This window comes from Sinohyriopsis cumingii, chromosome 8, assembly GCF_028554795.1.
Source record: "Sinohyriopsis cumingii isolate HCF-2022 chromosome 8, ASM2855479v2, whole genome shotgun sequence".
NCBI lineage: Eukaryota > Metazoa > Mollusca > Bivalvia > Unionida > Unionidae > Sinohyriopsis > Sinohyriopsis cumingii.
In genome coordinates this window covers 63,692,777-63,814,672 of record NC_142968.1, presented here as the reverse complement: position 1 = coordinate 63,814,672, position 121,896 = coordinate 63,692,777, and the positions used below count along the sequence as shown (strand labels likewise).

Below are 121,896 nucleotides of genomic sequence, written 5' to 3'. Positions count from 1 at the left end.
TATATAAATACACAGTACCGGATATTCTTGAAATACTAGGTCCAGCTTAAACAAATTGATTTTTGACATTTTGTAATGAATCATGTAAGTCTAAGGATATCTTGGACTTTGGATACTACCATATGATTCTACGTATAGTTGTAATTTGAGCGAGAGCTTGACTTTCTGTCGATGCCTCAATTAGTCATTTATTAGTCTACCTGGGAAACAATTTAACGTATATATATATATATATATATATATATATATATATATATATATATATATATATATATATATATATATATATATATATATATATTAATCTCTCCTTTGTGAGATTTTTGGACGCAAGTGTTCCTAATGATCTACTTATAATGTGTACTTACTCTCCCTATTGTCTACAAAGACGTTACATTTGAAAGTATGTTTAAGTACTTAGGCTTCATTGTTGCTTAAGGCAATGTTCAAGTATCTTTAAGCGAAACGGAAAAAAACACTTCTTCTAAGAATGTGGTGTCCAGTAAGTTACTAGACACAGTCACTGGATTTGTAAGTTTACCCAACATATTTAGATTTCCATAATGCTGTGGACGGAGTTAGTTAGCCTGATTTTGATCGTCACCAGAGCGGCTGCTGGTCAGTCTCCGTGTGTACCCACTGACCAGTGCATTGCCAACATTCTGTCACGGCTGGAGGCTCTGGAAGAAAATATTGGAACGCCACCAGTCGGTTCCAGGACTCTGAACCCACAGCAACCGGAGCAGTTTCAAGCTCCGATGATAATGCCTGTGCAAGGTAAGAAAACAGAACAGTTTTGAAGCAGTTGCACTCGATACCCATTAATCTAGCAATGCAAAATTATCTGAAATAACTTTTTTAATCTCGATATGTTTGTCCTTTTATTGCCATTGGGCGTCACGAACTCTGCATATAGCAAGCTTTAGTTCACATTTCATATAGACAATTCAACATTTAAAACAAACTCTGGAAGAGTGATGTTGTCAGTATAAAACCAGTTTGATATTTAAAACACTGTAAGCTAATTATGAATCTTGGTACACTTGTTTCTAGTTCCCGCAAATTTGTAGCATGTAATGGGCGCTTGAGATTTCCTTTACCGATCTTGGTCAACGTATTCTTCACCCAATGACTCTAAATATTTTTGCACTCACGAATGGAGCACAAATGTATTCCTGTGGGCGCACGCCTCCATCGTGTTTTCATGAAAATGTAGCCATCCCGGGGTTTCGATTGGCCGTTGAATTGAATATCAATGGACCACATGGGTTAGCTTGATGATCGTTTGCACTCTCGCAACACTAAATGTGCAGTGCTTTCCGCCAACTTCCAGCTTGAAGAAAACTATTCGAACAAGGTGAGATTTAATACCAAGGTACGGGGCCTGCCACATAGTAGAATATATTTTTTTTGAGAAGCTTTTATGCTTTTGAACAACACTATTAGCTACGTAACGTCTTTTACGGCTTATGAATTTCATAACATTGTATACAATCCATTGCATTATAATGTGGTAACGCGCTTTATTATATGCTCATTTTTCCCCGTTAACATTACATTGTCAGAATCGTTCAACATTCCCCGATACTGAACGCGTGCGACAATTCGCATACAGCATTCACGTGAATAAAGGAACTACTTTCTATTGTAAACAAACAATCACGCAGACGCCAGCACTTTTGATTTGTAAACAAATCATATACACTCGCGTAAGAGGCTTTTTATGTTGTGGTTGTTTAAATTTGTTTCTGAATGAACTAAAATATGTTTCGTGGACTGCAAAAACACCGAGCTGTTTTGGCACATTCCGCGTTGATACAATGTTACGGATTTAGGCTAGCTACATTATATAAAAGACGGAAGATTAAGTCCTTACAAAATAACATACAAGTGACAAGGCATATACTGTCTTCTTTATCTGGTGATAAGAATGGCAAAATAAAGTTTTACAGCCTGAATTTCCTCAAAATGTATTTTCTTAATTCTACAAATCCGAATTACATGAGCCATATCATAGGTTTTCAATCTGGATTACACATTTCGAAATTATGCTGTAATTTCGATGATAAGTGCAATTGCGTCCTCCTTACTTCACTCAAAATGAAATAAGCATTAAATTCCCATAGCGTCTTTTTGATAATTGCAATTGAAATACTTCATAATTTTCCCACGTTATGATTTCAAACATTCAATGACAGAAACAGAAACACATTTGCAGAGGTAAACACGCTTCTCCTGCGCCACTTCAATCCGATGTATTTCATGCATAATTTGCACAGATGAATCCAGTCCAAAATCACAAACTTTCGTCGAATTGAAACAAAATACCAAAAGATATTCATTCCAGATCAAATGGAAAAAATTGTTGCAATGCGCACTCATTCACAAAATGACTGAAAATTTAAATTTTAACTAGACACGCCATTTTCTTTCGAAATTCATGTCGAGCGCGCGACTAAGTTCAAATTTATCTGGGCGGAGTTATGTGCGCATTAATAATGATGTCATTGTGTAATGACAAATCTGCGCTTGTGTATTTAGTTTGGAATACGGCATTCATTCATTTACGTTGTTTATTGTAGTGTATTTTGTTTATATAATTAAACCTTAGGTAGAATAAAAAAATGACCATATATTAAAAAGGTTACTGCATTTGTATGGGAAAATATGAACTCGATTTGTCGGAAGGATTTACTGCACTCACAAGTTCGTGCAGTATTCCATCCCAAAACTCGTTCATATTTACCCATACAAATGCAGTAACATATAAATATTAGGCTATGAAGGATTGATGAACAATATTTTATATTAACGAATCGTTGTGTATCTCTCTCTCTCTCTCTGTATATATATACTGCAGACAAATCGAGGAGGTTGAGGACTGTAATCTTTTCGCTATTCAACGCAGAGAGAATGTCATTAACTACTTTTAAAAGAGTAGTTTCAGTACTGTGGCAAGGGCGATATGCAGATTGTACATTGCTAAAAAGACTGTTTGAATTTTGATGAGATACAAGCTGGGATATAGCAACATTTTCTAAGATTTGTTATATGAATGGGAGACTAGAAACTGGGCGGTAGTTCTTTAAATCGTTATGGTCTAGTGTTGGTTTCTTCAGCAGAGTCTTTACAATGGCAGTTTTGAAAAATGATGGGAATTCTCCGGATGAGAGAGAGGTATTAATAACATCAGTTAGTGAAGGCAATACTGGATCTAACCACTCAAGCAGCAGCGATGTTTCAATTGGATCAAGTTCACATGACTTTGTTGCACTCTTCAACACGATTGTACGTACGAAATCCATAGAGACAGGTTCAAATGCTGCTAATGGTTGCCGCTCAAATTCTGTATCCCAACTGTATGGTGACGACGAGTTAATTGAAATTGTGGTGTCAAGCTTATCTCTAATGGTTTGTACTTTGTCACGGAAGAAATTTGCAAACATGTCCGGAAGGTCGACTGGAGAGAAGGTAGTTGGAAGTGGTGTTGATTTGTTTATATACATAAACACGAGTTTGTTGTCGTGGACGGTCTGAGAGTGGCTGCAATTGCAACTCATGTAACCAGTATAGGTAGACCAGTCTGATTAAATAATTTCGTTAGGAATGTGTCAGGAACATAAACTGAGAAATTATCGTAGTTATACAGAGAATGGTCGGCACAATTGACAAGCTGCCCCCGGTGGCTATTGAAGATAAAATAATTACCAAGAATGTGATCGAAACCGTGATGGTAGAAATTGAGAAGTCCCGATGACTAAGTGCGCTAATTCGAGTAGGTATGACCAAAGCAGACAAATGATTGATAAAAAGCAAACATGAAGCAGAGTGGAAAAGTATAGACTGCAGTTACAGATACCGCGGAATGACCCGAGAGTGACCTGCTTCGCGCGATCGTACGTTATTTATTGACAGTCGTCAAGCTCGCCCAGAATGACCGTGGTTAGGCCGATAAATGAGCCCTTCACCGGTGACAATATTGGTTTTCGCTTTAGGGACTGATATCACCTATTCAGTACAAGCTGCAAAAAATTTCACGCAGCTGTGAAGATACATTCGGCTGGAGAGTTCTTTTGGTGATGTACATTACGTTTCCGGAGAAAATCTTATGTTTGATCACTTGTAAAGCCACGTGGATAGCACAACCATCTGTACTGTGGCCATTTTGAATTTCGCGCTAGATATAGCTGTTAAAAATTGCCGGTATGTGTCTAAAGTGTATGCATGTTTGTTCCCGAATGATTTGCATGCAGCAGAATTGCTTAAATTACTGAACAAATGACATCAAACCCGCATAAGGTCGACGAGTATCAACACATATTTAGGGGAATTTATTTATCGGACTAGACCGTGGTAGACCCTATGATTGCGTTTAGAGGGATCGCAAGCGATCTTGAATCAAACTCATGTGGTCCAATTATTTTTTTAACTGAAAGGCCATTCCAAACCTAGGGCGGGTTGAATTTGTGTAAAACTTCGGTAACGGAAATCTAAAACTCCCATTACCATACTTTCTATTTTGTAATGCTACCAACCCCCCGCCATAATATTAATTGCTATCATTGATTCGGATGTCGCTATTTTCGTTTGGACCGTAACGACTTATATTAAAGTAATATCGACGTCTCGGTAGTCCAAAAAATTCGTCAGATTGTTCTCTATGATATTTCACTGACTCTTTAAACAAAATGTTATTATTTCGCAAAACGATTTTAAATACTTCTTTGCAAGCTCAATAACTAGGCAATTGACTCTTATGTGACCGGCCAGTGGAGTGTCGTCCTAGATTCGTTATAGAAGGGTTAATTCATCAGATAAAGGTATTAAAGGTCCAATATAAGGGTTTCTGCTTGGAGTTAATTTCGGATCTTCAACACGTTCTTCTAAATTTCTGCTGCATAATTTACAAATTATTGATTGCAACTGAACTTCACCTAAGTTGACAAAAGGATTATTTAATTTTCTCCGGTTAGTGTGACACAGTGACTCAATTGTGGAACGATGAACCTCACTGAAGTGGTGATAATTGTAATGGATATCGGTGAAATACTGAAACACAAAACATAAATGATTTTAGGGAAATCGAAAAAAAATTCATTTGACTAACTCTAGTGCATACAACTAACCAGGGCAGAACTGACAATGTGGCAAACTTTGAATGCTGTGGTCCTTCAGGCACCCTGTCAAAACAGGCAGATTTATGCCCTGATAGACATATAGATACCTGCGGTACCTGTGCACGTACTGGTTTGTATTCTCTAATCATTGTCTCTGATCAGATGTTATTATTATTACTGATTCGGGCTCAGAAAAGTAAATCCATGTTTCATAACCTATGACAATCTAATTAAACTTCTTTGTTTATTCTTTTCATATTTGTCAAATACTATTTTGGGAATTGAAACCCGTGTCTGTTTTTGATCAGCCGTAAACAAATGAGGGATCCATCCCGCACACATTTTTCTTAGCTTCAAAGGATTCATCATTCTATTAGAAACAGTTGATAAATTAATTCCCACGATGATAGAAATATCTTCCACTGAAAATCGAGCATCAGCATCTTCAAATACACCTTTCACATCAGCCATTTCCCGTTCACCAGCCGAGGAAAACCGTCTTCCACAACGTGGTCATCTTCCAGGTATAGATCGTTGTTTTGTCTATTTATCGGCGTTAATTTTATAAACAGGTTTTAAAAAATAACCCTCGTAAAAATCGTATTATTATTATTATTATTATTACAATCCTGCCATCAATTCGCCATATATTCGCTTAATATCCGTTATTAGATAAGAACTGTAGCGTACAGAACATGTTAATCTAATTTCTCTGTGTGTCTGTCTGTCTGTCTGTCTCTTTCTGAGATCCACGAGAAGCTACTGGCAAGCTTTCTCACATACCCACATAGGCCGAACCGGAGATTCGAACCCATGTAGACAGAGGTGAGATGGCAGTGATCCGTATATATACTACTCTATATGATTTATTGTATTTTTCGTTCAACAGAGAAAATAAATATATTAACCAATCAACTAGCGACATCAGATTATTGATATGTTTCAATCAGTTAAATCGTTTCTTCCTTTAACTACAAACAACCAACAATTAATACGCTTCAATCAGTTAGAACATTTCTTCATGTAACTACAAAACAACAAACAATTAATATGCTTCAATCAGTTTAATCATTTCTTCATGTAACTACAAAACAACAAACAATTAATATGCTTCAGTCAGTTAGAACATTTCTTCATGTAACTACAAAACAACAAACAATTAATATGTTTCAATTAGTTAAACCATTTCTTCGTGTAACTATAAAATAACAAACAATTAATATGTTTCAATCAGTTAAATAATTTCTTCATGTAACTACAAAACAACAAACAATTAATATGCTTCAATCAGTTAGAACATTTCTTCATGTAACTACAAAACAACAAACAATTAATACGTTTCAATCAGTTTAATCATTTCTTCATGTAACTACAAAACAACAAAAATTAATATGCTTCAATCAGTTAAATCATTTCTTCGTGTAACTACAAAACAACAAACAATTAATACGTTTCAATCAGTTTAATCATTTCTTCATATAACTACAAAACAACAAACAATTAATATGCTTCAATTACTTAAATCATTTCTTCCTCTAACTACAAAACAACAAACAATTTATATGCTTCAGTCAGTTAAATCATTCCTTCTTTTAACTGCAGAAAACAAACAATTAATATGCTTCAATCAGTTAAATCATTTTTTCCTGTAACTACAAAATAGCGAACAATTAATGTTTCAATCAGTTAGAATATTTCTTCATGTAACTACAGAACAGCAAACAATTAATATGTTTCAATCAGTTAAATCATTTCTTCATGCAACTACAAAACAACAAACAATTAATATGCTTCAGTCAGTTAGAACATTTATTCCTGTAGCTACATAACATCAATCAACTTATATGTTTCAATCAATTCGAACATTTGTTTATCTAACTACCCAAATCAGACTATGTACACTGTTTTAAAGGGAGAAAACGCCTAATAAGTTGTTTATAAGGTTTGGTCCTATCCCATTACTTACCTTGTTATTAAAGGCAAAGCAATTAGTGTTCGATACACTTATGTAACCATGGAGTGAATCATTCATGCTCGTCACTTTTCCATGACATCCAACAAATCTTTCGATTTCCATGACATTTCCAATCCAGTGGGAAACAAACGTTTAATAGGATTTTCAGTTATTTCAATTATTCTGAACCCTGCATAAGTTATTTAGGTGTTTCTTTATATGCTTTTTCTCCCGCAAGAAAGCTGGAATTCGTCCAAAGCTTTAGAGACCATAAGAAGTGAAACTGGTTTGATCCTACCAGGAGAGGATTTATGAAACACTTGGTAAAGTTACCGCACTCTTGATGTGCTCGTAACTGAAGTACGAACAGTAGCAGTAAAAAAATTAATACAATGTTCTACACTTCAGGATGCCCTTGTATGCGGGACACAGATGAAATGGACATATGCTACACATGTGGAACTGATTTATGCAATAATATAGTAAGGAATGTCTCTTTCTCGTGTATACTCTCGTGTGTACATGACATACATACATACATACATACATACATACATACATACATACATACATACAATGAGATACACGCATAAAGGCAAAAAGGTAAATATTCATAAATGTGTGTAAAATCTGCATCTGTACGAGGTAGAAATCTTGTTCAATGAAACATACTGACGAATCTATTAATCTCAACTGTATGTTTTGGTTTTATTACCTCTGTGTGTGTGTGTGTGTACCTCTGTGTGTGTGCGTGCGTGCGTGTGAATACATTTCAACAGATTATCTTCGATGCACACCGCAGCAACAAGTTGGAGGCTCCAGGTCTACTCTCAGGATTGAGTAAAGGCAATAACGAACTATGTTTTCTCTGGCGTCCAGGGAAATCAATTTCATAAACAGTCGAATAAAATCGTGTAATCTTCATCTGATATCATACCCTAGACATATGACATAAGAAACATCCTTCTGCAGCTAAAAACTTAATTTGCTCAATTTCTTTCATCTACAAATTGTTCTATTGTTAAATTGGTTTGTAAATTTCCAACTTGGAAGTAGTAGATAAACGAACTGTTTTTTTTTCTTCCATGTAGGGTTTTCTTTTAGCTGTTCTTCTAATTCACCCCGTGATATTTTTAATCTTTTTGCAAACCATTTTGTATTTTATTTTAAATGGTTTAATAAAGTTAAAGTGACTTAAATGTGGTTATTACAAGAAGCGGTATAAAATGGCTTAACTTCTCCAAAATACATTTATTGTAGCGGTTTTAGATTGTAAATTGTTTGGTGAAATTTACCCTACTACAATGATTACTTTTTAAATTTGATATTGACCAACATCATATTGATTTACACCAGCAAAATTATACCTTTTAACTTATCATGCGCTGAAACTATTTTTAAAATTATTTTCACAAACGTCCAACTTAAATTTCTGTGATCTTGTTGTATGAGATTTATTTGTTATTATTTTCCAGCAAATAAAAACTTGTTATGCAAGACATGTGTTAAATATGATTTTACTATAATGTAATTTGCACTTTATACATTTCTAATTTAACTGAATACACGGTCGCTGTTAATGCCATACATTCAGTAATAAATGCATAATTTGCCTCAAATGTAAATAAACCACATGCATTAAAACGTTCTTCTTATTGCTTAGAAAATGATATTTGGATATTCAGCTGTATAATAAAGATCCGATCTATATATTCCTATAAATCTACAATATTGCCAGCAATATTGATTTTGTATCAACAAGTGCGTCCGCGGAGGTGGGATGGGGGTAGGTGCTCCTTCCCTTAGATTTTTAAAAAATATCCATTGTGCAGTATATAAATTGCTTTATTTATCATTATTTTTATCATGTTTATACCAGCAAAATCTTCACTGAATATTGTTCGTGCTGAAAGTGATGGCTTATTGAATAATTTTATAATTTTTCCGTTTCTTTCATTCTGCGCAATTGGAAACAATTTCTAACATTTTTCACTGACTTTCCATAAACAGCGTTATTCGTCAGTTTCAATAAAGTCTATTGACGATCACTATCTTGTTGTTCTTTATTTCTTAGATTTATATTGTAACTAATATATGCGTTCACACATGTGTTTGGTTTCAGTTTTATTATTCTGTGAACGTTTGTAATTTATAATTCTAGCATTGTCGTTTTCTTTAGTCAGCTGATTAGGTTCCTGATCAATTACTCCAAGGATGTCTTTATTGTTTTTTTTTTTTGTTTTTTTTGTTTTTTTTTAAATAACCTAAACAACTATTTTTGGTAATCTGATAATGAGATATTTTTTACTTTGATAGCTTCAGGTGCTAATGTATAATTACTATGTGTATCATGAATGTTTTGGATAGTTTCGTTCAACGTCTAGAAAATATCATTGAGAATTAATATAAGCAGTATTTAATATTTCATCAGTGATGCTTTCTAGATCAATATATTTGAATCCTTTTTAGGGAGGAGGCTGTGCTATAGGAATATAATACATTTGCATTAAGGTATAAAATATATGACGATACGTTTATCATAGTCAAGCATATATTTTGTTTTGCTTTTACATATACTTTTCCTGCAACCATTGATATATGAATTACCTTTCCTGAAACCTTGATATACGAACTACTTTTCAGGCAACCATTGATATACGAACTACTTTTCCTGCGACCATTGCTATACGAACTACTTTTCCTGTAACCATTGATATACGAACTACTTCCCTGCAACCATTTATATACCTGTGATTGATTTTTCAAGAACAAACTGTTAATCAGTATGAGAAAGAAGTTCATATTTTATTTCCGAATTATACCTCAATGAACAGTAAAATGATATTAATGAACCCCTTGAAACGTAAGATGGATCTAGCTTATATTTTTGTATCATGACTTCTCTAAACTTCTTGAGCCTATTAGCAAGATCAATACGTCAGTATCTGAATATGAATCATGATAATCTCCTAAATATTTGTATCCGAATGTTTAACCTAATCCAGTTTACCGTGAGTATAATCATTTTCTGACAAGTATTAATTTCTTCTTGTTTAATAAACATTCCGTTTCTCAGGTAATTTTGTCTATTTGTTCACATGATTAAATACCCTGTTTTGTCATACTTAAAAACAGTTTACAAATATTGCGAACATGATCTTCAAATCATCATCTTTCAATATTGTATTTATATTCTTAAGTTCAACAATAATAAAACGAAGGATATCAATGAATTTAAGCTGTAAAATATTTAAGTTCATGGTTTATTCCATTTATTTAGGAACGCAGGTTATTGCTTTATCTGAAGCATTTTCAAATTTTTTCGTAAGATGTCCATCCTATCCGCTTTAATTATGGAAAATGACAAGTATTTTTTTTCTTATGGCATAATTGTAAAGTTTAAATTACAATTGCTGTTTACTGCGCCACTATCGTTTATTTGCATAGCAATGATCTCTTTTTGAATTCCTTGTTTTGTATCATCTGCTTATTTTAATTTTTGCTGGTTGTTTAAATAACAAATTGATAGAATGTTTTCTTATTCAAAATATTTCATGGACATTTTAATGGTATTTATTACTTCCCTATTTTTATACTCATTATGTTTTGTTATATATCACTTTGTACTAATTTATTACAAAAGAGAATGCACATGTTTTGCAATTATTTCTTTTTTATTATATGCGTTTTCTTTGCTTAACAATATTCCCAATCTTTACTAATTTTATCGAATTCGAGTTCTTTCTAATGCACTAGCTATATATTCCTACTCTGTTTTTAAACTTTGATTTTTGATGTTGTAACATGAAAAATTAGCAGTTTTTCGTGACTGCATTTTTGGATACCATTTAGTATAAGCCATTTTGTAACATCAACATGTATCGAAGTCAATAAAGTTGGTTATTTTCAATCATTTTATGTGCAGTGTACTACTGGGATTCATGTTGTGATTTTTAAATAAATGTATGACGATGCTAACAGATGTAATCCAAATATATCTAAAAATGAAACGTCTGTCTAATACATATACATGTATTAATGAACTGGCTGAAGAATATGATCAACCAGGGAAACAACAGAATGACGGAAAATAGAAAGATAGACATATAAATGTACCGTAAGCTAACATGTATACGTGATGTGTGCAGGAAACTATGACAAAGTGACAAAAGCCTTTGCATATGAAAATCATAACTCATAACCTTTCTTATAAAGTCTGCATGTCTCTCCAGGCCCCCCCCCCAAAAAAAAAAAAATTAAATCGCTTGCCAATGCCCCTTCCATGTAACAAGCGCTTATTTCGTCTTATATGTTTGTTGATATTTTGTAGTTATCTATATTTCTTATTTTGTTATTGTAATTCAGGTTAATAAAATGTATCATCATTTATCCACGTTTCAATCTCCTATTTCATAAACAATGGGGTTAATATATCTAATATTTTATTATCTTAAAAAATCTCTTCTGGGCCAGTACGGAATATATCCTTTCTCAAAATTGATATTTTCTATTAGATTTTCTAAATATATTATCTATTTTATATTTTGGCCTTTTGTTCATTAAAATAATATATGTAAAGCATTTTTATACGTCATTAAATGCCATTTTAATATATTTTTGTATATTGTATTATTACATTTATCCAGCATTCGTAGTTGTAAGCCTTTGCCTCACTTAACTTATGGAGTATTTAAGTATTATTATAACTGAACCATATCTTAACCGTTTTTCTTTTTATATAATTCTGCTTTTTGTCAGCCCTAATCTTTTCTGTGTTTTTGTTGTTTTTTGGTTAATAATTCTGTAAAAACATCTGTTAATTATAATTTTATTCTGAAATGATATTGCTCACGCATGTCTACTAAATGTATGACTCACGGATTGGAAAGAGTTACACGCTTCATTATGCTTAGTAAATTTATACATCTCAACGATATAAGCAGATCCTATTGAATCGATTTAGTATGTTTTATGCGGCGTGAACGTTCTTTTTATGAGCTCATGTAATCCATTTGTTAATTATGTCGTCTACTTCAACGCATTGTTCATTTTTCTTTATATTGGCCTAAACTTAATATATTTCTTAGCTTTATGATCGGTTTAATAATTTTTTGTGCTTCTCTTGTATTGTTTAATCTATATGAAAATTTCAGTACTCTATCACCTTGTGATTTAATGGTACTTCTACCACAGGATCTAATTTATTAACTGGAGTCCATTATCTAACCTGTTTCCTCAGTTTCCATGTATGCAGTACCGACAACCTGTTAGTGTTAAATTGTATTCTGATAATAGAGCTTAAACATGTTCATGTACATTTATTTTATCCCTTTGCTATAGGAAAATGTTAGTTTCTCTTGTTCCATTTTTGGAACGTACTCCTTTAAGAAGTTTTCAAAATTATTTTTTGTTTCACAGAAAATAGTCTGCATTTGTACTTTAAATAATATGATTGCATGTATTATTTATTTATGATGTTTCATTTTTAAACTGAAATTTCTTGGTTGTTGTTTTTGATTGTTTACACTTGTTGCTTTTGTTGGCTGTATGTACCGTTTTTTACACCATATATTGAACATATACTTTTCATTATCTTTCTATTACATTTGTATAGTTAATAACCACATCATGTGTATCCTACGTTGTTGTTTTTGTTTTTGCACTTTGAACAACATTCTTTCTTGTGTTATACAAGTGAGCTATGTTGTATCTGCATATTATTTAATTAGGTGTGCATTACAATGACTTGATGTTTGAATAATAAGTAGCAAAATATCTATTGGCCTTTTTATTATCTCTATATACGTGTATAGTAAATAGACAAAACAATACCTTCGTATATTATCCAGATGTTATATATGAGAAACGCTGTCAACAATTTCCTTTACACTTACATAGTTTAATCAATATCTAGTGAAAGTAGCCCAAATGAATGAAAATATTCAGTTTCTGTGCATTTTGGATCATAAAAGTAACCGTATTATTTTCGTCTTCTCTTATTTTATTTGGAAGCATAGTTTTGTTAAAAAAAACTTTAAAACAACCTCTTACGTTTAATATTTATTTTTTCTCATAATCATTTCAATTCGATTATTACTAATAGATTTAAGTACATTTTATATATTTATCCGAGCCATATTTTGTTTCCATCGAGTCTTATAGCGAGTTGTTTTCTTTGTGAGCATTATTTAATTTACTTCAGTCATTGGTGTTGGTTTAAACTCAGTTTTAATTTCATGTATGAAATCTTATATTATTATATTTTATTGAAACCGTTTTAATTCTTCGAATCTTTTCGGGTTGATAAACCAGAAACTAGAGTTGTTCTTCTTAGTACACCTTGATCCGCATCTGTGGCTACTGCCAGACCAAAATGTGGCAGTATATTTCCTAATTTTGTAGACACCTTTCAAGCTCTTTTACAAAACGTACATTAACTGAAAAAATAAACCTAGCATATATTTGTCACTTTATATTCGAAACAATAATTTATCTTGCTGCAATCATATATTTCTGTAATTGTGTTTTAGTCCGAGTAATTCTGCCGTAACCACCGTTTCTGTTTGCTTTTGATATGGTTGGCCGCTTTTCGAAATAAGTATTTATTAATAATTGTTTTTAATATTTTTCGATAATAATACGGGAACTTTCATTAGACTTATTATATTACATGGTCAAGCAATATAATTCTTCTTACCATTTTGTACGTAAAGGCCACTTAAGATAACAACATAATAACTAAAATCTATGTAACCTCATTATGACTTGTACTCGCTCTCAGGTTTTCTTTTCCACCATGCTTGCTAACATCAAAATGAAATATAGGTTATATAGTTCCAAATTCAAAAATATTTATATTTGTGTCCTATTTTCAAGGTCTGCGTTTACTTACGGCATATTGAAACATCTTGAAAAATTGTTATTTGGCTCAGGAAAATTGCACTTTAGGGCATGTAGGAGATCTTGAAAACTATTAACGAAAAGGGTCTTAAATTTGCATGATCAAATATATTGATTTCGTCTTGGTCATTAGTTCTGGCTGCACTCAGAAATGCATTATACATATGCCTTTGCAATTGTTTAGATGCATTGTTGTGATTCTCCATGTCGGATTTACATTCGTTATGATTATATGATTATGGTTATGTTGCCTCTATACTTTAATTTGATCACAATATATATTTTGTGGTATAACCAGCTACTCTTGTTGTTTCAATATTACTTGCCACTGACAGCGACAATTAATGTTTGTGTCTCCATAAGATAATTTGGCTTTGTCAAATTTATTGCAGTTATTCCATCTGCTCTCCTAATTTAGTGCAGAGATGGATTGCTCAATAAAATGATGGACTCTTTAACACCACGAAATATGGTATTTATATCACGAGATGCACAAAGATAATGTATAATAGCCACAAGCAAAATAAAACAAAAACAAACAAAAAACAAAAAGCCCACTTGTTTGATCTAATAGTGAGAATCGGTTGTTTTGTAAATCCCTAATTATCACATGCCAATAATCTTGCATTAAACGCTGTTTTTTTTTCTTCTCCAGTTACATCGATGTTTCCGGATTAAACTGTTGCTAGTGTTGTCATACAATTTCATATTTTCAATCGAGGCATTAGCACTTCCATTATCACTAAACCACAACATATTCGATGCTGAAGAGTTTGCATTATCATTTAAATAAAAAACTAGTCATATTAATGTAACAGTTTGTTGAAGCTAAATGAAATTTGATCTAGATCTATCACACTATCGTTCACCGAACATTGGGCAATATGATATCAATGAAGATCAACCACAACATATACCATTTCGGAAGAATAATTCCAGATATTAGATTGTTAAAAGAAGAAACTAAAATAAAAAATAAAAATTACATATCTTAGCCTTGAAAGAAATTATAGCAACATAAAATTTAATAATGATAACAATCGCGTTTGGTGATTTTAATATGATATGTTAATGACCAATATTAAAAAATACTCTTCGTTATCAAGAAACAAAAACACAAATTGGATAAATCTAACTCAGTTGTAGTATGGTGTGCAAGAGAATATCGGGCGAAATACACGTTTTGCATTGCTTAATAGGCCAATTAACAAAACAATGTCACACAAATGATGATCGTTGTTTTGGAGACATCAGTAAAAACTTATATGAAATTGTTATAAGATATACACAACTGAGACAAATTCTTTTATGATCTTTGATAAAACAATTTTAAGTCTACCAGCGGGATATAAAAAGTGAGTCTATCAATTTCATATGTATTCCTAACTCATTGCACAATTTGTATAATAGCTATCGTACATATTCTCTTGATTATTAAGCAATGAAATATAAACAAGCTGCACCAAGTGTACTAAAAATGATAAAATTCAATGAGGATACCTTATACGATTTCATACTAAAACAATTGCAAGTCATTGATTATTGTTTTATTTAAACCATTTAAAATAAAATACAGAAAGGTTTACAACATAAAAAAAGCGTATAAAATTGGTTAAGAAATAATAAAACTGTAAGGCAACACGATATGAACAATTATAAAACGAATTAAAGAAACGTGAAAATCATAACCAACAAAGATATGTACAAACGACCCAAAATAATGTACTAAATTTTAAAGAAGAAAAAAAAACCCAGAAAAAATACACAAGCCTCGGCAAAACTGATGATATACTGTAGTCATCCTGATTTATTAATGTGCATGTGCTTTTCATAAAACCCGTCCTTAGGTTATAATTGTCAATAAATTACATGGAACTGAATGCCTATGGCAAATTCGTCTAAATAGTACAGCGGTCGCCACTAGTCGGCACCATCATCATTGACGATTCTTAGGAAGTATTTTTCTTAAATCATGTAACAAAGGGAAAGATATGTTGTCATGTTATCTTTTTTTCAGACTTATGCAGCAATCTTGGGTGATCAAGAAGCAGGGAACAATGAAGAACTGTGCATACCGGGTGTGGTAGGGAAAGATAGATGGGTAAGTAAACCAAGAAATTTTCACGTCTGCGTGTTTATTGTGTTTGTGCGTGTTCGAGCGCATTTCATGTGCTTAACCTAGTTTGAGCATAGCTTAGATACGTGTAATCACATTTTGTGACTGACTACTTGACTAAAGATAATTACATATTTAGTATCTTATATAATTTTTTTCAATCTTCGGAAAATCTAGCGCTTATTCAGGTTTAAAGGATACAAAACAGAAATGTATTCAATGTAACCCCAACCACAATCTGTGGCAGATAAAGCTGTATTCATTGTTCAGTGAAGTATTCGGAAGCTTGTGTGTAAACCTTTCAGTGCAGCATGTCGTTTTTAATTCTTCCTATTCGAGGTGAAATGCGACAAGATTTCATTCCGATATGCTAAATTATATCTTCGTTTCGCACATCGTTGCAAAGATGGTTTCAACGTACAATCAGATATTTAGATTTAGAAAATAATGTCCAATGCAACAATAAATTCCAAGGCATGGGAAAATACATTCCAACACAATTAAGTTCAGATGATATCGTTTCATTCTATTTCCGTCTTCTTGTGTCACATAGGAATAAGATTATGATGATGTTTATCTGTTTATCTGTTCCAAATTGACAGAATAACGAGTATGTTGAGACGGTAGAAGGTGGCATGCAAGAGGGGTCACTCATCCTGCTGCGAGCCTATTTTGAGACTGGCGAAAGGTAACTGTATTAATCTTTCAGTTTAATTAGTTTTGTCATTCTAATTTATTTTTCCCTTGTATTTATCTTAATTACGATCATCATCATCATATTGTGCAAAAATCAAGTGAAGTTCTGTATGGACGTAAGCATGTACTTGCTTCTTGTGATAACAATAACAACAACACAAAGGGATAGCGATGTGGTATTGCTGTGGTAGACAAATCAAAACACAAACCTATAAAATAAAACACAAGTCTATTCACAAAATAATAGAAAAAAAAATCAAACATTCTCCATGTATATAATGCATATAAAATGACGCGGGAACATTATTAAGAGAGCAAAGATTGTGTACTCAAATTTACTTTAATGCACTCAAAGAAGCTGAAGTTTATGGAAAACAAGGCGACTACCGTCTTCGCTAGTCAAGGTTCCGATGTGATAGGCCTATCTACAGATTGGCGTATCGAGCAGATATTTCTGTGCTTCTTTTCTGTGAAATTCATTGGATGCGGAGGCTAGCTGACACATGCAATAAAAATTATGTTGTCCAAATTTGAACACTGTTCCTATGTGATCGAGACAAGGGGAGCACACAACTTGAATGGACTGATAAATAAGCAATGTTCCACTTCCGGTCCGTGTTTGCACTAATAGCTTATACATATAGACATGTAATGGCTTCCCTCTGGTACGCAGCCACACTTTCGATGTTAAATTTAAATGTACCACGCTACTGGTTAGTTGGCAGTATATACAAAGGGAGGCAACTCATGAAATCCAATAGATGTTGCTAGGACAAAGCACCAATATATCTGTTCAATCCGCGATCTGTAGATAGGGTTATCATATCGGGACCTTGGCTAGAGAAGATTGGTGACTACTCATCTATCTATATACTCCTTACGACTATTATGTTTTGATGAAATCATCCTTAGATTCAATGTCTACTTATTGCACATTGCCACAGGACCTGTACCTTTTGTCCTGTTGGAAGGAAGTTCCGGCACAGAAGGAAAACATGCTTTCACTATTTTATATTCTATACTAAGTAGACGAATACTACATACAGCTAGAGCAGCAGTTATAAATGGATGTGGTAATTAGACTGCCAAGAAACGCATATTGCAATTGATAGTAATGGCATACTACGACATTCTAAAGAGGATCGAAATGGGGACGAACAACAATCTAGATAAAAATGATGTGAATAAACCAAGATTAACAATTAGTGCAACAACTGTAAATGAATGTGGTGATTAGACTCGCCAAGCACCTCAGGCTGCAGTTGATATTGGTTACATACTAATGCATTTTGGATATAACCGAAATGGTGAAGAGCAACAATCTATATAAATATGAGACGAATAAACCAAGATTAACTCAAGTGATATTCAAGAAGAGCAGCCTTAAAAATGAATCTTTTGAATAAGCTTACAAGCATCTAGAAACTCATGGAAATTAAGTTGGCCTAGGAAATCACGTACAGATTGTTACAAATTTAACGTACTTGCATGCTAATACAGCGACCTAGATACACTCACCAATATGAAGGAAGAATCCGAGGATTTGATATATGTTTCTAAACAGGACACAAAACCTGGTTTCTTTCTGCAGAGGGTGGTCGTGATTGGTACAAATTGATATTGTACCCCTAGAATCAGCGCCATTGCACAGAGTAGTGTCATTGGACATTTGCTATTGGTGAGTTTCAACAATGAAGGGATATGACACAATGAACTGTAGTATGACGATATTTCGTAGACGACACCATGATATATAAAGCAATTGAGTCAGTTGATCAACGTGAAGCACTTAATAGATGACATCAACAAAAGGAGAGAGTGGTCAATGATGTGGCAACTGAACGCCAATGCAGCCAAGAGTATGGTGATGCACTCAAGATGCAACAATGCACACAATACCTAAAATATAGTATGCATAAACGGAACAATAACCAAACTTACAACCATATCAGAAGAAAAGAACCTAAGTGTTTTGATGGATGACGAATAGAACTTTCACAAATAGGTGGCTTAAGTGGTTAATAAAGCCAATAAATAGCGTACTGACGGTGATAAAGAAAACTGTTGTCCATCTTGTAGGAGCTACATTAACAAAGCTTTAATTGACAATGGTTAGATCTATCTTAGTGTATGGGAACAAAGTGCACTCCCCAAGGGTCAAGATGGACATGGATAACTTAGAGCAACACAAGTAGTTTATTTAATGCCGAGGCAATCAGGGGTAAGGTGCCTTTCCAATTGGCACACAGCAGTAGTTGGGTCAGCTGATCCGATGGTCGGTTTCGAACCCGAACCATTTTTGTCCTGAATTCAATTCACTAACCACTGGGTCATTGAAGTACCTTGAGCATTAGCACGAATAGTTTTGAGATGGAGAAAAGTAAAATAGATCCCGTCTGTATTTATAATTTTAGTTAGCCCATTGTTCAAAACAACTCTCAATTTAAATGTTTGATTATTTGTTTGTTTGTCTGTATTTATCTTCACTACAAAACCGAAGCTCCTTGCACCCTTATTTCATTGAGTATCTTAGTATGTATTTTGCTTGCCCTAGTCGCTATTCTTCTTTACTCTACATCACACTTTACATCCCCTTTAGCGAAGAGTGCCGATTAGTAGGCATGGACGCTGGCGAGCAGTGGTAAGTGATGGTTAGTAACATTTTGTATTGGTTACTAGGCTAGGTTAATAGGTGTGAGTGCTAGTCAATAGAGATGGATGCTTGTCAAGAACTCGGTCGCTTGGTCAGTGGGTGTGGGTGATGGTTGGTGCATGTGGATACTGGTCAGTAAAATACCATGTTGGTAAAAAGCTGCGACTGCTGGTAAAGGTGTTGGTGAGTAGAGGCAGGTGCTAGTTAGTAACAGTGTTCTGGTTAGTATGTGTGGGTGTTGGATACTTGGCTTGAGTACTTGTGAGTAAGACAGCATGGTGGTCAGTAGATGTGAGTGTTGGTCAGTAGGTATACATACTGGTGAGTGGAGGTGGATACTGCTCAGTAACACTGTCCATTAGGTAGTATGTGTGAGTTTTGGTTTGTACATGATTGTGATAATCATTAAGACAGCTTTTTGGTGAGTAGATGTGGGTAATGATCTGTAGGTGTGATGGTTGGTCAGTATCCAACATAATGTTAAATTTCGCCTTGTCCCCAGACCCATCCGCAATAGAAATTTTGTGAACATTTTTCACATTACTTTTTTTTTTGACACAAGGTCGTCCCATAACGTTAATCCTATGGACCTGTGTTAAATTCCCATCTATCCAGAGGGTTATACTTACTCGATGGCAGCTTAATGTTAATGTACCACTACCCCAAACCAGACTCAGTATTAAATTAAGAAACGTCCCTATACACTACTACCGGGGATTTGTTATCAGACATACTTTTGATAGCTTCTAGACATATCTCAGCACGAATGCTTTCTTTGGATATATATATTTTTTTATTTGTGTCAGCTGTATCTGGTGTTTTCTCATAAATAATGTATCCTGTAATTCATGATCAAAATTCACAGTGATGTTATTTTAGGAATATTTGGTAGCACTCATGCTTGCCTATAGGCGTCAGTACCACAACAAGTTGAAGACAGCCACTTCTTTACAGAAACTCCTCCTTTAGCTTTTAACGTTTATTTGAATTTTTAATGAGATGTTAATTTTTAACCTTTATAGCAAACATTGAACACAAAAATGACTGAAATGACAACTCAAAACGAGACTGCAGTCGGGGTCAAACGGTCTGTGATTTATGTACCCTTGTTACTAATGAGCCATTTTTGTCAGCTTGCGCCGTCATTCTTCGCCACAGAAATATTTAACTACTAATCGATCTTCTCTACGGAGAGCTTTCCGTCGTTTAACTGTTTCATTTGGCTGTGGCACTGATATCCGTTTATGTATGGGGTAATACCTGGGGTGGTACTAAAGGCGGTTTTGTTAGAATCGGAACATTTTTTTGAAAGTAAAGTTAGATACCCGGTATCAAGATGAAAGAATGTTATGATACGTCAGAGATTTCATGAAAAGAAGGTTTGATGGTGAGCAATGACATAAATTATAAAGCATGCAGTTTTAAGACATTAATGTAATATTCAATGTACAAATCAACGCTCCCTGTGCAGTTTGAGATGATGTGATCATTACAGCATGACATCATCAATATGGCATCCCCATTTTACCAAGGTGTATCGAGAGCCGCTCTCCTGTGTCATAGGTAAACAACGCCACTAAACACATGGACCATGTGACCGTGGGGTCACCCTCATTATAAGCTGTAATTAGTCATTTGTCCATTGAAACTGTGCTGACAAAAAGATGAAACGTTGGTACTAAGAGTGGCTCAAGGTTTAGAATTTTTGTTGCTTCGTTACTTTTTTGAAAGTCGATTAAAAATGAGAAATAAAAGCAAAGCAGGTGTTTCTTGGAGACAATATCAGATTTCAACTTGTGGTGACAATGACTTTTCAAGAGAAGCACGAGCTCCACTTGCTTAGGTTACTAACTTCAGAAACTGGGACTGGAATAAAGTCAAGATGTGCGCATTTACAATAAGCACCTGGGAGAAAATGTCGATATACCTTTTCATATACTGTGGCCTCAATTTCTTTATATTTGGTATTAGGGAAAAACGCTCTGCCTAAATCGTAAAGCTGATTCAACTTGATGCCACCACGTGTTCGAGACATGAACTTGAAATAGTCCAAAATACACTGACTTTAGAAGTTCTTAAAATAGAAAAATGAATTTTGCCAAATTAGATTATCCTAACTTCCTAATATGCATATAACATATGAGGAAAAAAATGTTTAAAAAATTACTGGTTAGATTTAACTCTTTCTCTAATTTACTTCTGAAGTCGAGGAAGTGAAAATAACCAAGCGAAGCTAGACGTCTTTTGAGAGATGCACAGCTGAAGTAAAGTCAAGCTATATACTCTTAACCCAAAGTACACCAAAAATGATACACCGAAACAGAGGGAATTAGAACTTAGTGCTACTGAATTCGTAATAAGCCATGTACTAAAAGTAAAGATGAAGCCCTTATACTACTAAAGCTCTACCAAAAACGGCAACAGCGGCTTCCGTCATGCAATTAATGCACGTCTCATTCATCAGGGGCGCATCCAGAAGAGTTTGGGGACAATGCCTTACTCCATCGGATTCCCCCAAAAAGGAAAAGAAATGAGCGCCAAACAGTCGTAATGTTTCCTAGCTTGCGTTATCTTTACAGCTAGATGGTTACAATTATGCTCTGGACACGCACAAAATGCAGAAGCGTCTACGGGCTTCGCCACCTGGACCCACACCAGGGGTTCCGTCCCACAAACCCATCGCCTATTTGTTTACGCCAACACTAAACGATATTTCTGGATCCACCCCTGGGAACCCGTTGTTCACACATTTTCTCACACATTTTATATTGGCCCCTTGTTTATATACAGTTATGAGCTAATATCGCCGTTGACTTGTCCATGTTTGGATCATCAGATTTGTACCTAGGTCTGCACTACTGGAACACAAATATCCAGCTCGCCCTACGATTACTTCAGTTCGCCTTACGATTATTTCAGCTCACTTTACGATCTCTCCAAGGTCACCCTAGGAATACTCTGGCTCACCCAAGGATTACTCAAGCTCACCCTATTATCTCTCCAAGCTCCCCCTACGATTACTGTGAATCACCCTATACTTTCTTCAGTTCACCATACGATTACTCCATCTCACCCACGATTACCGCAATTAACCTTAAGATTACTCCATTTCGCCCCACGAATATTCAGCTTACCCTGCGATATCTCCAAGCGCGATGAATCACTTCTGTTCGCCCTGCGATATAAACAATTACCTTCTCCGGCGCCGGCGCACCCTATGTGTATTCCAGCTCACCCTACGGTCGCTCCAATTCATCCATTTTGAACGATATGGCGTGTCATATAGGAAAATGCCAGAGCTGACGAGTTTTGAGTGACTAGAACATGAACCTTTTTCACCAATCGCCATGGTTTGTATCCAAATAGTCTATACCTGGACTACAGTAAAAGGTGCTACTTTATCCTATCAAAATGTATACTCCTATCAAGCCCGTTTTGCAAACGATGCAGAGGAAATTGTCGTGTTTGCTAAGGGTAGTAAAATACATCTTCCTTAAAGTACGATGGCTGTCATGTGGTTATGTTTAACTTTATTGACTAGAATTCATACTCATGCTATATTCATTCCGTTTATTTATTTGTTTATCAAGGTTTTCTATAAATATCAAAACCGGAAACGATTCTGGGACTTCTGACACCGCATTCCACTTCAATCCGCGGAAGAACGAAGCGGTCTTGGTAATGAACTCGCGCGAGGAAGGGAGCTGGCAATCAGAGGAAAGAACAGAGTCGGTTGATTTTATTCCGTATATCTTCCAGAGAAGACCATTTGAACTCAAAATCGCCGTATCTTCCTCTGGATTCCAGGTTAGCATTGCTGTGGAACATTTAAGACTTTACAAAATTTCTGAAAAATTATCACCATTCTTGAATATGATCCAGTTCAACTAGTTTCTCAATCCGACTTGAAATCTCTAATGCTCACATAAGAGTGATTGAGCGAGATTTACTTTTGTACGCCTTAACCAGTTGCAAGCGCCCGGACATCTTATTACTTTATATAATCAACTCCAAACTAGAATCTTAGGTGTGCCATAAATTTAGATTAAAAAGGTCCTTAAACCACAGTCATCACACGTGAAACTACAAACTCTTCAGGGGCCCCGAGTGGCCGAGTGGTCTAAAGAGCTCTCCGTTACGGATTACTGCCATATCACCTATGTCTGCGTGGGTTCGAGTCTCAGATTCGGCTAATGTGGGTATGTGAGAAAGCTTGCCAGTAGCTTCTCGAGGGTCGGTGGTTCTTTCCGGGGATTTCCAGGTTTCTTCCTCCACCATTAATACTGGCCGCCATGTATAGCCTATCGTGTGCTGAAACATGGCGTTAAACCCTACAACAACAACAAACTCTTCTTATGAAAAGTTAAAACATTTGTTAAAAAAATTATTTGATGATGTTATGAGAAGCTAATACTCATCGTTCTGTCGGTGCATACAAACTACTTTACAGAAACGACAGTTGACGCCATGCCTGACAAATTGCTTTGAATGTACGATTAATCATTAACACTTCCATGTAAAGGTCACTTGCTCATAATGGTCAAATTACTCGGACCCGAGGATCCATATCTGTTATTTAAATGTCATGTTCAAAACGACATAAACTGCTGAGGATGGTCAGTGGTTGCCTTAAATGCTTCCCAAGACATATTGGTTTCTGAACATAAGATTTAAATTAATAGCTGTACCTTTACTGTCCTAAATTTTGAGAATTACAAGTTTTATTTAATTTCTTTAATGAGTGTAAGGAACAGAAACATAATATCACATGTGTTCAGTAGTGAGAATTCAAAATATTGCATAATTTTTCTCTTGCTAATTTTTGACCTCCTTCCTGCTCTTTTTTTGTGCCATTTAGGTGGCTATCTTTGTAAGGCTATCTGTTTTTAAATGCAACGTTTGCCAAAGGTGACCACTGTATATAAGTCTGACTTAATTTCCTACAGTTGGATTAAATATATTTGCACGGATATTATCCGAATTAGTTCATGTGTATCAGCTGAGAATTCGGTGTGTAAAAGCTATATGCAGCAACAGTTAGAAGCTCAGAATTATCGTAATTTTGTAAAAAGAGAAAGTAGTTTGATCTATCCTCACTTCTACAATGCTGCTACCACTGCTACTACTACTACTGCTGGAAATGTTGCCTCTGGAAGTTTAACTACATCTGCTGAAGCCATTCCTGCTGCTATTACTAACACTAGAGTTATTGCAACTATTGCAACTACTTCCATTACTGATGATGATACCGCCACAACTACTGCTAACATTGCTGATGATACAACCGCAACTACACCTCCCATTGTTGATGATGATACCAACGCAACTACACATACCATTGTTGATGATGATACCAACGCAACTACACATACCATTGTTGATGATGACACCGCCACAACTAAACCTATCATTGTTGATGATGATACCGCCATAACTACACCTCCCATTGTTGATGATGACACCGCCACAACTACACTTACCATTGTTGATGATGATACCGCCATAACTACACCTCCCATTGTTGATGATGACACCGCCACAATTAAACCTATCATTAATGATGATGATACCGCCATAAATACACCTCCCATTGTTGATGATGACACCGCCACAATTAAACCTATCATTGTTGATGACGATACCGGTACAACAAATACTACGATATTTGATTATGATACCGCCACAACTAATATTACGATATTTGATGATGATATCGCCACAACTACTACTACCGTTGTTGATGATGATACCGCCAAAACTATTACTACTGTTGTTGATGATGATACCGCCAAAACTATTACTACTGTTGTTGATGATGATACAGCAACTACTACTACTACCATTGTCGATGCTTATGCCGTCACAACAACTACTACCATTCTTAATTATGATACTACTACAACTACTAGTACCACTGCCGCCACAATGACTACTACCATCGTTGATGATGATACCGCTACAACTACTACTGTAATAGTTGAGCAATAAACAGCATTAGTATTAACATCTGTAGTAAAATTTGGATTAGCATTAGTTGTAGCAGCTGTAGTAATAGTTGCATTAACATTAGTAGTAGCAGCTGTAGCAATAGTTGCATTAACATTAGTAGTAGCAGCTGTAGTAATTGTTGCACTAACATTAGTTCTAGCAGCTGTAGTAATAATTGTATTAACATTAGTAGTAGCAGCTGTAGTAATAGTTGCATTAACATTAGTAGTAGTAGCTGTAGTAATTGTTGCACTAACATTAGTTGTAGCAGCTGTAGTAATAGTTGCATTAACATTAGTAGTAGCAGCTGTAGTAATTGTTGCACTAACATTAGTTGTAGCAGCTGTAGTAATAGTTGCATTAACATTAGTAGTAGCAGCTGTAGTAATTGTTGCATTAATATTAGTTGTAGCAGCTGTAGTAATAGTTGCATTAACATTAGTAGTAGCAGCTGTGGTAATAGTTGCATTAACATTGGTAGTAGCAGCTGTAGTAATAGTTGGATTAGAACTAGTAGAAGAAAATGTAGTAGTTGCATTAGCATTAGTAGTGACAGCTGCAGTAATAGCTGTATTTAAATTATTAGGCGCAGCTGTAGTAATAGTTGCATTAGCATTAGTAGTAGCCGCTTTAGTAATATTTGCATTAGCGTTTGATGAAATGTCATTAAATTGAATAAAGCAAGTTGCATAAGCTGTAGTAATAGATTCTCTGTAACGTCTCCCTCTTATAAAGAGGGGTGGTTAATTGGGTTTGGCTGCGTTATCCAGAGGATGACCTATCTCGATATTATAGCCCGGCGGGAGTGAAAGAAGAATGGGATTTCAGCAGAGGACTGAGCGAGAGTACTGGTAAGAAATAAACAATACGAGCCCCCTTTGACAAGAAAATAACAAATTTAATCAGAACAAATTAATACCGGCAATTCAAATTCAAGCTAGATTAAATAAGTAGAATTTAACAGGTGTGTCCAATTTGGATTATTACATCATCATAACGAGAGGTCAAAGAGTGCAATATCCACCTTCATTCACTTTGGCCGTATATCAACGTCTCCTAGTTCATCCTTCCAACCTCTAGGTTCTGCTCCTTCACGGACTTCCTGGTCCCCTTTATTGTGACTTCGTCCTTCTTTCTTTTCCAAATACTTCTGTCTTCGGATTGTCTCGTCCTTCTCTCCGAAAGCTGTTCCTTAAATTTAGGACAAATTTACCCCATAAGACTATAGTTTCTGTTCAAAGGCACATACTACAATTCACTTAATCGTTATTCAGAGCCTGTGGCTATCCACACACCGAATCAATTCTGGCTCAGTACGGTAGAACATTGACCTCGTTTTCCAGCGGCAAGTCTTAAATTACCACGTGACTACTAAGTATTAATTTACATATGCTACTACATGTCCGATTACTAATACATGAAATTCAAAAGAAATGTAACTCATGGCATTCCTTAACTACACGATTATCCAAGCATTACAAAATCAGATATAATTAGGTAATTATCGTTAACTCACGATGATCTGTATCGTCCTAACTTCAAAGGAAGTTATTTCATATAACCATATGAAATCCTACACATATGAACATTTGGATCGCATGCAATCAATTCTACCAATGAACCAATAACTGTATAATTAAAAGATAATTGCATAACAATTCTATCATCAACACTTTCCATGAAATTGAATAAAATATATCGCATACTAACTCTGGCATCAACATATTTTCATGAAATTGAATAAAGCAAGTTGCATAACAACTCTAACATCAACACATTTCCATGACTTGAATAAACTATACATAATATAGAAACCTAGTCACAGCAAACACATTTTCATAAAACAATCAAATAATAGAATATTACGTGAAACAAAAATTGCGCACCTCGTCGCTGCATTTCTTTCAGGACTTGGGTGTCTTAACACTAAACATGCCTTTCTTTTTACACGACGAACAACTGGTCCCTTTTATTGTTTTCCGAGGTAAGCACTACTCTTTAGGCTTCCACGGAGTAAAGATAAAGTTTCCTCTTCTAGGAAAATTTCAGACTAAAGAATTTACACTAGGGTCGTCACTTTCAAAGTCAGATTGCTCTAAAGTGTACGCCCTAATTTATCCTACCCAATCGTAGGCAACGGTACCTAATCTTTCCCAAAGAAGTAATTTCTTTCATCAGATTTAGACAGCTCAGAATCTGTGTACGACAGTGCGTGACAATTTTCCCTTTGAAAATATGATAAATGGACATAGGTTCATACCAAGCGGTTATGGTTGGTAGCTCAAATGTTTACTTCTAAAGACCGTTTTAAGATACCCCGGTCAATTTCACTGGGGAGCCCGAGTGGCCGAGTGGTCTAGAGCGCTCACCGTTCCGGATCACTGCCATCTCACCTCTGTCTGCGTGGGTTCGAGTCCAAGGCTCGGCTAGCGTGGGTACGTGGGAAAGCCTGCCAGTAGCTTCTCGTGGGTCGGTGGTTCTTCCCTGGGTTTTGCAGAGTTCCTCCTCCACCAGTTATACTGGCATCCATGTATAGCCTATCTTGTGCTGAAAAATGGCGTTAAACCCTAGAACAACAACAACAACAACAACAGTTTCACTGGGTCGGATATATTGTTCCTTTGAAGTTTACAATGACATGGGGGGAGATGAACGACGAAAGTTCGAAGTGACCTTTCACAAAGACTTCTCTGGCTTAACTGTGATAAGGCTTTAATTGCTAAATGCATTCAACTTTAAATTTTCTATACTTCAAAATTCGACACTTCACATTCTCATTCCGCCACTTCTTAGATGACGATGACAATGACAAAAGTTTACTGCCGTAGCTTTCTGTTCAAAAGACGTCCCAATACATTGCATAAATTGATTGGATGGTTCTTTGTTTAGGTATACCGTAACGCCAGGAAACTTTTTTTTTTCTTTCAGGTATACGGTAACGCCAAGAAGCTGTGTTCATTTTCACACCGGGTGCATGTATCTAGACTGAACAGCTTACACATAGCAGGGAATGTGCACGTGCACCAAGACAAAGTGATGCAGCCCGTGGTAATACTACCGGAATTTTTTTAAAATATTTTTTAAACAAGTCATAGAAAAGCGAAAACCAAGATTTTTGTGTTTAGAGTTGAGTAACATAGTAACACTGTCTTCTAGCTATAATTAAAGCTATTCATTTTTCTTTGTGTGACTTCGTGAAGCTAATTGACATACATACATACATACATACATACATACATACATATAGACAGACATACAGACATGCATGAATGCATGCATACATACGTATATACGTGCAAATATACATTTATACATGCATTAATACATGCGTGATACGCACATGCGTGCATCAGAGCAAATAAATTCATGCATACATACATCAGTGGGACTAAATATATGAAACTACGATAAACGGAAATGTAACGAATGCTAACATTTCTTTACAATCATTTTTTGAGGTGTACAATTTAAAGAACAGTTTAAAGTTTTATTAGAAACGAGTTTGACATGGATTGGATCTGTGAGTAAACAATTAAAAGCCAAGAACAGGAGAAAAGTGTCTTGTAGATCATTATTCACATTTCCATGTCACAAGTACAGTCGAAAGTCAGTGATGATTTTTTTTCTTTCTGTTCCTTTTGCTGTGCTCTCACAGCCTCCGATGAAGACGCACGAGATAAAAATGTCTCAACAGATGAATGTGTGGGTACTGATTCAGATGACACTGACCAAGGATGACGATAAGTATGGTTTATTTGTGTTTATAAGCTGATATGTCTAGAGAGTGTGAACTAGCCTTAGCATTACATCGATGTTACTTTTATTTCTAGGACATATCACACTATCCATATATATATATATATATATATATATATATATATATATATATATATATATATATATATATATATATATATATATATATATTAACCCTCAACAACAGAAAATACTTGTAACTAGAATAATCCCAAAAAATCCCCATTCAACATATTCTTAGGAAACTTGATATGGGTCTCATTTAGAAGACTTATGACACTTTGATTGCTAGTAGCACTGACTTGGGACTCCACGTATAACTTCATCGTCATTTGTAGCATTTCAGACAAATGTGGCACGTAGCTTTGATTTCCAGCATTCACAAAATCATTTACTGGAAATATGGCCCTAATTATTCGTCCTCCTCAAACTTGTTTCTGCGGCTTCATTTTATAATTTAAAAAAAAAATTAATTACATTTTTACATGCACATTTATACCGATCGAACCTTAAATGCATTTAATTTCAAGTGTTCTACGTTATCATTTAGAAGAGTTATTGCCCTTGTTACCCGCACGCCTACATTTGCTTTCAATGGCACACTTTTAATAAAGGATATCGCATTTCAGCTAAGGTTGCGCAGATTTATATTCATAGAACTTCAAATGAATCGATTTCCAGCAATCTATGTCATCAATTAGAAGAGTTACGGCCCCTTAATCCCCCAAATCAGTGTTCCAACAGACGTTTATTTAAGACGCTGTAAAGTAAATTGTAGAGAGCGTGGTTGTCTGCAATATGTCGATGGCTTCTAGCTCAAGTTGTAATACTTCTTATTCTTCTTCTTCTATTATTATTATTATTATTATTATTATCCCACGCCAACTAATGTTCCTGATCTGGTGACCTCTTTTTTATTCTCCTCTTCAGTTCCTTGTGTACGACGTATATTTTCTATGTACAATTGCGTCTATAATGATTCCTCCCATGTCTAACAACGATATCTCTAGGCTTGTTTTGTCATATCTCTTGTAGAGGTTTTCGTCTTTATATTTTTAAAGCACTTTCGTTTGCTTTGTCGTCGTAGTTTGCTTCACCCATTGATAATTTTATGACTTTCCCATTCATGGTCATATACATTCGGTACAACAGTGAATTGTTTAGTGTTGCTTGCATTTTGTGGCAATGGATGTCTGGTTATGATCTGTCTTTACCAATCACATTAGATCTTTCGTTGCCCTGGTTGGAGTCATCTCTAGCTGCCATCAATGGCTTGTGTTTTTTTTCTGGAGGCTTGCACATGGAGTGCATTTTCTTCCATTCTATTGTTTTTATTATTATATTAAATTGGGACTTCGTCCTATTATATTTCTTCTTTGCATTTCTTTCTTGAAATTGTCTTCAGTTCACCTGAAGCACTTTATATGATTAATATATTCTGCCTCAAAGCAGTCATAGCACTTGTCAATTCTTTTGCTCCAAACTTTCTGTTCTGTTAACTTCAGCTGTTGGATGCAAAGCATAGTGGATCGATTTCATCATCCTCTATGCATAACTTTCAACCCTTTAACATTGTCCAGTCGACGATTCCGGCTCTGTACCTGATGACTGGGAATGTACTGATATTAATGTGATAATGTTGCCGCCGGTTAGGTTTGAGCATGGTACTTTCCGTACTATTTGACAGTATTTCTATCTAATCTAGCTATTGGGCACATCATGATTTGCTGCTGGATATATAAAAAACTACTGGTTATTTGGATGCAGTCTTCACCATCCGCGGTTGCTTCACTCTCCTGTTGTAGTGGCAGCTGTACGCTTGATGTCTTTTAAGTAGTTTGCCAGACAAGATGTTGAGAATCACGACCTTGTGATTTTCAGATTTAATTCGGAAGCCAGTACATACAACCCTTAGGGTCTGCACCATGGAGTCTGTCTTTAGCTAACTGCACACACAGAGCTTCCGATTCTTAATAAGCATCAGGTGATTGATTTTCGAAGAGTTTTTCTTTAGTGTGTAGTTTGCCTTATGCCGTGTGCGCACCATTGTTAGTGGATTGGGTGTTATCACTGAAAGCAGTGGTGACAGTTAGTCTTTCTAGAAGAATATCCTTGCTGAGTTTGACATCGCTCAGTAATAGTGCATAAAATGTATGTTGACCGCCAGCATAACAACATTTTTAGTGGTAAAGAAAAAGTATGCTTGTAAAAACATCTAACAACCGACCTAGGTGAGTTTCGACTTGAAGTGATATAAATGTATGATGGAGTTTAAGAATGTTCTCGAAACATAAAGAATTGTAAATGATTTGAGTCATCATGACCATACATTAAACTTTGGAAAACATGGTTTATGAAAACTGGAATATTAATCAAGATGAAAACACTAAATTAGTGCTTAGTTCCTAATCCACCATCATCACAATTTTTGCTGTAAACCTCATTTGTAAAAACGCAAAATATTAATCAGATTTAGATAAAAGTTTTTCTAAGTACATGTGACTCCCGACCAAGGTGACGCAAGCAGTTAAAATATTTAGATGAAAAGAATTAAAATGTAACTTTTTATACACAACAAAAATTATCTGTACCTGCGTGCAGCATATTCTTTCAAATTATGTCTCGTAGTTCTCAATTTGCACGTTAGTTATAGGTGTAGTGATTTTAAACTGTCGTCTTACGTTGAAGGCCAATGGATCTCAGGTCGGGTTTTGATTCAAGTTTTCCATCACTATTATGTGTGTTGTTACACAGGAAGCAAATTATTTAAATTATGTTGTGATTTCGAAGTTAGTATTTTATCAACGCTTATGTGCACTGTTACACAGACCGAAATTTGAATTTATGTAAGGCGTTTGAATTTAGCAATGTATCGGTGCTTATCGTGTGCTGTTGCAAAAGAAAATGGCAGATCGAAATCATTCTAGGAATTTTCGTCTAGTTTTACATCCTGTTTATGAGTACTGTTACGTAGTACGCAAATAGAAATCATGCTATAATTTTTTTTTATTTCATCGTTGTTTATGTGTGACATCAAATATAATTTATTTTTCTTTACTTTTAGAAGTGGAACTTCTTTCTTTGGAGTGTAATAATTATACGAGAGAAATGGATACAATCTTGCAACTTTAGAATTTACGAACTAATCCTCAAGCTACAGATCTTGTACGCAACTGCTAAGATTAAATAAACTACAAAGGATATATTTAAACAAAGTAAAGCATTGAGGAGTTTTCATTTATTATAACAATACAATTTATTTAGCTGACTGCCAACTTATAAAAAAAAAATCAGTAAGCCTTTCTATTTCACCAGTAGAAATTGTGTTCGTTTCAGTCAAGTTTGTCGAAGCACAGCAATTACTCCTCATCATTAATTCTTTTTTTCCCTCCCTTTTACGAGTTCAAATTTCTACATCATACTTCTACCTAATATCATCCATCTAGCCCCATAAATCTCATCTCTAATTAATTAGATACTTCTATGTAAAGATAGATTTATATTTTAAAATTCTAACATATTTTTAATGTAGACAGTCCGTAAATACAAGTTGTCAGATAACATAAAATGTTAAGCTATTCTATTGCTTTGACTGGATTCATGCCTATGGACCTATCACAAGTATTCCTGTGTCAATAAAACAATTTATACCCATCTTTTGTCTAGTTCCGTTTCCTGCAAAGAATCTAAACTTTTCAGTTTTTTAATATATATTAAACCCTTCCGTTACATATATTTCCTTATGAGAGTACGAAGCAAAATATTCGTGGTTTTCTTTTTCCCCAAAACTCTGCTTTTTGCTTGCTAAATTCGTTTTCCTTTTCCAAACTGTATACTTCATGGTTATCGCTTTTTTAAAGTATCTTTGAATAAATCATATTCATATATATATATATATATATGCAAAATACTGACAACGAACAGTGCGAAATTAGTATCTAGCTAGCCAGAGCTCTTTCAACTCTTTAATGAGTCTTTTTCAAAGGCAAATACAAATAAAACAGAAAAAAGTTATGTTTGCAAAACTTTACATGGCTGTTTCTACAGGAATTAAACCTTTAACTTTATTAGGTTTCAACCAGTATATTTCAACTTGTTGCTGATACTGGAAAATATTTATATTGACCTAGAAATCGATGAGCCATACTGACATCTGTTATTTTATGTCAATTTATGTGAGCGCAAATTATATCCCGGATATTTCATTGTTATAGTTGCCATTATATGCTGTTAAGCAAATTTAGAGAATTATTTAAAAGAAAATGTGTCGGCTGCAAAAGATAATTTTATTTGTGCATGGCTGTCTTTTTCTAGTCTTCTTGGTTTAAACCGCTTGGTTTCAACGTTCTAAGGCAGCGTATCCAGTAAGATTCCTTTTCTTTCCTGGTTTGGGAACTTCAGTTGGGGTTGTGACCAACTGCAATAAGTATTATATCATTGAAAGTGTGGCCAGGGGTGGAGAAGTGTTTTGCGAACGGGGTTCTGTATAGCTTCTTTGTCATACACTCAGATCTATGAAGGTTTGTCATTTTATGTAGCTTTTCAGTTTCTTCGACATACTGAAGATCTGTAGCCTTCAGTATGTCGGAGAAACTGAAAAGCTATGTAAATTCTTTAATGTGAATCATCTAGTAAGGTCTCTATTCCTCTTAAATGTTTGATTGTGTTGATATCCATTTCTTTAGGAACTCTTGTTAACAGTTGATGATAACTGTGGTTTCTAAAGGTTGCTGTAAAAGAATGTCTATACGTTTTTGATTGTGTGATGTCCATTTATTTTCTTCTATTGTCCGGTCTAAAGACTTAAGGATGGTACTTCCACATATTTTTTGTTGTTGAAGAATAAAGTACTAAATTGTAGATTAATTCATACTTTTATAAAGTTGGGTTAATTCTCCGCTTACATTTTGCTAATGTTATTTCAATCCGTTTTAAATGAGGCGTGGTAAATCAATATTATATATGATCTGTATGAAGAAAAATATTTGTTAACATTTTATTTTATTCATCAGCTGAAGATGTTGATAAAAACGTTGAAGTGTTTTATATTCCTCATTGAAGAAATTATTAACGGTGAAGATATCTCCGGTTTTTGCATTTAAATGGTAGATAAGCAGCTTAAAAATAGATTTTATTCAAGAGGAAACAACAATATCCTCATATCCCATGAAATTAAAGAATACAAATAACAATTGAAAATTTGTATTGTCAATGGTTTACATCAAGGGATTTTTGGCAACGTTTAATTAATAATAAGTTAGAAAAGAATGCACGAAAAAGAAATTTTTAAAAAGCTATGAATCTTTGTCAAATGAATGTTACATGACATCGAACTGTATTGGATATTTTACTGGGTTATTGTTGTTTAAGCATGGATTGTTTCCGTCAACACTAAAGCCAGTTTGATACCATTTTGACACACTAATTTCAACAAAACACCACAGAAAATAAATGTACAACGCATCTATTATAATGGATGCATATTTTTGTGGAACCAAATGCAAACACATATTTCAATCACGTTACGAAGCCCACATTGGTCGAGCGTTACTCGTCTTCACAGACAATGTGACTGTCTTTTCCACTAATATTTTAAAGTGAAAATTTTAATGGTAGTAAAATAATATTAGTCATAGCTGAGTTTTTTCTCTCCAGAATTCACCAGCGATTCGTTTTGTCTTGTGTTAGAACTTGATCAATCATCATAAATATAAATCTACTTGTGTAATTGGTAGTCGAGTTTAAAAACGCTATATACTGTGATGTTATTGAAGTATTAGAAATATTCCTGACAGCCGTAAAAGTATTTCTTATATACTATTTTCAGTATATTACCATGATTTATGAGCTGAGTTCTCCAAGATATCATGCTTTTTAAGATAATTCATAAAGTGTTGCTAGTTATGCCAATTAGCTCCTGACATTCTAGGTGCATAATGCCATACGATTTTTCCACCCACTGAGGTTCTAGACCACCATTGTTTGTATTAGCAGATGATTCTTAGTACCTCTCGACACTTAGAACAGTCCTTTGGTTTTCCTCTTCTCCATTTAATATTATTATTATTATTATTATTATTTAATTTATTTATTATTCAGAATACAGATATTTTTCTGCGAGGACAAGAGGACAACAAGCAATATACACTTAGCTTTTAATCCACGTATACGGGAGAAGGTAACGATCCGGAACAGCTTTGAAAAAGGTGCATGGAAAGTTGAAGAGCGGGACCAACCAGAATTTCCTTTCATCGACAACGAAACAGCTGAGGTTGCCTTTCTGTTTCAACCATACAAAATCAAGGTAATTTGACATATTTCTACCTACCTTAGGATGTGATTGCAGTATTTTTTGTTGTTGTTGTTGTGGGGTTTAAGGCAATTTTTCAGCACGATAGGCTATACATGGCGGCCAGTATTAATGGTGGAGGAAGAACCCGGAAAACCCCGGAAAGAACCACCGACCCACGAGAAGCTACTGGCAAGCTTTCTCACATTCCCACATTGGCTGAATCTTAGACTCGAACCGCCGCAGACAGAGGTGAGATGGCAGTGATCCGTAACGAAGAGCGCTTTAGACCACACGGCCACTCGGGGCCCCATTTTTTTTTTTTTTTTTTATTGTCCTGGGTGATAAGTATCCTGGCTCGTAGAGAAGCCTCCATAATTATTATTTTCCTGTGAAAATTAGGAAATTATTTTAAAATTTCCTCAATCTTGTGAGAATCAACAGGCAAAATATCTAAATTCTTCAATGACTTGTATACACTTGATAAGGAATGAGTAGGTGGAAGATTCTATGTATCAGGTCATATATTGATCCAACTTGAAAGTTCATTAGAATGGCATATTACAGCAGGAGTAAGCGTTCTGTCTTGCGATAATTAGCCAACGTGTCGAGCAGCAACATACTACGATGTGACACAGACTGTAATGTATCAGTCTCCATGACAAACTTGAAACCAAACCACTATTTTATTAGCAAATTTAGTCATGCGAAACAATTAAAAAATATATATAAATGACCTTTGATTTGCGAGTTTGTCTTAAAATTATTAGACTAGTTTCAAATATTTATGATGAACCTAGTACCCTTTTATATGGTCAATACCTATACATATAAAGTTATCTGCCCAATACATGTACCCTACATTTTCAATGTGTCTGTTGGATCTTTTTCAAATACAAATATGTGTTTTATAATTGAAAACTAGAGAGATGTGCATCCAGTGAAACACAACAAGACCATTAATATAAAGCATTATATATTGAATAGAAAACCCCCTTCAATTCTTTGTAATTTTCTTTCAGATTTACGTGGACAGGAAGTACTATGTAGATTTTCAACCTCGATTGCCAACCAGCCTTATCCGTTACGTGTATTTGAACGGTGCTACCTTTTACGAGCCCGAAGTTTACTACAGTACTCCAACGTTCTGAAGACAACAAGAGGTTACGATTTTATAGGAACGAATACAAGTTCATACGGTTAAATAAACATGCGATTCCGGCTAACCTTGTCATATTCGCTGTATATCGATCATTAAAACATCTGATCCTAAGTGTATTTTGTTATTGTCAGGATCCAGTGTCTAATCTCTATCATACAACTTATTACTGAATGAAATGTCTATCATACAACTTATTATTGAATGAAATATAGCAATGACAGACATTTACTGCTTAATAATCAAAGCTTTGCGCATAATTCACATATAGTACACTGCTTTAAAAGTTCGAGATCTGTTCTCCCGGTATGTCATAAATGTGGCTACGGGTAATATTACATTCATTTGGCTGCCAGTGTCAGCATCATATTGGGCATGTGAACAATGTTCAGTATCCGCATTATATCAACATCAGCACTATTTACAATAGGCAACTAACATCTAAACTACATCAACATCATTATTTAAAGCTGTCAACCAACACTATTTGACACTGGGTAAATGAATCCAATTGCAGGTAACTTGATCCTGGGAAAATAGTCAATAGAAAACATTAATAACATTTCACTTTGTGTCACGCAATCTGCTATTTGGTAGCCTTGCGTTGTGGAGTTGGGGAAGGGGCCAACAAGGACGCTGCAATATTACCAGGAATGAGAGCTGCTGACGATATTTGAAAGACTTTCGTACCTCTTCTTCTTCAGGTAGTCGTGGAGATATGTATATCTTAAACTCTGAGGGTGGTGGTGGTGGACTTTTCATCAAGGTCTAAAAATCTTTCAGAGTTGGCAGAACTGTTTCGTTTAAAACTGTCTGGTGAAAGAAGTCTTTGCAATAGTTGACCGTACGTTTGCGATTTTTGTTTTCGACAAATCGTTGCGATCCATCAACGACTGAAATTCGTGTTGTGAATGGGACATCTCGGTCAAATGAGGATTGGGAGGTAAATGCGGGGTACGTTGTTCTTGCGAACGATGATATTCCATCCATCGTTTGTAAGGCATATAAGCCAGTTTTCGTCTTTCCATTCGATTTCATTGGTCAAATCTGAGAGCTTTTGCCTCTACAGGTCCCACTTATCTTCCTGGAAGCATAGGTAAAACACTTCCCATGTGCCCTATCGTGGGTCCTACTATTACTATGATGCCTTGTCACCGTAAACCTTCGTAAAACTTCTTTGGGACTGAATTGTAAGACACGAGCACGTATTTGTGGAATTTTTGCGCGACTGATGCCGTACAAGGCATGAATCAATTTGACTGGAAGATGAGACTGACGGGATGTCATGTTGACACTGTGAGAAAGACCCAAAGTGTCCGAGGTTTCTATAGATTTTTGTTGTTGTTGTCGTTAAGACTGACAACGGGGACGTGTGCACGACAGGCCCTCCGCCTTGGTACCAGTGGTGAAACAGATGGGTACGAAATCGCGAAAAGCGAGGGATGTGGGTTGTAAATCCACGAGTAAATATGCATGTGGGGTTTGAGTTGCATCGTCGTACACATGAGTCAGCCAAGGCGTTCCTAACTGTTTGGCTAAGACTTGCACTTGAGATTTACCTCTAGGGCTTTGAAACAAGATCATATAATGAGCATTGAGACTAATGGTACAATGGACTTTACTTTGTTGATACAAATTTTGAATGATGTAAATGACACTGGCATTACAATGATGCCCTTTGCGCATAAACCACAGTTTAATTTATCCTTCGTCTTCTCCTAACATGTGGTCGAAAATTACCAGATGGGTTGGACTGGGATCAGACACGATCCCGTCGATTTCGTCAGGAATGCCTTCCACAAACACGATGGAATCGCCTTGACTTTCTCGCAAGACGCTGTTCGCGGATTGCCACTCTTTGTAATGCCACACGATCCGATGAGGTGGACGATCGATCAAATGATGTTTATGATCGATCAAACGTTTCACAAATTCGGTTTTGTCTGAGCCGCTGAGTCCGGCAATTGATATGTTAAAGGGATGGCGAAGATACAAGGCCTCCCAAATGCACGATCTAAGTGTTCGTCAATGACCTTTAAAGTAGAGGAAGAGGGCGAAGAGACAGCAGAGGTAGCCATAGTGCAGGGAATGTCACTTTTGACACGAAGATAAACTAGAAAAAGTTTTTATACTTTTTTCAGGACACGTTTATTTCGACACATGTTTAAAATGAAACAACACAAAAGAAAAAGTACATAAAGCCAAAATGGCTAAGTGCAACGATAAAATACACATCAAAACGATCAATGTGGAATATAAACAAGTCTCTGTACAACATGGTTTTAGTAACAAAGGTGTCCTAATGTTCTTACAGTCTCCATACTAGATACAGTCACACAATTGTCCTCCCGCAATGGCATTTCTGGAAAGTCCATGACAGTCATGACCTGAAGGGAGTGGTTGTCCTCATTGTCCGGTTATTCTTCTTCTGACACTGTCACTAAAACAGGTTTAAAAGTTACTTTTTCAATTTACGTTTGAATTGAGGATCACAACTCTTGGGCATAATTGGTCACTTCTTTGGTCCATGCCTTAAACCCCAACTTTTCCAGTCACATACATCTGTCCATCTGTCACGTAATCACAAGCTACACACACATCTTCATACACATCTTCCTAAACGTTGACGAGATGAAAATGCAAGGTTTTTTACAGAATGAGTCTCTCGTGGACAATTAAAGTGACCCATTTCATGTTTTATTTGGTGGTAGGTACTTTTCGTAAAGAGCCCACAAGCAATCGGCTGGTAAACGAAATCCCAGGAAGGAAGTCACTAAGACACACATCACATGTTGTCCCCGGTTCAATGGACACAGTTCTCGTAAAAAGTATTGGTAATCACCCACTGTCTGAATAGTGTCATTGATTTCTTTCCACGGAATCTGTTATATAACAACAAAAAAAAAGCCGTGACATGGTAGTCTGGTTTTATACTTCTTTTTGTCGGAGACAATAAGTGTACTTTCTGCACAGAGATGATCGTGCTCCAGTGGCGAATCTAAATGGTTTATTCACTAACTTGCACAGCAGACTCCGTTCAAAAGTTTCTTCTTGAACTAGGTTTGCATTGTGTAAAAGATTTTTTTTAAACCTCTGACTCTTCTGGAATTCGGTGCAGTTTCTCTACCTTGTAATAAAAAGATTCACAACAAACAAATCCTTCTCGCCCACATCCAGTTTAACAATGTTTGGCCACTGGGACACTTTCATCGTAATCAATCTTCGTATAGCATTCAGGTACCAATGATTTAAACATCGGTGACGTAACGATGCAACTGTTTGTTTGCGATCCACTTGTATTTTGACCAGCTCTCTGTAAATGCGCTTACTCAACTCCACAGACAAGCCACGAATGTTCTCTCGTAAAGAATCCATGATCATCTCAGTCAGTATTTATACCCACTTTTGGGTCACTTGTAATTGTCCTTATTTTATTTAAAATCTTCCCCTAGAGCGAAAGTAATGTACATAGTAATGTCTGACCACTGCCATTCAGGGTAACGATCAAGAATGATAATATAATCTTCTGACGTATACGGACTAATGCGGAGTAATCAGATGATCGCTGACTTGATCCAGAAAAAATGTGACAAGTTTTTTGAATTTTGTCAATTTCCTCTTGTGAATTTCTCGACACAAAAGTTCATCAGTCACCAATTGAGATTTTGATCTGGCAAGACCCTGGCAAACTTCCTTGTAGATCTTCTCTTGCAATTCGTTTAGTAATCCTTGAATATTTTTTAAAGGATTTAAATGCTTGTCTAATTGCTGTCCAACGTTTTACTCCTAGCCAGGCTGGTTTCTTAAACGACATGGTATGCCACTTAGTGTCTAGGGTCAATCAAAAGATATGGAATTAATAATCCAGAGACCATCGAGCATGTTCCAGGTAAGCCGAATCATTTTGCTCCCATTCGTGAAGTGACACGCCGTAACTGATGCACTTGACTTTAGTAAATAAATCCGGCTCTGGCTAATTCCTCGGGGATTGGTCCTCCCAGATATCTGGGCCATTTTCCTTTGAAGGTTTGGAATAGACTTCAAAGCTGCAGTATTCAGGCAAACGCACAGGGAACAAATATTCGTCTTTCACGTGCTCATTTCGATGAGGGTAGGGTGCAATCCACAGGAGTTTACTTAGGATTTACTTAGGGTTGGATGACATCCGTAGGGTGTTATCCGCATGGTTTCAAGTGGAGGATGACATTGACAATGAAAACCAGTAAAGAGTCCACGATAAAGTGTGGCATCGCTTTCTCATCCTCTTGGTTTGATACGCACATCATCACTTTCCATAGTAGGTATGTTATTAGTGTTAGTAGTAGTCATATAAAACTTACATGATGTCCTGCTGAAGTAGTTATAGCAAAGTTCCCATGATGTGGTACTGAATCCCTCATCTACGGCATTGCTCTCATCGCAAGGCACATCATCGCATTCCACCTGAGAATCACCGGACTTGAATGACGTCTGTTTAAAAGTATTCATCTTTCTAGCTTGGTCTTTGTAGTTACTATGAACTATCGGTCTTGGACGTTGTCTCTTTTTATATGCTGACCAATATCGACGTGTCCCTACGGCAAAGTGAAGTGGTTGGGAAGCCGCACTCGCTTCTGGTTCACGGTCTGATACACTTTTTCCAAAGACCGACTATCAATTCGGTGTATGGGTAAAACCTACAATCTTGTGCGGTTCATATGTGGTCACTTTAAAGTTTCCATCCCGTCCAGAGTGCAAAGCTTCATTCAGCACACTAAAGTTAACCATTCGACAGGTGGGATAATTGAGAGTCAATCCTTTCACTTATGTCACTCTCAAAGAAGAAAGTTACTAAATAAAATTGGCGAAAATATATTGAAAGAAAAGAATCCAAAAATTTACATCGAAAGCCAGTTTTTCATTAAAAAAGATATTACTATTCATAAAACTTCAGAAGATTGCTTTTAACGTTCTTTGCTTATTTCGATGGGTAATTATGTGCCGTTAGACCCCTTGCGTCGTACAATATTGTGGAAGATGGACGTTTCTGATAAACGCAACTGCATTAAAAAGGCAACAATTACATAAGAAAGCTAGCAAGCAAACAAACACAAATTCCACCTGACACTTTGATGGCAAATTAAGCATCGTAAATAACAATTGGAAACAAACTGAGTATTGTAGGGGGAAACTTGAAAGATAAACAGTCAGATAATTGTATATCAAGGAATCGTAGACTCAAACTGGATTTTAACATTAGGACGCCATTTTAAATGTATAGAGAAAATGTATTGTTTAAAAATGGATCTATAGGTTTTCCTTAGGATGATTATCTTCTTGCAACATGGTAATATCGGTTTTGTTTTGGCGGGAAGCCTGACTTTGTTTGCACTCTAAGTGTAATGCAAAATTACGTTGAATAGTTACCATGGCGGCCTTAGGTTAAAATCCATTTGGGTCTATAATCTCCAGATACCCGTTTAACATTTAATTCTCTGTAAACAACAATGTTGAAAATGATTTAAATATGTTCAAAAACAATTTTTGTTAATTAGTTTGAACACTCACATACAACTTAGACTGTTTGAGACTCTTAACTGAACGACTGCCAGCATCGATCAGAATTTCTGACATTCAATTTCTTGATTTCAAACAATTTATAAATTCTCAAAACATGTTTTATAGTTTTTAAAATAATTTACTTTACAGTGGAAAATGCACAAATCACTAATCTTTTGTTTGTTTCCACACTCAGAGATACGCCATCCTCAGTGTTTTGAAACCGAAACAGTTACACAGATATTGTAGTAGTTAGTTATGGTTCCAGTCCAGGGGTCGGCAACTGTGGCACGTCAAGAGGTGTTGTGTGTATCACGTTAAGGGCAGCCAAATATCTCGATTTTAATAGTGTTAATCTCTTAATGGTGGCACGCACTCGCTCATTTTGTAATTAATCCGGGGAAAAAAGTGGCACGCTATGTAAAATATGTTGCCGACCCCTATGAGGCGCCGTAGCGGACAAAATATAGTCTAATGAGAAAGTTGCAGTTGAAATTTCGATGTCGTATGTCGAGAAATCCAATATCACGTGTTGGATTAAATTGCATGTCCTTAAAGTTCCATTTTCTAGATCTAGACTTTAGATTTTATATGTTGAATTATACAGTGGTGGTTTAAAGTTCTATTTCCTAAGTCGACGTTTTACAGTGTTTATTTTGAATTATAGAGCGGTGGTTGACATTTCTGATTGGACCAGCTTTAGTCCGCTAGGCGCCCCATAGACCCCTGTTCCAATCTATAACTGATAGCGTGGTAAATTAAACTTTACAATGAAAATAAAGACTTGTTATTTAGACTTCAGGCACAGATACAAACGAATGCACACACGATACACAAAGACTTACATACAATTAGAAGTTATTAAATTTACTTACCCTAGAATGTGTGTGAAAAAAAAAGAACCAATCACATCTAAATCTTAAGAAATCTACCAATAACCCAAACTAGAATTAGCTATCAGAATGTCAAGCACAAGAGAGATATATGTAGGAACAAATACTTTCGTCCACATAAATGATTTAAAACTATTAACATTGCTCGTGGGAGATGACCTACGATTCTTAAGATCGAAGAAGAAGAAACAAAAACTTCAACGACAGTAACGTCGACACCAAAACCTTTGTAATTTTTTAGCACAAAGATAATACACGAATATGGATTCTAGTTTTGCAATGCACGTAGGATCCTAATATTTTATTTCCATATCATTATCAAATGAATTCATTCATTTTTAGCATGCATGGCACAAAATTCGAAGAAATAGATGTCAATACGAAAATCGGCGTCCATCTCAGTGTATTTTGTCAGAATAATTCTCCCCCACTCTCTGGCCTGTATTTTTAGATAATGAGATACTGGATTGGTTAATGAAGCACAGTCATACGCATTCGGAGTTTGAAACAGATTAAGGTCAAGAGCTTTAAATCGGTGATTCTTTCGTTTAGTCTAATTCAGGGTTCAGCCGTATCACGTGGCCCGCAAACTGATTGGCGCCACAACGTGTCATGAGAGACAACAAAAGTGGTGCGGCCCTTGGGTTATGGAAAATGCCCTCATGCGGCCCTCAGGTGGTTTGAGTTTGAGACCCCTGGTATAATTAGAGTCACATAGGGTGCAGAGTCCAGTTAGTTACATATGGGGTGGCCATTGGCGGAACAAAAAACTATCAGACTGTTTTTTGCAGACACGCAAAAATGATCATCTTAACAAGGGGAAAGAATAGCTGAACACGAGACTTTTCGGTGTAAAACCAGGCGAATTGCCACCCTAGTTAAATAATGCTAGTGATGTACACTTTATTTTAAAACCTTCAAACTTTTATGTTTTGTTGGTGTCGGACCTTCATTTAGTTAATATGTTTATCTTTATATAATGAAAACAGTGTACCGAATATGATGTATTTGTGTCCTAAACACACAGGCATTTGATTCTGTGGAAACTAATGTGTACACTCACCATATAACATATATATATATAGTGAGTGTACACATTAGTTTCCACAGAATCAAGTGCCTGTGCCTAAACAGCCCAACAACATGATCATAACTGCACTCTTTTTAATTGTACCGCGTGTTTATCATATTCGTGAATTCTCCGGGAGAACATTTACATGGAGATATTGTTCATTTGCACCATTTCCGAATTGGTAAGAGTTACCTTTCTTTACTCCAGCATTCGAGAAGTGTCGACTAGGCCTACTTATAGTTAGATATTATGAAATTGTACAGTTTAGAATAACTTATACACCCTGATAACATATAAGTCATTATCCTGTATTTCCATTTGGTTCAGCGTGAATATTACACTGCAGGTGCGTCAGTTGATGTCGGGTTGTTCCACAAATCTGGCTACTCTTTAGGGGATCAGGCGAGTATTGTGGATGTCATGATGTGTAATTTTGTAATTGGAGCCAAGGCTGTAGATGCATATTCAGATAAAAATGAAGGTATTAGCTTCTTGTTGAGGAGTTGATCTGTTGTCCTTTTTGTGATGTTATCACAGTCGCCGTGTACCAGCTTTTGGAATTCGCACGGCCACCTAGCCTTTCAACCACATACACTTGATTCGGGGGTAAATTAATGTGTACAATCACCAGATAACGTTAATATTCGTTAACAGTGTTTCTTCTGAGTATGTTTATGTCCTGTTGCTGTTGTTGACGCCAGACTGTGGACATTAATTTGAGACATTGATGGTGTGTCACTTTTCCTATATCAGATGTGAGGTCTCATCCTTGGTAATAGTCCTACGATGCAAGACAGTGCACATTTTAGTTTTGTTTTAGTGCTGTGTCTTACATTATGAAAGTTACTAGTCTGACAGGAAATCTGCTAGCCTCGGGCTAGTGGACTACCGCTAATTTCGAGCCCTGTAACATAATAGTACTACCACCTGTAACATAATAGTACTACTACATGCATACATGACAACCATTACGCTTTTGGTGTAATCATTATGCTTTCTTTTCACTAAATTATGCCTTATGCATAACTGTATTCGGATTATGCATTTTCGGTATGAACCCTTCCCCAAAAATTAATAAAATTTGTTTTCTCATTTCCTATAACGTCCCATTAATCCCACAGACCGTATTCTAGAAAAGATAGCTTATATGTAACTATGACATAAGAGTGCTTGTCCGAAGACTTGCGTGCACTTTCCTAACAGTATTATGTTCTATATATAACAGTTGACCTATTTCCAAGAAACACTGGTTTCTACTGTTGAACTTGGTTTCTATTTATAGGAGCTGTATGACTTAGTCAGGAGAGAACAGACTGGTTTTCTAACTTTTAATCTTTGTTCACAGATTTTTTGTTCTAATATGGTACAGAACCAGTCTGTAGGTATTGGCGCTAAAAGTCGAGTCAGATTTATTTTAGTCAATGTGTGTTAGAGCAAAAATATTTTTCAAATAATTTCACAGATGGATTAGGAAAAGACAAAAACCGATTCAGAGATGAATACATGAATTACACAATACAGCGTTCCATTCTAGGGCAACTTCATGCCCCTTGCAGGCTGTGTGGAAAGGATTTTAATATTGGCCATGGTGGTAAAACAAAGAAACCTTGAATTAGATTGTTTTACTAACTCCAGTACTAAGGTAACATCTTTTTTACAGCAGAACTTAATTGTGGACATGAGTTTTATACATGCAGGGGTGTTATCTACTGAGTTCTTAATAAAATACAGACTACCCCTAGCGGTAGAAGACTACATTGGTCCTTTGTTCAAGCAGATCTTTCCCAATTCCAAAATTGCAGAAAATATGCATGTGCAAGAACAAAATCATCTAATATTGTTAGATGTTTCAGAGAAGACACTTCACTTAAAATTGCAGAAGCCGTGAAAATTGGGCTGTTTAGTATTGCAACAGACAGGAGTATCACAAAAAGTTGTACCCAGTCTGTGTAAGAGACTTTGACAATGAAAATGGTAAAGTCAGAGTGCTCTTCTTTCATTACCAGAATTAACAGTAGATCCCACTGGAGAAACCATTTTCATTATTTGCTTGATAATGCTTGGAAGAAACGTAAGTTGGCAGAGCTTTATGGGGTTTTCAGCTGATACTGCACCAGTAATGACTGGAATTTATAAAGGACTTGCATTCTATATTTTGAAAAATGTCTCCATCATTGTATATATCAGGTTGTCTCTGTCATATGATGCACCATGCTGCAGGAAAGGCTGCTGATAAATTAGAAGAACTCTTGAAGTATCAAGTTGGCACTTTACCTGACAATGTACTTCATGCAGACAGAGTTGATTTTTTTCCATCTTATTTACAAGCTAAAAGACCCAACAACTGTAGGATATAAATTGCCTCTTCTTTGTCAGGTTATGAAAACTAAATTCAGATCAAGGTTCTGTACCCAGCATTTAGTGCTCTGCTGGTGTGCAAAAAATTCATAATCTCAGCTGGTACAAAGTGTTTTGAATTGCAGTTTGAGAGTCTGTTGATTTTTAAAGCTCAAAGTGTTATATATGAAAACTTGAAGCAGTAATTGATGTTATAAGTCTAGAGGGATAGTTAAATCAATTTGTATTTTTATCATGTTATATGTGGATTACTCTTTTTCTGCTCATATTAATCTTTTTGTCCTCTTGGATTACACTTTTTCCTCACCAGGGGTTGGCATGTATGCACATGTAACATAATAGTATTACTACATGTAACATCATATTACTACTACATGCAACATCGTAGTACTACTACATGTAACATAGCAATACTACATATCATATAATACTGCAGCATGTAACATTTACAGTACTGCTACATGCAACATCATAGTACTGCTGCATGTAAAATCTTAGTGCAATAGAGCTACTGCATGTAACAGTGCAGTAGTACTAACATCATAATATTACCACATGTAACATCATAGTAAAACTACATGTAACATTGGTACTATGTAACATCTTATACTACTATGTGTAACATCATTATTACTACATGTAACATCTTAATACTACTACATATAATGCCATATTACTACATGTAATGTTATAGTACTAATACATGTAACATCTGAATACTACTACATGTAACATTATAATACTACAACATGTAACATAATACTACTACTGCAAGTAACATAGCACTACTGCATGTAACATCATAGTAACAGAGTAAATTGGATTATTTGTACTCTGTATACTTTACTTATGCTACAAACATTTCAGTATGAGAAAAATTAGACTCAGTTGATTGCTGGAGTGTATTTACAAACATAGTGTGTACTATATAGTTACAAAATAAGTTGAGTCCTTCCATCTGGTCTACTTAGAATACATAATTATGTTCTTCTAATTTATGACTGTGCCATAAAATGCCCAGGTGGTTTTAAAGGAACATGGACTTTTATTTTTTAAATTACCTCAGACTTTGTGTGTGTTATTCAGATACATTGTTGTTAGAGATATTATTTTTCAGTTATGAAAAACTGAATGATTATTTTTTTGTTCTCCATCTTCATAAGCATGCTTATAGAAAAAGCAGGGATCATGTGGTCGTCACTATCAATGAATGCAATTCTTTAATTGTTTTAATGAATGTAGTATGTCGTAACATCTCCTATGCTTTTAAGGCTGATGTACATATTATATACATGATGATATTTGTCGAAAATATGTAATTATGTAACATACTGATCTGCAAACAGTTTCCTTTTTTAGAATTGTATCATAGCTTTATTAAGGTTCAAAAGATTCCTTGTTTAGAACTATAATCTTGCTTTATTAAGGGTTGAAAGTGACAGATTTGTTTATAGAACTGTAGTCCAGGTTTATTAAGGTTGAAAGTGGTGGATCTGGAGGAAGGATGGTATAGAGAAAAAATTGTGCGGCAATTCTACAGGTTTTTAACGTACAATTTCTTTCTTTCTTTCAGAACCATTATGTTTTCTACAAGCACTCAGCTAAAGTATTGGACTTTTAATGGAGAGACTGAACTTGCTGAGTTAAGAAAGGAGGCGAACCAGAGATTTATACGGGAGCATGGGAGCAACATGCCAGTAGGTTAATAGGGATGTACACTTAATGCCTCTTGTCACTCTAAAAACACAAGTTTCGATCCCTTAAATTGATATACATGCATTTGTTTTTGTTAAAAGGTATGATGCACATTTAATGTTTTAGAACCTGTTAAAAGATCTGTGGATATGTGTATTTGTGTGTGCACATCCACCCACATACCCACACACACGACAAAAAAATCTACTAGCTAGTAGTCATTATAAATTACAGTGAACAAATGACAACTTCATTAATCATAACGCTCATAAATTATCAAAATGAATACTTTTGTAGGTATATTACAACAATAAATTCCATCTATCCGTTCATCTGTCTTTTTCAGTGTACTCCAATGGTGTAAATAGCATATATATTATTATCATAGTAACGTGATCTTGATTATTAGATCACATTAAGTTGTCAGCATAAGAAAATCTGGATAATTATAAGATACAAAGCATCAAGTCATGATCCTGATTTTCTGATGTTGACAACAAAACATGTTCGAGCAATCACAATCAATTTAGTATATAATGACATTTTTGTTATATATCAAGCAGTTTTCAGGTAGTTTAATATAATTACTATACTTAACTGTAAAACAAAAGAAAATGCCGATCATTTCAACCTTTTAATAAGAACTTCATAAAAAATCATGAACCAAATTACATATTGATTGTCAGACATGTGCATGAATATTGCAGTTTATAAATGAAGTGCTTGAAATAATGGTTGCTCATTTTCATCACAATCACTTCAATGGGAATTCTGAGATGCAGGTGGGCAGCAGACTTATACAGTTATTATGCACTTTTCAAATTTGTTATCACTGAAGATTTCAACAGCAGAATGTGAAAGCTTTTTCTAAGGCCACAGTGAAAGCAATGTGAGAGACTCTGATGGGGCTTGGCATTGGAATGGCAACTGATAGGATCTGGTGGGGACTTGGCATTGGGATGATCACATCATTTTGACATTTAGTTACAATGGGATTGGACCAGTTGTTTGAACTTGATGATACAGCTTTGTTCAATTTGCATATCAATTCAAGTTATGGCATAGTTGTTTATGCATGTTCATTTGTAATGGGGAAACATTGAGGAAAGAGTAGTTCTGCATACATGCCAACCATTACGCTTTTGGCATGATCATTACACTTTTCCCCCACTAGATTACATTAAAAGGCTTGTCTGTATATGGATTAGACTTTTCTGGTGCATTAAGATATAAAATTTTAAGAAAGCAATAAAAATTGTTTTTGATAGTATTATCATCTCTTTAATTCCACTCATATAAATTTGAGAATATTCTTAAAAAATGATGACTATGTAAGAATAGATTAATAGTACTTTCCTTATTTGCTATTTACAGCAATTGTATATGACCCATTTCTCAGAAAACAGATGGGTTTCTTCAGATATTAAATTTTCCTCATAGATTTATTATATTGACAAGATAGTTAGGTCACAGACCAGTCTGTACATTTTAAAGAAAATGGCACCAGATGTAAAACAAAATGCTTGACATTTTGAATTGTGGGAGTTATACGATGAAACATTTAAGAGAAGTTGAAATTTGTATACTTCAAAATGTGTCAGATAAAAAAAGGAGAAATCAACACTTTACAAACTTTAAAAGAAGAATATGAGATTAATGTAATAAAGCACTTGGATCACATGATCATGGTCCTTGTAGAATTCCAGTTTACAATTATCCATTTAGAATAGTTAAAGTGAGTGCTGAATATAAATAATTTTTCAGTGTATTTTGTGTTTGTATTCTGGTTGTAATCCATATGGATTTCACCCTTAGTGACAGGAATTTTGACAGGCTGCAGAACCAGATTAGTTGTAAAAATGTATCTTTTTTCATACATTTTGGGATGTAATACATAAATTGCCCAAATTACACTTTTTTGCCACTTATAATAGCAATAATTATGTGTATACCTCACGGGGGTTAGTATGTATGGCTCCAGCCTTGATTGAGATGATGTTTATACAGAATTGGAAAATCAGAGTATTGTTTTATGACTTCATGATGGTAAAATTCTGGCTATTTCTTGAGTAAAAGTGAGATCTTGGGTAACATATTCAGTGGCAGTATCATAAATATAAAACCTTTGTGATCTAATCTCAATCCACACTTCTTAATGGAGTGGTTGTATATACAGCTAGAGGGGAAAAACAAAGCAAGATTCACTTAGTATATGGAGATTGCTGAAAGGGGTTGATAATAGGTGGTATAGGTGGGGTGTGTTACACCTGTCTTAAATATGTTTTACTGTTTACTTATAATCAGATGTTTTGCCATTACGATATTAAGCTGATTAATTACTTAATTAGTGACCTTCAAAGGAAAAAAAACTAATCAATGGAGGATTGAAAGTAACAAGTATTCTTTATTGCACTATCATTCATCTTGATTACAGGTAGAGAAACAGGCTAAATACTTTCTTACCCCAACAGAGGAAAAACAGCTGATTCATCACTTTGAATTCATCTTGAGAGAATTTTGTGTCAGATTCTTGCCTCCGATGCCAAAATATGTTTTGGTAAGTATCAAGGTCATTTTAAAGTTTTATCTTGGGTAGTGGAGGAATTTAAGTTAGCCTAGTTAAGAATGGTTTTTAGCTCACTTGACCATGAAGTCATTTTGTCTTGTATCATCCATTCACAGTTGTTATTGACAGCATCCTCTCAGAATTGACTCAGCAGAATTTGACCTAATCATATTTGAAAGAATCCTGTTATTAGGCTGTTAAATAATATTGGCCATTGATTGTTACTAGAAATAGAAATACCTAAAAATGCCTTCATGTCCACTTCACTGAATTTGACCAATCTTGACAGAAAGCATCCAGGTATGATGGTTTTCAGAGATGCTAAGATGATGCCACATAAATATCTTGAAATGCCTTCTCCAAAACGGTTGAATGGAATTTGACTTGATAGAAAGCATCATGTATATGACAGTTTGCCTATTGAAACAAGGGAAGTAAAGACGAGGACAATGAAGAATCAGGGTTGAGTGGGTCACAGAGCTTTGAGTTACAGTTTAACAGGAGAGCTTTGTAGAAAAAAATAAAAAATAGATGTTAATCACTAATTTGAGAATACAGGATGCATATGTTTCAATAAAACATGCTATAAAAATTAGACAGTACATCTTATGGATTAAATTGAATGATCTCTTATACAAGATGAATAACAAAAAGTGAAATAAAACAAGTAATACTCTAAGGGGTTAAATTATATTATGGATAGGGTTGGTTTGGAAAAGAATGGAGGGTGTGCAATCTTGTGAATAAATTTGGTTCATTAAACTCTATAGTCATGGGACTCATATGTTGGAGATTCTGGAAAGAAGCCCACTTAGATGTACCTTTCAATTTTATGGAAGGCCCAGCCCTGTGCATATGTGTGTTTGTGTGTGTGTCTAAAATTAAAGACAACTGCCACCAATATGAATGGACAATGTGGCAGCCAAGTGCCTCAAAAGTTTCTTTTCCCTCTAGTTTCAGCAAATATCTGTATTCACAAGCTAACATGTTAGTTACACAGTTGAGCAATATCAGCCATTCTAGGGCCTCTTGTAAATGGTACATGTTTAATTCCGTGTTTTCATTATGCTTTATGCAGCTTGTCAATACATTGTGGTCTAGATGTTCTTCACAAATGATTTTAGTTTGTTTTGGAAAAAATTCATTCTTATCTTCATACCATACTGGTCTCTTTTAGTATCTTAATAATAAATGTTTTCCTTTCTTCACTTCTTGAAAATACAGAATTATAGAGGAAATAATTACTGTTACATCAAATGAAATATAAAATTATAAAGGTCGAGGGTTCAGTCCCTGGCTGAATCATACCAAAGACTTATTAAAAAAATGGTACTAACAGTTGCCTTGCTTGGCACTCAGCATTAAGAGGTTAGTGTTAGGACTGGTCAGCCAGGTGTCAGGATAATGTGACTGGGTGGGACATCATGCTACATGTCTGCGGCATGATGCCCCAGTGCTAGACTTCACTATAAACTGCCGCACTGCAGACATGATAACGATATGAATGAAAAATTGTTAAAGCTACGTTAAAAATCCAAATTGCACAGACACACACACACACACATACACACACACACAAAATTATAGATGATATACAGTTGCATCAGCTTCTTAACATGAATGCAGTTATATTCACTATGCAGTTATATTCATATTGCTAAGCAAGATGTAAATGGTCAGTTATTGATGCAAATGTTGTTTGCTTGAGAAAGTGGGGGTTAACAACTATATGTTGTAAGTTGTTTTTAGAGTCAATACAGAATATAGAGAAAGCATGGCTTATTTTATACAGTTTAGTTGTTTATACTGAATATATAGATACTATGGCTTACTTTGTACAGTTTATTTGTTGATACTGAATATAGATAATATGGCTTACTTTGTACTGTTTTAGCAACCCCAGTCATTTTTTTATATATTGAAATAACTGCGAACACTTGCTTTCTTCATATAGATCTGTTTAACAGCATTCCAAAACAGTTTATTGTTTTAAAATATCTCTATTAGAAAAAAAGTTATTTAACTTTTAAGTTCCAAAATATTTACAAATTTCTAGAATTTGTGTCTTATGTAAATGTATTCAGATTATGTGGCAGTCGCAGAACTGAAGTAAAATTTGATTTCTATAAAAATGTTATAACTTTCTTATTTGTTGAGATATTATTATGAAATTTGATATTCTGATTTTTCCTGCTGAATGCATTACTCTCATTAAATGTGTTGTCTGACTTAAATATTTTCATTTACAACTGAAAATCATATAAAAATTTCACAACTTTGATGACAGTTAACTTAATACAAATATATCACTTTAGCAAGAGTTCATATGCAAGTAAAACAACTTCGAAATCAACAAAAATGCAATGTTTATTCATAAATGTGATTGAAACAATGTTGCAAGACCTAATTTAAAGCATACTGTGATGTTAAACAATATCATTTATAATTTCATCAACATCTTCTTCAAGTTTTGCTACTTTGTTCTCCTTGTCTAGTATTTGAGATCTAATCATTTCACAGTTGTCACATTTGGCATTACATCTTTCAGCATCATCAGGTACTAAAGAGTCTCTCTGTTTCAATTTCAAGCAGAGACTTTTAATTTCAGTTCTTAAATGACTGTTGCTTTTCTGAAGGGACAAGATCTTTGATTTCTCACTATTTCTTTTCTCAGAAATAACTCCTACTTGCTCTGTCAATACAGTAATTTTGTCAGCTGATGCTTGGTTCTCATTAGTCACAGTTGCAAGCTTTAGTTCACTTTCTTTCAATTTTTCAGACATCATCTTTATTTGGTTCTCTTGCCTGCTGACTAATCGTTTCAAGCCACGCAATGCATGCAAGTGTTTCTTTGAGGTCTCATCTCTTTTATTAACATTCTGCACAGAATAGTGACCAATCCTGTTTTTAATGTTTTCTATCTTCTCAGTATTTTCGGCAATTTTCTTCAGAAGTTTTGAGCACTGTTTCAACTGTTTCTTTTTTGAATACTTAAGTAAGTTAGTTTCTTTTTTCAGAGTTTCATCATCATTATCATTGTCATCACCGTCAACAAGATTACCACTTGCCTGAACATCAGTGGGCTTTTTCTTAGTGCAAAATTTATTTTCACTTAAATTATCATTTTCTATCTGCTGAATAGTTTCCTTTGTAACTGCTTCATCACAAAACAGTGTTTGTTCAGTTTTTTCGTGGTCAGATATGGGCTGAATGTGGCATTCATTAGCTCCTTTACATTTTTAAACCCAGAAACTTTCTTTTTGGCAACAGGTTTTTTTTTTCTGTTCACATGCTCTACTAACTTTTGTTTTAAGAGATTTCACATTCACACATTCAAAGTTGGAGTTCAACTTTGAAATAATATTGAACAAGGCATATAAGTTTTTGCCACGGTGTTCAATGTATGAATTTATTTCAAGTACAAGTCCATTTGTTAGTTCCTGAATAGGATTCAAGTTAGTTTCATCTTCTAAGTCCCGTGATGTTATATTTAGCTCCTTGCAGAATGGACCAGGGAATGCAGCCATCTTTCACTTAGAATGTTTCAATATCATATACCTGCAAAATAAATAATCACTTTCAGACTTTGTATTTTTTATTCTATTTTGAAAACATTATTGATCCTATCAAATGTTATCAATGCATTTTGAATTTAAGATCCCATATGAAGTGTGCGTGTAATTAATTTGCTACGTTTGTCAAAGTAAAAAAAAAAAGAAAATTCATACAGAAACTTTGCATTTGTCTGATAGTGATGCGATTTTATACTCATAATTTTATCAAACAGTGTCCCATTACAAAATTTAAACAAATGCATAATGAATATCAGGTTTAATATATTTTAAAACCGATTAAAGTTTGTCAGTTGAGATATTTACAGCATCAAACTTTAGCCTATTTATAGCGGACGAAAATCTACGCTTTGCGTGTTCATTTTGCGACTGCATACTGTCTAAACCGTACAACAAGCATTAATACGATAAAAACTATACAAAATATCATCTTACCATGTTCTTCTGGCACACCAATTTGTACGTAATTAATAATAAGGTTAGTTGGAACATCGGTTGTGGAAAAGTTGACATCGTCATCAGCTGTTAGAAAATTCAAATATGGCGGACAATGTCGACACAGGGAGATTCAAATATTTTACAAATTCGATGCTCATTGCGGGTGGTTTAAAAATGTTTCCGATATATAAATTTGGTATCAAAATAAAGCTTGGAATATGCCGATTTTGATGATATATGTTGCATTTATTTAAATTGTCTAACTTATGGTCAAATCTGCGTAAAGTTTGAGGGATTATTTCCTTGTGTAGGAATATCACAGGAACGTGCTACAACCACTGACTGAATTGTTTACATCTTCTCTGATTGGATTGAAAATTTCATGAATATTCATGAAGTTTTAGTAACCCGCATTTTGCTACAAAGAAGAGTAGGGTCACGCGATCGCGGCATGATCAATGCTTTTTCCAGTGACGCGTGAAATCGGTAATTTTTGATGATTATGGAGTAATAATTCCATTAATATAGCATCAAATATAAAAAGAAAACAAGCCCATTATAGATAATTTTATTAGCTTTTATAATATATAAAATGTGTTGCAATCAAATGGCATGTATTGATTCTGCAATGAAAATTCTACACTTGGTCAACAGTTTCATCAAATTTCCAGGTAAACTGGCGTCTTGACCGTGTTATACTGGGGTTGCTAACTGTTTAGTGGTTGATATTGAATATATAGATACTATGGCTTACTTTGTACTGTTTAGTGGTTGATATTGAATATATAGATACTATGGCTTACTTTGTACTGTTTAGTGGTTGATATTGAATATAGATACTATGGCTTACTTTGTACTGTTTAGTGGTTGATATTGAATATATAGATAATATGGCTTACTTGGCAGAGTTTAGTTGATATTGAATATATTAATAGTATGGCTTACTGGGTAGCTTTTAGTTGATGATACTGAAAATATAGGTTATATGGTTTATTTGATAGGGTTTAATTGATGATACTGAATATATAGATTGTATGGTTTATTTGGTATGGTTTAGTTGATGATACTGAATATATAGATGAGATGGCTGATTGGATAGGGTTTAATTGATGATACTGAATAAATATTATATAGATGATTTGTAATACCTTGTAGGGAACTGCCTTAACCTACTTCAAGAGATTCTATGTTCACAACTCTGTCATGGACTATCATCCTCGAGATGTCATGTAAGTATGTGTATTAACTCGTTAGGTTTACAGCTCAGTGAAGTTAATGCTTTAACAGAGGTCTCGGAAATGCTTAATCACGCATATTTGGAGGCATATTTTTTTATCTTTGATGCAGAAAATCACTTTATATACAGGAGTCCTTGTACACATGCATTTGCTGCATGGCAAATTCAAGGGCTTGCCAGTCCTGCTTCAGCCACCTGCTGAGTGGGAAAATGCGTTGATCAATTGATCATTTTAGCTGTGCTGATATTTACAATGAGAAAATTCAGTGGCTGAAAGACCCCCTTCCCCAGATGTACATGTTATCATTGTAAGAGTACATTTGAAGATCATGACCCAATAGCTTGGTGACAAGTTCAAAGACTTGACTAGCTGCAGAGTGGTGGGGAAAATGTGCTGATAATTACATTGACTTAATTCAGAGACAGATCCAGTGATGTACGTTTGTATAAGAGTACATCAAGTGAACAACTTTAGCTTTCATTATTGTGTTCGTTTCAAACTGTAGCTGAATAAGTAGTGCGTGTGACTTTGAAATCAAGACATGTTGAGAGTTAGACAAAATGCTGTTGAAAATTGGGATAAGTATGTTGGGTCAAATTGACAAAGATTGTAATGAGATTCAACAGAGTGCTAAAAGTTGCTAGAACTGATATTTCACATGGAACTCTGTGTGTAATGCCTAGCTTAGAAGTTGGAATACGACCTTTCCTTGACCTGATGTAACTCACTCTCTAATGGACAAACAAGAGTTATGTCAGTGGTGTAAAGAAGTTAGGAAATTAAACTCACTGGCAACCACTGGTTCTACTCATCTGGAAATTTAGCCACTTCAGGTATGCTCAATATGCTTCTGGTAGGGGACTTCAACTTTTGCTGGTGGTACTCATGTTTTTCTGAAAATAGGAGTCCTGGACTCCTAGTTTTAAAATCCTAGCGAGACCTCTTTTTAACTTAGTAAGTTATTATCCCTTTGCCAATAATACTTGAAGGGAATACAGGCTCTTACCTTTTGGATCATGTGTTTGTTTACATGCTACGCAAATAGAGTTTCTGTGGGGAAGCCATGATAACTCAGTTGGTAGAGCACCAGAGTTGTAATCCAAGGAATTCATGATTGATATCCACCCAATCATGCCCTGGTCAATTGCCTTTTTCACACCTTGGGAAAGGCAGTTTTTATTTATTTGGGGCACGATATAAGGCGTTGTTAAAATGTGTTCAAAAATGTGTTTGTATGTTCATTTTTCTATATATTTTTTATATTCTTGCTATCATTAACTTTTTTTCACATGCAGATACAAAAGTTGACATGTGGATGTTTATCAATGTGAGTAACCCACACATATAAAATCTAGGTCACTGTCAACTAATTTTCATGCTTTAGAAGTTTTTTTTATATCTGCAGCTATTCTTTACACCATAAATACTTATACCTTGTTTTTTTACCTGTATGTATGAAAATTGTATTGAGATGCATCTCAAGATGAATAAAATCATACCAAACTATGTCATTGAGACCCAGTTTTCATGCTTAAGAGACTTTTGTATTTTCAGCTGTCAGTTCATGACATTCAGAATGTTTGACTCTTTTTCACTTACAGTCATGAAGTTGGTAAGCTGTGTCTCATAAAGATTAATAAGTAGGTCACTGTAACTCAGAGTTAACACCTAAATGTCTTGTTTTCAGCTATTCATTCATTGTGCCCTCAATATCTTATATCTTTTAACCTATAGGCATAAAAACTGATATGTAGATGCATATCAAGAGAGTAACTATGCTATTCCAAATCTAGGTCCATGTGACCTAATGCTGTTGCTTTAGGGCTGTTCCATTTAAACATACATGGTACCCAGGGAAGGCAGTTTTTTAAACTATATGCCAAGGTACTTTGATTTCAGAGTTCACATTAAAATAATAAGAAAATTCTAAATTGCATTTCGGTGAGTAACCAACACTAAAAGTGCCTTCCCTGGGTCCCAGGTATGTTTTACTAGAACAGACCTTAGTGACTATTTATAATTTTAGCTGTTTGTGTCTTACACTCCCAATATCTTCAAACTGTATTTCATTTTCACTTATGAAAAATAATTTCTGGAGAAATCTGAAGGGGAGTAACTCAGCCTCTAACCAATGTTTACATGCAGTAGGGCCTAACATGATGCAGTAGCCTTATGAAAATCACTTTGTCATTGGTCATTCCATCTGTCCAGCTTTTGTGCATGGTGTAACCACCAAACCAGTGCAACCCTAACACATAACTGGATGCAGTTTGGTTTGTGAATTGCCTGTTGCATGTAGATGTACTTGTTAAAGGTTTCACCTGTTCAGGTCCAATTTTAATGGAATTATTATGCATTTACCATTAATTTAAAATTTTCAGAACAGCTCATTCATTTAATCAGAATAAATTAGGAAACATTTAGCATATTCTGATACATTTTAGTGAAAGCATTGTCTCATAAACCAAAATGTGCCATTTATGGGTTTTTATCTTGTAAACTCTAATTAGGATAGAGTTATGGCAATTTAAAATTGACTTCATATCATGGAATGCTGCTTGTAATGGGCATGGCTTAATAGCCATTCATCATATTCTGATGCAATTTGGTATGAGCATTGTACCTTTTATGGGTTTTGTTTTGTCAACTTTTGTACAGAGTTATTACATGGGACAATTACCTTCATATTTTCGCATGGAATATTTTTTGTGACTAGCACAACACAATAACATCTGACAAATTCTGATGCAGTTTTAGTGTGAGCATTGTCTCAGGAACTTAAATATGCATTTATGGATTATGTCTTATCTCCATTTTGGATAAAGTTGTGACACTTGATAATTAACTTCACATTTCCATTTGGGATGGTGCTTGCTGTACCCAGAATAGCTAAAGAACCATTCAAAATATTCTGGTGTAGTTTGGTATAAATATACTTACTTGCGCTGTTTGTGTGTTTTGTTTCTTCTACTCCATTTTGCACAGAGTTTTGTCACTTGTCAAGCAAAATATTGTCTTTGCATTTAAACTTGGAATAATGCTTGCAATCAGCATAAGCTAACGAAACATCCAGGCTAAGCATAATTTGATGAACTTATGCATGTACATTGTTGAATAGACACTGATGTGTCTTTTATGGGTTTTGTCCTGTCTATGCAATTTTAGAAAGAGTTATGACCCATATTAATCAATTTAATATGGTTACATGGGATGTTACTTGTAGTAATGAGCCTTGAACATGGATTTCAAGCATTCCATATCATCATGTAAAGGTATGGCCTTAAACAAAGAAATATGAGCTGGGAAACCCAAGTTAGGAGAAAATGGATATCCATTTTCTAACTTTGGTTTCCCAGCTCAAGTTTCTGTTTAAGGCCATAAGGAGAAAATTGCAGGGACCTGTGTGATATACCCATCACTGATAGCTCTAGTTTTTCTGTTTAAGGCCAAAAGGAGAAAACTGCAAGGACCTATGTGATATACCCGTCACTGATAGCTCTAGTTTTCTGTATAAGGCCATAAGGAGAAAACTGCATGGACCTGTGTGATGTACCCATCACTGATTAGCTCTAGTTTTTCTGTTTACGGCAAAAAGGAGAAAACTGCAGGGACCTATGTGATATACCCATCACTGATAGATCTAGTTTCTCTGTTTAAGGCCCTGGGGAGCAAATTGCAGGGACCTGTGATGTACCCATCACTGATAGCTCTAGTTTTTATGTTTAAGGCCAAAAGGAGAAAACTGCAGGGACCTATGTGATATATCTGTCACTGATAGCTCTAGTTTTCTGTATAAGGCCATAAGGAGAAAACTGCATGGACCTGTGTGATGTACCCATCACTGATTAGCTCTAGTTCTTCTGTTTACGGCAAAAAGGAGAAAACTGCAGGGACCTATGTGATATACCCGTCACTGATAGCTCTAGTTTCTCTGTTTAAGGCCCTGGGGAGCAAATTGCAGGGACCTGTGATGTACCCATCACTGATAGCTCTAGTGTTTCTGTTGACAAAGATCTGTCAGGTTTATATCTATTTATTACCAAATTAAATGAAGAACCTGGTTCTTGTTGCACAATTTATGTTTTTTTTTGGCAGTTGATGTTTTAGTTGCAATATGGATTTATCAGTTAAAAATCCATTATTGTATGTTGTTGTTCAAGTTTAGATTTACATTGTAATCATTGAAATGGCCTCACTTCGTACTTATTCGATACACACATTTGTGAAAAATGTTATGGCAAATCAGGTAAAATATTACCCATTTAAACTGACAATTGGATTAGTCAGTCGTGACCTCTGTCAGATATATAGATATTAGACTGTGTGGGATACCCTTGATTAGTTACCACTTTTCTCTCAGAAACAGTTCTAATATATGAGACTTTTGCATATACATGTTAGCTATTTCAAATTAAGCACAACTTTTCAGTTTTCTGACTGTCTTTGCTTTAAATTGGAAAGCCAGCATTGTTTCATTAATGTGTAGGGTGCAGTTTTGTTCTTTTTCAAATTATTTGCTATTTACAATTTTTCCTTTCTTTCCATATTTGGCTATTCTGGTCCAGAAGAGCTTATGAGATGGTCTGATGTCTATCATCTATTCACCTGTTAGCACAATTTTCTTATTACTACCCCTCTAAAACTACTTTGAGAATTGCCTTGTGTGAAATAGTACTGTTTATCTCTGCTTTCAGGTTGACATCAGTATACTTGGCTAGCAAGGTGGAAGAATTTAATGTCAATATCAGTCAGTTTGTGGGTAACCTAAAAGGAGACCGGGAGAAATTTGCCAGCATTATTCTGGGCTTTGAACTACTGCTAATGGACAAGCTTCATTACCACCTTACTGTACACAACCCCTTCAGGCCACTGGAGGGTTTCTTTATTGACCTAAAGGTATATCTAAGTCACATACCTTTGTTCTGTGTTTTTAAAGATTCTGGTTCACACATAACGGAAAAGTGAAATAAATAAATTAAACAAACAAATGCTAGATGCTCTGTCTTGTTGGCTTCCATGGTGCTTGATCGAAAAGGCTTACTAGTCTCAGGTTCAATCAGACTCAGGTGTGGCTCATTGAAACCGGTGTGGCTCATCAAGACTCTGATGTGACTCATTAAGACTTGGGTGTGGTTCATCAGAACTCAGATGTGGCTCATTGAGATCATCACCAAATCAAATTTTTGTTGTGAGAATGAGTCTTTCCAAAAATATTGTTTGAATGATTTATTTGGTTGATGCGATCATAGTTATGGGGCTGATTAGATGACATTTTGTTTTGTGTATGCATGGGCAATTATAACTGATGGAGGCATGCCTCCAGGTAAGTCATCTGTCTACAATGCGATATTCAGTTATATCCTGTAAGTTATACATTTTCAATTTACTTTTAGACTAATTGGTTGCAAACAGTGTATCAAGAATATTCAAATCAAAGGAGGTATGACCTTTCAGTAACCATTTGAAATAGTTTTACCAAAGCACCCTCTGTAACAGAAAACAATTAAACATTTACCTTAATCTTATTTGGCAAGACCATGGCATTTAACAGTCATTTTAATCATAGCTGTAGCTATAATTTCTTCTCTCTTTTTGTTTTATAGACCAAATTCAAGGGCGTTGATGATGTCGAGAAACTGAGAAAAGGAGCTGAGGAATTCCTGGATAAATCTTTGGCGACTGATGCATGTCTACTTTTCTCTCCTTCACAGGTAAGTCCATATGATCTTCATCATTTGTCATTATTGATATAATATTTTGTCCTTCCTTTTCATATTTTCAATTTTATAAAAGTTTGATGCCAGGTCATAGCATTACATAATATTACACAAGGCATGTGCATAATATTACACAAGGCATGTGTATAACATTACATAATTCATGTGTATAACATTACATAATTCATGTGTATAACCTTACACAAGGCATGTGCATAATATTACACAAGGCATGTGTGTAATATTACACAAGGCATGTGTATAACATTACACAATTCATGTGTATAACATTACATAATTCATGTGTATAACATTACATAATTCATGTGTATAACATTACATAATTCATGTGTATAACCTTACACAAGGCATGTGCATAATATTACACAAGGCATGTGTATAATATTACACAAGGCATGTGTATAACATTACACAATTCATGTGTATAACATTACATAATTCATGTGCATAACCTTACACAAGGCATGTGCATAACCTTACACAAGGCATGTGCATAATATTACACAAGGCATGTGCATAACATTACACAATTCATGTGCATAACATTACACAATTCATGTGTATAACATTACACAAGGCATGTGCATAACATTACACAATTCATGTACATAACATTACACAAGACATGAGTGTAACATTATACAATTCATATTCCTAACATTGCACAAGGCATATGGATAACATTACACAATTCATGTACATAACATTACACAATCGATATGCATAACATTACACAAGGCATGTGCATAATACATAATTCATGTACATAACATTATACAATTCATGTTCAGAACATCACATAATTCATGTACATAACATTACACAATTCATGTGCACAACATTACGCAATTCATGTGCATAACAAAATGCAAGCCATTTACTTAATATTACACAATTCATGTGCATAACATTATACAAGGCATGTGAATAATATTACACAATTCATGTACATAACATTACATAATTCATGTACATAACATTACACAAAGCATGAGTGTAACATTACACAATTCATATTCATAACATTAAAAAATGTATGTGCATAACATTACACAAGGCATGTGCATAATATTACACAAGGCATGTACATAACATTACACAAGGCATGTGCATAACATTATACAATTCATGTGCATAACATTATACAATTCATGTTCAGAACATTGCATAATTCATGTATGTAACATTACACAAGGCAGTACAGAATATTACACAAGGCCTGGACCACTAATCATGACAAGAAGCACTTGTTGAGGGAGAGGAATGTTCTTGGAACATTCATTGATATTTGTCAGTTCAGTACATTCTTTGTAACCAGAAATTAACTTTTAAGTTATCTGATTGGATAGTCACTTGATTTTTGTACCCTCTTATTGTTTGTAAAGAAAGTCTAATACATGCATATTTGCTTTCATTTTAATGAAAGAGATTTTTTGCACATTAAACAAGGCATGTACATAATGTTAAACAAGGCATGCCATGATATATGCTTTTATTGTAAAATATGCTTTTGCAGTGATATATGCTCTCTGTGACATTTGCTAATGTTCTAATATTGTAAAGGCTGAAAATTACAGCTCCATAAAGTGACACAATTGCCATTAGCTGGCTACCATGTTAGCCATGCACTGCAGTGTTTTAGTTTAACAGGGACTTAGTTGAGAGTCCAGGCTATTTTAAGACTATGGGGACCTGGAATGACTAGCATCACAAATGCATAAGCTGAAGCTGTAACATTTCTCTTTTATTCAGTCTGATGAGTAATTAGAAAGAAAAATTAGAGAATTAACTGAAACATTTAATGATTTGTCAGTAAGATCTATGATGCTTGCTCCTTTATAGTCATTACAGGATATAGTTTGGGTCTAACAGAATTAGCAGCACAAAAATTTGTACTTTAAAAACATTTTATTACATATTAATTGATTAAAATTGCTAAATTGGGTGACTTGAATCAATATCTGCTATATTGAGAAGTACAAAGTGATTTTGGGCAATGTGTCAGGTCAGAAGCGTTGGTTATTAAGAACCTTCTAAATTTATTTTGTCATTAATTGAATGAGGAATTCAATTAATGGCAGTTCCTGTACACCATTTTTCTGGAAATATAAAGTGCTGAATGCCCTCTGTGTACTCTACAAGTTTCTGTTTACATATATTTATAATGAACAATTTCCATAGACCACTAATCATGAAAAGAAGCACTTGATGAGGGAGAGGAATGTTCTTGGAACATTCATTGATGTTTGTCAGTTCAGTACATTCTTTGTGACCAGAAATTAATTTTTACGTTATCTGATTGGTTAGTCACTTGATTTTTGTACCCTCTAATAGTATGTACAGAAAGTCTAATACATGCATATTTGCTTTCATTTTAATTAAAGATATTTATTTCACATTAAATTTTACCAAATTTACATATAAGTCAAGTCCATGTGCAAATTACACAGACCTAGAACTGCTGTTGTATAATGTTCCAGCAGATCTGGGTCTGCATACATTGTTAGGAGTAATTAGTAGAATTTAACATAGATTCTGATATGCTGGTGCATTATACTATGGAAGGTAAGAGTGTGTTGTTTACAGTTGGATATACTTTGTCAGTGAGTATATACAGTACCTGCGTTTTGAAAATTTGTACACAGTCCTGTTAATCAGAAAAATGCTTTAAGTGTTGTATGTTTCAACCATGTTTCTGATTTTCTTCTTTGTTTTTTTTTTGACTGCCACAAACTGTTAGCCCATTATTAAATGCTATAACTTATCAATAAAGAACATTGGTTATTGAATATAGACCTACTATAAATTATCCATAAAGCCCTTTGGTTATTGAATGTTAACCTGCTGTAAATAATCCATCAAGCACTTTGGTTTATTGAACATAGAGCTGGTATAAATTATCCATTAAAACACTTTGGCTGTTGAATGTAGACCTGCTATAAATTATCCGTAAAACATTTCAGTTATTAAATGTAGACCTGCTGCTTAGAAGATAATGATGATTCTTATATAAGACTAATTGTTAGTATTTTATGATTAGGCAACACATTTTCTTTTTTGTTACAGCTAGCACTTGCCGCTGTGCTATCCAGTGGCTCGAAAGAAAGCATGAACTTGGAAAGGCAAGTGATACTATTCAGAATGAAGTGACAAACTTGAAACAGTAGGCCATGTTTGGCTTTTAGATAAAAATGATGAGTATATTGAAAAGTGTGTTGACCGTGTAATGAAATAATAGCAGATAAATACAGCGTTGCATATCATCATATGTTTTTTAGTTCTTAATTTAAGTAAATCTAGAAAGAACTAATTGGATCCATTAAGAGATGTATTCAGCAACATTGTTGTAAAAGTCATAGGGCATGCTACCGTGACAAAGTGAAATGTATGTAGAATATATGCATTACTCTTGTGTCATATGGTCATATTTTCCGCTGGAGAAAATTGACGCACACATTTTGTTGCTGTGCGTTTTTTTGACACAAAGGATTTTCATAATGTGATCAGGATTTATTTAATACCCAATGCATTGGACGATGGATGGCATCGTATTTACTTCGAGCATAGGCATTGACTGGTTCCCCGCTGTGTTTGCTCCTTACCTTGCGCTCCTCTATTCGTATAGCAGAGTGCAACGCAGGGAACATTCGAAACAATGAACCAGACTAGCATAGGCAATGTTATGAGGGAGTAGCTTCCCCTAATCTCTCGAGCTCTCACGCGATTTCCATTAAGCTCAGCAAGCCGTCATCTAGATGTTTAATCTCATTGCTTGATGCACTAGAAAGTGATCTCCAGATGAAAATGCCATGCACTAAAAATCATTAGCGAATAAAGTGAAAGAAGCAGAACACAGAAGAGTAACTGTGGATCTAACCTTAATGAAAAATGGAGAAAATAATGCCCTTGACTGGAATACAGTATTCATACATTATGATTACCGGCGTGACTTATGATTGCCTGATTGCGAAGACTGCAAAACTGAATAATCCTTTCTCGACAGTGTTTTAGAATTTCTAAAAATCTACCCTTGTTCGCCACAAGATATCTGGAGAACACATTATAACCCAAGACATTCTTTCACAACAAAGAAATCAGTAAACTTGCAGAGACAAACGCATTATTTGGATTACAAAGTCAGTGGGTCATTGCAGATTTTGTTGGTTTTTAACTTTGCTGCAATAAAAGATAGTTCTTAAAGTTCAAGTGTAACTTATTAGAAAGAAGATAATCATTATCCTCCTTGATATTGGGATAAATATGTTCTAGGACGAAGTACAATGAAACCAATGATAGTACACATTTTATGAAAGGCAGTAATTTGACTGCCATGTTGTTAAAGATTTATTTGGCTTTTCTATTGGCTTGTATGCACTGTTTTGGGCTATAATATTGCTTCATATTGATTATCAGGAGACTGTTAAAAGAATGACTTTAAAAGAAAAATGAACTAATAAAATTATTCTTTGAACGGACAATGCATTTGTTTGTTAATTGTGCATGTTGATTTATTTGTATGTTTAGAGAGAGAGACTGTTGTGCAAGTTGCAATATCCTATTTGAAGCTGAAAAAGTACGAGTCATATGAAAATTTGTCAGTACATTTTTGACCCCCACATTTTTTATTTGACCCCCAGTTCTGACACCAAGGTTTTTTTTTTACCCTCAATTTTACACCCCTGGGGGATACACTGCTTCAGAGGTATGTAAGACTATCCTAATGGTCATTTTTTTCTCACCAGTCACCTGTTCACAATGGCCAATCAGTCCTCACAAGCAGATTGACTATATAAATGTCCTGTATGTAACAGTCACCTGCCTTCTGTGGTGAATAGCCAGGTGTTTCCTAACCAAGCAATGGTTTCACCCTGCCTTAAGTAGTCACTAGACTGTATCTACATTGACTGTTCAGTCTATGACAGCTGAATTTTTACTTCATGAGGAAAGCATTTTTTACAAGGGAATAATGTGATTCAATGTGCAAACGTTGTCTAGTTTGCTTGCACTCATACCTCTAGTCATGTTGTCGGAGTAACTCAAAGGTGTCATTAGATCAGATTAAAAATCAATGCAGTTTTTGTAATAAGGGCAAAGGGTTGAAACAGTTTGTTTGCTGGATGGTGGGAAAAGTAGCCGTGTTATCATGGCAGAAATGGAAGTTGCCTTTTGGGCCAGTGAGACTGGTATCATTAAATATCTTCTGTTTTCATGTGAATTACAGCTAAGTTTACACATCTGTTGTCGTTGTTGTTGTTGTTGTAGGGTTTAATGACATTTTTCAGCACACGATTGGCTATATATGGTGGTCAGTATTAATGGTGGAGGAAGAACCTAGGAAAACCCTGGAAAGAACCACAGACCCACGAGAAGCTACTGGTAAGCTTTCTCACATACCCACATTTTTAATTTAGCTGAATCCGAGACTTTACCCCACGCAGACAGAGGTGAGATGGTAGTGATCCTTAACGGACAGTACTTTAGACCACTCGGCCACCCTTACACATCTGTAAAGCAGGTGAAGTTTTGGTTCATAGGTCATGATGAATTGCCATACACTGCCAATTTTTGATTTTTTGTTCATCATGGACTTCACACACAAGCTGACAGTCTTTTGATCTTGGTGAGTTGAGCAATTGACTCGAGATATTTTTATGGTATTAATAAGATAAGACCGGAGGATATATTTAATGATATCTGTAATGATTTCATTTCTAGGATGGATTAAAGTGAGTAGGATACAGTAGTCTTGGGTGGAACATAAATTTGGGAGGGAATAACATGCCTGTAATTATGCTTTACATTTGTTGTACTGTGCATAAAGCAATATTGATAATGTAATAATAACAGTAAAAATAACAATGACTGTTCCGGTGGCCTAGTGGTTAGAGCATCCGTCTTGGAAGTGGAAGGTCATGGTTTCGAACCCTGGCCGATTCATACCAAAGTCTTACAAAAATGGTACTAACAGCAGCCTCGCTAGGCGCTCAGCATTAAGAGGTTAGTGTTAAAATTGGTTAAGATGTCTGGTATTTATGTACATAAATAATAGTAACCGCTCTGGTGGCCTAGTGATTAGAACATCTGGCTCGGATGCAGGAGGTCGTGGATTCGATCCCTGGCTGAGTTATACCAAAGACTTATTAAAACAATGGTACTAACAGCTGCCTCGCTTGGCACTCAGCATTGAGAGGTTAGTGTTAGGACTGGTCAGCCTGGTGTCATTATAATGTGACTGGGTGGGACATCATGCTACATGTCTGCGGCATGATACTCCAGTGATAGACACCACTATAAACTGTAGACATCGTAGCTGTATGACTGTAAAATTGTTAAAACTACATTAAAAATCCAAATCATACATACACATTATGGACCCCAACTAGCACTTTACAGTGAGGGAGGAATATATACAGGGGACCACTGACATTATGGACCCCAACTAGCACCTTACATTGAGGGAGGAATGTATACAGGGGACCACTGACATTATGGACCCCAACTAGCACTTTACACTGAGGGAGGGATGTATACAGGGGACCACTGACATTATGGAATCCAACTAGCACTTTACAGTGAGGGAGGAATATATACAGGGGACCACTGACATTATGGACCCCAACTAGCACTTTACAGTGAGGAAGGAATATATACAGGGGACCACTGACAATATGGACCCCAACTAGCACTTTACAGTGATGGAGTGATGTATACAGGGGACCACTGACATTGTCGAATCCAACTAGCACTTTACAGTGAGGGAGGAATGTATACAGGGGACCACTGACATTATGGACCCCAACTAGCACTTTACAGTGATGGAGTGATGTATACAGGGAACCACTGACATTATGGAATCCAACTAGCTCTTTACAGTGATGGAGTGATGTATACAGGGGACCACTGACATTATGGAATCCAACTAGCATTGTACAGTGAGGGAGGAATATATACAGGGGACCACTGACATTATAGAATCCAACTATCACTTTACAGTGAGGTAGGGATGTATACAGGGGACCACTGACATTATGGAATCCAACTAGCACTGTACAGTGAGTGAGAGATGTATACAGGGGTAGATCTAAAAGAGGTGGCAGATCCAATGGAAACACTGGAATGCTTCCTTAAGTAAGTTTCTTTTTACAGTTAGATGGTTATAATTAAGCTTTGGAAATGCTTCCTCAGATGCTTTGCAGTATTGTTTATGCCCACTTCTCAAATGATATTTTTGGATTTGCCCTTGATATATTTATATTTTTGTCTTCTTTCTTACAGTTATGTGACTGATGTCTTGTTAGTAGGGGCAAAGGAAGATGAACTGAGAAAGACAATTTACCAGATTAAGCGTAAGTGGTTCTAGTAAATCATACATTTTCTGTGTAACTTGTATTAGGTTTCTAAAATGAATCAAACAGTTTGTTCCTTCTACTGAAACCTTACCCTTACTTTTCATGTCATCCTGGTGCACCATCCCTAACATGTCCAAAAAAGTAAAATAAATAACAGTTTACTTTGGCAAATCCTTTCCAATAGATAATTCAGTGAACTCAAACAGATGTAGTATCAATTCATATAGCACACAAGCTACTGTGAACAGCAGATGTGCAATTATATAATGCACCAGCAGATAAGGGTTTACACTTTCTGCTTTCTAATTATAAACAGAACAGTCTAGACAGGGTCTGTTCTAGAACTGAACATTTACAAGGGAAATCATCATTTGAAGAAAATGGGCAGTTATATAAATATGAATGATTTAAGAAATAAACTCTGGTAGGCTTTGAAAATATGATGTCCAATGTTAGCACATTCAGTTGATTTGTTCCGTCATCAATCTGTCCATTAACACAAGACTGTTACAATACTATTTCTAAACTACTTGGAAGATTGCAACAGAATTTTTCATACACTCTCACTTCAAAGTCACTGCTCTGGTGGCTTAGTGGTTACAGCGTCTGTCTCGGATGTGGGAGGTTGTAGATTCAATCCTCGGCCGAGTCATACCAAAGACATACAAAATGGTACTAATAGCTGCCTCACTTGGCGCTTAGCATTAAGAGGATAGTGTTAGGACTGGTTGGCCTGATGTCAGGATAATGTAACTGGATGGGACATTATGCTACATGTCTGCGGCATGATATGATGCCCCAGTACTAGACATCTCTATAAAACTTTTACACTGCAGACATCATAGTGATTTGACTGAAAAATTGTTAAAGCTACGTTAAAAATCCAAATCACACATTCTTACTTCAGAGTCTAGTTGGTCTTAATCAGAATGGTGCTGCTAAGACATCTATTGTAGCCACCTCAGAAGCCGTCTTGAAAATATTGTTATCACTACTCCTGAATGGATGGTCGTCTCAGCATTGAGTTTTAATGAAAAGACTTCTTATGATGTCTGGTTGGTCCTTAATGAAAATGGTGCTGATCTGATGCTCAATATAGCCACCATGGCAGCCATCTTGAAATCCTTTTTTTTGCTTCTCCTCCTGAACAGGAAGTCATATTGATATCAGCTTTTACCAGAAGACTTCTTTTGATGTCTAATCAGTTTTAATGAAAAAATATCTGCTCAGAGACATCCATTATGGCCACCACAGAAACTCTCTTTGAAATCTTGATTTCAGTTTTTTCTTCTCAATGGATGTTCATACCAACTTTGGTTTCATTAAAAAATTCTTATTTTGCCTAGTCAGTCCCAAACGAAAATGGTGCCTGTCTGATGTCCAACATGGCAATCATCTTGAAAATCTTGTTATTGCTACTCCTGAATGGAAAATCATCTACATGGGATTTTCGTCAGAAGATTTCTTATGATATCTGGCTGGTCCTAAGCGAAAATGGTGTTGCATGGACAACTGATATAATCACCACATAGATCATCTTGAAAATCTTATTGCTACTCCAACTGACTGAATGGTTGTATAAGCATGTGATTTTCACTGATAGATGTTTTATGATGTCTTGTTGGTTTTAATTGGAAATGATGCCAATCTTATGTCCAGTATTGTCATTAAGGCAGCCATCTTGAAAATTGTTGTTGGTACTACTCCTGAATAGAAAGTCATATTGGTGTGGAGTTTTCACCAGGAGACTGCAAATAATGCTGGCAGGACATCCAGTATTGCAATTGCTGTATTGAAAGTTTTACTAATGCTTTTCTTCTTGATCAGCATGAAACTTTCACAAGAAGAATTCTTATGGTGTCTAGTTGGTCTGAAAGAAAAATTGTGCCAATCTGATCTCCAAAATGGCCACCTCACAAGTAGACTTCTTATGATTTCTACTTGGTACTAAATGGAAATGGTGCTGATTTGACATCCAGTATAGGAACCATCACAACTATCTTGAAAATAATATTGTTACTTGTCATATCAGCATGATCTTTTTCATTAGAAGAATAATTGGTCTTGAATGTAAATGGTGCTGATCTGACCTCAGATATGGTAGCCACATTGAACATATTGAAAATCTTGTCATGAATTCTTCCGAATCAACATCTAGTTTTCATCAAAAGTTTGTTCTAAATGAAAATACATTCGTTATGCCTGCCACCATGGTTAATTTCAGAATCTTAATAGCCCTAAAATAACAGACATTGTTTCAGAAGAAATAAATTCCTGGAAGTTCTTTTTGAACCAGTTGAGCGACAGTCCCCTTGATGGCATATTGTTTAGAAATGAGCATGAATCTCTCAGACCTGATCTGTTGTTGTTTTAGGGTTTATCTGCATTTTTCAGCACACGATAGGATATACATGGTAGCCAGTATAAATGACAGAGGAAGCACTCGGGATGGGGGGGGGGGAAACCCAAAAAGAACAACCAACCCACGAGAAGCTAGCAAACTTTCGTACTTACCCACATTGGCCAAACCTGAGACTGAAACCCATGCAAGCAGAGGTGAGATGGCAATGATCTGTAACGGTGAGTGCTTTAGACCACTCTTCACTCAGGGATCCCACCATGATCTGCAAGTACTTTATATAGATACTGATCTGATGGCACATTGTATTGATCCTTATCTGCTGGTTCATTATATTGGTTCTAACTTTCTGGTACTTTGTATAGACCCTGATATACCATTATGTTATGTTGACCACAATCTGCCTGTACATTATTTAGGACCTTTAAGTTATCTGCCCCCATTTGCCAGTTCATTATTTTTGGTTTGCTGGTACTAGGCATGGACTCTCATCTGCTGGATTGTTATTTAGACTTTAAACTGACATTATGTGATATGGGCCCTTTTGTGCTGGTACTTATAATGATCTAAATCAGCCAGTACATAATACCTAGATATGCTGGTACATTTTGTAGACTATATTTGTTTGGTATCTGATATAGACCCTGATCTGCCAGTATATTATATGGACGTTGATATCCAGTATCTGGTATGGGCCTTGAACTGCTCGTACATTATATAGAACCTTGATCTTCCAGTACCTGATATAGTCCATGGTCTGCATATACACAGACCTGCCAACCCTTATGATTATGTTGTCTTGAAAATTACCCTTAAAATAGAGAGTTAGGGCATACAAGCAAAAACTACAGAAAAATGATTGCTCCTGAAAAATCTGGATAATTGATTTGTCCATGTTTGATTTGGATCTGGGTTTCATATTAGAATTCGTGAAATTAGTCAGGAAACCAGACTAACTTTACAGTCACTTTAAACTGCACCTATTTGCTCATGCGAAGCATCTGCATGATCAAACTGATTGATTATATAATTTTGTTTTAAAATGGTGTCCAGAAAGCGATGCATTCTGTATGAAAAGATTTTCTTTATTTTTTGGCCAGGTATCCGCTATATTGTGAAGAACCAGGAGCCATTACAGAGAGATCACATTGGACACATACAGAAGAAACTAGAATTGTGTCGCAACCAGGAAAATAACCCAGAAAGTGAAATGTAAGTTGTCTCAGTCCTGTTTTATTTGTTTGTTGCCTTTTTTAACATGTTAATTGCTATTTCATGTCAGTGAAATGATAGCTAAATACCTTTGTCAGAAAAGTATAGATTCAGTTGACGTGGTAGGATATTAAAGTCATGACCTTTGGATTACAAGCATGATGCTGTCTCTATCAACTGAGCAATTATAGTTCACCTGAACCAGGGGTCCAACTGTTTTTGCTATCTTGATTAGTTACTCTAACTTTAAATAGTTGATGATTTTTAGCAAAGAAGCTGAAAGGTTTGGATTATTTTTGTGATTTATTTGCAAGTTGTCTTATTTTTTATACTTAATCTAGATCCTGTCGGAAAGATTAAAATCAGAATTTTTATAAATTTTTCTTTTTGGTGTGAAACAGAGACTTTATTTTGCTATACAATCCATGACTTCTTGGACCATTAGGTCATTGTAATTCTTGGGTCAGTTGTCTACTTGATTTTCCCAGGAAGGGACAAATCCTGGGTCAGCTGTCTACTTGATTTGCCCAGGAAGATTCAGGTCAAGTTGAATCTTCTCAAACAGTCACAGTCCTAGGTATTTCATCCCTGTCTGGACTGAGTCCTTCATGCCTGTCTGGACAGAGTCCTTCATCCCTGTCTGGACTGAGTCCTTCATGCCTGGCTCTTGTCAGGGAAGCCTAGTTAAGGAAAGAATTTAAACCTTTGGTTGTGGGAAAAATCTTGTGAAGAAGATTACCCACCACTTAGAAGGTTTATGAGGAATAGTGGCATGTGTTCAGTCACTTGTGCAAAGTGAACAACATTATCTCTTTTCGAGTGCCTTAAATCCACAATTGATTTTTTTTGTGTGGAGTAAAAGTTGGCTTCTGTTTCATGATAACTGACACTTTCAGATATCATGGCAGAGGGAATATTGGTCTTCATGAAGATCCATCAATTTTCTTGCCAGTATTCCCTTAAATAAACCAGAATCTTCCACTTTGTTTCCAAAGTGGAATCTACCTTGGGCTCTGACTTGGTTCAAATTCAAGTAAATTCATGCTTTTAGCCAGAACTTTGAAGAAGTTGCTGTCATGCAAAGTGTGTTTCCCGATAGCTTTAGCTTCAGATGCATGGCAAATGAGTGACAGGTCCTCTCAGTGAACTTGAACTACCTGCAGTTCAGATTAGATGGTACTATGATCCTAAAGATGCTGCAAGGTTTTGTAGTCAAGAATATGTTGCCATTAGTGGGCAGTTAGAAAGCTGTGGTACATCCTGTCTTCTGAATAGATATGTCAAGAGAAGTGTTCCACCAAGAAACTGTCCATCTGTCCAGACTTTCATGCATTTTTTTGAAGGACACGGAAAAGTCGTGGAACATGATAACATTTGTTTCTTCCAGTTATTAAGACCAGAAAAGAGGATATAACCCCGTCAAGCCATTTCATGATGAAGTAGGTAATGGCATACTCTGGTTTCACAATAACAGAGTCATCTCATGAAGATCTTAGCTCATGAAATCAAAGCAATCTCAGTGAGCTGCACTTTTGAATGCAGTGTTTTTAGTCCGAGACCTAATAGAGGCAGTTGGCAGGCATGCATATTCAAACTAACTGAGATTTATTTAGGGGTTGAGCTATGCAGAAACAAAACATTTTAAGCAGGAGGGTCCTATGACTGTATTTCAGATGACCACTAGACCCAGTTGTATAGTCAAACCTGCCCTTACACCTTACTCAGTGGTCACCTGTTCACAATGGCATTTCCAATTTCACCACCAAATGACATAAATAGTTACCTTGTATGAAATGTTCATCTGCCTTCCAGTCAGAGGCCAGGTGTTTCCTAACTGGATTGTGGTTGCTCTCAGACTTAAGTGGTCATTGGCACATATCTACAGTGACTGCTCAGTCATTGCAAGCTGAATTTTTGCTTCTTGAGGAAGTCGTTATTTAGATAAAAGAATATCATGTCAGTTGATGAACAAACATTTCTCATCTCATTTTTACTCCAGTCACTTTGACTATGTAACTCAAAGGTGTGAAATATATTAGTTTAAAAGGCAAGGCAGGTTTTGTTATTAGGGTGGAGGGTTGAAGAAGTTTGTTTGCTAGATGGTGGGAAAAGTAGACGTGTTGTTGAAGCTGAAATGGAATGGACTTTTATAACTTGTTTTTGTTACATTAATGTGATCGGGAAATTTATTTGAAGTAGAAAGAAAAAATGTATGCAGATTTTTAGAGAATGCTTACCTAATTGCATTACTTAAAACTCCCTTCGATGCAGGTATCATAGTTGATGTAGGACTTAACATTATTAATTAGTCAGAAAAATTGGAATTAGGATACAAGGGATAAATATTACATGGAGTATGCATGGGTTTGGCTGTCAATGATTGGTTGATAATTAAAAGCAAACGTTCAGTAAAAATCTTTTGAGAGCTTATCCTATTTGTAACTGAAGAAAAGAGAAAATCCTTCTACTAACTTGACTTCAGAATACTCATTACTGAACTTAGCACAAGATTCTTTTAGGTGTGGAATTGAAAACACGTGTAAATCAAAAGACAAAGCAGGAAATATGGCCTTCTCCACTGAAGCTTGCATCAACAGTGAGCCTGTACTTAGAAATATAGGTTTGGTCAGGAGAATTCAGACATTTTAAGTTCTTGAAATTTTAATGTAATTGTGTTTTCATGGGTTTACCATGGAAGCTGAAATAATAACACGAGTCCTGAATTGCTTAGCTTAAAACTAGTGACATCTAGTGGTGGCAAGGGTAGGTAATGGGCAGGATTCAGTTCCTACCCTTGATATGTATGAAACAGCAAGAAAAGATCATTTAGGGAAGGCTGGATTTAGAAGGAAGTGGAACTTAGTTCCTAACGTTAATGAATTCAAGTAAGTATTCTCAACACAACATAATTTGCTGAAAAATGTCCTTTTTCATACTTGAGATGTCTGATCATGAAGCAAAGGCTATTAATACATGCAGACTCCTTTGACCTTAGTATTTAATGGAGTTTTTTTTATCATTAACATGACCTTAACATTTTGTTTTCTTATTCAATTCGTAATGCTTTCTGTAGACAAAATAGGAGTGGTCTTTCTACCTTGTAAATTGGTGATGTACACACTGTTTCTTCCTTGTCATTTTGTAAATTGGTAGAGTACATCAGACCTGCCAATACTACTGAAAAAATTGGAGAATCCCAATTTTTGGACCTATCTCCAGATTCCCCAAATTTTAAGAAAAAATACCAAGTTTTCAACTCCTCGAGAAAAAAAATCCATTTTTTTTTTTACAAAAACATTTTCCGTTTACCTGTTTCTGTATCTGGTTTTTCTGTGTCTGATATGTTTCTTAGTTCTTTACCATATCTGGCTTGATTTCCGGTTTTCATCCGCAAATACAAAGAGAATGTCTTACAGTGTGGTTCTCTTTATCTGACCCCATCAGCAAATCACATCAACATAATGGATAAGTTTCTCAGCAAGAATTGAAAAAAGAAAGGAAGTAAGTGATGAACTTTCACCAGCCAAGAAAAAGAAATGGGATCAAAATATAGGACTGATTGGGAGAAGCAGTTTGCTTTCATTCGTCCATCAACTGCCAAAGTTGCTCACAGCATCTTTCAATACGATGTAGTGGTCTAGATGACATTAATAAACACAGTGTAAGTGTTGCAGATGTGTCTAAACAATCTGTAGTGTCATTTAAGGATGTGGCCTCTTTCTTCAGCCAAATGGAAGGAATCAGCACTGATATCTGCATAGAGAGTTTCAGCTTTACCAAATCTACAATTTAGATGCAGAATTGAATGTGGAAAGAGCAGATCATCAATGGGTTGCTCTCAGGGAGAAATAAAAAAGGATGGATCTGGCCAACTGTTGTTTCCAACCCTTGGGAGAGTAATGCTATCAATACTTTCAATACCGTATAGCAACAGCAATGCTGAGAGAGCATTCTCAATGGTCAGAAAAAATAGAACTAGCCAAAGAGCCAGCCTGTCAGCATCAACCCTGTAAGCTATTCTTGTTAGCAAATTTGGCACCCAAGGACAAATAAATGATGAACTTTTGCAGAAATGCAAATGTGCAACATACAATGGACTGAAATAACAAAAGTAGACATCTTTATCATGATATATACACCTTCCTCTTGTACCTCCTGATTTTTAATGGTGATTTTCCTGATTTTGGTTTTTTCAATGTTGGCAGGTCTGGTACATATATTATTACTTCCTTGTCTTTAGTAAATTGGTAATGTACATGTTGTCTTTCTTCCTTATCATTTGTGAGTTGGAAATGTACATGCAGTGTTTCTTCCTTGTCATTTGTGAGTTGGAAATGTACATGCAGTGTTTCTTCCTTGTCATTTGTGAATTGGTAATGTACATGCTGTGTGTCTTCCTTGGTATTTGTAAATTGGTAATGAACATGCTTTGTTTCTTCTTTGTCATTTGTAAATTGGTAATGGACATGCTGTGTTTCTTCTTTGTCATTTGTAAATTGGTAATGTACATGCTGTGTGTCTTCTTGTCATTTGTGAATTGGTAATGTACATGCTGTGTGTCTTCCTTGGTATTTGTAAATTGGTAATGTACATGCTGTGTGTCTTCTTGTCATTTGTAAATTGGTAATGTACATGCTGCGTTTCTTCCTTGGCATTTGTGAATTGGTAATGTTCATGCTGTGTGTCTTCCTTGGCATTTTTAAATGGGTAATGTACATGCTGTGTCTTCCTTGGCATTTTTAAATGGGTCATGTACATGCTGTGTTTCTTCCTTGCCATTTGTAAATTGGTAATGTACATGCTTTGTGTCTTCCTTGGCATTTGTGAATTGGTAATGTTCCTGTTGTGTGTCTTCCTTGGCATTTGTAAATTAGTAATGTACATGCTGTGTGTCTTCCTTGGCATTTGTAAATTGGTAATGTACATGCTGTGTGTCTTCCTTGGCATTTGTAAATTGGTAATGTACATGCTGTGTCTCTTTCAGCTACAAAAGGAAGCTAGATGAGATGTTTGAGGAGGAGGAAGAACTGCAGTCCAAGAAAAGAGCCCGCATGGAAGAGGTTTGTAAAACTAACTGCTTCTGAGACATAGTTTTTCATGCATTCTTCCTTTTATCCTGGGGTTGGACAAATTCGTATACAATGTATGCCATTTATTTGACATGATATATGCAAATATTATAACACTGTAGTTTACACTGATTTCTCATTGCATACAAAGCTGTGGGCTGAAAAAAAAACCTTTGTGGTAGGTAATAAACATTTCCCCTGCTTATGTTCACAAACAGGGGAATAAAATAATATTTAATTTGCAAGGGACTTGTCTGTGCTGTGCTTTATCCCTCTCGTTAGATGTCTTTTTCCTCCCTATACACATGGAAAATATATTTTACAATTCAAACATATTTTAGTTGCTAATATCATAATGTATATCTTGGGCTTGTTTATTAACTCCACCACTGTTCACTTGAAGTAAGTACACAGCTATGGTTTGGTCATCACTTGTGATAAGCAGGTTCACTCTCCTCACAGAACATTGTATAGTTAAATCAAATGACTAAATTCTGCCTAAAATTTTAATTTCTGATTTGTCCAGTTGTACATACGCTCTAGGAATGAACTACATCATCATAATCAGTGTCATTTACTCACTTGTTATTTATATACTTAGCTTGTGGAACAATTTCTTTCAACAGGCACAGAAGAAGGAAGAGCAGTTACTGTTAGGAAAATGATGATCCAAGTACAGTAGATTTTCATGAAAGTCCTAAAGATCTGCGCATGAGAAAAGAATCGTGAAAAACTTGCATCACTTGGTCTCTGCTGGGCAGAGGAAGGGAGCAAGCACTTTCAAGTATTAAGTTTTATGAGAGAAATTTGTCATACTTCTGATTCAGGAAAAAGTGCTTCAGACTCTTTATTACATTGTAAGGGTGATTGTGTTAGGGTATACTTAAATATGCCAGGATTTTGTCACGTTATTACACCATGTATCATTCAGTGATGTCAATAATTTCCTCATTCATTATGTTAGTGGAGTTCAGCATATTATAGAGCTGTTCAGGGTTTTTGTTTAGTCTTGTCCTAAAAGAAGCAATATGTAGTTAAATATTTAGGACCAGACTTATCACTGAATTTCATTTCTTCAGTTTGTGCAATAATGCCAAGATGGTGTTCTTTCGTCTACAAATTGGCAAATTTTGCACATGGTTGTACATATAATAAAGAACAAAATTTGAAATTTTAAGACTTCTTCCCCAGATCATGCTTGTTACGCTGATACATATACACTGGAGTATACAGAAGTTGTACATTGTCATCACTACATCTCTGAACTGAATGTTTATATCCATCTATTCAGAATGTTAATGTTTATATCCATCTATTCAGAATGTTAACCTATCAATCAATAAAGTAATTCTCTGTTTTATCCTCACAAGCCAGTTTACAAACAGCTGCATTTGTCTTGTGATATCAGAATCCCTATCAGTACTAGAAATTGATAATACTGGTTTTTGGGACACATGTGAACATTCCTAAATGTATGGAAAGATAGAGATTCACATACACCTAATATATATATATATATATATATATATATATATATATATATATATATATATATATATATATATACGTATATTCACTTATAAGTCAAGTCTTACTGCAGACAAGATAGACCCAGATCTGTGCCAGTAGATCAATTTCTGCAGAACTGCCAACCCTTATGATTTGCCTGCAAGGCTTACTGAAATGATCTTTCAAATATGAGCTTAAAGAATAATAGCAAACATTTAAAAAATATGATCATTGCAGTCAAATATGGATAGCAACTTGTCCATGTTTTCACCTGGAGCTGGATTTCATATTAGATTCATTATAGTTTGTCAGAGAACCAGTCTAACTTTAAACTGCCCATATTATTACATGTGAAATATCTGGAGGATCAAGTTGTTGCTTACAGCATTTTCTTGAAATGGCATCTAATAAAAGAAAAAATGTTGAAGATCAAAGGGACAATAAGGCTGTTAAAAAAGTTTAAAATCATCACAGGAGTAGAAAAAGAAATGCTCAGGTTATTGGAAAAAAGCAGAAAATGCAACAGTTTTGTAATGTTGATTTGAGTATGTCACATGGCATGAGTTACAATTACTATCAACCCACGAAATTAACACAAACTCAAAGGCTTCATCAGATTGAGAAGTCTAGCAAGACAGTGTTGACCTCCAAGGGGTTTGGAACTGTAGCTTCTTAAACTGTACTGGATATAGTTAGGGACTGATTGTATTTTACAGAACTTTTAATTCACCATCATACATGCCAACCATTGTGCTTTTGGCGTAATCATTACGCTTTTTTCGACTAAATTACACCTTATGAGTAAATGTATTTGGATTACGCGTTTTCGGTATATCCCCCGTCCAAACATTTTTTAATAATTTGTTTTCTCATTTTTATTAACATCCCATTAATCCCACAGACTGTATTCTAGAAAAGACGGCTTCTTTGTAACTACGATATAAGAGTATGCTTGTCCATAGACTTACATGTACTTTCCTGTTTTGACCTCGGTTTCTATTTATAGCAGCTGTTTGGCTTAGTTAGGAGAGAAGACTGGTTTTCTAACTTGTAATCATTGCTTGCAGAAGTACACCGCTCCCTCGATAACTCGCGCCCGGATAACTCGCGATCGTGCTTATAATGCGGTGTCCGTCTTGGCTCCCGATTTTTTCCAGAGAAAATGTATTTAAAATATCTTTAAAATATGCTGAACATGAAAAAATTACGATAAGAATTGATAAATGAAACCTTGATACATTGCTCGTTTTATCATCGAAAATGGTGATTAATGTCCATAAAAATATAATCCATATTTTGAAATTTGCAAGTTCTAAAGAAGAATTAATTTCAGAGATCTCGAAAACACTTAAATACGCATATTTGGACGCCAATTTTTGATCTGGGATGTAGAAAATCACTGAGGCGGGAGTCCTCTGTACGCATGTAATAGGTGCGTGGGAAAATTCAAAGATTTGCCGGTCCTGTTTCAGCCACCTGCTTTATGGGAAAATGTGTTGATCAGTTAACTGTGCTGATGTTTAGAATGACAGATTTCATTGACTGAAAGACTCTTTGATGTACTGTTGCCATTTTATAAGAGTACATTAAAAAAAAAAAACATGATGCAACAGCTAGGCGGCTAGTTCAAAGGCTTTGACTGGCGGCCAAGTGAGAAAATGTACTGATTGAATTCAGAGGCAGAAAGACCCAGTTTTAAAATCCTAGCAAGACCTCTGTTTAAAGATATCATATATTATGTAAGTTTTTATGATAAATAGTTGTCAGTATACTGTATATAAACAGTCTGGTGAAATAGCAATCAATGAAAACTTCTGGTAAATGCTAACAGGTGGCAACAGAGAATGAAATAAACACCAATTAAACGTCTTCCTGTGTGAAAGTCACATTCTAATCCTTTAATTCCGTTTCAGTGTAAACATTATAATCACAACATATTCTGTTCATTGAAAACATGAAAAGAGTCAATCGACCGTCACATAGAAACCCGTGAGTACTTCTGTGAGAACCTAATTACATGTACATGCCGGCTTTGTTTTGATCAAAAACTTGGGGAAGTGTTTGTTGCATTAAAAAAAAATCGATTACAAGTGACCTTGGGTGCTGGATTAAGTGGCCTTGGGGCTGCCTTTGACGTAAAGCAAAACAGTAACAGAGATAACGACGATGATAGTGACTTTGAATGTTTTAGTGAAACTGATATCATTAATGCCGAGGCTGTTTGGGAGAAATTCGTACAGACTCATGGTCCTGAGATGGGCGTTTCTCTTTATGATATGAAGGAGTGGATTTGTGCTGACAATGATTGCCCCACAGCCGAATACATGTCAGATGAAACTATAATTATTTCTATAGTGAACAAATTTGCAGCAGAAGACGATTCTAACTGGAGTAACACAAGTGTTGAAAGTGATGCAGATGCAGATGTTGTACCCCCCACCCCTCTGCACAGGAAGTAATCAGATATTTTGATACTGCCATAAGGTGGCTGGAGACCCAAAATGTTGACTATGTAAAGCTCATGCAGTTGAGAAATCTGAGGGATTTTGCTCGGCGGCAGAGAAACCAAGGAGTAACACACACAAAAAATAATAACTGATTTTTTCAAAAAGTGAATTGATATTTGTCAAGCGTGGCACAAACGGCAAGTATTAACTTGTTCTAATTTACGTTGTTTTAAATTTGTAGACCAATTAAATATGTTTGTACTGATTAACCCTTGTTTTTTTTGTTTTCCATTTTACTTCTATCGCATTCAAATCTATCGTTCGATCGACACTGTTTCTCGAAAACAGTCGATCTTTTGTATATAAAAAAATGTCTAATTTGGATCAAACAATAAAACTAGAATGTATCCAATTCAACATAAAAATTAGTGATGTAGTACACAATGTGTGAAGTGGTACACATGTTAAGCGAACGGAAACCATGTGGAATAATGTTTTCGATGATCGCCTCAATATATTGTAATTTATCCTGAAATTAATGTTGTCCTATGAGGAAATAATAAAGTACACCATTATGAAGAGATATTTATTAACAGTTAATCTCAGAACGATTATAAAGTGAGTATTCAACAGTATAATCTGCCTACCCCCCCCCTTATTTCTCCGTTATGTCATCAATCACTTTGTTGGTTTTGGGCTTATTTTACAGGTTCCTCGATAACTCGCGCCTCACTTATAGTGCGGTCGATGTTTCTGGACCCCGATGTGCGCGAGTTATCGAGGGAGTGGTGTATATTGACGGCCTTACTGAGGTCTTCTTAGGGTTGGCCTGTTTGGGTCTGTGGTTTTGTTTGTATTGCTAACATACTGCATAGACACAGATCTACTAATGCATACTGCAGTAGCGGACCTTGGTTAGTGGGGTATCACAGGTTGACTGTACTTAATAGTATATATATTTTCACAGTAAATGTGATTTCAAGAGGACATTTGGATGTTCTTTGAGATATGCAATATTTAAGGTGGTGATTGTTTCTTGCAGATTTTGTCCCCTACCATTTTGTGAAAAGCAATGGACATAGAATCAGCTTTTCTGTCCATCCATCCCACTTTCATTTCAGCCGTATAACTGTAAAACTGTTTGAGTTCAAGGGATGAAACTTGGTATACTTGTACAATATTATGGAGGGTGTGCCATTTACCACATTACAATATCCATCTTTAAAGTCAAGGTAACTTTTCAGTAAGTTTTACATTCGACTCTCCTTTTTGCTCTTTAACTCTCAAGTAATTTGAGATTAATAAGTGAAACTTAGTGAACGTGTACATTATTATTTGAGTGTTGCATACTTCATTAGAGGTCCTATCTTCAGGGTCAAGGTTATGGTTGAGTATCCTAAGATTTCCCTCTCAGTTTCCATTCAGATATTTTACTATAACTATTTCAGACTAAGGCCCAAAACTTGATATATACTCATATCATAATTAGGTGTGTTGTCCACTGCATTGGGGGTCCTATCTTCAAGATCAAGGTCAATATTTTAAGTAATTCAGATTTTCCATTCCATCACTTTAATTTTAGAGCTTTTTGAAGTTAAAGGATAAAACATGGTATACATGTCATTCATCTTTAGAAGGTGAATGACATTGGGGTGTCATAATTTAAAGGTCAAGGTCATGACTCTGTTTCTTAAGTTTTCCATTTCCATGAAATTAAGATTAAAGATGAAAATTTATATACTTACCATTAGAAGGTGTGATATGTACCACAGTGTGGGTCTAATTTTTAAGATCTATGTCACAAGTCTGTTTCAAGTTTTCAATTACACTTTGCTATCTGCTCTAATTTTAGAGCCCATTCAGCATCATATATAACACTTGGTATACCTTTATATTATCAATAACAAATATCTTATTTGCCACAGTGGCAGACCTATCTTCAGTGTCAGTGGTGAGTGTTTTAGGTTTTCCATGACACACACCTTCCTTGTCTACAACTTCAAAGCTATTTGAAATTTAAGAGATGAATCTTGGTAAATGTCATCATTAGCAAGCCTGTTACACACAACCATGTAGATCACAGCTTCAAGGTCATGGGTCAATATTTTAGGTTTTTGTTTATGCTTGTTTTCCATTCTATATCTTGAGAGTCATTTGAGATTAAGGGATATATTGTCATGTACCACATTGGGGGTCATATCTTTAACGTCAGTAGCCAATATGTTTGGTTTCAGTTACATTTGTTCCTTATGCTCTATAATGTTTTAACTATTTATAAATAAATGAAATGTCCTGTCTTCTGATTCATTTCTTAAAACGTTTTTTGAAGTGTGGTTGCACATACATTCTATATTTGACATCTAATTTATCACAGTGTGTTATCTTGAAGGCAGTGGTTCTTAACCTTTTTGGGCGGCAACCCAGATTAGGTTTGTGGTCTCAGCCTATCAACCCATCAAATGCTAAAAAACCACTTGTGTAGGAAATTTCAAATTATTATTGTTGATCTCGGAGACTGGCAAGCAAGTTGGGGGTCATGACCCACAAGTTAACAACCACCGCTTTAAGGGCATGGTCACTGAATTATTTTTTCCCATTCAATGCCAGTTAATACAGAGACAGGAAATGTGGACACTTTACATGTGTGCCCATCTTGGCTAGCCAGTAGTCAGCAATCCTGAATTTGGTATATGGAGCTATCTGAAACAGAATCTATAATCACTCTGCTGCCTAATTGCATGCAGCTGAATGACACTTGTCTGGTCAGTTTGTTAATTACATTGATCTTGGTGGGCAATGCCAGTAATCACTGTAGTCCTCTGAAGACCACAATACAAATCTTGTGTCAATTTCTCCAATTTAAACTGTTCACATTTGTTTTCTTCCATGTCAAGGCATGCAGGTATCATGAAAATTGACATACTGAATTTGTAGCCATGCGCCTTGTCATTGGTCAGTTCATTCAGGTTTTATGGGGAGCAAGTCTTTCCCCAACAAGAGGGCCATTATTCAGAACATTGGTTTAGTTGAATGCATATGCCAGTGTTTGTTGTGGAACAAAGTGGGTCAATGATTCTTGGCTAGCAAAGATGACATCTCATAACTGAACAAATGTTTCACATGGATCACATTCAGATTTTATCATTTTCTATGACTTCACCAAAGTAGACAGGGATACACTAATTCACTTCATTTACATGTTCTTTTGGTAATAAAAAAAATACACATTCATATTCTTGTGTGGGTTTGTATTATATGCCTCAAAAATGTTGATATGATAATTTTTAAAGATTGATTTAATACATAAAGTTTCTTTAATTGGAGGTAACACATCTTCCTCCAATGATTAAAATTAATAACTGGTGATTGGTTGTTTTAATTTATTTTTCAAATGGCTTTTGATAAATACAAATTGCAGTTTTTCCATAATAATTTGGCAGGAGTAAAAGAAGTCTTTTCTGTACCCTGTACCCATTCTGTAATATATTGGTCTCGCAAATGATTCTCACGATTTTTGTAAGGACATATTTCCAAGGAAAATCCATAAATTTATTATTATGAAAATAAGAAACAACACTTTGATGGATTGCAAAGGATGCAAGACTCAATGCAGACAAATGAAGCATGAAATTCTGGCCATAGCATTCAAATTTGATTGTCATTGATTGCTTATCACCTGTCTATACATCAAGCTATCCAATCCAAGGCACTAGTGTATGAACTGAATTAAACGTACCACAAATCACTGGTGTGAAATATAAATTACAGTGACCTAATTTTATCTGAATATACTACTAATGATGCAAGGAGCATATAAAGTTGCATGACTGCCAGCAAAGATGTCTGAGAAACCAAGCTCTTCAAGTGATCTTCTTATATAAAAAAACATGTCAGCATGCTACAGAAGTAATATACAGAACACAAATTTTCTTTCTCAAACGATAGGAAACCATGCCAACCATTTTTCAGAAGAACGTGACAAATTTACCAAATACTGTTTTTGTAAGTTATTGTGGGGTTTAATGCCATTCATGGCCATACTAAGGGTAAATGGCACCCAGAGCGACGATGATGGCCCAAAGTTGTTTCGGTGTCCCAAGACCTCTGGTACACAGGGGTGTCCCCCCCCCGCCTCCCCTGCTGACTGCTCTGCTGGCCTAGTGGTTAGAGAATCCACCTCGGATGCAGGTGGTCGTGGGTTCGATGGCCTTGTCATACCAAAGACTTACAAAAATGGTACTAACAGCTGCCTTGCTTTGTGCTCAGCATTTTTCAGCACATGACAGTCTATGTAAGGTGGCCATTATATTTGTAGAGGAAGAACCCATGAATATCCTGGGGAAAAGGACAGATCAGCTGGTGGCTAGAGGCAAGCTTTCTCGTATACCCAGGTCAGCTGAGCCAAGATTCAAACTCATGCGGACAGAGGTGAGATGTGTGAGTGATCGGTAAAGGCACCTCAGACCACTTGATCACCTGGGGCCCACAATCTATGAAATAAACGCATAAAAAATCCAGAATCGGAAAGCAATGATATCTTGGGGAAAATAACAAGCAGATTATGATAGATTCAGACAGCACAGCTAATTGATGCCGTATGGAAACTGTTAGGTATCTTTGATTTAATTTATATTTGATTTAATTTAATTGTTTGTAAGTTTTAAAATCTTTTTATTTATTTTTAATTTTCATTGTATGTCAAAATAATGTAGTTTTGTTTACTAGGAATTTGATATTTTCCAGACAATTCAGTTTAACCTGAAACTTTTCATCAATACCTAATATTAGAAACACTGTTTCTAATTTTGACTTAGTTCCTGGCCTTGTTTGGGTGTCAAGTAAATAACTTCTTTTTTAAAATTCATTTTTAATGTGTGAATAATAATCATGGAATCAAGGCTGTATTGGATACGTGACCCTAGACTTGTAAATAGTTTTAGTGATGTAAGCAACTTTTTAAAATTTTATTCTTAGTATTCTTAGAGTAAAATGATTGGGTTTTATCAAGCTCATACTGGGGCTATGTGATTCTTTTTATATGTAAACATGATCACGTGACCCTCTATTTCACAATTCAGATCCCTCAGTTTGGGCTTTTTCTCTACATTGGAAAGTGTGTGTTGTGTCAGATGGTTATAATTTTTATTTGAATTATTTGGATTCTAAAAGATTATTTCTTTTTCCTGGAAATATTTGAGTGTTTGTGCAGAATAATTGGACAAAGACATTTATTTAAATTTTATTCTGAAATTCAAACACCAGAAATATTATTTACTGTGGAATAAAAGAAAAGGAACTGTAGACAATATGCCATACTGACTACAGTATACGTCATTGCCTCCATTTTGGATTCTTCATCGGGACTCGAACTCGAATTCATTAGAACATTTCATTATTAGGACTTTGAGAATTCGAGAATTATTTTTGGATTTGATTGTTAAAACTGTAAGTTCTTATTTTTTCATTTTTACAGAGTTTTTCCAGGGAAATAAGTTATTTGTTAAATTTTTCAAAGCTTGTTGTTTTCACTCTTTCTTTTGTTACTGTTTGTTCTAGCCTAAACACATAACAAGACCTAAACACTGAAAAGCAAAGATTGTGGAATATATTCAAAGCTAATATTTATTAAAGAGTCTTGAAAAGAGTAATATAAAGAACTCCATGTTAGAATCTTCAGAATCTGACATATTTTTCATGGCTGTTCATACCAAAGAAATTATTTTACTTTCATGAAAGTTTGTTTTCCAAATGGCATGGTGTGGGGTGTCATGCCCTATCTCTTGTGTCCCTTTATCTGACCCCTGTGTTCCTTATTTAATGAATGTTTGTACCTCTGATTGTACATCTTCCTTTAGAATTTTGATGGCTTCTTGCAAAAAATGACTCCATTTTGTCTCATACTGTGTATAAATGCTCTGGAAGCTTTCATTTTATTTTTATTTAATGTGCTGGACTGATCTTCAAGCTCTAGCAAGCATACAATGTTTTTTTTTTTTTTTACATGACAATAACTAGGTATCAATATTTGATTGTTGCTTTTTTGTTCTTCTTGTTTTTTAATTAATTAGCATTATGTTGATATGCTAAAATATTGCTGCTGTACTACAGGTGATGTGCAGATGAGTAGAAATTAGAGTTAAAAGGACCACATACTGAGAATTTACGGGTTTTGTAGATGATTTGTAAGTTGACAACATTTATGATTCGTTATCAATCATTAGCTTATACTCTATTTATCTGAAATAAAAAATTAAGTGTGCAACCAGGGAAAACTTGTCAATCAACGAAATTCACAATTTGCAAAAGTAATCTTGATCATCTGGAAAGAGAAGTTTGAGCACTGTAAAAAAACCATCCTCTTAACTCTTTAACCCCTGGCGCACTGTTTAAGCGTCAGGACCCTACTTTCAAGTTTTGTAGCATCAAGGTCATTTAAGATGAACTAAATGGGTAGTATTACAAAAAAAGTAGACAGATGTAGCTCTACAATGGTGTAAAATAATCTGGACTTTATATTTGCATTACAAAATACAGAAGGAAAAACAATTTTTGAGACCCGATTTTTTTTACACCCAAAATTTGTTTGTGGTCTTAAACTGATATTGTGTCCAGAGTTTAGACCTTTTGGCCTCAGATCTAAGGCAGACCGGTCTGAACTGCACACAGACAGAAGAACCTTTGCAAACAGTGGGATAAGATGGGGATTTGGAGTTAAAAGGGGCCAGGATACAAAAATGATGGGTCCAATAAGCAAATAATAATATTAAAAAAAGCTGAACTACTTTTACCCTTCTACACATGCATGAGTGAAATAGCCAATAAACAACGTTTCTAACACAACTAGACCACAGGCTAAACTAAAATCTCTTGTGAGCCAATTTATTTGGATGTATTCAGAAGTAGCCCCCAAAATTGTTTCCTACTCACATTTCAGGCGAAAATGACAAAAATCTCCAGGGGTTAACGAGTTAGACAGGGTTCATATTGAACTCGGAATGATAAATTCAAAAACTTTTCCCAAACTTTCAAAGACCACAAACATAGATTTTCAAGAGCTATTTTCGCTAACATTTTGTATGCAGGTTATAAAAGAAAATGCTGAATGCAAAATACTACAATATTGATGGTAAAAGTAAATTTAAACGGGCCCCTCTTTTCAATTTGCTATGTCTCCCAAATCATCAAATTAAACAATATCTTATTTTATACTGGAAGAGTTATGAGTTATCGTTATTTTGCCCTGTTTGTTTGTACCCCCTACCGATTTCAATAACAAAAATGTTTAATGTGATAAAAAGTGCACAGAACTAAGTCAACTGAATCACTGATTTATAATTTATAACCTGACTGTGACCAGAATGGCACTAATACTGGCATCCCCTGCACCTTTCATGCTTAACATACTTTCCATACTATCATGGCACCATGCTGCGTACACTATGGGCTACTTTATTACCATCAGACAACATAATGACATAGTTCATCCTATTCGGTAACTGCTGGATAATTCCATAAATTACCATAACGTTGAGAGTTTAGAATTGTATCCTTTTGCACACATGAACATAGAAAATAAACCGCTTGTTAAATCCACGTGAAAGGCAAATTGGTTGTTGTCATCCTTTTCTTTTGCTTGATTCGACATTGTAAATATCAGAAGCAGACAACATACGTATGTACATCTGTAGTCGTGCTCACACCCCTTTGCTGAAAATGAACTTGTCCAGTAACTGGAAATGGATCTTGAGCATGTCCCTCTATTATACTGAAAATTTCTGTTAAGCATGAAATGTGCAGATGATGATGGTGTTAGGGCCACTCTACTCACAGTGAGGTTAGAAATTATAAATAAATGAATGAATTGACTAAGTTCCTTGCACATTTTATCACATTAAAGGTTTCCATTATTGAAATTGGTGGGGGGGGGTGCAAACGGGTTGGTATAGTCAGACTATACATCCGAATCTAACAACCTAGGACAATTTTATTTGTAATTATGAAAAGAAATTAAAATTTTGGGGTTTATTTCAATTTTCAAAGACTTTTAAAGACCTCAGGGTAATCTGCTTGATTTTCCCAAACTTTCAAGGCCTTGAAAATGCTACCTCATTTTCCCCAAACTCTCAAAGACCTTCAAAGACTGCAAGAGCTCTGACACTACTTGTTACAGATCTCTGTGGTCCGAAATTTGAGAACCTTCACTGAACACTGTGGAGTGTAAATAGCACTGTAAATTTCTGCATATTCTTCCTTGAAAAATGCATGCAATTATCATGGCATTATTGTACAATATGTGATCTTGACCCCAAGGTTTGAAGGTTTGCTTTTGTGGGGTTTAATGCCATTTTTCAGCACATGATAGGCAATATATGGTGTCCAGTATATATGGTGGAAGAAGGATCCAGGAAGACCTTGGGAAGAACCACTGACCCACAGGAAGCTACTGGGAACCTTTCTCACATACCTACATTGGTTTGGTCAAGATCTGAACTCACAAGCTGGGATGTGAGTGATCTGTAAATGTAAGGTGGGAACCTTAGACCACGAAGCCATACAAGGCCCCAAAATGAATCATCTTAGCTTCATAATGATTCATCCAGTCCAATGTAGGAAACAGAAGCAAATGAAAACAACTAAATACTAGCTATAATGCAAATTATTTGACCTTTGACCTTGAATCAAAGGTCAAAGGACCAAGCAGGTGTGTTATAGAATAAATAAATGAACTTTGCTTTATGATCAATGCCATGTATGGTGAGAATCTATTGTTTTGGAAATACTAGCAGATGAAACTAATCAAAACCCTAGTGCAAATTTTCTAAGACTAGAACCATGACCTATATGTAAAAGTGCAAAGTATGTATGTTTCATAATGATTCATGCCATGTCTGATGAGAACATATCATGGGGTTTAGAAAATATATGCAAATGAAAAACTTTTCACCCACTCTTAATTTCACTGGTTTATCAAAAGATAACTTCTTTGTAATAAAAAATTCAGCTTTAATTGTACAAGACTAAATTCTGATTTGCTTGTTTTTGATTTCTGTTCTATGTTAGCATTAATATCATCAGATTATTTTACTTTGTTGATAGATGTACATTTAAATAAGTAAACACTGATATCAGCATCCTGATAACCAAATATACACATATATATATGGTAAGGTGTATGATCTAGGACAAAACCCTTCTATCCTTTAAGAATACATGTTTTTTTTCCAATGGTACAATAGAAAATGTTTCTCTCTTGAAGGCACAGTAGCTGTATTACAGGTATGCATATATCTGTCTAGAAAACAAAATATAGAGTAGAAATCTTCATAGAAACAACTAGGATTTATTTCTTCACTAGACTGAAATTTTATTGGATGTATAAACAGGTTCTGATAGTTGAAAGTCTAACAGGAGTTTTTACATCAATTAGTTTAGACCCGAAATTCTAAAAAATACCAAAACAAAACAAATCCAAAAAATAAAACATATTACAAATACCACTGTGAAAAACAATGTTCATCAGTCCTGCTAATGGAAAAGGTCTACAATCATTTATTTTGAGGTCTTTAATGATAATCAACAGGAATAATGCATGTTGGTCTTTACAGTATATGATCATCAGTCCTGCAGATGGAAGTGTTATACTCTCACTGTAAAAAAAAATAGTTTTTTTTATTAACCAACCTTAGCTTTGGTTGGAGCTGCCATATTCGTTTACTTTTTCTGCCTCTTATGATAAGGCTGCAGTACTTGTCAAGATGCATCCCAAACCAAACTTTCATGATTCCATGCACAACAGTATTTATATAGTGTGCAAAGCCTTAGCTAAAGACAAAAACTTAACCATGAATGTACAACTATTGTACATGTTTGTATGAATTTAGCCCCCACAGCTCTCTCACTGTTGCAAAGGATTTAGGAAGAAATAATGGTTTTCATTCAATTAAGCTGTACATTCGAATCTGTGGATGGTAGGTGGACTACAATAGCTCTCCTCAACTTCATGGAAGTGAGCTAAATATATTTCAAGACAGAAAATAAGAAATGACACCACATTTGAGTCTGAGAGAAAAATGCACAGTGCTCAAGTAACATGCATCTATTTTAGCTCACCTTGTCCAATTAGAATGAACTTGGTATCAACCATGACAACATCAAAATACTTTTCCATTTCCAGAAAAGCTAACAAAAACCCACATTCTAGTGTTATATCACAAATTGCTGCAAAACGTATGCACCCGATAATCTCTGAATTTTCTTAAAAATGGGTTATCTTTTGTATCAATGGTGTAGGGTATGATCCTAGAATGAAAGGTGTCAACTGTTACTACAAACATACAAGTTAATTTCCTCCCCTTTTATCACTTGAAAAAATCAGGAGATAATGTCCAGAATATCTTCACCAACAGATGTATGTCCACTAATCAATGATATGTAGCTATTTCACCCCAATGTGTAATTACTTGATGTTACAGACTGAAACATAACAGTTTGTATTGGCGATGGTGTATGCTCCTCCCCATATAATCCAACTTGTAACTAAATACTGTTCTATCTTCCTTGGTTGTATGGATGGTATCTGTCCTGCCTTCTGTCTCCATATCCCCCTCTATCATGGTAATGATCTCTTTGACCACCTCTTCTGTCACCATGGTAACCATACCCACCACCTTGTCTATGATCATGTTGCCTGTGTGAATAGTTACCATGAGACTCGCCTCGTCCTCCCCTAGAAGTATACAAATTGCATGTACTGAGTAAATGTCTGAACATGTATAATGCATATCAGTGATGAAGATCAAAATCAAGGATTGTAAGTATAAATGTAACTACAAGTATATGTATATCAGAGATGAAGATAACTATTAATGTTGTGTGTAGAGTTTAAATGGCTGTACATATACATGTATCACAGAGATAACTGTTGAATATTGTGAATTAAATGATTTGCTGAATTTTGATCTTTTTAACTAAAACAATGTCTAAACTTGTAAAATCTCTGCAGTTGCCCTGTTCATGTAAAATATGTATATAATTCCTTGCATTTTAAAGCTTTTCATCATTAACATATTAGAATGAGAAGTACTTTAATTGCATTTTTCAAGTCTATGTGAAATCATGCCTTAAACGACATGATATTTACAATCTCAATCTTTTTATCATCAAATTAATCACATCAATAAATTTTTCATTTTTTGATTCAGCCTAGGGACCATTGCATGACATCTAACCAATGCAGCTGTAGAGATAAACTTTCAATACATACTCAACACAAAAGCACAAATTACGGAAATGATTGTTTGCAGTAAATCCAGATACTGGCTTGTCTGGTTGATTCAGATTTGGCTTTCATATTAGATTCAACTGAGTTGGTCAGGGAAGCAGACTAACTTAAACTGCATGTATTTTGCGATGCAAAATGTTGGCACAATCAAGCTGTTACTTATTTTCTAATATTGGCATCCAACAAGCGATACATTTCCAGGACAATAAACTCTTACCAACTTTTAATGTCGTTATGAACAATAAAATGGAAAAATTCAGATTAAAGGGGAAAAAAGCAGGAAAGGCAACAGTTATGTTTAGTGGATTTGAGTATGTCTTATGGCAGGAAAGATAAATGCCATTGCCATGACCCATGTGAAATTGAAATTTTTAAGGATTATGTCAAGTTGAGAGATAGCAAGAAGCCACTGAGCTTGATTGGGTTTGAAACTGCAGTTCGTTAAACCATACTAGAGATAATTTGGGTCCCAGTATACTTTACAAACCTTTTAGTTGAACACAATGACAGTATTTACCATCGATGCATCTGTCTTAAATCGCACTTCCAGACTTTTAAATACACGTTTTCCAGCTTGACAATAGTAATTCATCATATTTTGTTACACATTACTGAAAACTGGTCTAATTTACATAATAGAAAATCAACTGCCTTACTGAGGTCTTGCTAGGGTTGGCAGGTCTGTAAGTCTATAATAAATGTTTTCTCTTTTAACTATCTTAGCATATGCATTGTTTTCAAGGTAACAATTCAAGCCTTTTTCTTTCTCATGTACATGTCCTATTAATTACAACAGTATCTTTTTGTTCATAACTTTATTAGCATAATTTTGCCAAAACTCTTTAAGAAGTTTACAAAATAAGCTGAATCATTATTTCTGTAAAGAAAATATAACACTTTGTTAAGAAAACAGCCCATATTTTAAAAATGTGTGGCATATGTTTAAATTTTCATTGTTATACTGTTCTTGAGCAATCACAAATCTCCCCTGGGCAAGTTCAATTTTCCAGTCAGCTTGCCAACCTTTATATTTGTCCAGTTCTGCTTAAAAGAATTTAAAGATATATATCAATACCTGTTCTGGTCATAATTTCTTCTTTTGCACCAGTGATTTGAGACACATGGTGGTGATGGAACTGTACTGTTGCTTCTGGCTTTGTATTCTGGATCGTCCATAGTATATCTGTATGAGAACATCTCCTCATACATCTGGATGGTAGAACTAACCTCTTCCAGTGTCGACATGGTAATCTAACGATTAAATAAAATTATTTCAATGTTGTTTTTTTATTCATTATTATTACAACATTATAACTTTATTATTGTTATAAATTATTATTATTGTTTCTTTATAATAAAAAAAAATTAAATTCAACTTTGATTCATTTTGTTTACAAAATAAAGGAACACTTACACCAACTTTTATAATCTGTTTGGCCTGATTTGTAGGAATCTGCCTAGCTCAGAACACCACAGGGACAAAATGAATGTAGTTTTAACTGTATCTTAATATTTTCTAAATAAAATTATGCTGGTCCATCCCATGGCTATGCCTAGACATGGCACAGAGAAGAAGCAAAGGAAGAAACAAGGACACTTTCTAAAAATGTTCTGCTTTCCTCTGATGCTTCCCACCAGTAGTCCGATATTTTGACAGTTTCCTAACATAACAAGGGATGGAAAATGTCTGTGAAAAAATGGAAGAATTTTGCTAGCACTGATAATTTTATTGTGATCTAAAAGTGTGCAGGTCGAATGATACCATGGCTGATATTGACCATGAAAAATATATTAAGCCTGCTCTTAGATGAAATTGTTACATTTACAATTGTTGAAAATCCAAAAATTTCATTTCTTTTCCCAGGTATATTACACAATTAAAAACTGCATATACAGAAACCAAATCCTAGAGCGTGTATGTAAATATTGTTGTAATTCGTATACAAGTTAAATATAATAATATATGACTTTATATCTGGGGGTGTCAAACAAACGGTCCACCAGGCTCATTAGTCTGGCCCACAGACCAGGTCTCTTGTTAATACCAAATTTTGAATACAGCTTTTTATCTTGCAATAGTTAAATATTTTTAATTCACAATACCTTAAGTTCTTTTTTGTCATTTTCACTTTGTATTCTAGGGAAATAAATTGTTACATTTTACAAAGCTTTCACTCTTTTCAGTTACTTATTTAAAGAGAATAGACTCGTAACAATTAGAATACAGTTTATTATATGTATAGCCCGAGTGAAGTACATTTATATCAAGCTAAAGCAAATGAGTTTGACACCCACTGCTTTTTATCTTGCAATCCCACTTAAATAGTTCAATATTTTTAACACTGCTCATTCATCTTTGTGCAAAACTGAAATATTTTCAGATATAATAATTACTAACACACAACAAATGTGGAAAACATTGTCCAAAAACATTTTTTTTATGTAGTGGTCTGAGAGTGTCAATGCTTTTATCAGATTTAAGTGGAATTTATCTTTATACTGTACTATATATTAATAGTACTAATAAAACTTCTATGCTACAATTACAAATACAGTAACCCACTGATGATAATCTAATCATTGTTTTCCAAAGCATAATAATTAATGACATTTAATTAATCAATTTAAAATTGTTTCATCATACTATCACCATCTGTTTAATAGTTTGTATAACCTGCACACTTTAATTACTGCAAACAATAACTGAGATGATCTCACCCTTACTTTGCACAACATGTCTGACAAAGCAAACATTTTGCTGACAGAGAATGGCCCATAAAGCCTATCAAATTTTTGTTGGTCCAATTATTCCCATTTGAGCTGCCCCTTGTGACCAATAGAAGAATCTGTTTAGTTATGCCCTTAAGTATTTCATTTCACCACATATTTTATCCATTTAAAACTTGATTTCAAAACAGAGCTGAAAATTATTTCCTAAAATAATTTGCAAAACAAGTGGGGTCATAATAGCCTGAACCATCTATACTTTGTACAATGTGTGAAGAATATTTATGCTGTGATCTGTAACCAAGATTTTTTAATTGCAGCCATAACTTTGGGGGATTATTTTTATTTTCTTCAATTTTAAAAGCCAGTCAGCTTCAGCCTTTTCAATGTCTCTGAATCTCTGCTCTACATTGTTCTTTGTATTTATCCCTAGTATCTTTTTCTATTTTACTTTTTAAGCATCAAATCTTTCAGTTTTATGCTTTCTAGGATGCCATATATCACTAATGGTTCTGTTCTTTCTATTCTAACTGCTTGTTGTGGAGCTACGCTATTCTGGAGCTGAAAATATTTCTTTTACTGAAGCCAAGCATTGCTTACAAATCACAGTGAGTTAATTTTAAGGTTACCGTCTTTGAACCTTCATAAAAAGGCCACTCTAAAGAGTGGATGTATCTTTATCAGTATTTGTATAGAAGATTTAGGGACTGAAAAGGAGGACATGTCCAGGCAAAAGAGGACATATGGCAACCCTAGTTAAATACACCAGCCCAGTCTATACAGAGTAATTTCACAATAAAATCTTCTATATTATAGTTTTCCAGTGCTGTTCAAAAAAGTTTAATTCGTGTCTTCAAATGTCATCCTTTAATAATCAAATCTATGTTCTCCCAAAAATGTTCTCAAACACACATTTTCAAGGTTTTCTTTAAATTATTATTGTTGTTGAGATCAATAACATATTCCTAAAATTATTGGCTATTTAGGTAATAAAAAGCTACATCCATGCTGCTTCATTTCCAGTACCTCGTAAGTCATGTTGGAAAATGCAATGTCACTTTGAATGCAAATATTGGCACCATCACCATGCTTGTTCTAATAATAATTTTCCAGTACAATTTCACAATGTTAAATTTTAGACGAAATACACTATATACCTGAAGGTCATGTATAAAGTCATTTTAGGGCGAACCCTTCTACAAAGTGGTGACAGTTAGTCCTACATGTGAGACCTCGTCTAGATAACCAAAACATAAATATCGGCGTCGAGGTCTTTCATGTAGGACTAAAACAGCTGTATGGTACAGTTATTCTGATATGCTTTTAGAACTTAATTTAAACATAAGGTTTTGCCCTTGGGTCTACTTTTGGTTTGTTATATGTAGCCTTGTCGTTTTCGAGTTTTCAAGAAGCACTCTTAACAGATAAATGAAAAATAGTTTAGTTTTGTTACTAGTCTGTCATACCAAGTATCTGATATAAAATCTGTGCATTTTGTACGAGTCCATTTTGCATAGACAACGCTTGTGTGCCAAAAGATATTACTCCTATCGGTTGACACTAGCCCTACAATGTAAGACATAGCACATGTTATTTTTGTTTCAGTGCTAGACGCCCAAAACATAAACATAAGCGTCGAGGTCTTACATTAGGACTAGGTTGACACCAGTTATTCAACAAGAAAATTTAGGCTGTAATAATTTGTTGGACAGACAGGACATCTCGGCTCTGATGTAAACCTATAGTCAAAAGAATTTCGCAAAGCATTTGCGGCAGAATATAAAAGTTGAGTCTTTTTATCACATATTTCGCTTTTCTTTTAAATGTCGATTTCCGCTATTTTCACAAGAATCCAGTATTATCTAGTCCTACAATGTAAGACATAGCACATGCTAGTTTTGTTTAAGTGCCCAAAACATAAATATCAGCGTCAAGGTCTTACCTATAGGACTACAGTATTATCTAGACCGAGAGGCTGACCGAACATATAATGGGCCGAGTACGTAATAGGCCGAGTTTGTTATGTGGACCGAGTAAATTAAGGGCCGATTTGGCTGGGCCGGGTTCTTTAAGGAGCCGACTCTACTATGGGCCGAGTAGTCCCGTAATCATAACATCTATTGTATTATAGGCCTACCCGTTGCACAACGCTAATATTTATGGGTTGTTAACTTAAAAATTCAAACTTATTTTAGAAGACTGAAAAAACAATACAATATGATTATTATCTTATATATTACAAACCTATTTATGGAATAACTTATTAATGTATTGCTCGCAATACACTTTTGTCTCTAGTCTCGTCCTGCCACGCTCCTTAGTCTCTACAAATCATAAAAATATGCAGTTATGTTTCTAAGGGAGGTAACCTTATACGAGGACTAGGCATTATTCGGAACATCTTCGCCTCTTTCAAAACCACGTCGAATTACTCGACTTTTTAAATGGACACACTTTAGGTGGAAACATTGTTAACATTCTCATCGAAATCTAGGTATATGGCGCGTATAATCTAACCCGGATCAACTATGTGACATAGTATAAGATTTTTTTCACTCAGAGATCCAGTGTTGAAAAACTGACACTGCCTGTGCCACATATTCTATTGATTTGGAAGGAGTGTTGTTCTTTGAATCATAATATTAAAAGAAGAAAAAGACCAACTACTTTAAAATGTTACTTATTATAGAACTGCGTATTAATTCAGGAAGAAGCAGTGACTTCTACGTGTAACAGTTGAAAGGTGCAGTATCTAAACCAGCATAAACTATTTCTTCTTCCTCTCTAAACTATATCCGTTCAAATAAAAACTATGTGATAAAAAGACTCTCAAATAGGTAACCATTTAATTTTAAATTTATTCAACTCGTTGAATAAATTAAAAACTATTACGTTGTTACCCAGTTGAGATCCTCTATTCATGTCGGGGATGCCATTCGGACTACATAGGCAATTTATACAACAATGGTTGACCAATATGTTATGAATGGTTGAAATATTTTATATATTAAAATTCGTAACTTCTTGCTCAATCTTACAGTAAAAATAGACGAAGTAATCTGAATAGACTGGGTTTCTTTTAGGTGGAGATCTTTCCGACGAACAGAATGTATGATTTTTATATACATTTTTGCGCAGACATACATCCAAAGCATATTTTTTCTCGTAGAGTTAGCAGAGTTAGCTCCGGCTGTATCTGAGAGATTCGGAGGTAATCGTACTTTAGCTTGCCCCACTCGGTAAGTTTATGGCGGACAAACATCTGGCAAGATATTGCGAAAGAGTCTTCTCAGTAGCGTACTAACGATGGGGGCATGGGGGAGGGGGAATTGGTTGGTTGCCCTGGGCGCCAGAGGTCTACCAAAAGCATGGGCGCCATAGGTCTTGGGGCGCCCAAGACTCTTTGGACCATCATCGTTGCCCTGGGCGCCATTTACTCTTAGTTCACCACTGAGTCTTGTAAACACGATAGGTCTTGAAAATAACACTTGACGACATATATATATATATATATATATATATATATATATATATATATATATATATATATATATATTTTCCACGAATGAACCTCCGTTATTCATTACATTATATTTGGTCAAATTATTCTCTTTTATGGATTTTGTATTAAAAAAATATCGTGACCTCGTTCCCTAGATGTAAATGACGAAAATGGAGTTCTCCGTATAAGTTTTTGAACTATAAAACACATATAACAATTGAACGGATCATTGGTTGATGTGTAGGTTGTTCATTGTTTTAAGCACATCAGTAGTAAATAGGGGCAGTTTGGCGTCAATGGGAATTAGCATAAAAATCCACCCTGGGCCTGTTTAGCGTCTATGTAAATTGAAGATGGAAAAAAATCGTGGGCCTGTTTAGCGTCAAGGGAATTTAACATAGGAAAAAAAATAATCTTGGGCCTGTTTAGCGTCAAGGGAAATTGACCAGGGTGGGCCTGTATAGCGTCAAGGGAAATGGAACAGGGTGGGACTGCATAGCGTCAAGGGAAATGGAACAGGGGAGAGGGATAGAACACACACACACACACACACACACACACACACACTATAGACAACAGACATTTTTTTAAAAAATGGGGTAGGCAATGAAAGTCAAGGTCTTTTCGAGGCCTGTGAAGGGGCCCTGAAAAGAGCATTTGGTTTTATGTTAATATACCCTTAATATTAACATAAAGGGCATCTGTGAGATCTTCTTCTTCTCAAGCTGCGCCTGACTGCAGGGCCATATACTAATACTCTCTTTAGGCATCCTTGCCTCTCCACATATATCCTTCTTATCCTCAGGCTGGTGTCTGTCCTGTGGACAACTGTCCACTTGGATCGGACATACATCGGTATGTCCGTCCGGAACATCATGGATGAAATGATAGTTGATGACTCCACGGTAGTCCACATGTTGGGGTGCCGAGAACAGGTGAAGGAATGCAGTGAACTGCGCTTATTTGTAGGGAAAGGGAAGATCGAAACGGATTGAGTTAGTTCACCAATCCAAACACGCGTTACAAAATTCAGTCACCCCACGTCCAATCCGAAGAGAGTAGTCCGTGACGTCACGTGACCTATATAGATTCGCTAGCGCCTGTGCGCAGTCAATCCATGCGGTAGTTTTTCAACATGACGGAAACTAAGAAAACGATAAATTGGGATGCACCAGTCGTGGAGACTACCCAAGGGAACACGGACTTACTTTTAGAAGAGGTGAACTGGGATTTTGTGGATTTTCTTACTTCGCAAGAATTTGTTCCGGAACCTTCGCCACCTTCTCCTTCTTTACCACACGTGGAAAATTTTAGACAGAGACATAAAGAAGAATTGGAGAAATTTATACAACAGCAAAAGGAAGCAGAACAAGCTTTTCTCCTACAGCAACAACAAGAAGAAGAGGTAAGAAAAAAAAACAAGAAGAAGAAGAAGCAGCAGCAGCAAAGAAACAAGGGTGTGAAAGTCAAACGGTCACGGTACTGTTAGACATTTTAGCAGAGTTAAGAAGTCTGAAACAAATGTATCAGACTTCTTTATTACGACCGAAGAGAATACGACCTTCCCGAGCTAAACAGTCCAACCCTGTGACTAAGCCTACCGTACAACACTTAGTGATTTCAACCACATCATCATCATCATCAACATTACGCAGTCCAGAAGTAGGCCTTGGCCGTGGCAAAGGCCTAAGACAGATAAAGTTGATTGCTTAAACTTACCCCTACCCCAAAGGCCCTTTTCAGGGCCACCCATATCTCTCGAAAAGAGATAGTCTTTCAATTGCCAATAGCTCAAAAAAAGCCCCATTTTACCCCTATAGTACGTGTGAATGATGGAGTGTTTGAGTGTAGGTTCTCATTTTAAAATCAAAACCCAAAGACACTTACCATTTATACCTAATTTATTCTTTAATAAATATTTACAATTCAATTCACAATTCACAACATAGCACTTTAAAAAGTTCATAGACTTCTTCTGTCTCTTTGTTCACTCTCTCTGTTTTTTGAATTTCTTCACCGTCACAGTCTTTTTCTCCTCTTGCTCCTCACTTTCTTCCCTTATTCTTTTCTTCTCCTGTTTCTTTTTCTTCACCTGTCTGCTTTCTTCCTTTTCTTCCTCTCTATCACTCTACTCTTCTTCTTCTTACTCCTGTTGTTTCTTAGGGCAATCTGGAGACCAATGTCCTTTTTCTTGACAATGATAACAGGTATCTTGACTTTTGTCTCTTTTAGCCCCTGTTTTGCTTTTTTGACGGTCTGGACACTCTGAAGACCAATGCCCTTTCTTCTGACAGATATAACAAGTATCTTGACTTTTATCTCGAAAGGAAGGAGAGTAGTCCGACGACTGGTCTGAAGAAAATTTTCTAATGACCCCTCGCAACGCTCTGATGAAACGTTCGATTTGTGTAGTCTCTTCCATCGTTGTGCTCGGTTTGAGAGTGAAATGAATAGTGAAAGGACAAGACACATACCCTTTATATACGTTGGTCTGCCATGACTATAAAGTAGCCCATGGTGTTTAAATATTAGTCATTTGACGTTTTGCTATCAAGATGAAACGATCCAATTCATTTGAGAAGAAAGAAGAAGAAATTAAGAGGCAGAAACGTGATCTATCGCCTCGTACCAGGGCTGAAGTCTTGGCACAAATTCATGCCAGTGATTTTGAAGAGGACATGAGTGAACCAGAATCCAAACCCAGAGTGTTTTCCTCCAAACAAAGTTCACCACCCTTAGTCAACCCTGACAAATACTATTCCATTCGAGAGACGGAAAAGCGTCCCTCTACAAAATTTAGAACCACGGCTTACAAATACACGGTGAAGTTTAAAGATTTCAAGTCCGAAGTACCGTTAGAGAAAGCAGAAGGGTTCATCACCGAGATGTGGGATTCTTTGCTCACCTCACTCAAGCGACAATGTCAACCCAAAGAAGACGATCGCTTGAGACTTTCCATACAACACGACGGTTTGAAATCCCCTGTTTGGATCGAGTTTGGCAGACCTGCAGAATTGACCGCTTCCAAAGTCATGGACAAGATTCAACACGTGCAACAATCTCATGACCAGTTTGACATCACCGATGGAAAAGCCACACTGGACATGACACACGTTTCTCCTCCTCAAGGGACCGGACAACGCAATAAGGTGTTATTGGTGAACGGTCTTCGCAGCACCAAAAAGAGCCTCGTCCAAATTCACAATTCTCAAGACCAGATGTGTTTAGCCAGGGCTATCGTGGTGGGACGAACCTATGCCAACAAAAACGACACGGCAGAATGGAAAAGAGCCTGGAAAACTACTCAACAATCGGACCGAGCCAAACAACGAAACGAAGCAGAACTCCTGTTACAACAAACCGGCTTGCCCAAAGATAAACCCTGTGGCATTCCTGAAATGCAAAAATTGCAAGATATCCTAGCTCCACGCTACACCTTGAAAGTGCACCCTCAAGAAGTGCGCGGGCCTCTGTTTAAGACTTTAAGAATGGAAAATACATTCACCTCTATCATCACGATGAACATTTCGATACCATTACCAGTATCACCGCATTCCTGGGATACAGTTATTACTGTGAGAAATGTGACTATGGCTATAACAATCGAGAGCAACACAAGCACTGTGGATCGAAATGCTCCGGATGTTTGGCCTCTCAACCCTGTGTGAACGAAGGGCAAGAATGAGTGCATTGTCCTGCTTGTCTGCGCACGTTTGTCAGCCCTGCCTGTTACCAACAACATCTGAAGACGCAAGGTTCACAGCAGAAAATGTGCTTGTCAACTCCTGAGATTGTGCCCTACGTGTGGACAAGGCATATGTACCAATACTGCCAAGGCACACTTATGTCGAGGAAAGAAAAAATGTCACATTTGTCATCACATCGTGGACTTGGAACACCAATGCTACGTGCAAAAATACCAACCCCAACCAGAGAAAGAGGACGGTCACAAGAAGAAAGGCAATTTCATCTTTTTCGATTTTGAATGCATGCAAGAGACCGGCATTCACATTCCTAATTTCTGCGTGGCTCATCGAGCGTGCGAGAAGTGCATTCAAGAACCTATTTTCAGTCATTGCCCTCACTGCAGTAAGATTCCTGGAGGGCGTGAAAAAATCTTTCGAGGACCGAACACGCTAGCCGATTTCGCTCAATGGATCTTAGACCCCATCGACAAGACGTGGAGCCAAGAGGACATCGAACGTAACGGAGATTGTCATCGTCATGCCACGGTGATGGCTCACAATTTCTCCGGATACGATGGACAGTTTCTTCTCAGATACTATACGGAACATGGTACCGACCGTCCTAAAGTAAACGGAGCAAAAATCATTTTCTTGCAAGTGGGACAAGTGCAGTTTAAAGATTCGATGAGTTACTTGGCCATGCCTTTGAGTCGAATGCCTAAAACGTTTGGAATGACAGAAATGGCTAAAGGGTACTTTCCACACTTTTTCAATACCGAAGCCAATTAACATGCCATTCTACCCCATTTGCCTGAGGCTCACTATTACGACCTCGACAACATGCGTACCGAACAACGAGAAGCTTTCTACGCTTGGTACCAGGCTCATGCCTCTGACTCTTTCGACTTTCAGGAAGAAATGTTAAAGTATTGTCGTTCCGACGTGGACATTTTACGGCGATGCTGCGGAAAATTTCGAGAACTGTTCATGGAACATAGAGGGGTCGATCCTTTGAAAGAAGCTTGCACCATTTCCAAAGCGTGTTCCGTAGTGTACCGGCAAGGATTCATGCCTGAAAACACCGTGGCTGTCATCAGTCCTCAAACGACCAACTATGTCAAACGTCAATACTCGGTCAAAGCCCTACGCTGGTTACATTACTTGTGCGACAAGGAAGACAAATGGATTCAGCATTCCCGCAACGGAGGGGGCGAAAAGACCATCGGAACGCATTCGGTCGATGGGTGGGACTTAGAAAACCCCAAGATCGTGTACGAGGTTAATGGTTGCTTATTTCACGGATGCCCCGTCTGTTACCCTGATCGTGGCACTAAAATTCAGTTTTTACAACGAACCATGGAAGACTTGTACCAGGCCACTTGTCAGCGACGCCTAAAGTTAGAACAGGAAGGATACCAAGTGGTGGAAATGTGGGAACACGAGTACGATCACCGTTTGATAACCGATCCCGAGTTTAAACGCATCGTGGAAAGTTACCAGTTCATGGACCCCCTGAACCCGAGGGATAGTTTGTACGGAGGAAGGACCAATGCCACCTGTTTGCTGTACCAAGTCGACTAAGAGAAAGGAGAAGAAATCAAATAATTGGACGTGTGTTCGCTGTATCTCTACGTCTGCAAATATTGTCGCTTTCCTGCAGGGCACCCACAAGTGTTAACGGAACACATTGACCCAAGAAACATTCTACAATACGAAGGCTTGATCAAGTGCAAAGTTTTGCCTCCCACCGACTTGTACCATCCCGTCTTACCTCACCATTGCCAAGACAAACTGATGTTTTCCTTTGTGCCGTACTTGTGCTGAAACGTGCAACCAAGACCAGCCTTGTCAGCACACCCAAGAAGAACGGGCCTTGACGGGGACGTGGGTCAGCGTAGAAATGTTCAAAGCTCTGGACATGGGATACCAACTGTTAGAAGTGTACGAAATTTGTCACTTTCCCAAGACACAACAATACCACAAGGGTGACTCCAGTCAGAAAGGCATTTTCGCCGACTACGTGGATGCCTTTTTGAAACTGAAGCAAGAAGCCAGCGGCTATCCTTCCTGGTGTCACACTCCCGAAGACCAAATACAGTTCAAAGAGAAATACTGGGCACAAGAAGGCATCATTTTAGATCACATCGAGAAAAACGAAGGCAGGCGATCGTTTGCCAAAGTGATGTTAAATTGCTTGTGGGGTAAAATGGCACAACGGTCGTGTTTACCCAAGACGGAATATTTGACAGAACCTTCCCGCTACTTTCAGATGATTCACGACAAAACTAAATTCATGAAACACGTGGATGTCGTTCGCGAGGATTTGATCTTAGTGAATTACGAAGAAGATCTGGACTTTGTAGAAGCCGATCCCTTTGGAAATGTCATCACTGCGGTTTACGTGACAGCTCATGCTCGCTTAAAATTGTACGAAGCTTTAGAACTGTTGGGGGAACGAGTCCTGTACTTTGACACGGACAGTTGCATTTACATGGATCACCCGAGTCAACGGCACCCTGACATTGAAGGAGACCGTTTAGGAGCCTGGACAGACTAGCACCCCGACGACAAGATTCTAAGTTTCGCGAGTGGCGGTCCTAAAAATTACGGCTACGAATACCGGGACAAACAAGGAGAAGTGCACACGAATTGTAAAGTGAAAGGATTGACTCTGAATTATCGTACCAGTCGAGTGGTGAACTTTGGCGTATTGAAAGAAGCCTTGCAGTCTAGAGAAGATGAACACTTTAAAGTGACCACCTATCAGTCCAACAAGATTGTACGTTTACCCACTCACCACATCGTCAGTCGACCCTTGGAAAAAGTCTATCAAATCGTGTACCAGAAGCGAGTGCGGCTTCCCAACCACTTTACTTTGCCGTATGGACATGTCGGTATAAAATATTGGTTGTAAGAGGATAGCCACCCCCAAGAAGTATGACTTCGCCACAGCAAGAATCGAGAGAGAAATCCAGTGAGAACTCCAAGTTCAAACCCTACCATTTTCCGGTCTTCTTACCTGACTATTGTGATTGTGCCCGTCGATTGGAAACGTTTCAAGCATGGCCTACGGATAGGGAAGGATTACCCTCTTCGAATGTTTTAGCTAGAACAGGATTTGTCTACTTGGGACCTGAGTCTGGATTCGGATACTAAGTACAGTGTTTCGCTTGCGGACTGAAGTTACGAATGGATCTATGTATCTATAAAGATTCAGCTATTCTGGAACATACTCGATGGTGTCCGCACTGCCTTACCTTTCTATGGCCTTTCCACACATTACATTACAGTACAATTATGACGGTACCTTAGAGACGGTACCTTCCAAAACTAGACATAAAAAAGGAACGGTGTACAAGCATGGGACTGCATTGCGACTAGTATAAAAAGGGGCTATGGTCAAGATCGATAGTTCATTGTGACTACCAAGACCAAGCGAACAAGATGAATACTTTCAGAGAAACACAAAACAAGTTCAGACAGGCACAATTCAAGTTTGGGGCCTCTGAAGTGTCACTACCCCTATCATGGAAAGTGATGCTGTGCGTGTCAAACCTGAGGGATGCAAAATCGATGTCCCTGGTCATCGTGGACACTTTATTGGGTTTCATGGTTAATGTGGATGTCAACCTTCACGTTTACCCTCCCCCCCTACGGATGTCATCCAGCCCTGAGCAAACTCCTGTCCATGTCACTCTTCCCTCATCGGAACGAACCTGTGAAAGACGAATATTCGTTCCCTGTGCGTTTGTCTGAATACTGCGACTTTGAAAATCGTCTTCAATCGTTCAAAGGAAAATGGCCTAAGTATCTGGGAGGACCAACCCAGGAAGAATTAGCCAGAGCCGGATTTTTCTACTTGAGCGAAGGGGATAAAGTCAAGTGCTTCAGTTGCGGTGTGTCACTTCACCACTGGGAACCGCAAGATTCGGCCTACCTAGAACATGCTCGATGGTCACCGAATTGTCATTACTTGCCCTTAGTGGGACCGAGACATTGATGTAACTTACCATGTCGTTGAAGAAGAAGAAACCAGATTGGTTAGGAATCAAATGTTGGACATCACCGAGACCAGTATTTAAACTTCATTTCAAAAACGATATTGAATCATTACCTAAAGAACTGCAAGAGAAGATTTACAAGGAAGTTTGTCAGGGAGTTGCCAGAGTGAAATCTCAATTGGTAACTGTAGAAATTTTGTGTCGAGAAATTCATAAGAGGAAAGTGAAAAAAGTCAACCAGTGTGTTAGATTTTTCTGGGTCAACGGTGCATTCATCCTATTATATCACTCTACACCGTTTGCATCAAAAGATTTCAATGATATTCTTGGACGTTACCCTGAGTGGCAGTGGTCAGAAATTACTCACTATGTGAATTACTTTTGCTCTAGGAGAAGATTGTGAATTGTACGGACTGACTTATTCATGGATACTTTACAAGAGAACATTCGTGCTTTGCCTGTGGAGTTGAGAGAACGCATTTACCGAAAACTGGTCAAAATACAAGTGAAACGTAAAGAACAAATGCATCCATTACGTCACCAGATGTTTAACCAATGGTACCTGAATGGTGTAAAAGAACTGACTCGTCAGAAATTGTTTCAGTGGTCAGACCTTGTTCAACACTTTGAGTTAGTGAATGAACGAAATGTTCATCATTTTGGTTACTTCGTGATTCACCTAGTGCAACGCATTGAGGAAGATAAGTTAAAGGATTACCAACATATTTTACGTGGAATCTGCTTTGCGGAAGAGGAAACTTCTAAACGAACTCTGAAGTGTAGGTTACAGTATGCAAGATTTAGATTCCCAACAGGAGAACGAAGATCTCTAGTTAGAAAATACTTTTATTGCTTCCGAAATAAAGAGACTATAAAAACAGGAATCCATGCCACGGGTTATGTCACAAGTGATTGAACAGATTCCGTGGAAAGAACTCAATGACCATATTCAAACCGTGGATCATTACCATCAATTATTACAAGAACTGTATCCAATCAATTTGGGACGACGCATAGTGTGTGTCTTAGTGACTTGTTTTCTGGGATTTCGTTTACCAGCCGATTCCTTGTGGACTCTTTACGAACAGTATTTACCACCCCATTCATATGAAAGTGGTGCCTTTAAATGGTCACGAAAGACTCCTTTTGCTCAAAGCCTTGCGTTTTCATCTGGATACTTCTCGACCTCTACGGGAAAAAAAAGATTCGTCAACTTTTAGCTACCGAAGACGTGTATGACGCTGTGTGTGTAGCTTGTGACTTACACCCCCATTGGACAGATGTCCGTGCCTGGAAAAAAGGTGGTTTTGAGGGTTGGACCCAAGAAGTGGCCCAGTATGCACGAGAGTTGTGATCCTTCCTTTCAAAGTCCAAAGAAAAAAGTCACTTTTCAGCCTATGTTAGCGACAGTGCCAGAAGAACCCGTCACCCAGGACAAGACTGTCGTGGACATGCCTGAAAGACCCTTTCGGGAGGACACTTGTGTGACCTTACCCCCTATAGAACTGGTCAGAACATTACCCAAAACATGTTGTACAGAAACTTGTTTCTATTCCACGTTGATGGTTTTCATGTGCCTTTTATCGTTGTACTTAAGCCTTTGGCTTTTATGTATTTTTGTCTTTCGTGTTCATGTTTAAAACATTCAATAAACGTGTCCTGTGAAAAGTATATAAACTCTTGTCTTATCTGTTTTTTTTGTCACAAGTGACATTCCTGACACTATGGCTACTTCTGCTGTCTCTACTCCCTCTTCCTCCACTGTCAAAGTCATCGACGAACACTTAGATCGTGCCAGTTGGGAGGCTTTGTATCTTCGCCATCCCTTTAACATGCTCATTGCTGGACCTAGCGGTTCAGGCAAAACCGAATTCGTCAAACATTTGATCGAACATAAACATCATTTGATCGATCAACCACCTCAACTCAACGTGTGGTGTTACAAAGAGTGGCAATCGGCGTACAGCCTCTTGCAAGAAAGTCAAGGCGATTCCATCGTGTTTGTGGAGGGCATTCCTAATGAAGACGACGGAATCGTGGCTGACTCTCGTCAAACCCATTTGGTCATTTTCGATGACATGTTAGGAGAAGACGAAGAAGAAATTAAACTGTGTTCACGCGCAAATGGCATCATCGTAATGCCAGTGTCATTTACATCACTCAAAATTTGTTTCAACAAGGTAAAGCCAATCGCACCATCAGTCTCAATGCGCATTACGTGGTCTTGTTTAAAAGCCCTCGAGATAAATCGCAAGTGCAAGTCTTAGCCAAACAGTTAGGAACGCCTTGGCTGACTCAGGCGTACGACGATGCCACTCAAACTCCACACGCCTATTTACTGGTCGATTTGAAACCTACTACCTCCGATGATTTGCGATTTCGTACCCAATTGTTTCACCACTGTTGCCAAGAGCGAGGGCCTGTCCTGTACACGTCTCCGTCCTCGACTTAATTTCACTCAAAAAAATCTATGAAAACCTCAGACACTTTTCGTCTGTCTCACACAGTTTGAACGTGACGTCCCTTCAGTCACATTTCCCGTCAAATTGATTCGTGCCTTGTATGGCATCAGTCGAGAAAAAAATCCACAAATACGGGCTCGTGTCTTAGAAGCTAGTCTCAGAGAAGTCTTACGATGGTTCACGGTGACAGCACGTCAACTACTGCAAGGGATCATTCATATTCCTCATCAAACCAAACGCTTTTTTGATCGAAACAAAGTCGCTTTGACCCAACTGGCCGATTCCCGCATCGACACTCAAACCAAAAAACAAATCATTTTGAAACCTGGAGGGAGCGGTACTCTAGGAGGGGTCATCATTCGCTCCCTCTTAAGATGGATCCTAATGCTCCCAAACTTCTCCCCAAGAAAAAAGTCAAACGAAGCTCCAAGAAGAAGAAAAAGAGTCACGGTGGCAAGACCAGGTCCCTAAGGAGACCCGTGTCTCCATGAACTTCTCCAGTTTCGGGACCCTCCTCTTACCAGTCACCACCCCGGAAAAAGAAAAGCCCCCAGAAAAAGAAGCAAAGAAAAAGTCCCCAGAAAAATAAAAGCCCACAAAAAACTAGTCGCAAGAGAGGCACATCGGCCAGGACGCAACCTTACACTCGCAAACCACGACCTGCAACGGCGGTGACCGCGTCTCCGGTAGCCTCAGGTTCATCCACTTCTCCGTTGATGACACCAAAAACTGAAAAGTACTTGGAGACGTTGATCACACCAAGAACTTCTCCGTTAATGACCCCAAGAACTTCCCCAGTGGCAGGACCCTCCAATTTAGCGGCAGTGTCCGCTGCTCAGAAAGTACCTGCTCCCAAAATCAAAGTCCAAGAGAGATCGGGCATGTTACAGAGTTTACTGGATTTGTCCAAGCAAGAACTGGCTCGATTTAGTCGGTTGCGTACCCCTGCACGACATGTCATGCCTGTCCTCAAGTTGATACGCCGTAAAGACAATCAGTGGCGACGCGTTCCATTATAAAAAAGGCCTGCAACCAAGTAGGGGTATCAGTGAACTTCCAAAAGATGTCACCTCCAAGAAGTGCACACAGTCACTATCGTCAAAAAGGAAAGAGACAAAGGCAGACTCGTCATCCGACAAAGCGCTTAACCAAGCATCGACGTTACCCTAAGAAAATATACAGTCGTTCAAAGAAAAGGAGGAGTCAACAAAGGGGAGGATTCCTTGGCGATTTTGTAAAAAACATTGTCACCTTTATGACAAAGCGATAGTCCCCCCAAAAAAGATGAAAGGGCGTGTGTTAAGTCATCGACGTTAGTGTATGTTTGGTGAATGTCCCGGGACCCACAAGCAAAGATGTCACCCTCCAAAAAACATCCTTTTCTAAACAACCCCAAGGAAAGAAAAGGAAAGGACTGCCTCCAAGTTTAGTCAGACATGGGGACATGTTATCTGTCCTGTCCAAAGCTTCTCCACCCCTGCGAAAAAAACTCATTCAAGCGGCCTCCAAAGAGGTCATCGATACCGTATGCGAATGTTGTTTGATCGTATTGAAAGGCACGATCCCTTTGTCCAAACACAAGAAACAATGCTTAGGCAAACATCGTCACGTTCTTCGCCAAATGGTTCAAAAGAAAATTCCCATTCGTCAAAAGAAGAAGATGTTGGTCCAACGTGGAGGAATTTTACCCCTCTTGTTAGGCCCATTGCTGAAAGGAGTCTTGGGAACCATGTTGGGATGACTGGTGGGAGCAAGATAAAAAGGACCTCTGAAGTCCCAAGATCTCAGAATTGACCCCTGACATCCCATGGAAGGACGAAAACTAGCTTTAGTGCCTTACAAACGATGGATGGAATACCATCGTTGGCAAGAACAACGCACCCCACATTTTCCTCCCAATCCCAATTTGACTGAGATGTCCCAGTTACAACACGAATTGCAGTCCTTGATGGATCGCCAAGATTTGTCCGAAACAGAAAAATCGCAAAAGTACGGTCAACTCTTGCAACAACTGCAACTCTTTCACCAGAAAGCTTTAGACGAAACAGCTCTACCCACTCTGAAAGATTTTAAGACCTTGATGAAAAGTTCAGCACCACCATCACTACCACCACCACCACTACTACTACCATCCCCAGGGGTCACCAGAGACGCTACCCCACGAAGACCTGAGGAAGAAGAGATACGAAAAGTGTTTCAAACACCGTTAGCAGCTCCCATTTCAAGTAAGATTGCAGTATCCTTGTTGACCCCGTCCCCCACACCCCAACGAGAAGAAATGAAAGCTTGGGTTGAAAAGATGATGTCCACTCCTCCTTCGACAGAACTGAAAAAGAAAGAAGGGAAACCAGAAGTGAAAAAAGAAAAGAAGACCAAAGCCATTCCATTGCCACCTCCACCACTACCTTTGACTTCTACTCCCGTAGCCCATCGGACACGTAAATCCGTTTCCAAACCACCCTTTCGTCCCACCCAAAGTAGCATTCTCGAAGAATGGATGCCTTATTAAGAAACAAAAAAAAAAAAAAATGGAGAAGGTGTTAGCCAGCATTTACTACGATCCCTCCCATCCTGCAGGTTACGCGGGAGTTCAAAAATTGTATCGTGCTGCCAAAACTCAACTGAAAAGTCTCCGTTTACCTCAAGTGCAAAGATGGTTACAAGAACAAGCTACTTACACTTTACACAAACCCATTCGACGCAAGTTTTCCAGAAGTCGCACCCGAGTGGAAGGCATCGATCATCAATGGCAAGCCGATTTAGCCGATGTCTCTCATTTGCCCAGCTACAATCGCGGCTACAAATATTTGTTTTATGTCATCGACGTCTTTTCCAAATTTGCCTGGGTTGTGCCCTTGCCTTCCAAATCGAGCAGTGAGTTAGTGCGAGCCCTGCAACGAGTGTTGAAACAAAGCGGTCGTCACCCTCTTCGATGGCAAACGGACAAAGGGACCGAATTTCTGAACCAAGCTTTCCAAAAAGAATTAAAGAAACGTGACATTCATTTTTTTACCACCGAGAATCCTGAAACCAAAGCCAGCATCGTGGAACGTTTTCAACGCCCTTTGTAAGAACGCATGTGGAAATATTTTACACATCACAACACTCTGAAGTACATCGACATCTTACCGCACCTGGTGCAAGCGTACAACCAATCTTACCATCGAAGCATTGGACGTGCCCCGCAAGAGGTGTCTGATCGCCTGTTTGGTACGTCCCCGACGAGGACTGTCCCCAAGAAAAGTGGAGTATTGGACGTAGGAGATTGGGTACGCATTGGCAAAACCAAACGCACTTTCGACAAAGGTTACTTACCCAACTGGACTACCGAATTGTTTCGTGTCACTGGACGAGTGCATGGCCGTCATCCTGCCGTCTTTAAATTGGAAGATATGAACGGAGAAGTGCGCAAAGGAACGTTTTATTTGCCCGAATTACAACGTGTCACCAAAAAAGAAGACGACGTGTACGACATCGAATGCATTCTCGAACGCAGAACCCGTAAAGTGGGCAAACGACGTGTCAAAGAAGTCAAAGAACGTTGGAAAGGATATCCACCAAGTTTTGATTCTTGGATCGACGCTTCACAAGTCATCGACTATAAAAAGAAGTGACCATCATGTCCTTTCAGACAGACGCAGCTACTGCTACCACTCCTTCACCCAGTTCTTCTGTGCAAGATTTACAGAAACAACCCTTGTGGGTGTGGTGTGGAGAACGTGTGGCTAAAACGCAAATCGTCTTTTTCTGCCAAATCTTTGTGGTGTATTGTGTCATCGGTGCAGCCATCGCCAATTTGAGTTTGCAACAAGGAGACAAACAATTGTGGACCATTTTATTGAGCAGTTGCATCGGTTACCTGCTTCCCAATCCCTCCCTGAAATTCTCTTCGAACGGCAACAACGGAAACCTTGTGTCCAGTGCCAGTGTCAGTCACCACTCCAACAACAACAACAACAACAACTCTATTTTGGGCGGAGACGCGCCTCTGACTTCCAGTAACCCCTCGGACAGCCACAGAACTTAGGAATTATGAGCAATAACAACCAATTTTACTTAACCTTACCCAGTGACAGTTCCATGGAGGTGTTTCCCAACAACACGTTGTGCTGTTACACGGCCAAATTACCTCAGGCCATTCAATTAAATCACAAAGCCCATTGGGAAGTGGCTTTGGTAGAAATCATTCACCCGACCCAAGTCCTCAATGTCCTTCCGAATCAAAATTATTTTACGGTCGAAGTTCATGACGAGCAAATGCAACAGTACTTGAATACCAACGTCAAATATGATAATAAAATATATAACTCATAAACTCAGAAAACGACCTATCGCTTGATCATTCCCCCAGGCTATTATTTTAGTGGTCAACTTTTGGTGAGCACCATAGCCTCCAGGTTTAATGTCGTGTTTCTTAAAGCTTTGGAGAGTGTAAAAAAAAGTGTCACCCTGGAGTACCACAAAGTAGCTCGTCGCTTCCTGATGAAATTTCCTGAGGGGGGTAAAATCATGTCCATTTTATTTTGTCCTGAATTGTTTGCCATGTTGGGCGGGGAGATGGAGCTGAGGAAGAAAGTAGAACAAGAAAAAGACGAATTACGAGTCATTTCCGACAACGATTCTTTTACCATGTAGTTTTCGTGCCCCGGCAAAACTGAACCAAGGACTAAATTTGATCTTTGTGTACTCCGATCTGGTGGAGTACAACGTGGTGGGACACACCTCCGTACCGTTACTGCGTATCATTCCTTTCAAAGTGGATTCTGCCACGAACGCTGACGAGGAAGGTGGAAACACCTATCACGTTCACGGCGAATTTGTACATCCTCATTATCTGCCTGTCAGTAAGTCTTATTTGGACATGGTCAACATTGCTATAAAAGGAGATCTGGGACAAAATATTCGATTCACCAAAGGAAAAGTCACGGTGAAACTCCATTTTCGAAAACGGTTCTCTAACGATTCGTAAGTCATGTATCCAGTGTACCGAGGCGTTGCTCGACAGCGAGGACACGGTTTAGGAGATATGCTAAAATCGGCCTTTCGTTCGGTGACTCCCGTGTTGAAACCGATGGTGACACGCGGAGTGCACGCCTTGAAAGATGCGGCATTGACACAAGGCAAAGAATTTCTCCAAAATGTCATCATCGACAAATAAAACCCTAAAGAAGCCTTTTTGAGGGCAGGCAAAAATGTGTTGCTGCAAACGGGTAAAGACCTTTTGGGCCGACGAGAAACACCTATAAATGCCCTGCACGCTACCGAGTCAGGCATTCCTACTTCCCTGAAGCCACAGCAAGGACAAGGCAGAAAGAGACGACGAAGAAAACACCATTTCACCAGACTTCACACTTCTAAAGCTAGAAAGGCAAAGAAAAGAAGAACCGTCCGAGACTTAGACGTTTTCGATTATTGAGAAAGAGAAAAAAAATGATGCACCGAGAATTTTGTGCTTGTTCCAAGTCGGAACTGGATCTGTTTGCCATGCCACCCACTATGATGACGATGCAAGAATCCCAGTGGGTGGAATTTCACCCCGTCTCCTCTTTGACAGCCTCAGCTCCCATCGAGTTTGAAATCAAAGGACAGCCCGAAGATTACATCGATCTGAATAGCAGTTACTTGTACCTGAAAGTCAAAGTTGTAGATGATGACAATACGTCCCTAGAAGGTGATCAGGTAATAGCTCCCATCAACAGTTTCATGCATTCCTTGTTTAGCGGAGTGGACTTGTACTTGAATAACAAACTAGTCAGTAGTAGCATGGATACTTACCCTTATCGTGCCTACCTGGAAAATCTCTTGACGTATGGAATAGACGCCAAGAACACTCATCTCAATGCCTGTGTGGTATGGGAAGCTGACGATGCAGGCCAGTTTGAAATATTGGAAACTGATATAAAGAAAGACCACAATGAGGGATTTGTAGAACGAAGAAACAAAATCATGGGAGTCAACAAAAGTTTAGAACTGATTGATCGTTTGCATTTGGACATGTGGTTGCAAGAAAAGTATTTGCTGAACGGGGTGAATGTCCGCCTGAGACTGAATCGTAGTAGTACTACTTTCCATTTGATAGGTAATGCTGCTGCTGCCACTTGCAAAACTGTCATCGAGGAAGCCAGGCTCTACGTACGACGCGTGGAAGTTTTACCTAAAGTAGGTAACGACATCAGTCACACATTGAGCAGAACGACCGCAAAGTATCCGATCCGACCAGTGGAAGTGAAAACCTTCACCATTCCCAGGGGACAGCGATCCATGATCGAAGATCATCTGTTCCAAGGACAGTTACCCAAACGTTTAATCCTTGGTATCGTGAGCAATGAAGCCTTCAACGGAGCTGTCCATAAAATTCCTTTCTACTTTCAACATTTTGGCGTGTCCAAGATCGAAGTCAGTTGCGATGGCAAGACCTTGTGTACCATACCCTTCGAACCTGACTTTGACAAGAAGAATTACTTGAGGTCGTACTTGTCCCTGTACGAAGCCACCGGTCAGTTAGGAACCAACACCAGTCATGGCATTACGTACGAAGATTATGCAGGAGGCTATGCTTTGTGGGCGTTTGATTTCACTCCAGACCAAGGCAGCGACGAGGGACATTTCCACCCTATAAAATCCGGTCAGATTCGTGTGGAAATTCAGTTTGCAAACCGAGTCCCTGATGAAACGGTGAACGTCATCCTGTATGCAGAATTTGATAATACGATAGAAATCAACAGTTTGAGAGAAGTCATTCTAGATTATTAGAAGTCATGTTATCCCTCTTTACTTAGTGGAGAAACTTTGGATATGGAATGTGATGAGACCGTGGAAGAAGAAGAATCCCAAGACAAAGACGAAGAAGTTATCATGATGAAGTCAAGATGGCCAGAACAAGAAGCCCATTTAGTTTCCTGTTTTGCTACAGTCCTGGCAGATAAAATGAAAGAATTGATCAAGGAAGAGTGCTATGGATGTCACAACGATCATCCCAATCAAATTCAACACGACAAATATCTGATGTTCAGTCAAGAAGAAAAATTGGACGAAATCTGGACAAAGCTTTGGGTCTCATCGAGATAGAATTCGTATTGAATGAGTGGCATAAAGGCTTGGATAAACATTCTTCTCCTCAATTAACGTCTCTGGAGTGCCGTCGCATCGAATCTCTCTTTGACCAGAGTAAGAAGTCGGAGCTAAACGCCTTTTACTTGTCAGACATTTTCAAGCAAAAAGTCAGAATCGAATTGATCACTTATCATTACCTGTGAAGAAGAAGAAAAAACCACACAAATAAATGGATACCTGGGAATTTTATTATCTTTTGAACCACAGTTCGTACACTGCTTCTTGGAATCCTGTCTTATGTGCTAAAGATGAACTCCCTCATCGCAAACCTCAAGACCATCAAGCTTATGTGATCATTACGGACGACAGTCATCTCCCAGGAACCCATTGGGTAGCCATCTACTTTCCTCACGAAGGATGTGTGGAATATTTCGATTCGTATGGATTGCCTCCTTTGGAAGACGATATCATTGACTTTATGAGAGGAAATGCTCAGACCACCCGATTCAATAATGTGAAATTACAAGGCACAGATTCCTTGGTGTGTGGACAATATTTTGTGTATTTTCTGCATCATCGCAGTCTGGGCTATTCTTTAGAACATTTAGTGACTCATTTTGATCCTCGTTCTTCTTCTAGAAACGATGTGAAAGTAGATAAATGGTTCTGTGACCATTATGTTTATCTTTTGTCTCAAGCTAGGAAACGTAGTGTCCATCAATGGCCTAATGACTTCCAACAGTGGAAATCACAATTTCATTCACAACGTTGTCAGCCCTGTCCAAAATAATGTGTTAGTTGAAAAAAATGTTTGTGATTTAAAAGAAATGTTTGATGTTATATTGTTTGATTATTGTTAAAAATGTTATAGTTGTTTGTTAGTGTTAAGTGATTTTGTATAAAAATGATGTGTTTTGAAGAAAAAAATGTCTTTGTGGTTTGTTTTGCTATAGGAATCTTGATTCTTGCTCTTTGACTTCTCTCTATCCCTCCCATAACACTCATTGAACGTTCCGACTCGAAAACCGTGTAGGGATGTTTTCCTTCACGTCCGCGCTTTGACTATAAAACCGAGGTAGTCTCCAGTCTAACCATACATTGTCGACTCATCCTCCTACGAAGATGTGCTCCAGACTAGCTAAGCTAAACGAAGCCTATGTGAATTTGCATAGGGTCAGACACAATCTGATACCGAAGCCAGAAGAGATAGAGGATGTGAGAATGTTAAAAGTCACTGAAGACCTGATAGAAGAGCTCTTCAGAGAAGAAATCAACAGGGAGAAAGAAGAATGGACAGAGAAGTACAGACTTCAGAAACAGCAGAGAGAGCAGCAACAGCAACAGCAGCAGCAGCAACCTGAACCTGACAGAGGCTTTGTCGACTGTCGTATCGATACCAAAGAGTTCTTCTTCTCTTTCCGAAGAAGCAGACCTTATCCTCTGTGTGTGTGTGTGTGTGTGTGTGTGTGTGTGTGTGTGTGTGTGTGTATAAGTATTTTCTTTAAGTGGCTTGTCAACATGTTTTAGAATAGTGATGGGTAGTATAAAAAAGTGAGTGAGTGTTTTTTTTTAATTCGCGAGTTGTTTGGTCATGATCTAGGTAATATAAGTTTTGTCTTGGGGGATGTTTTCCTTCACGTCCGCGCGTTTTAAGTGATGATCTAGGTATTATAAGATTTGAGTCTTAGAGGGATGTTTTCCTTCACGTCCGCGCTTTTCGTATAAATTGAAAACCGCTAGGCAGTCTAGCTACCCTTGTTGATTGATCAACACTAGAGAATGAACACCAGACTAGCTAAACTGTTAGAACTTCATGTGCACCTGGAATATGCCAGGTTCATACTGAATGAAAAATCTAAGAAAGTAAATCAAAGACCAGTTAAAAATATTACAAATCACTGTTTGGGAATTCTGACGGCCGGCTCGGTCTCGTGGGATCACAGACTGACACAGCCGTTCATAGCCCGAATAATAAAAACCAGTTACGGACGAATATTACAAAATCTCTGTTTGGGAATTATGACGGCCTGCTAGGTCTCGTAGGTTCACAAACTGACACAGCCGTTCATAGCCCGAATAATAAAACCAATTAAGGCCACAAAAAATTAAAATAGGAAAATAGGAATTAATTAAAACAGGACTCCATAATAACATACAAACAACCATCAAACAAGTTTTCATTCCAAACCAATAAGATAAGGAATCAAAATAAATAAGGAATTCATGAAGAAAAAAAAAAGAAAAAGAAAAAAAAATACTCCTAACCGTAACCTTGTCTCTTAAACAACATCTGGCTGAACTTTTAAATCAAGCTTCCACAGCTGTTTCTACTAACATACTCAGCCAAATCCAGGCAATGTTGGCAGACGACCCGGAAGAATTTGAAACTTCCACGCTGGCAGCGGCCCTTGAAGTATCATCATCCAGCGGCGATGAAGCTGATGAACCTGCACCACCTAAACAGAGTGGAAAAAAGGAAGGCTCTGTCTACCGGAATATGGGACTGGGAAAGGCAATTGATGATATAAAAAAAGCGGGCCACTTCGTCAATGCCACAAGACCAGGTGTGCTAATGTGACGTCATCGCTGCCGACCAATCGTAGCGGGAGTCACATACTGCTTGGTTTGACACCTGGGGCATTTCAATCCAACTAAGAAACACGAGTGTGTGGTGTGACTATTCCGACTCATGTTTATTAGCCTTTCAGTCAGGTTGTTAAGGACTAGTTAGTCCTACACCTGAGTGGCTAAATTAAAAAGTACTCTTTGAGTACATAAAAGCCTGGGGGATGAGGCTCCTTTTCCTTCCTCCAGGAGTAATTAAAAATCATGCAGTGCGTGAATAAACAAGTGGTACATGTTCAAAAGAACGAAAACCACTATAATCCAACTAACTAACTAACTAATACTGAATGAGCTGGCCGCAGAGGCTATAGTGGAAGAAGGAAGGATGAAAGAGGAGGAGAGAAGAAAAAAAGAAGAGGAGGAAAAGGAGAGAGGAATGGCTGTACCACAGCCACAACAAGGAAATTTCAGAATCTCAGAGACAGAAGATTGGGATTCTGAAGCCACTCATCCCGCCTCTGCACTCCCAGCGAAAAGAGTGAAAGGAGACTGGAGTAGGAGATGCGTTTGCGGTGCCAGGCCGGGGAGGTGCAACCACTAACAGGTGTCTGTGGAGTTGGAAAAAAAACCCAGCCCTTTTCAGGGCTACCCCAACCTCTAGAAAAGAAATAGTAATCAATTTGCCAATGTGTGTATGTAGAGTAGTGTGAATATAAACACTGACTCTTTTTTCCTAGTGTGAGGGTATGTGTTTGTGTTTGTAAGCACTCACGTACGTTTGTGTGGATAGTAGATTATTGGGTTTTGTAAGCGCTTAAGTTGGTTTGTGTGGATAGTAGATTATTGGGTTTGATTTTTGCTCATTGGCGTGTGTGGATGGTATATTTTGGGGTTGTTTATTGCTGCTTCGCGTATGTGAATAGTAGATAATATGAGAAAAGAAAAGTAGGGAATGTTTTCCTTCACGTCCGCGCGTTTTAAGTGATGATCTAGGTAATATACGTTTTGGGTCTTAGAGGGATGTTTTCCTTCACGTCTGCGCTTTAACTATAAAACTAACAGTGTTAGAATCAAAGGGCAAGGAGGGGGGCTAGCTACCTTTATTATAAATAAAATGCCCAACGTAACACCAGTACACATAACAACCAAAGTAGAAAATAATCAGTCAGTGGAAATTCAATCATTAATAGTAAATACAGGAATGGAAAATATACAAATATTCAACCTATACGATCCAGGAGGTAGTACTGAAGATTCAACACTAGCCACATACCGACAAATTAACGACACCAAACAGGTGGACCGGGTGGTCATATGCGGAGATTTCAATGCGCATAACGAGATATGGGGAAATGATCGAACGGACAAAAGAGGCAGGTTGGTTGAAACTTGGATAGCAGAATCCAACCTGACCATACTAAACAATGGTACCAGAACTCGATTAAATCCCGAAAATGGTACCCTTACCGCCATCGATCTAACCATATGCTCCACAACAATAGCACAGGTGGCGGAATGGAGAGTGGATCAAACTGATACCATAGGCAGTGACCACTTTCCATTGATAACCACCCTGCAAATGACTACTCAGTTCAACTCGCAACAAAAACAACCAAAGTGGAGATACGAAAAAGCAGATTGGGAAATGTATAAATCCTTACTTAGCACAATAGACCACAAGGACATAGAAAATGATAATTTAAACATATACTATGATAACCTGATTAATACTATCAATCTAGCTGCAACAACTAGCATACCTCAATCTAGTGGCCACCCCAACAAACAACCAGTCCCGTGGTGGAGCGAACTATGTAAACAAACATACATGGATAAGAAAAAAGCACTCAATAAATTTAGACGCACAGAGAACACAATGGATTTCACCAATTACAAAATGAAAGAACAAGAACTCAAAAAGATCATTAAGCAAGCCAAAGAAACTACTTGGCAAAAATACTGCAAAAGTATAAACATCGAAACCAGCACCAAACAAGTCTGGGATAAAATTAGAGCAATTAGAGGGAAAACATCAAATAATATCCCTAAAATACCTGGAGCAAATACAAATAAAGATAAAGCTGAAACACTAGCTAAACACTTTGCAGAAATGAGTAGTAATAAAAACCATACCAACTCATTCCAACAACATAGAAATAAGGTAGAAAGAACTCATAGCAAACTATTTACTGACATTGGCAACAAAAATTCCTACCTAAATAAAGACATCACAACTGCCCAATGGGATAAAGCACTAGGTACCAAAAAAGAAACTTCCCCTGGAGAGGATAAAATAGGATATATTATGTATAAAAATATTCCAAATAACATCAAACAATTAATAATTAAATTCTTAAATAAAATCTGGAAAACAGGAAAACTGCCTTATAAATGGAAAACTGCTATAGTTATTCCTATCCTAAAACAAAACAAGGACCCCCACCACGTCAGCTCATACAGACCTATATCCTTAACAAACAATATATGCAAAATTATGGAAACCATAATAACTAATCGACTGAAATGCCACCTAGAGCAAAATAATTTAATATCCGAGAACCAATGCGGATTTAGAAACAAACGATCCACCACGGATCAACTTATAAGACTGGAAACAGCGATCAAATTAGCCTTTAACTCGAAAAGGAAAGCAGATAGGAATCTAATAGCTGTATTCTTAGACTTAGAAAAGGCATTTGACCTAGTATGGACCAAAGGCTTACTAGCCAAATTAAATCACTATGGAATTACTGGTCAAATGTTCAACTTCATCGACAACTTCTTAACGGACCGCAAAATAATAACTAGAGTTGGAGACACACACTCTGAAATACACTCCCTAGAAAATGGAACTCCACAAGGCAGTGTACTCAGTCCCACTCTTTTCAACTTAATGATCAACGATCTAGATAAAAATCTGGCAACTACACAAACTGAA

The 121,896-nt window shown here is 36.6% G+C and overlaps 3 protein-coding genes across 5 annotated transcripts; 2 read left to right on the top strand and 1 right to left on the bottom strand.

Moving 5' to 3' along the window:
• Positions 1 to 493: 493 nt before the first annotated feature.
• LOC149793681 (32 kDa beta-galactoside-binding lectin-like) lies at positions 494 to 36,742 on the top strand. The gene is made up of 9 exons (XM_089967656.1): positions 494 to 777; positions 7,480 to 7,553; positions 15,989 to 16,072; positions 16,690 to 16,775; positions 23,027 to 23,243; positions 28,353 to 28,472; positions 29,080 to 29,168; positions 35,280 to 35,484; positions 36,492 to 36,742. Exons 1-9 carry the CDS (start codon positions 564 to 566, stop codon positions 36,618 to 36,620), a joined length of 1,218 nt encoding a protein of 405 aa, XP_089823782.1. The 5' UTR covers positions 494 to 563; the 3' UTR covers positions 36,621 to 36,742.
• A 7,548-nt stretch (positions 36,743 to 44,290) lies between these two features.
• On the top strand, positions 44,291 to 84,912 carry LOC149793680 (cyclin-H-like). Of its 3 annotated transcripts, none has more exons than XM_089967655.1 (11): positions 44,291 to 44,312; positions 48,063 to 48,190; positions 50,623 to 50,741; positions 55,916 to 55,989; positions 60,693 to 60,894; positions 61,602 to 61,709; positions 64,803 to 64,858; positions 69,012 to 69,082; positions 72,545 to 72,656; positions 77,641 to 77,716; positions 78,352 to 84,912. In XM_089967655.1, the coding sequence occupies exons 2-11, from the start codon at positions 48,070 to 48,072 to the stop codon at positions 78,388 to 78,390; spliced, it is 978 nt and encodes a 325-aa protein (XP_089823781.1). In that variant the 5' UTR covers positions 44,291 to 44,312; positions 48,063 to 48,069; the 3' UTR covers positions 78,391 to 84,912. The 3 variants fall into 3 exon arrangements, with proteins under 3 accessions (XP_089823781.1, XP_089823780.1, XP_089823778.1); XM_089967654.1 differs by lacking the exon at positions 44,291 to 44,312 and adding an exon at positions 44,325 to 44,477; XM_089967652.1 differs by lacking the exon at positions 44,291 to 44,312 and adding an exon at positions 44,325 to 44,533.
• Positions 84,913 to 92,143: 7,231 nt separating this feature from the next.
• On the bottom strand, positions 92,144 to 97,979 carry LOC149793679 (uncharacterized). Its single transcript, XM_089966454.1, has 3 exons — positions 97,934 to 97,979; positions 94,038 to 94,213; positions 92,144 to 92,407 (listed from the first exon to the last, which is right to left on the bottom strand). The coding sequence occupies exons 2-3, from the start codon at positions 94,205 to 94,207 to the stop codon at positions 92,230 to 92,232; spliced, it is 348 nt and encodes a 115-aa protein (XP_089822580.1). The 5' UTR covers positions 94,208 to 94,213; positions 97,934 to 97,979; the 3' UTR covers positions 92,144 to 92,229.
• Between the last annotated feature and the right edge of the window lie 23,917 nt (positions 97,980 to 121,896).

What these genes read in the sequence shown, in the direction of transcription:
- LOC149793681 (XM_089967656.1), top strand. Translation starts at nt 564, where the DNA reads ATGCTGTGGACGGAGTTAGTTAGCCTGATTTTGATCGTCACCAGAGCG. An exon ending in CTGATTTATGCAATAATATA is followed by an intron (nt 7,554 to 15,988) that starts GTAAGGAATGTC and finishes TCTTTTTTTCAG; the next exon opens with ACTTATGCAGCAATCTTGGG. An exon ending in TTCAACCATACAAAATCAAG is followed by an intron (nt 35,485 to 36,491) that starts GTAATTTGACAT and finishes ATTTTCTTTCAG; the next exon opens with ATTTACGTGGACAGGAAGTA.
- LOC149793680 (XM_089967655.1), top strand. Translation starts at nt 48,070, where the DNA reads ATGTTTTCTACAAGCACTCAGCTAAAGTATTGGACTTTTAATGGAGAG. An exon ending in TATCATCCTCGAGATGTCAT is followed by an intron (nt 55,990 to 60,692) that starts GTAAGTATGTGT and finishes CTCTGCTTTCAG; the next exon opens with GTTGACATCAGTATACTTGG. An exon ending in AAAGAGCCCGCATGGAAGAG is followed by an intron (nt 77,717 to 78,351) that starts GTTTGTAAAACT and finishes TTCTTTCAACAG; the next exon opens with GCACAGAAGAAGGAAGAGCA.
- LOC149793679 (XM_089966454.1), bottom strand. Translation starts at nt 94,207, where the DNA reads ATGTCGACACTGGAAGAGGTTAGTTCTACCATCCAGATGTATGAGGAG. An exon ending in AGAAATTATGACCAGAACAG is followed by an intron (nt 92,408 to 94,037) that starts GTATTGATATAT and finishes GTATACTTCTAG; the next exon opens with GGGAGGACGAGGCGAGTCTC.